The sequence below is a fragment of the Rhinolophus hipposideros genome, assembly GCF_964194185.1.
Source record: "Rhinolophus hipposideros genome assembly, chromosome: 14".
NCBI lineage: Eukaryota > Metazoa > Chordata > Mammalia > Chiroptera > Rhinolophidae > Rhinolophus > Rhinolophus hipposideros.
In genome coordinates this window covers 54,853,152-54,994,132 of record NC_138060.1, presented here as the reverse complement: position 1 = coordinate 54,994,132, position 140,981 = coordinate 54,853,152, and the positions used below count along the sequence as shown (strand labels likewise).

At 48.1% G+C, this 140,981-nt stretch overlaps 5 protein-coding genes across 15 annotated transcripts in view; 3 read left to right on the top strand and 2 right to left on the bottom strand.

Moving 5' to 3' along the window:
- The window catches only part of XIRP1 (xin actin binding repeat containing 1), a 9,161-nt gene extending 1,144 nt beyond the window's left edge, over window positions 1-8,017 (top strand). The window contains exons 2-3 of one of the 2 annotated variants that reach the window (XM_081072175.1): window positions 1,845-5,202; window positions 5,627-8,017. In XM_081072175.1, coding sequence (XP_080928301.1) covers window positions 1,849-5,202; window positions 5,627-5,635 — 3,363 coding nt within the window. In that variant the 5' untranslated portion in view covers window positions 1,845-1,848 and the 3' untranslated portion in view covers window positions 5,636-8,017. Of the gene's footprint in view, window positions 1-1,844 lie in introns of both variants that reach the window. The other variant, XM_081072174.1, reaches the window with a different exon arrangement.
- A 23,608-nt stretch (window positions 8,018-31,625) lies between these two features.
- On the top strand, window positions 31,626-45,168 carry CSRNP1 (cysteine and serine rich nuclear protein 1). Of its 3 annotated transcripts, none has more exons than XM_081071895.1 (5): window positions 31,626-31,816; window positions 38,193-38,427; window positions 40,492-40,751; window positions 41,246-41,560; window positions 41,655-45,168. In XM_081071895.1, the coding sequence occupies exons 2-5, from the start codon at window positions 38,217-38,219 to the stop codon at window positions 42,633-42,635; spliced, it is 1,767 nt and encodes a 588-aa protein (XP_080928021.1). In that variant the 5' UTR covers window positions 31,626-31,816; window positions 38,193-38,216; the 3' UTR covers window positions 42,636-45,168. The 3 variants fall into 3 exon arrangements, with proteins under 3 accessions (XP_080928021.1, XP_080928020.1, XP_080928022.1); XM_081071894.1 differs by having other exon boundaries at window positions 38,178-38,427; XM_081071896.1 differs by lacking the exon at window positions 31,626-31,816 and adding an exon at window positions 33,040-33,159.
- Window positions 45,169-45,204: 36 nt separating this feature from the next.
- Window positions 45,205-77,889, bottom strand: TTC21A (tetratricopeptide repeat domain 21A). 4 transcript variants are annotated; one of them, XM_081071886.1, is made up of 29 exons: window positions 77,735-77,889; window positions 76,378-76,507; window positions 75,452-75,562; window positions 74,631-74,797; window positions 73,241-73,363; window positions 71,199-71,356; window positions 68,515-68,599; window positions 66,706-66,804; window positions 65,540-65,732; window positions 62,587-62,684; window positions 62,220-62,420; window positions 61,401-61,530; window positions 59,421-59,578; window positions 58,972-59,187; window positions 54,876-55,114; window positions 53,870-53,942; window positions 53,664-53,774; window positions 53,220-53,358; window positions 52,927-53,030; window positions 51,527-51,715; window positions 50,455-50,565; window positions 49,670-49,751; window positions 48,690-48,840; window positions 48,313-48,474; window positions 47,986-48,181; window positions 47,677-47,901; window positions 47,206-47,326; window positions 46,972-47,039; window positions 45,205-46,874 (listed from the first exon to the last, which is right to left on the bottom strand). In XM_081071886.1, the coding sequence occupies exons 1-29, from the start codon at window positions 77,759-77,761 to the stop codon at window positions 46,797-46,799; spliced, it is 3,945 nt and encodes a 1,314-aa protein (XP_080928012.1). In that variant the 5' UTR covers window positions 77,762-77,889; the 3' UTR covers window positions 45,205-46,796. The 4 variants fall into 4 exon arrangements, with proteins under 4 accessions (XP_080928012.1, XP_080928013.1, XP_080928014.1 ...); XM_081071887.1 differs by having other exon boundaries at window positions 47,677-47,898; XM_081071888.1 differs by having other exon boundaries at window positions 47,986-48,169.
- On the top strand, window positions 77,878-88,883 carry GORASP1 (golgi reassembly stacking protein 1). 2 transcript variants are annotated; one of them, XM_081071898.1, is made up of 9 exons: window positions 77,878-78,108; window positions 81,721-81,801; window positions 82,376-82,579; window positions 84,310-84,396; window positions 84,518-84,648; window positions 84,882-85,116; window positions 85,906-86,026; window positions 86,492-86,644; window positions 86,879-88,883. In XM_081071898.1, exons 1-9 carry the CDS (start codon window positions 78,046-78,048, stop codon window positions 87,133-87,135), a joined length of 1,332 nt encoding a protein of 443 aa, XP_080928024.1. In that variant the 5' UTR covers window positions 77,878-78,045; the 3' UTR covers window positions 87,136-88,883. The 2 variants fall into 2 exon arrangements, with proteins under 2 accessions (XP_080928024.1, XP_080928023.1); XM_081071897.1 differs by lacking the exon at window positions 77,878-78,108 and adding an exon at window positions 78,504-78,762.
- On the bottom strand, window positions 88,884-133,944 carry WDR48 (WD repeat domain 48). 4 transcript variants are annotated; one of them, XM_081071890.1, is made up of 21 exons: window positions 133,864-133,935; window positions 118,488-118,628; window positions 116,263-116,341; window positions 115,419-115,501; window positions 115,170-115,299; window positions 114,975-115,088; window positions 113,118-113,206; window positions 112,561-112,662; window positions 108,103-108,327; window positions 106,395-106,469; window positions 105,436-105,538; window positions 104,531-104,628; window positions 99,959-100,066; window positions 99,492-99,588; window positions 98,900-98,995; window positions 96,592-96,697; window positions 95,555-95,642; window positions 94,848-94,883; window positions 93,134-93,210; window positions 91,364-91,556; window positions 88,884-90,866 (listed from the first exon to the last, which is right to left on the bottom strand). In XM_081071890.1, the coding sequence occupies exons 1-21, from the start codon at window positions 133,909-133,911 to the stop codon at window positions 90,771-90,773; spliced, it is 2,184 nt and encodes a 727-aa protein (XP_080928016.1). In that variant the 5' UTR covers window positions 133,912-133,935; the 3' UTR covers window positions 88,884-90,770. The 4 variants fall into 4 exon arrangements, with proteins under 4 accessions (XP_080928016.1, XP_080928018.1, XP_080928017.1 ...); XM_081071892.1 differs by lacking the exon at window positions 114,975-115,088 and having other exon boundaries at window positions 133,864-133,944; XM_081071891.1 differs by lacking the exon at window positions 94,848-94,883 and having other exon boundaries at window positions 133,864-133,941.
- Between the last annotated feature and the right edge of the window lie 7,037 nt (window positions 133,945-140,981).

Sequence of the window (140,981 nt, the reverse complement as noted above, 5' to 3'; positions counted from 1 at the left end):
ACTTAAGCCTAAGGGTCCCAGGCCAGGCAGGGGTGAGGATGGGAAAGCCAGGAGTTGGGTAACCTGCTTCAGGCCTTGCTACTGTTTTGCAGAGCCTCCTGGGACAGCTCCTCTCCCCTCTTCTGGCCCTAGTTTCCCCATCTGTACAATGAGGGGTCAGGCTCAGCGACCTCTGAGGGTCCTTAGGTCTGGCATCCCTGGACTCCATGCTTCTAAGAGTTTGGGACCATAACAGGGATTCTGGAGATTCCTGGGGGTGGCAGAGGGGTGGAGTTGGTGGCCTGCATATACCATCTGCTCAGGACACACTGGTGGTGACAGGACAGGGAGGAGGTGGGGACAGGCACAATTTGCCTTTGGCAGGGGGTCCTCGTTAGAACTCAGAGACTACAGGAACTCCCCAGAGTGTATGGTGAGAAAGGGCAGGATCAGGGAGCCCAGGGTGGAGAAAAAGATAAGGTGAGCCAAGGCGCTCAGGGTCCCACTGGCTGAGCCTGAGCCCCCTCAGGAGGGGGCCCAGGGCTGCCATGCTGAGGCCAGGACCTTGGCTATATTTAGCACCGAGTGTGAAGCAGAGCAGTGGGTCAGGGGCAGCGGGAAGGGGACATGCTTCTCATTCTTTCCCTACTGGCCTCTGGGAACTGTTAGTACACCTGTCACAAGACAGATAAGACACAGAGGACAGAGACCAGAGACCAGAGAAGGGCTTGAGGGGTGGGAGGCCATGAAGGGGACAGGGGTGAGCTCGGGGGAGGCAGTGCCTTAGTGGAAGCTGATTCACCTGAAGAGGAAGAAAGGAGAGGAGCACAGAGCCAGCATAGGGCCGGTTTCACACTGTTGGGACTGAGTCTCCATGAGCCAGGGGCAGAGCTGTCTTTGCAGATGGTCCCATTGACCCCCTCCCTGTAGCTGTCACCCTCACACTCTCCTAGGGGTGCCTGCTGGGGAACAGAGGGACCCCACAGCCGATAAGAAAGCTTCACACTGCTTACCCTCTTGTTTCTTGAGAGCCAGGCCCCAAATAGGGTCTAGGAACCCCAAGTCAGCACTGCCTGTTACTCATTCACCAAGATCTGACCCCTTCTGGGCCTCCGTTTCTGCAAGCTTAATTATGAGCATTTGCGCTAGAAGACCCTTGAGATACCCCAAGCTCAGACGTCTGAGTCTTGGGGTATGGCACATAAACCCCTACCTGGGAATCAGAATCTTGCTCTGCCCAACCATGAGATACCTGGTGAACCTCTACTGCTTCCACTGTGGCATGGGCTGCGGCCCCAGCTATGCAGCGGTCGGCCTGGCACAGGTTGGAGAGCCAGTTGAAAGCCCAGATAGGGATTGGGCGCCTCCCAGTGAAAGTGGCGAGCACGCCCTCTGGTGTCATGAAAGGGCATTTCTTCTCCATGGTAAATAGTCACCAGTTGAGGGACCTGCTGCTCCCTAAGACCCCATAAATCAGGATCCCCCTCCAGGCCACTCACCTGGACTCCGCCAGGGAAAACTGATTTTGGTAAAGGAAGGTGAGGATGGGGCACGTCCAATTTGCCTACTGAAGGTTTGAGCATCCTTGTGGGGTCAAAGGACAGAACTTGATGGGCAGCAGTGCCCTGCTTGCTCCCTAGCAACCCAGGTAATTCTGGGGAAGCCAGGACCCACCTTGTTGGATGGCTCCATAAGACTTGTCACACACCAAGCATACAGGTGGCAGAGTGAGACCCAGCTGAGGTCTGACGAGGGCATGTTACCTCAGGGCCTTGGGCCTTGCTCCTGCCTTTTCTCCCCAAAACCGCCCCTCCCCCTGCCCCGAGGCCCCCAGCCCCACGCTCATCTCTGCCCCTTCTCCTCAGGAGGATGGCCGACACCCAGACGCGGGTGGCCCCCACACCAACCATCCAAATGGCCACTGCAGAGGACCTGCCCCTCCCTCCGCCACCAGCTCTGGAGGACCTGCCCCCGCCACCACCCAAGGAGTCCTTCTCTAAGTTCCACCAGCAGCGGCAAGCTAATGAGCTCCGCCGCCTGTACCGGCACATCCACCCGGAACTCCGCAAGAACCTGGCTGAGGCCGTGGCTGAGGACCTGGCTGAAGTCCTGGATTCGGAGGAGCCCACCGAGGGGGACGTCCAGTGCATGCGCTGGATCTTTGAGAACTGGCGGCTGGACGCCATTGGGGACCATGAGAAGCCAGCTGCCAAGGAGCCCGTGCCCGGTGGCGACGTCCAGGCCACTTCCCGCAAGTTTGAGGAAGGTTCCTTTGCCAATAGCATGGACGAGGAGCCAGCCGGACCTCGGCCATCCTGCGGGGACGTTCGTGCAGCCCGCTGGCTGTTTGAGACGAAGCCACTGGACGAGCTCACAGGCCAGGACGAGGCACCAGAGGGTACAGAGAAGGAGCCTGCAGCCAGCGGAGATGTCCAGGGTACTAAGATGCTTTTTGAGACACGGCCACTGGACCGCCTGGGCTCCCGCCCCTCCATCCAGGAGCAGAGCCCCTTGGAGCTGCGCTCAGAAATCCAGGAGCTGAAGGGTGATGTGAAGAAGACAGTGAAGTTGTTCCAAACGGAGCCGCTGTGCGCCATCCGGGACGCAGATGGCGCCATCCATGAGGTCAAGGCCGCATGCCGCGAAGAGATCCAAAGCAATGCGGTGAGGTCAGCCCGTTGGCTCTTCGAGACCCAGCCTCTGGATGCCATCAACCGCGACCCCAGCCAGGTGCGGGTAATCCGGGGCATCTCCCTGGAGGAGGGCGCCCGGCCTGACGTCAGTGCAACTCGCTGGATCTTTGAGACACAGCCCCTGGATGCCATCCGGGAGATCCTGGTAGACGAGAAGGACTTCCAGCCATCCCCAGACCTTGTCCCTCCTGGTCCGGATGTTCAGCAGCAGCGACATCTGTTTGAGACCCGAGCACTGGACACGCTAAAGGGGGAAGAGGAGGTGGGGGCAGAGGCCCCACCCAAAGAGGAAGTGGTCCCCGGCAACGTCCGCTCCACCCTGTGGCTATTTGAGATGAAGCCCCTGGACACTCCCAGAGACAATGTCCAAGTGGGTCACCTGCAGCGGATGGGTCCCCAGGAGGGTGAGGGTCTCCTATATAAGCATCTAGCTAGTGACAGCTCCTCAGCACTGTCCCTCTCTCAGACTGCCCCCCAGCGGGACGGGGTGAAAGGGGATGTGAAGACCTTCAAGAACCTTTTTGAGACCATTCCCCTGGACAGCATCAGGCAGGGTGAGCCTCCAGCCCCCAGGAGTGTAAGCAGAGCAGAAGGAATTGATTCTGCTGGGCAGTCTCAAGACACAGGGTCCCCAGTGTATGCCATGCAGGATGACAAAGGCCACCTCCATGCCCTGACGTCTGTCAGCAGAGAGCAGGTCGTTGGAGGTGACGTGCAGGGCTACAGGTGGATGTTTGAGACGCAGCCCCTAGACCGACTGGGCCGAAGCCCCAGTACCGTTGACGTGGTGCGGGGCATCACGCGGCAGGAAGTGGTGGCCGGAGACGTGGGCACCGCTCGGTGGCTCTTTGAGACCCAGCCCCTGGAAGTAATCCACCACCGGGAGTGGCAGGAACGACAGGAAGAAGAAGGAAGGAGCCAGGCATGTCCCCAGCCTGAGGCACTCCCCAAGGGTGACGTGCAGACCATCCGGTGGTTGTTTGAGACCTGCCCAATGAGCGAACTGGCAGACAAGCAGGACTCCGAGGTCACAGATCCCTCGTGTAAGACCAAGGCACAGTCCTGCACCTGGATGTTCGTGCCTCCACCCCAGGACAGACCAGAAGGCTCCGGGGAGCAGCACCTGAAGGTTAGCCAGGTCCAGGCTGGAGAAAGACAAACAGACAGACATGTCTTTGAGACGGAGCCTCTGCAGACCTCAGGCCGTCCCTGTGGAAGAGGGCCTGTGCGATACAGCAGCCGAGTGGAGATCCCGTCAGGCCAGGTGTCTCGTCAGAAGGAGGTTTTCCAGGCCCTGGAGGCAGGCAAGAGGGAAGACCAGGGGTCGAGGGTGAGCCCTGAGCCCATCCCTGCAGGCTCTGTGCACAAGTTCACCTGGCTCTTTGAGAACTGCCCCATGGGCTCCCTGGCAGCTGAGAGCATCCGAGGGGGCGAGCTCCAGGAGGAGCAGCCTACGGGCCCATCAGACAGCAGGGTGCTGGAGAGGCAGGACACTGCAGCTGAGAGGACGCTGCGGACTCTGCATGCCATGCCTGGCATCCTGCACCGGGGAGGCGTCCTCATGGAGGCCCGAGGGCCGCGGGAGCTCTGCCTGGCCAAGTACGTGCTCCCAGGCCCAGGACAGGGGGTGCCCCACATACGGAAGGAGGAACTAGTGTCTGGTGAGCTTCCCAGGATTGTCCGCCAAGTGCTACGCCGGCCAGACCTGGACAAGCAGGGGTTGCTGGTTCAGGAGGACCCAGTGGGCCAGCTCCAGCTCAAGCCATTGACGCTTCTAGCTCCAGGCAGCAGCGGGAATGTCGAAGACATGGACCCTGAGTTCCAGCAGTTGCTGGCTTGTGGCTTGGGCACCTCGGTGGCGAGGACTGGGCTGGTGATGCAGGAGACAGAGCAGGGCTTGGTCTCACTCACTGCCTACTCTCTGCAGCCCTGGCTGACCAGCAGGGCCCCCGAGAGGAGTAGTGTTCAGCTGCTGGCCAGCTGCATAGACAAAGGAGATCTGAGTGGCCTGCACAGTTTGCGGTGGGAGCCACCGGCTGACCCAAGTCCAGTGCCAGCCAGCGAGGGAGCCCAGAGGCTGCCCCCAACTGAGAACATCATTCATGTTCCCCCCCTGGACCCCAGTATGGGGTTGGGGCATCTAAGAGGCCCTGGGGCCACTCCCTACCCCCCACAGGCCATTGGCAAAGCAGTCCCCCTGACTGGCAAAGAAAATCAAGAAGACAGTTCCATTGGACAGAAACGGATGGCAGGTTTGGCACAGTCAGAAGGAGCCACGAGTACACCCCCAGGGCCTGGAGCCCCAGACCTCCAGGCCGCTATGCAGAGTCTGCGGATGGCAACGGCTGAGGCCCAAAGCCTGCAGCAGCAAGTTCTGAATAAGCACAAGCAGGCCCCCACCCAGGGAATTATCTCCCCCCACTTCCAGGATGGTTTTCTGCAAGCACCCGCCACAGCCACTAGGTCTTCCCAGAGCAACACCGGGCCTATGGCTGGAGGTGACCCCAGGATCCCAACAGCCCCCAGAAAGGTCAGTGGGGAACAGAAAGCACTGCCTGGAGGGCTGCCTGGAGGGTGGGTGACTATTCAGGATGGCATCTATACTGCTCAACCTGTGAGGACCTTTGACTTACCTGGAGGTGACCAGCCCTCTGAGACTGAACCCCCACCAAGGGGCAGGGAGACTATCCTCTCCACCCAGGCTCCCAGCCCACTCCAGGAAGGCCCAGGTCGGAGTCTTGGGCCAGGGAGGGAGGAGTCTGGGGGCTGCACACAGACGGCCTGGGGAACTCCAGAAAAAACAATGGCAAGAATGGGCCCAGGGGGCCTCCGAGCTGCAGAGACCACCCTGAAGGCTGCCTCTTTAGCCCACCACACTCTGGTCTCTGGGCCTCAGGCCGCAGGTGCCAGCCTACACTCCCATAATGCCTCTGTTCCCCCTCCTCCTCTCCCAGCTGCTGTGACAGGACCTGACTTCCCAGCCCACCATGATGAGGACCCCATCCAGCAGGCATCCGAGCTCCTGCAGGACCCCTTTCTCCACTCCCACAGCAGCCCTGCTGGCCAGAGAACCCCTGGGGAGTCACAGACAAAGACCCCGAAACTGGAACCCACCGTGTCCCCAAGGAAGAAGCCCCAGGTGCCCCCCAAACCTGCCTATCTAAGCCAGATACCCCCTCCTCAGAGGCTGCCCAAGCCCTCAGCTCTATCTCCCAGCTCCTTCCAAAGAGAATACAAACAAGGTGAGAAAAATGCAGCCGTCCCTCCGCCGACAAATGTGCCCACCACTGCAGGCCAGGCATGCACATCTCCGGCTGGATGTCCCCATGGTCAGAGTCAGCCCAGCTTTCAACATGGCCCCAGCACCATGGCCCCCAAGCCCACCGACAGTCAGGCTGTGAGCAGCAGTTCCCAAAGCCCTGAGCCCCCCAAGCTCTCAGCTCTCAGCAGTGAACCCACCTCATCACAGCAGGGCCCCAGGCCCCTCGGAGAGAAGCCCATGGACGTTTCCCAGCAAGAGGTCCCTGAGAGCCCTGACATTCTACAGGAAAGCCAGCAAGAGCTCCAGAGCCTCCTGAGCCAAGTGCAAGCCCTAGAGAAGGAGGCAGCAAGCAGTGTGGACGTACGGGCGCTGCGGAGGCTCTTTGAGGCCATGCCCCAGCTGGGAGGGGCCCCTCAGGCTCCTGCTGCTCCCCGCAAGCCTGAGCCTTCGGTGGAACAGGCCTTTGGAGAGCTTACAAGAGTCAGCATGGAGGTTGCCCGGCTGAAGGAACAGACCCTGGCCAGACTGCTGGACATTGAGCAGGCAGTGCACAAGGCCCTCAGCTCCATGTCTAGCCTCCAGCCTGAGGCTAACACTGGGGGCCTTTCTCAAAGACCCCCAAAGGACCACAGTGCCTGCAAGGTCAGTGTCATGGGCAGCACTAGAGCCACGCCCAACTGCTCAGTCCAGGAGGTCAGGGGTCAAACTGCAGTCAAGAACCAAACCGAGGTTCCATGTCATATTGAGGTCCAGAGTCAAGCCAAGGTCAGAAACCACACAGAGGCCAGAGGTCAAGCAGTCTCAACTGCCACCAGGAAGCCGGAGACATTCAGCGAACATTTAGGCCTCCCTCGAGTCTTGCCTTCCAGAAGAGATTCACCCTCTTCCCCAACCTTCATCTCCATTGAGTCAGCCACAAGGAAGCTTGCAGAGACCCCCAGCCCCAGGGACAGCCCAGATGTTGTGAAAAGCACACACCAGGCCCAGGATGTGAGCCAGGTCCTGCTCCTGCAGAAAGGTGTCCAGGACAAGAACGAAGTCACCCAGTGCTCTGGACAGGCCAAGGCTGCCCCTGCCTCAGCCAGTCCCTTGTCCAGCGAGCGGCAGAAAAGTGTTCTGGAGCTGCAGACAGGGCCTGGTGGCTCCCAGAGCCATGGAGCCGTGACAAGTGTCACTGAGCAGTATGAGGAGGCGGATGAGTACAGAAACACAGTGTTCACATCCTCCACCGCGGTCACGGAGCAGGCAGGGTCGCCCAGAGGCCCAGCTCCCCACCTTGGGCTCCACACCTCCCCCTTGTTGCGGCAGTTCCTGCACAGCCCAGCTGAGCTCAGCGGTGGCTTGGCAGAAGCCCAGAGGGTTCCCAGGCCCTGTGACCACTCCCAGCCTGCAGCCCAGTGAGGCCCTCCGCCTCTCACTGCAGCTTTCCACCTGTCCCTGGGGCACCTCCCTCCAGGGAACTGAGATGGGTGCTACCTTTTGCACACATGAGGCCAGGACCAAGATGAAAGGGCATCTTTGGAGACCTGTGGGCTGTTTGCCTTTTGTTGGCTCCATCATTAGGCCCGGTTCTTACAAAGGAAGGAAGAAGGAAGAAGTCCACTGAGTTGCCTGGGCATGGGAGTAAGATGAGGGAGGGCTCACAGCTGCTTATTGAGGGTGTAATATGTGCCGACACACATGCTCCTCACACAGACCTGACCCACGCGTCAGTCTGCGTGCCACTGCCGCAGATGGAGCCCCCTGAGTGACCCATCACCCTCGGCCTTTATTTCTTTTATTATAAGTCAAAATGTCCTCAGCCATCTGCTCTTTAATTCCTGGAGATGACAGGGCCAACTAGACACTGGATTGGTCTGTTGGGGACTGGTCTGAAGGCCCCAGAACGGCCCTGCGGCAGCCCCTTTATCAACATTTCCATCCATCAGAGGGGTCATCCTGGCAGCCCAAAGGTCACACAGACAAGGTTGGCAATCAGAAATGCCCCTAGAGCCAAAGGTACTGCCTCCCCGCCCCCACTACCCCTCACTCTGCATCCAAATGGGAAGGAAACAGTCTGAATAAACCCAACTTTTATTCTCTCCTCTGTGTGTGTCTGACTGTTTATGCATCTGTTCCAGAGTCTGGGTTCCCACTGTCAGGAAAATAGCCACAACTTCCAGGTACCCTGTTTTCCTGGCAACAGCAGTGTTAGAAGGCTGGGAAAAGCTACCCCTTCTTCTACCATCTTGGCTGGGACCCAGAAAGTCCTGCTCACTCCTTGCTATTCCTGTACCTTTGGTCTCCCCTCCTGGTGGTTCTTGGACATGATCCTGGAATGGCATCTGACCAGAATCCTGCTCCAGGCCCAGGATCCTTCCCGGGATGCCTCACACCAGGAGAACTCCAGTGACCAAGATTGCTGGGCCACTTCTCCCTGCTCAGGTCAGGCGCTGTGTGCGGAGCAGGGGTTCCTGGGAAGGGGAGGGCACAGATCCTTGCCTGGAAAGCCGGAATGATTAGGTGAAGGGCCCTTTTCACACTTTCAAAAAGCATTGAGCACCTGCTGCCTGCCAGATCTGTTCTAGGCAGCAGAGACACAGAAGTGAGTTCTAATGGGGTTCTGCTCTCAGTGAACTGACTTTCTTTCAGAGACACAATGAATAACCAGAAAAAACTGGATCACAAATAAGGACGAGGCACTCGACTGGGCCACTCTCTCACTCTGGAGTTGGGGTCTTAAAATATAGTGATGTGACAATGACAGGTGACTGCCTTAGAGGAGTTGGCCAACGCAGACCTCGCTAATGAAAAAAAAAAAAACTCACCTGAGATCTGATTAATAAAGAGCCAGTTATGTAAAAATCAGGGGGAGGTGCATGCTAGGCAGAGGGAAGAGCACATGCAGAAACCCAGAGGTGGGAGGAAGTTTAGTTCCTGGATTTCCTGGATAGCCCTCTGTAGGAAGGGGCTTTAGCAAATATGATTGTCCGCCCCGCCTCACATCCTGCCTCCTACAACGTTATGTGGAAATTTGCCCACACTTTGCTTCAGTTGAATAGGCACACTCCTATCCTACAGCCAGCCAAGGGCTCAGCCCTCCACACTCTCACAGCCCCCACCCCATTGCCTGCTCTGCTGATATGGGGGGGGGGTTCCCTAGGGCAGCAGAGCTCCGACCTGAAAGGAGCCCATTGCCTGTGGAAGACTGTGCCACGTGGGAGCAATCAAGATACCAAATCTACCCACCTGGTCCCCGTACCCACATCTTGCTGGGCCCCTCGCCACATGTCCACCTCCCCTGCTCTCTGCAGGACCTCACTTGGTTCCAGGGACCAGCATCTTATAGTGTGATTGTTCTCAGTGTTCTCATCTGTGATGTGGGCACAATTATAGTACCTAGCATTGTGGAGATTAGGTGAAGTAATATGTATAAAGTGCTTGGAGCTATGCCTAGCATCTGGAACTCAAAGACATATACTTTTAGTATTATTGTAATGATTAGTTTTAACATATCTTTTCTCACCTCCAGGTGGAGTCCCTGTCTTGTTCATTTCAATATCTCTAGTGCTTGTCACAAGTGCCTAGGACTCCATAAATCTCAAATGAACGCACAGATGAATGAAATGATCAAGCGAATTCACTGATTCATCCAACTAACATTTATTGAGAACCGACTTCATGCCAGGTTCTGTTCAGGGTGCTGAGAATAGAGATGAACAAGGCAGAATTTATCCCTCACCTCGTGAAATTTAGGCTTAAAGAGGGAAGACAGTGGATTACATACAAGCAGATAAGATCATTTTGGAGGGGAGCGATACTGTGAAGGAAATAAAAACAAGGTCAGTCCACAAGAAGATGTTGGCAGTTACTTTAGCTTGCGTGGTCGGGGAAGGCATCTCTGCGGAGGTGACCTGAATGACAGAGGAGCCAGTCCTAATGGCTGGAGCCAGCGGCCTAGGGAAAGAGTGGGAGAGGCAGGTGGATGGGTGGTGAGCAGGCGGGCGTGAGCGTGTCTCCCGGAGAGCAGCAGCCGCTGGTTGAGGCGTCGCCCAATGCACTGCACACCTGTCGCCACACCTGCCAGACTCCCGGGCTCCGCCTCCCCCAGCCGGGGAGGGGGCGGGGCTGGAAGCGGGGCTCGCCGGCCGAGGGCGGAGCGCGCCCGCCTTGGCCCCGCCCCCGAGCCCGGGGGGAGGGGCTGCGTTCCCATCCGCCGTCGCCAAGGTGACGAAGACGTCACCCAGGCTGCCTGGTTCGGAATGTTCGGGCGGCGGCGGTCGTTGCTGGGAAACGCCAGGCAGGCGCGCAGCCAGGGGCCGGCTCCGCGCCACGGACACCGGACGCCAGTACGCGCTGTCCTGGCCGGCTCTGGCTCCGAGCCTCCCTCCGCAATTCCACAAGGATGCCGGTTCCGGTCCTCACCCAAGTCGCGGTTCCGCCCGGGACTAACCTGCCGACGCCGCGCCTCCTGCCTTCCTCTCTGTCACTGCCTGTGTCCCAAGTTTGTCTACCAGTCCCCATCTTCACGGCCACCATCCTGCCTCAGGCCTCCATCCCTCCCGCATTTCGCAGACCACTACCATAACCTCTCAAGTGGTCTTCCTGCCTGAGCCCGGTCTGTCCTAACGGTCTGTCTGTCACCCCTCTGGTAGCCAAAGCTCTTACCAACAGCTTACCAGACTAAGTCACTCCTGGATAATACCCTCCACTGGCTTCCCAGCTCACTCGGTCTGAAATCCAACTCTGTTTTTCAGCAGCCCAGAAAAGCAGAATGACTTGCTTCTCTGCTTTCCTCTCCAACTTCACTGCCCCCATTCACCTCACCCACATCCCCCTAGTTACACTTGACCTTTGTATAACTAGACCAAAGGTCTTCTTGACCTTTACAGAACATGCCAAGAGGATACCTGCCTCAGGGCCTTTGCACTTGTTGTAACCTCTTCCTGGAAGTCTCTCATATCTGAGCTCCTTCTCACTCAGATTCCAGTTCAAATGTCTCTCCAGAAAGGTCCGTCCTGATCCATACTTACCCTGCCTCCCCTGCGAACCCCTTCTCCTGCACCCCCACCCATCCAAAGAGGCCTTTCTCTAAGTCATCATGCTGTTTTATGTTTTCCTGAGGACCCATCACAATATGAAATTATCTTGTTCATATATTTGCTTATTGTCAGTTTTCTACAGACTATTCCTGCACAGCAAATCACCTCAGACTTGGTGGTTTACACAACAACCCTTTTATACTACTCATGAATTCTGTGGGTAAGGAATTTGGACAGAACACAGTGGGGACGGCTTGTCTCTGGGCCATGATGTGTGTGGGGCCTCAGCTGGGAAGTCTCGAATGTTGGGGTGATTGGACAGCTAGGGTCTGGAAACATCTAAAGAGTCACTCACTCACATGTCTGGCAGTTGGTGTTGGCTGTTGGCTGGAGCCTCAACTGGGATGTCAGCCAGAACACAAATGCTGGCCTCTCCATGTGACCTGGGCCTAGAACAGCATGGCAGTCTCAGGGCAGCTGGACTTCCTACATTTGGTCTCAAGGCTCCAAAGGCAGATGCGGCATCATCTTTTATGATCTAGCCTCAGAAGTCACACAAAATCACTTCTGCTGCATTCTGTTGGTTACAAGTAAGTCATAAGTCTGCCTAGATTGAATGGAAGGGGTATTAGATACCACCTTTTCACAAGGAAGAGGCAAAGTTCTAGAAGAACATGTGGCTTTCTTTGGAAAGTACCATCTCCACAGTCAAGTCTTCCCCCACTGGAATACCATCTCCATGCAAACCACTTCTCATTTGTTTATTGTTGCATTTCCAGTGCCTGGAATGGTGCAAAAGCACACAGTGGGTGCTCAGTCCCTGTTTTAAAGTGAATAAATGAAGGTCTGTCTTTGAAGGAGTCACTCTAGCCCAGCTCTTCTCCTTGTAAGTGTATTTCCTGCCCCAACCCTCGATTTTGGCCAGGTCTGCTCTGGAGGAAGCCCAGTGTTTGCATTGGAAGGTGGGAAACAAGTATGATTTTTTGTTTTGTTTTGTTTCTGGTCCGGGAGTGGGCAGGGGTGGGAGGAGGGGAGATACTGGGGATTGAGAAATGTGTAGCCAAATGAGGTTCTGGAACAGTGTTCCACTATAAGGGGTGTTGAAAACCCAGTCTGTTTTTTCTCATTCCGAACTCTGGAAATGCCCAGGAGAGGACTGTGGTTTTGTCCTCTGGGCCACGGGGAGCAGGAAAGTGGCCCAATGGGAATGGAGCTTTGGAGAAGTGCCTCAGGCAGCAGTGGGGAGGGAGGTTGTAATGCCTATTAGGAGCCATTGCAGAAATCTGGGCAAGAGGTGGCCCTGAAGCCACTCACAGGTCTGTTACCATAGATAAATTCTCCCTGCTGTATTGATGAAGGACCTTTCATTTGATTTTCCCAAAGTCCTGAAACACATACCATTTCTCCTGGTTTTCTCCTGTTCCATGAGGGGCAACAGCAGAGGGGCAAGCCAGAAGTCAGCCCAGGCTTCTCCCTGCCCCAAGCCCTCACATCAGTCTGTTCTGGCTCCCAAATCTCTCTCCCCCTTTCCCCTGCCTTCCATCTCCACCGTTGCTCAAGGGTTTGAGAGTTTGGATGTCATATGGTGGCAATAGCCATGCCAAAGTTCTTGCCACCTCCAGTGCCACCCCCAAACTGTGACTCCTCCAGTCCAGCCCTGCAGCGGCCCCTCACCACCTCTACCGTAACACCCACACTCCTTAGGGCTTCACGGTCCTTCTTGTGCAGCTGCTCCCTTATTTACAGCCTTTCCTCAGCCATTCCCCATGACAATTGTACATTCTAGGTGCTTTAGTGTTCTACCCAGGGTCACACTGCCCTGGCTTTGCCCAGGTCCGGCTTACCCACTGGGCACAGCAGGCATGCAGCTTCACGCCCACCATACTTTTAAGGGCCTATGAAAATGTTTTAACTTCTTTTAAAATCAGAAGGAAACAAAAAGAACTTTTAAGTAGAAGAAAATGTTTTACTCCGTAACATGAATATACTCATCTTTATACCACAAGTTTGGGAAACATTTTTTTTTTATTAGTTTCAGGTGCACAAGACAAAGTAATACTTCGATGTTTATCATTTATATCCCTCACACTGTGTGGACCCCCCGCCCCCCATCCACCATCCCTCTGACATCGCACAGAGCCATTACATTTCCACTGTCTCTATTCCTAATGCTGTGCTCCGCTTCTTGTAAGTATATACATATATATATATATATATATATATATATATATATACACATACATATACATACAAACGTGTAGTTGACATTCATTATTGTTCAGCTTCAGGTGTACAGTGCAGTGATCAGGCATCTACATCATCCCTGAGGTGGTCTCCCAAATGGGACACGTGTCCATCGGATACTCTATAAAATCTTTACATTGATTACGTTCCCCAATTTAATTTTCAAAACCCCGTGGCCATCTTGTGGTTACCGACTGTTTTCTAATCCCCTCACCTTCCCCCTTATCCCCACACCCCCGCCCATCTAGCAACCCTCAGTTTTTCCTCTTTGTCTCCAAAACTGTTTCTGATTAGTTCATTCACTTATTCTTTTCTTTAGATTCCACATATAAGTGAGATCATGTGGTATTTGTCCTTCTCTGTCTGACTTATTTCACTTAACATAATTTCTCTAGGTCCGTCCATGTTGTTGCAAATGGTAAGATTTCTTTTTTCTTTATGGCTGCGTAATACTCCATTGTATAAATGTACCACAGTTTCTTAATCCAGTCATCTATCTATGGGCATTTTGGTTGTTTCCATGTCTTGGCTATTGTGTATAGTGCTGCAATAAGCATAGGAGTACATAAAGATTTTGTAATTGGAGTTTTGGATTTCTCCGGATAGATACCTAGGAGTGGAATTGCTGGATCATAAGGTAGTTCCATTTTCAGATTTTTGAGATACCTCCATACTGTTTTCCATAGTGGCTGCACCAATCTGCAATCCCACCAACAGTGCACAAGCGTTCCCTTTTCTCCACATCCGCACCAGCACTTGTTGTTTGTTGATTTATTGATGATAGCCATTTTGACTGGGGTGAGGTGGTATCTCATTGTGGTTTTTATTTGCATTTCTCTGGTGGTTAGTGACGTTGAGCATTTCTTCATGTCGATTTCTCTTCTATATGTCCTTTTTAGAAAAATGTCTCTTCATGTCCTCTGCCCATTTTTTAATTGGGTTGTTTGTTTTTTTGGAGTTGAGTTGAGTGAGTTTTTTTTATAGATTTGTGATATTAACCCCTTATCAGATAAATCATTGGCAAATATCTTTTCCCATTCAGCAGGATCCCTTTTTGTTTTATTGATGGTTTCCTTTGCTATGAAAAAAATTTTCAATTTGATGTAATCCCACATGTTTATTTTTTCTCTTACTTCCCTTGCATGAGGAGATATATCAGTAAAAATCCTACTCTGGGTAATGTCTGTGAAGTTTCTTCCTATATTTTCTTCTAGGTGTTTTATGGTTTCAGATCTTACCTTTAAGTCTTTAAGCCATTTTGAATTTATTTTTGTATATGGTGTAAGGAGGTGATCCAGCTTCATTTTTTTACGTGTCTGTCCAGGTTTCCCAGCACCATTTATTGAATAGACTGTCTTTACCCCTCTGTACATTCTTGCTTCCATTGTCGTAGATTAAATGGCCATATAGGCGTGGATTTATTTCTGGGCTCTCTATTCTGTTCCATTGATCTATGTGTCTGTTTTTATGCCAGTACCATGCTGTTTTGATTACTGTAGCCTTGTAGTATAATTTGATGCCAGGTATTGTTATACCTCCCACTTTGTTCTTATTTCTCGGGAAACATATTTTTAAATTTGGAGGAGGGAGCCCATGAAGGCAAAAGTGCCTCAGGCCTTCAAAAGTCAGAATGCAGCCCTGGGTTCGCTTATGCTGTGCCCCCTTATTCTGTACCCTGCCATTTCTGAAAGCCCTGGTCTTGGAGATTTAGCTTGGAAATAAACTCTTCAACAAAGCAAAAGCCAGCGAGTGACCTTTTACCTCTCTGCCTTATGAAGTGTTTAGTAGCTTGGGAAACCTGGTTGTAACCTTTCTGTTTTGTGTGTCTCTCCCCTACTGTACTGTTAGTACCTGCAGATCAATACCTCCATCCCCCATTTTCTCCATCTTGGTACCTGCTCCCCACCTTTGGCAGAGATGCCAAGTTAGACGTCAGCTCGCTGCAAAGAAAACTCTGGCAGAGTCTCAGCCTGGGTGCACTCGGGAATAGCCCCCGGGACCCCAAAACACGAACGATGGGGCGTGGAGTGCACGCCCAGAGCCACCCGCGTCCGGGGGAGGTGCGTGCGTGTGCCTGACTGCAGGCCGCGGGGGCGGGTACACAGGTCTCCCAAGCTGCATCTCTGCCACACGTCCCTGCCAGCCCCACCCGTCCCAGATCAGAAGGAGGAAGCCAGGGCGCTCTGCCTCTCTCTCTCTCTTCTTGCCCAAAAGCTCCGCCCCCCTCTTCCGATGCACCCCCTTCCTCCTCCTCCCCGCCCACCTCCTCCGTTAGGTTTCTTACGAAAAAGTGCTGCTGAGAATTCCCAGAAGGTCCCGGATGTGAAGTCACTGGAGTGAGGTCACGGAGCCTGGTTCCAGGAATAAGCCGCTTGTGGGGGAGGAAGGAAAAGTGCAGAAAACGAGGGAGGTAGTGGAGCCTTGGGTGCTGTCAGCAGCTGGGGCCCCGGCCTCTGTCTCCAGCCTGGTCTCGAAAATTCTGACACCTGGAGAGGTTCCCAAAGAAAAGATGCTTCACGTCTCCCATGCTATAGAAATGCGAATTAAACCCTGTTATACCGATCCGTGTTAACCTACGTCATGGAACTGGTGGGGAAACTGGAGTATTTAGCCACCGTTGGGGGGAGGGGACAAGACATCAGACTGGCCCTTCCAGTTTGGAGAACAGCTTGGCAATAGGATCAGAATTTTAAATGAACATGCCCTTTGACCCAACCAATTACGCACATAGGGCTTTATCCTACAGGCAGGAACACAAGGATAAAAGCGTAAGGTGGTTCACAGCAGCCTTGTTTGAAATACCAAAAGTTGAAAGCCACCTAAATGTCCATCGGCAGGGAACTGGTTAAATAAAGTATCCTACTTCTGTACCCTGGGATACTTACTGTGCCTTCTGGAAAAGGAGGTGGCAGTGTGTATATGGGGGACCCGTCCAAGCTATAGTGTCGGGTGAACAAACCCAGGGAGTATCCTCCGAAAACTTCTGTCTGTGCTCATGTCTGTGCCCACTGTGATGATGCTTTAAAGATACATATTCATGTAACAAATACATATTGAGCGCCTGCCCAGTGCCAGGCACACTGCATACGCTGAGAATACATAGCAGTGAACCAAACAGACTCAGCCCCTGGATTCCTGCAGGGTGTGTGTGTGTGGGGGGTAAACCCATGAAACGCATTCGGCGTGATAAGTAAGCGCTATAAAGGAAGGAGAGCAAAGAGTTTAGAAAATGTTACAGGTTGTTGTGCTGTTTTAGACGGAATGGTCAGGAAAAGCCTCTTGGACAAGTTGACATATGAACAGAGAATGAGGGGAGAGAGCTTCAGCTATCTGTCAGGCAGAGGGCAGAGAAAGTGCAAAGGCCCTGAGGCAGGATTTTACTTGGCATGTGAGAAGCAGTGGGGAGTCCACTGTGGCTGAAGCAGAATGGGCAGGGGGCACAGTGGTAGAAGGGAGTGTAGCCAGGTTGTGAAGGTGATGGATGGGGACTACGGAGGTCCTTGTAGCGGCTTCTGCTTGAATGGGAAGCCAGTGGAGGGTATTGAACAAAGGAGTGACAGGATCTGACCTAGACTTTAATAGGTCACTCTGGCTGCTGAGTGGAGATAGATGACAGAGGGTCCAGGGTAGACTCAGAGCCCAGGGAGGAGGTTGTCGCAATAATCCAGGTGAGACACAACAGTGGCTGGACAAGAGTGACAGATGTCAAGCCGTGATGTGCGTCTAGATGTATTTTGATAGTAGAGCTGATAGAATTTGTTGATAGACCAGATGTGCCTGTGAGAGAAAGAGGAGTCAGGAGTGACTAACTACAAGCATGGCGTTGTCATTTACCGGGACTGGGAAGGCTGTGGGAGGAGCAGTTTTAGGGAGTGGGGTGAGGAGTCAGTCGTCTGAGCTGCTTACGCAGGTCAGGGGTTCCGGGGTAAAAGAAATGTGAGAGTTGTGTGGAATTTACAACAGAGAGGGACCCAGAGGGAAACAGCTGGCGCACTTGGATTGAGAAATTTGAGAAGCGTTTAATAAAAGGACTCTTTACAGAAGTGTATCAGTGTGTAGAGAAACCAAAAGGACAACGTAGGACCCTGGGGCTAGCAGCAAAGGGGACTTAACCATCCATAGTTCCGAAGGGGTGAGAGGAGGGAGTTGCTGGAACCTGGGGACAGAGAGCTAACTGGACAGGACAGCATCCATACTTGGGAGATGTCATCCGAAGAAGGGAATTTGCTTTTGATATACAAATTTGAATGTTGCCAACTGACAGGAGCTGAGGCCTTTTGTGGAGGAGTGCAGCCAGTCAATGGCAACCCTACAGAGAGAACGTATATTCTCACCTCACTCTCCCCCGCCCCCCTTATGGCGCATGTCTGTGTTGGCCAGTGGTCAAACCCCATGGGAAACCAGAGGGAAATGGAGCCCACTGAGGTGGCTCCTACAGGTCAGTCCCCAGGCACGGAGCTGGGAGGTGAAGGGGGGAGAGTGGGTCTGGAACAGCAAGTGGAAGACACCCAGCATGAGGGTCAGAGGTAAAGATGATACACAAAGCTGTGGCTGCAGAAGGGGCCACTTCGGGGGTGGACATAGATAGAAATGGGGCGGAGGTCGCTGCCCTGAGGCCATCTGATATTTAGAGATTGAGAGATAAAATAGAACCAGAAAAAGATCCTCCAAAGGCTCAGTGAGTGAGACAGGAGAACAAAGAGCCGTACCATGGCCAAGTGACGCAAGTGTGTCTAGTAGGAGAGAGGGAGGGAGAAGGAGGGAGGGCTGGCATAAATGCTCTCCATAGGTCAGTAGGATGAGGGGCGTACATGTCCACGTGTGCGTGTGCGTGTGCGTGCGTGTGTGTGTAATGTACATAAATTATTTTTGGAAAAAAGACCACAAGAAAAAACAAGAAAAACAAACAAAAAAATCTATTAATAGTGCCCCTAGTAGAGAGACCCAAGGTAAGCAGAAGGAAGGAGACCCAACTTTTCATTTTTTCCCAGTTCGGGTATTTTTCACCATGTACATGTATGAATTTTGCAAATCCACAATTTTCCCAAATCATCTGGAAGACAGGCTTGAGGTCTCCCTGGGACTTGAGGAAGACAACTGATGGAGTCTGGGAGGGCGGCCGGAGAAGAGAGATGCTGGAAGGATCTCCCTGTGTCAGTCCAGCCAATGGCTTTAGGAGCAGTGACATGGACAATCCACTGAGCCCTGTCCTGTTGCTCACTATCATCCCCCAGTTACTTGTCCACCCACCTCCATCCCTCCTCACTCCCGCCTCTGCCCAATCCAAGATGTCAGGGAAACTCTTCACATCTTAGTATCGTTTCAGTAATTTTGCATGTCATGCTTTAAGATTCTCAATCTTGTATATCAACAATAAATCCCCGTCCTTGGATGAAATCGCACAAGCATGGATATTGTCATCTTGGAAGACAGTGATTCTTCATAATTCTCTTTCTGATGAAGCTGTACTTTCCACAAGTTATTTCTCAGCAGAGCACAGAATCCTTTGGATTGGAGCTTTTCTTTTTTTCAGTTAAGAATCAGTTCCAGGTGGAAATTATTTCAGGATTGTGCACTGATTCTCATTGCAGATCCTGAAGATGGGGACCCACTTAAGGGTCCCAGTAGAACCTGACTCTCAGGAGCCTCAGGCCAACATCAGGAGGCTTCTCAGCAGGTGGGGGAATGGTTATAGGAGGGGGCTGGTGGAGGTGCCATTGGGAAACCTGTGTCCCCTCTTTTCCTTGGCTGCTTCGTTGGGCTGTTGGGCTCAGAAGGGGGTCTCCCAATCTAACATGCTTAAGACACCCCTGCCCCCCATCCACACACACACACACACACACACACACACACACACGTAAGGGAAGGACCAGAAGAGGGAAGGAAACCACCAGCCCATCTGTCCTCTTGGGGACTGATTGTGACATGCCCAGTCTGGGCTCCACTTCACTCTCCATCTCCCACTCCCCGATTAACTCAAACTTCTCACTATGCTCTAGCCTTTGAGTCTCTCTGTCTCTGTGGTGCTAAAAAGAAAATTCCAGGAGAGCAGAGACCTTGTCTGTATTATTTGCCACTAATGATCCGTGACTAGAACAGTGTCTGGTGTCGTTCAGTAAACAGCATGAGTGAATGGGCAAAATGAGTTTTCCACAGCTCGATCTGTATTTCATGGAAGAAATCTGGAAGACTCCCCAGATCATCCCTCACTACACACACTCTCTCCATCATCTCCTCAGAACAGAGGTCCTGGGCTGGCAGCCCACACTCGGTGGTGTACTGGAGCCACAACTGCCTGGAGAGTGTGCACACCTCTTCCAATTTCACTTTCAGCGCCAGTAGCTTGAAACCAGCCATGGTGGGAGAATTTACACCGTGGAAATTGGCAAACACTGCACATCATAACTTCTTTTTTTTTTTCTTAATCCCAGAGAACTGGTTGTTAAACATTTACAACCAGCATACCACTGCTTCGGGTCCTGTTCCTGCCACCATAATTCAGACAAGTCAATCAGTCACTCTGAGCTTCCATTCTCCATAAGACAGAGATCCCACAGAACCTACCTAACAGGATTGTCTAGAGGATTAAATGTGATTACAATCCTGTAATGTGTTTAGCACAATGTTTGGCTTCTAGTAAAAACGCAATCCACTTTAGTATCGTTCCAGTTATCTATTGCTGCATAACAAACCACCCGCACAATTTAGTGGCTTAGCACACATTTATTTTGTTCAAGAATCTATAGTATGGGCAGGACTTAGTGAAGATAGTGCATAACTAAAGAGGTATGAAGGCTGGGGGTTGGAATCTTCTGAAACCACATTCACTCATACATCTGGCATTTGATACTGGTTGTCAGCTGGGATCTTAGCTGGGGGTCGAGACCAGACCACCCACACATGGATTCTCCATATAACCCGGACTCTCTCACAGTATGGTGGCTGGGGTGCAAGGGTGAGTGTCCCCAAAACGCCAGCCAATAGCTAGCTGTATCATCTTTTTAAACTTACCTTGGAAATCACACATTTTATTGATTAGAAGCAAGTCGCTAAGGGAGAGGAATTAGATACCTCCTTTTGATAAGAAGAATGTGAATTCGTGGACATGTTTTTAAACCATCACAACTAGTATTATTGTGGCCCTTAGTATACTCCAGCTTCTAGTATGTGAATTACCTCACTTCTTAGCCTTAGCTCCCTGTGGGAGGACAGGGATTCATTGGATTATTAAGCCCCTGCCCCCCTCGCTGTTCCCCAAGTGAATTTGGGCCCTGTCCACTGCAGAGTTCAGTAAAGGTTACAGACGTGAATTTCCTCTCGCAGAAGCTGGCCCTGACATTTGTGCTTCAGTTCCTTTGGATGACATCCCTGTTGGCCTCATAGAAACTGAGGGACAGGGCACAGCCCTGAGGGCAGGTGGTTTCACCAGTAGAACTGTGACCCCCATCAGGTTGTACTCATTCTGGGGCGACCATGAGGGTAAGCTTAAGGCTTAAATAAACTCCTTCACAAGCCTGCCCAGAAGTTGGGATGGCAAGATCACCGTCTGGGGGTCAGGTCATGAGCTTGTGGTATAACTGCTTTCTTGGCCTTAGGTTTCCCACTCTGTCAGTTGGGAATAAGTAAAGGTCTTTGGTTGGGCATTTGGAACAGATCATCATATTATTTAGAAAGCTGGGCTAGAAGCCAATCTCTTCTTCTGGCAATGGTTGACAGGGTCACAAGCTGCTCTCCTAGGAAATAGGAAAAGACAAAGCAGAGAGAAATCTCCCGCTTTTTTCTATAGGACATGAATCCATCTCACAGTGTCTTTGAGATCCATAAAGCTAGAGTCTAATCACAGCGTGTGTGTGCGTGATTAGGGGGGACTTTTTTTTAGAAAAGACCCAGAAAACCTTCATTTCAATGGTAGGGACAGGGAAAGGGGGAGCGCCACACAAGAGCTGGAGAACAAGCTGGGAGCGGCTCAGGGGAAGAAGGAGGTGCAGAGTGGTTGGGCCCAGCTTCTCAGCTGGCCCCAGGTCCCTCCAACCTCAGCTGCCCCTCCTCTTGCTCCTCTGCTGCCCCAGCTTATGACAGCAGGTTTCTGTCCTCTCTCCGGATCTTCCAGGTGAGTCTAAGAAGGGCCAAGGCCCCTGTGTGTCACGCTGGCATCAGGGAGTTCCATCAGACCCTCCAGTCAGCCTCCACGGGCATTAGGACCTCTGGCCATGCTGGTTCCATCACAGGGAACTCCAGGACCAACTGTACTGGGCTACCTCTGACCACAGAGTGACCCTGAGCCTCAGGCTTCTCATTTCTCAAATGAGCACAGTTGTCTAGAGCAGTTTTTCCTAAAGTAGGATTCACGAGTCTCATGGCCAGTAAGCATATTTCAGAGCAAAAGCTGCCTTGGGCGCATTTTCCCCAGAAGCAGATCCTGAGACAGAAATTTGAGTGCAGGTGTTTCACTTGGGAGGTAATCCCAGGAAGCACTAGTGGAGAAAAGAGAAGGTAGATGGCGAAAAGAAGGGAACCAGCCAAGGGTGTGTAGATGAGTATTTGCTGCTGTGGGAAACTACAGTTCAGTACCACTGGAACCTCTGGGACACAGTGTGGAACGGCCTCAGAGCACTCCACCCTAGCCCACTATGGGTTAAAGACTACAGCTGGGGGTATCAGCTCCCTGACACTTCCAGCCTGCCCTGTGTGCCAGCTGAGCATGGGCCTGTGGCCAGAGAAACCCCCCGGGGCTGAGAGTCACATGTGTTTTCAGGGAGAGCCCATCGGCACAGGTGAAAATTGTGAGCGTGCGGGGAGGTGAGTAGGGCATGGCAGGGTCTGCTACACAGACAAGCAATTTTGTTCGTGCACTTTTCATAAATGTGAGATCAGTGACAGTTTCCATAGAAATCCATTACCTTTGTAATAATTATTATGGTCTTGTGGGTATCCCTGTGCCCCCAGAACTCAGCCGGCCAGTTCACCTCAGCTCATATTTAGTAAAGAGAATGCCATTAACTGTTGTTCAACTCGCTAAAATATTTTCACACCATTTTCATGTTATTGCTTATATTTGTTATATTGTCATTTTATTGTTACCATCATATGGAAGTATGGCCCCAAATCATAAAGATGGATCAGTAGGTCAAAAGAGGCTCGTTAAAGCACAAAAGCAGTATTGAAAATAGTTTTAAAAAAATGCAATATAAAATGGGATTAGGTATACTAGTGTAGATGAGGTTCTAGAATGAGACACTTTTACACAAGCAGGAAAAAAGTGTGAATCAGAAAAGACAGCTATGGGAATGAACGTCTGGAAATGGGATTTTGTTCACTGGTGATACATTTCCTCAGGTCCCTAAGGCACCATGTATTATGCAACTTTGTCAAATAGTGGCCCAAAGCCCATTGAGACTTTTGCACCATCTTCACAGCAGGTCCTGTAAGTCAGTTAGAAAACCAACCAAGTCTCTCCAGAATATGGGTCGAATAGTAATGTTCGGTGTGATAGCGAAGCATTTCGTCATGAAAGACAGAGAAACGATCAAAACCAGAGAAGTATCATTAAAGTGGTCTGACTTCCAGTGAAAACCAACACAAGTCACACTGTGGCTTATAAACTGAGTCATAGGCGACCGAGGAATAAATATGATCAGAGAAAAAGCAGAGCAAGCCCTTGGCAAAATTCCTTGATCAAACAACACTTTTGGATGTCACATAAAATCAATAGCACGTAGTGTGAAAGAGCAATTGCTGTCCTGAGTGAGTGCTAGCAGACAATTGGCTTTATTGTTGACTAAAACTACTTGTGGCAAGCTTTGTTCATTGTTGATCTAGAATTTATTCCATCCCTTCTTTCTTGATAACAGACCCTTGATTTTGATCCATGCACCAAGGTCTCCAGTCTCAGGCAACTGATGACAAGTGATCTAAATGGATCATGACCAGCCCATTTCCCACATTCCCAGTCTGCCTTGCTGCTATAGGAGACCATAAGACCCAGTTCTGTCCAATGAAATATGATGGGAAGTCTGCTGAGGGTACTTCTATAAGAATTTTGGGGTTTTAAAAATAAAATAGGCATACATGCTAGGACCCCTCATCCCCCTTCTTTGTAACTTAACCATAGTCATGATGTCTGGTGCTGGGCAACCACCTCACAAATATGAAGCAACCAGCACAAGGTAAAGCCTGAGAGAATGCTAAAGACACCAGGACTGACATCATTGGATGTGAGTGACTGCCTACTTTCATCCTTCCTGTGACGGCACAGAAGTAACCTTTCTGTTTGAAGCCACTCTATTACCGGTAGTTGAAAGCATTCCTAATGGGTGTACCACTGATGTGTCTGCTTTCCACATATTTTCAGAAAACACATGAAGGAAATGTACCCGATGACTGTTTTGTTCTATTTATCACTAAATTCCTTTGTAAGATAAGACGAATGAGCTTCTGAATTTCAGTTGGGTTCAGCAATGGGGGGAGCCCCAGCAGGAAAAGGAAAGAGAAGAGACTGAGATCAAGCCATTTAGTCCCCTGGTTCCCTGTCCGTGAGTGTCCACACGTTGGATGAGTCCTTCAGTGAGGGCCACTGACTGTCCCAAGGCAGCCGGCCCACTCTGCTCAGTTCTCTCCTTCTAGGGGTCCCCTTCTCCCCTTTACCCTTCAGACCTGTTGGTAGTAACAGCTCTACTGCTGCTCAGCCAGGTTAGTCCTACACCCACATATCTGTAAATTGTCTCTTTATAAATAAGCTTTCCTAAAAATCATCGTATTTTGAATGTGCCATTATCCGCTGGTACACTGACTAATCAACCAGCATCAATTCACGGATTTAAAAGAACACACACACACACACACACACACACACACAGATACACACACACACACACACACACACTTGCATCTGAACACCCACCACACACCACTGTATTTACAAAGACCAGCTGTCAGGCAACAATCTGGCTCCTGATCTCGATATGTGTAGAAACAAATAGCAAGAAGGGTCAATGCCCTCGATTCATGTCCTCTCTAACTACGTCTTTTCAGACACTGTGTAGAGAGATAGACAGCAAGTAAGAACAAAGTATGCTGCCTATCGAGGGAAAGATATTCACGTGAGGTTTAGATATACGAGATGAGATACAGCATCCCTTTGTGCCATAGGTGGCCAGCGTAAGCGGCATTTCAGTGGCATGTTTAGAATCTTGATTACCCTGAACCTTTGGCTTCAGGGCAAGACTACTGCCATTTTTCATGTTGAAGATAAGATATCAAGAATTTGAAGATAGAGCTGTGGTGCCAAGGTTTGGCCTTTGAGAATATGACTCTTTCCCTACATTCGAAGGTTTTCTTCTCTTGGCAGAGAAATAACTCAATATAAAGGCAACTTGAAAAATTAAAAACAGACTATAAACCTTCAAATCATCAGACAAAAATACAAACACATGTGTGCGCACACATGCATATCACAGAAAACAAAAAATACACATAGTAAAACATAGAGAACAGAGGGAGCATTAAAATAGAAAACATAGAAGATAAAATGATAGAATTCGGGCTAATATATCAGTTATATCAACAAATGTAAATAGGATAAACCCGTCCTAATAATGCAAACAAAGATTCTGACATTGGATGAAAAAAACAATGTCCTATTGTGTGTTGTATAAAGGAGATGCATCTTTACCAAAACAACTCAGAAAAGTTAAAAATAAAATATAAATGAAGGTACATAAGAAAATACCGAGCTGAGGTCGCAGTGCTACCATCAGTCAAGGTTAAATTCAAAATAAAAATCTTAAATGAGACAAAAGAAAGTTAAAGAGAAGAGAGAACAGTATCTTCATTAAGACTCTCGTTCTTAGAAATCTCTACACACCAAATAGCATAACTTCAAAATCAAGGGCAAGATAGGACAGTTAAGAATAACAATACGTAGAAAATGCAAGTAGAAATTGAACGAAACATAAGAGCACATTTTAATGGACCCCATCAGCTCATGACCTATCAAGAAAACAAAAGATAGGGAGCAATGTGGAGAATCTGAATAACGTTAAATATGATTGAACGTGACATGCAAAATCTCAAATAAAATATTAGCAAATATAAATGAACAATATCTCAAAAGAATCATTCATCATATCCAAGTAGGTTCAACCTAGTAACATCAGGTGGTTGAATAATATTAAAGAATCTCTAATAAAATTGACCCTATTCATAGATCAAAAAGCTATTTAATTTCTTCTAAGTAGATGCCAAAAAGACATTTGAGAAATATATCGTGCTCCTTAAAACAAACCAAGCCATCACAAAATAGCAAAATGATGTACACACGATGTGATTGAAAAATGCACAACTAGCAGCGACAATAAGAGAACTCAGATTAGAGAGACCACGTCATGGACGGTGTACGTGCCTGACCACTGCAGTGCACACCTGAAGCTGAAGCTGAGTAATAATGAATGTCAACTATAATGTAATATACACGTAGTCGCAGGATGTGGAGTACAGCATAAGAAATAGAGGCAGTGGAACTGTAACAGCTGTATGTGATGTGAGAGGGGTAGCAGATTGAGGGAGGGGGGTATGATCTTGTGAGGGGTATAAATGTCTAATAATTACACTGTGTTGTATATCTGAAACTAATAATAATAATAACAACGAAGGAGAATTCAGGATGATGGTATTTCCAAGATTATTATACAAAACTCAGTAGCCCTACTCTACATTTAAAAAAAAAATACAACTTAGAAAATATAATAGCAAGAAATTGAAGTAACACTCCAAAAGATAAAATATTCAGAAAAATATTTAATTGACATATAAGGATGGATGAGAAACAGAGGATACAGAAGGCAGACTGTATATTTATTGAGAAAAGTCCACGTATGAGGGCACCTGTGTAGTTCAAACCCATGTTGTTCAAAGATCAACTGTGCACTCATGGGATTTTTTGGTTTGTCAGGTGGGGAACTTGTCAAAAAATGATATGAAACTCAAATGCGGAAATAAAGAAGAGCCAGGAAAGCCCTGAAAATGAAAACTAACACGATGGGACGAGACCTTATAAGATGACAGAACGCATTATGAAATTATAATTTATAAAGCAATTTGGTACCCAACGATGAAATAGATAATCTACTGGACCAGAATAGAAAAACAAAAACAGATCCCAATACACATGAGGATTCAATTTCTGTTTAAGGCAACATTCAAATTAGAGGAGAAAGGTGGTAGGAAATGTAACTAATCTTTTTTGGGGAAAAATTAAATGGGAACCCTATCCTTAAGTCAAAATGAATTCCAAATGGATAAAGGATTTATATATTAAAAATAAGATTATAAAACACCAGAGAAAAGAATAGGTGATTCATTTATAATATTATCATAGGAAATGCAGCACACCAAACCCAGGATCCCTCAAGTAAATATTTAAGAAATTTAAAAATGTAAAACTTCTGTATGCTAAAACATACTACAAACCAAGATAAAAATACCAGGAATAAGTGTGACCTGTGTGACAGGCAGAAGGGCTCATTTCCTCAATCCTCAAAGACATAAACAACCCAATACAAAATAAGTAAAGAATATAAACCAGCAGTTTAGAGAGAAATACACATGACTTACAAAAGCCTCAATTTCACTCATAATTAGAGAAATGCCAACGGAAACAGTAACATATCTGCTTTGTTTCTCCTATCAGATTGGCAGAGATCAGTACGTTTGGGAGGGTGTTGGGAAACAGTCATGATCAGATATTACTGGTTGAGAATGAGACTGGTTCAACTTTTGGCAGTATCTGTCAAAATCCTTTGACCCAGAATTCAACAGCTCAGAATTTTAATTCACAGACGTACACTCAAAACTCTTCCAGTTTAGATAAACAAGAATGCTCAAGAAATGTGCTTGAAGATAGTCCCCCTTCCTGGGTTTTGCCCTCCAAGGCCTTAGCTCAATGGGTCGCAACTTTGATGTGCACCAGAATCCCAGCGTTTCTGATTCAGTGGGTCTGGGGAGGACCCAAGAATCTGCATTTCTAACAAGTTCTCAGGCGTGGTCTGGAGCCACGCCTTTAGAGACTGGGGTGGGTGGAGGGATGGGGGCCTGGAGAGGTGAGTTCCTTTGAGGGAAAGGAAGAAGAGGCAAGGTGGAGAGGAACAGGACTCCCCCCAGGACTGGGGAGAAGAGGTGGTGGGGTGGGATTTTCCAGAGAGGGATGTTTAAGCATCCTTAGGAGACAGGCCCTTGGTCCCTGTTCCCAGCCTCACTGAAGACTTCTCCCCTACCTCCCCATAACCAAGTGTAGGGAAATGGCAGAGCCACGGCCTACTCGTGGTGAATCCATAGGCTTGGATAAGGGGCCCACTAGCCGTGAGCAGACAACCTAGATGGAAAATCAGAGAGCCAGCCCTCCTGGACAGTAAAAGGCATCTCCATTCCTCAGACAAGACTTGGGGGGCAGGGGACAGTTGAAGCAGCACAAGGGAGAGTGTCCCTGCTGACTGAACTTGAAGTTCTCCTGGGACTCAGCTGCTTTGATTTGATTTTGAAAAAGAACATTTTTCCCCCCAACAAACGGTGCTGGGAATACTGGATATTCATATGCCAAAAAATGAAGTTGGACTCTGACCTTGCACCACATATAAAAATTAACACTTACATCAAAGACCTAAATGTAAGAGCTGGAACTATAAAACTCTTAGATGTAACATAACATGAAGATCCTTGCACCTAAGAATCACGGTGAGCCCCAGGTATCCCGCACTGGTCACGAGGTAGACTTACTGATGGAAGGCTGAAAACAAGGGCATTCCTTTCACAATCGTCATTGTAGTGCCCTAATTGTGAAAGGGATCCTCTCCTCCTCTAATCAAGGCAAAACTTTCATACAGAGAACAAATCTGAAGTGCAGAACGTGAAGTTTTACAGATGTACATACGTGTCCAACCACTGCTCAGATGAAGATATAGAAAAGCTCCAGCGCCCCATAAGGCTCTCCTGTGTCCCCTTTCCAGGCGGTACTCCCAAAGGTAATGTTATCTATCTCTGTGCTTTAGTTCTGCCTGTTTTTAAACTTCATATAAATAAGGGGAATCATAGTTATTCCTCTCTTGTGCATGGCTTCTTTTACTCACTATAATGACAGGAATTCATCCCTGTAATTCTATGAGGCAATGGTTTGTTCTTTTTCAGTGCTGTGCAATATTCCGTCGTGTGACAAGTCACAATTTGTTTCCACTCACCTATTGGACATTGGGTTGCTTCCAGTTTTAGGCTGTTATGAATAAAGCTGCTGCTATAACATTCTCGTGTCTTTTGGTAGACATCAGCCCCTTGTTTCTCTACGTACCGAGGAGCAAAATTACAAGACCATAGAGTTTACCTACGTTTGGCCTTAGTAGGTACTGCCAAGTTATCCAAACCAACGTATTAATTCCCCTTCCCACCACAATGTATAATAAATCTGGTTAATTCCCACTTTTGCTACATTTAGTACCATTTTTTTAAATTTGTCCTTTTTAGTTTTTCTGGTGGGACTGCATCACTAATTTTTTAAAATATTTATTGATAACTAGCAATAATCTTTTATTCACCTAAAATGGGTGGCCTGTGGATGCTGAACGTTTGAGAAACTCATTGGACTCTCCTAAGTATTCAGCAACTCCCTGAGGAAGTGTGGGTGTGTTTCTGCCTATGTATGTGCCATAGTCACAGATGGTTGCTGCTCTGGACCCCACCCTCCTTGCCTTGGAACAGACCCTTCATTTCCACACCCCAACAGGAAGAGCTTATTTGGGATCCCAGAGGGAGATGTTTCCCTTCACCAGCAACATCTGGGCAACATCTGGTGAGCCCATCCCGGACAGGGAGATGCTTTTCTGGAGAAAACACATCACTTATTAGATTCTTTTTTATTCTCCTATATTCTCTCCTTTTCTTCTTGCCCCCCAAAACCCATCGCCCATTGGGCTCCCTGCTCTAAGCTCCCAATCCAGCCCTTGCCAACTCTCTGCCCTGGTTTCTGTCCGGTCTGGTTTCCCCAATACACAGCCCAACAGAATGCAATGCTACGTAGCCTGAGAGACCCTCAGTGACTCCAGTGCTCAGCCAGTCCTAGTTCCCTGATCAGTAGGGAGCAGCTTCATACTTAAGGAATGTTGAAGCTAGCTAGTGGGGCTCTCTGGTCCACTGTCCCCGTCCCCACTACCATTTTACAAGTTGGAAGACTGAAGAAGGGAGAATTAGAGGGAGGGAGAGGAAGAGAGAGCGAGGTGGGGGAAGAGAGAGAGAAACTAGAACTCCACTCTAGGTCACAGAGACTCCCTTTCTCCTGGGGACCTGGCCAGAGGATTCGAGGCAGGAAGGAGGAGGCAGTGGAAGAAAAGATTCCTTGGGACCAGCATGAGTGTCTGATGGGGGTGGTGGCGAGCATCATAGTCCTAAGGGCTGAGTCACCACTAGCAACGGACACCCAGTTCTGTAGCCTCTCAACTCCCTTCTGAGCTGTCTCAGCCACCAGCCACGGCTTTGGTGCACCAGCCGTGTGCTGACGACCCTTCCATATCTACTGCCAGCCCGTCCTCTCCTTGAGCCCTATGTCCCTGTACACATTTGCTAGGTACGTTTAATTGACTCAACAATTTCTGATGGAGCATTAAGGACAGTCAGACACAGCCCCAGCTCTCCCACTATTCACAGACAACACCCAAGGAAACGCACAAGTAAACCACACAACCAGGTGGGCCCAAGGCAGGTGCAGGTTGGAGAACAGCATCTTTGGAAGTTTGGACCAAGGTGAGCAGAACACACCCCAACCACATTATCAAGGGTGTGGGATGGGACTATAGGCTGAAAACATAGGTAAGGCTGAAAGAAACTTAATGACATACAAAATGCCTCAAGTGTGTATTAAAACTATGTGCAGTTGTATCAATGTTGCAAGCATAATGCACAAATAAAAAGAACTGTACACAAAGACCTTAAAATGGAGGAGCAGGAAAGGGAGTGGGGGATGGGAGTCTGAAGAGAGAGGTGAGGCTGTAAAGATGGGCAAGGGCCAGATGATTCCAGCTCTGTAGGCCCCAGGGAATTGAGACGTCATCCTAAGGGCACTGAAAAATCACCGGCAGTTTGGATCTAGCTGTCCAGATACCTCCTGCTGCAGGCGCCCCAGGTCCACACATTCAAGGCACCCAGGGAGGACAGAGGCTGTAGCTTCTCCTAACCGGCTTCCCTCCTATTGTTCTTCCCAGGAAAGGTAAAGGGCGGGCAGACCCCTCTGGCCCCCTCTGCATACACACCTGTGGCTGAAGAGGGGCCTTCACCATCATCTTCACCCCAGAGCCATCCAGGCAACACAGGTCACCCCAGCCCCCACCTGAAAGAAGGTAGAAAGGAATCCTGAGGGCTGGGCTAGTCACTGACAACTTTCATCTAGGACATTCAGAGAAGAACCCAGAATGCAGCGGGAGCAGGACTGGGAGGGGGAGGGTCAGGCTCCCAAGAAGACTCCCTGGAGGAGGCAGCGCTGGCAGCGGCCTTAAAGGCAATGGGGTTCTCTTAAGTAGCGAGAGGAACGGCTGCAGGAAAGGTGTGAGGGAAGAAACGCGCGGTGGGTAGGGTCGCATCTGCGGTTGGGAAGAGGGGCAGAGGGTGGGGTCCTGGGCCAGGACTCGCTGCTGGGCCTGCACACACTTTCCCTTGGGCAGTAATACAGGGAGAGTTGGCCCCTAGTCAGGAAAGGCCTTGGCCGGAGCCAAGTGGGACATTTTAGGTGGCCAGGGTCTGGCTTGGAAGAAACCAGTCCTTTTTTTTTTTTTTTTAAGGAGGGCCGGGGTGGGTGGGTCGGGGAATGGTTCCAGGAACCCCTAGCACAGCGCTTCTGCAGGGTCTCAGGCCCGCGGGCAAAGGTGAAATTCAGGCCCATGGATTACCCACACCAGCCATCCTAGGTTCTTCTCCAAGTCGGTTTACTTTTGTGGCGGATCTGGGCGTGAGTGGTAGGGAGAGAGCGGAGAAAACGTTTCGATTGGATTGGAATAAACTGCCTCGGGAGGAGGAGGGGAGAGGGCGTGCAGGAGGCCCCCGCGGTGCCGCCGTCCCAACCTGACCCACGCTTTGCGCCTCAGCCTACCCATCTGTCAACTGGGTACGTGGGGTGAGATGGGGATCTCCACAACCGTGCTGCGCCGGCTGGGTGCGTCGGCGACTTTGTAAAAGTGCGGGAGCAAGGCTGGGGGAAGACGACGGAGGGGCGGAGGTGGGAGGGGGCTGGGCGCCGGGAGCGGTGGCGGCGCCGTAACGAGCCCACGGGGAAGCCGGTGGCCGCGGCGCCCGGCTCCGGGCGGGGGAGGGGGCGGGGCCTCCGGGGCGGGGCGGCGGGCGGCCTGGCGGGCGGCCGGGCGTGCGTCAGCGCGGCCTGCCCCGGAGTTTTCCACTGACGACGAGGGCGGAGCGGCGGGCGGGGCTGCGCAGACAGTCTCCCGCCGCCGCCGCCGCCGCCGGACGCGCAGAGCGGAGGGGCCGCGGGGCCGACGGCTGCCGGCCGAGTGAACACAGGGTCGCGGTGCACAGGGCGTCCCCGGCTGGGACGCGGGTCGCATCGGGCTTTTTGGAGAGCGTCTGGTTCGCAGGTAAGCGCTGTGAGGCTCCGGGCTGGGCTGGACGGGACTTTGGGGAGGGGGTGTCCCGCGCAGGTGGCACTGCTCCGGCCCCTGCCATTTGCCCCCTGCCACCCTGAGCGGACGCGGGGGCAAGGACACCCAAGCTGGGCCCCAAACTGAGTGCCACAGACGGGGTCCGGGGCTGAGAGGCGCAGGTTTTCCGCTCCCCTCCCCCGCCCAGCCTCCGGCACCCCAAGAAGTCGCGGCGCCCCGAGCCCGGTGAGGGTGGCGACCGAGTGGAGGCTGTGCGCTGGTGGCGGGAGGATGGGGTGCGCGTGTCCGTGGGTGAGTTTTCATTTGACCCAGTTGCCTGCGAACTTTTCAGAAGTTCCTCGCGTGGCCGGAGCAGGTGACATTTGTCGCCTTCATCCTCGGGCTCCCCCCCGGGGGCGGGTACCAGGGCTGCCGCGCGTGCCCGGCCCCCCTGGGAGGCGGGGATCAGGGAGGGATGAGCGTGGAGTGAGGCTCCGTGAGTCACGGACCCTGGGAAGGAGGGAGAGAGGAGGGATTGTGGTGTGCGCTCACCTGTTTGTCAGTCGCCGTCACACACAGAGGCCACCAATGTGAGTCACGGGCGCAGCTCCCCCAGCCACCCTCGGACACACGTAGGCTCTCTCCCACGCACTTTTTCTCCCCTTTCCAGCACGTACTTCCTCCCGGTCCCCAGTTTCCCCTCCCCGGGGTCTGTTTCAGAGGCATGCTCTATGGAGATGCTCACTCCACAGCAACCATCACACAGTTAGTCACAACTGCTCCCTGGCACAGTCACACACTAGCCCACACTTCTGACACAGAGCGTCCCTCCCTGGCTCCACTGCCCACTCGACACCTCCACTCAGATGTGTCAGCCCTCTGAAGTGGAGCTCATCACGTCACCCCCAAATCCTTGACATCACTGCCCTCTGTGGTCTCCACATCCCGAGGTCACCAAGTCTGTTCCCTGCTTTCCTGTGCCCTTGTCCGGTCCTGTCACTCTGGCAGCAGGGTTTAACCAGTCACACCCCCCTTCAGTCCTAATGCTGAGCTATCTTTTAAAAATGCAAATCTGGTATTGTCACTCCCTACTTAAACCCTGGTGTGGCTTCCTGTGCCCTCAGGCAAAAGCCAGCCGGGGCGCCCAGGCCACCTAGACCCCGCCTCACGGCCCCTCCCCCCTCTCCATTCTGACTCTCTCTCTCTCTCTCAAGTCCCTCATACTTGCTGTGCCCCTTTCTGGAACTCTTCCCACGTCTATTCCTGGGACAGACCTGTCTTCACCCTCAGCTGTACCTCTCCTGCTACCCCTTCGACCTTTCATCGCAGCACACAGCAGGGTTCGTAAACTTTAATTACACTCCTGCCCACTGAACTCAAAGCTTCAAGGAGCGGCACCTGTGCATGTCTTGCTCCCTGTATCCCGAATGCCTGAATAGTGCTTGGCACATCATAGGAGCTCGAGAAATACTTGTGGAATGAATGAATGAGAGTGAAAGAGACCTCCCTTGGATGGAGGAAGCATTTGCTGTCAGGTGCCTTTTCCTTGCTGCAGAAGCAATTGCCTCATGTAGCCAGCAAACGTTTGGCACCTACCCAGTGCCAGGCGCTGGAGGCCAAGGCTGAAGAAGTGTCTCCTCCCCCCCGGGATCACTTTCAGAGGAAAGGGTGGGGGAGGGGTGTGCCAAGGCTTCCTGTCTGCCCTCTTGGCTACCCAGGCTGTTTTTCTAGCCAATCCCAGTGGGGGCCCAAGGTGCTCTGAGGTGCCCTCCCCTTCTCCCAGGAAGTAGTTCTTGAGGGCCTGGGGTCATGTGACCCCAGGTATTGGGGGAAACTGACCCAAGGCCTGGGGCTCTCGGAGGTTAAGGGACACATTCTTCAGATTCTTGGGAGTTGGATGGAGGCACTGAAGGGGCCCCCTCCCCAATACCAGCTCTTGGCTGGGGGCTGGGGCTTTGGGACTACTGAGGTGCACAGAGGGGTGGGCAGGACTTCCCAGAGGCCCTGAGATGTCCCTCTCCTCCTCCCACCCCCCAAATAGCCTTTGTTTGCTTGGTGCCCAGGGTGAGGTGGCCTTCCCTGGGTTCACGTAGTGTGGCCTGAGTGTGGAGACAGTTGTGGCGAGTACAGTAAGGAGATGTGCTCTCTGAGCCCTTGCTGTCAGCTCCTGTGTGTGGTGGCAGGAAGGCGCCCTGCTTCTCAGGGCCCAGGCAGATCCCGGAAGAAGTCTGGTTCTCTTTGATTCAGGGCCTGTCTCCAGGGCTCCTGGGGGTGTGGTATTTCTGTCTGAGCCAGCTCCTGGGAATTGCTTTTCCTTCCTCCAGGACCCCAGGAGGGGGCTGTGCTCACCCTGGGAACTGTGCCACAGTCGGGATCTTGATTCCTGGGTAGCTGCTGAGGGCCCCTCCCCCACCCTCTGACTCACTGTCTGACACTTTTGGACTCTTCCACTATCTATGTTTCATTCCTTTTTCTCACTTGGCCTCTCCTTGTCTCTGGCTGAGTCTTTTTGTCTCGTCCCCTGCTCCTGCCTCTCTCAGCCTCTGGATTCCCAGGTGGGACAGTGGCTCTTCCCCCTCCCCCTACCGCGAAGGAGTATCAGGGAGGACATTTCATTCCAGGTCTGCAGATGGTGCTGGGGTTCATCACGTTACCTGCGGCACTTCTATAGCTTAAGGTGTGTCCACCTCTCACCTTAAGTTCCTGTTCTGTAGGTATCCCTGAGGCAGAACCAAGGTGTCTGGCTTGAACCTGCTTCCTTGACATCTCTGTTTACTCATCTGGAACAGAGAGCCTCCTGAGATACCTGTGTTGGCACCTGCCTGCAGCCTGAGCTCTCTTCTCCTGCCCCCAGAGCCACCCCCCTTCTGGGTACCATCCTTGCTCAAACCCTCGGATGTAGACTGGGTGATGGGCAGGCATGTGCCGACCCTCCCCCCACCCCTCCCTTAATTGTGACAGGAGCAGGTTACACTGACTAGTATCCACCCCACAAGAGACTTCATGTGCTTAAATCTTGTTTCTGGGTTTATGTATGATATGAAGCGCCCACCTGCCTACCTCAGATGGCCCTCAGGTGCCTTCTCTATGTCAGACTGTTCTTAGGCACGGGCACAGTGACAACCAGGCAGAGAGGCCCTCAGCCAGACGGACGTGAAGGCGATGAGCAGTGAGGCTTTTGCAGGGGGGGGGGGCGGGTAAGGGCTGTGATGGGGCATCCCAGGGCCCATGGGAGCCCAGACAGGCATGTAGTCAGGGAGGGGAGTGGGGCTTTCAGGGAGGGCCTCTTGGAGATGATTTCTAAATGGGGGGGTGGGGAGGCTAGGTTCCAGCTGGGCGAAGGCTAGGAGGTGAGTGGGGGGCACTGCCAGTTCAGCTGGAGTATAAAGTGAGTGGGGTGAGGTGGGGAGAGTCTTGCAGGATGAGTGTGGAGAAGAGGCAGCAGCTAGGCCTGCTTCAGCCTCTCGGAATTCTGGACTTGACCCTAAGGGGAGCTCCGGAGTGATTCTGAGCAAGGGGATGGCAGGTAGATATGTGATTTAATAAGCTCACTCTGGCTTCAGGGTAAAGAATGGCTGCGGGGAGAGGACAGGAGCAGAGGCAGGGACATGAGTAGTAGCAGTAGGGCCAGAGATGTAAAGGTAATAAACTTTTAAAATTATACGTGACATACATAAAATACATGATGTATATGACTCTTATGTGTACAGCTAGACGATTTTTATGGTTTTAGACACCCCTGGAATGACTCACATCCCAGATCAAGATAAACCATTTCTAAACACTCCCCTCCCTGCCCCCCACCACTATTCTGACTTGTATCATCACAGATTGAGTCTGCCTTTTTCTTGAGCTTCATTCACTGGTATTCTTGTGTCTGGCTTCTTTTACCCAACACGATATCAGTGAGATTCATCTGTGTTGTGCGTATCCAGGAGCTCATTCTTTTTTTCACAGTGTAGAATGACACATTCACTAAACACTTATCACTGTTCTTAAGAACTTGGCGTGTATTGATTCACGTAAACCGCCCAACCCAGTGAGGTTTTAAGACGAAGAATTGGAGTGGTGAGGGTAAGGAACTTGCCCGGGGTCACTCAGCCAATTAAGAGGCCAGCCAGTGTTCCAATGCCGGCTGTCTGGTTCTGGAGCTACAGTTCTCTCCTCGGGGGGCCTCCATGATTCCTGCCGAGTCTGTGCCTGGCCTCGTGTACATTAAATGTGCACTCCCAGTACTGGGCAACTAGATGTGGATGGAGGGGGAGGGAGAAAAGAGTTGATGATGACTCCAGGTTTCTGGCTTGAGTAACTGGGTGGGTGGCAGTGCTGTTACTAAGATAGGGAACACAGGAAGAGGAACAGATGGCACGGGTGGGGGGTTGGGGAGCAGAGACAAGGGGTTCGATTTGGGGCCTGCAGACTTTTATGTTTCTAAGGCACAGCCAGGCAGAAATACCAAGTGTTCATTTGGTTTGGGAGGAGGTGTCTGAGGCCTGGGGGTGGGGGTGGTGATTAGGGAGGTATCTAATACCCGGTAGACAGCATCTGGAGCTTGGGACAGGGTGGGTTCTCCTAGTTGGACCATGGGGACAACATGCCTGGGTGTGGTTTGTCTTGTGTGTATGTGTCTGAGTCTCTGGTCTGCATGTGTGTATATGTATGTATGCCTGGCTCTGGGTCATGAGTTCCCCCATCTCCTGGGAGATCCAGCAGGTCAGCTGGGAGCGGGCTTGTTTTTGTTTGTGGTTTAACCCTGGGAGGCAGGGTACCAATCCTGAGAACCTACCCGTTGAGCAGCCCCCATAGCCCCCACAGCCCCCGGAAACACCTGTGTGTCCTTCCCCAGCGCTCCCCCTTCCCCCCAGTGTGGAGAGTGTGCAAGGAGGGGAGCGACTGTTGCTTCTCTTGTGCCTGGAGGGAGAGGCTGTCCCTTCAAGGAATTTTACCCAGGCAGTCTATCCAATAAGTCAGTTGACAGCACTCACTCCAGGTCTAGGATTCAGTGACTTCGTGGGAGGCTTGGCAAAGGAGCAGGGGGTGTTTAGAAAGGACACCTGAGGAGGGGAGATCACCAGCCTTCTGCTTAGTTTTTCCTGTTCTCGTTTCCTGTGATGGCAGTGGGGGAGGGGCTCCCCAGCACTGGGGCCTCCGCACCGTTTCCCCTTCCTCCTGGTGACCTCCTGGGGGCCTAGCCCTGAGTGCCACTGGACGCGCAGAGACAAGGTATCTGTGCTCAGCTCTTAGGGCTGAGTCCTTGGGAGATTCCCAAGCAGTGGAAGGGACTGTTATTTGCCGTGGCATTTAGGGGAAGGAACCCTGAGTCCCCTCCACTTGGACGGGGCCAGCTAGGCTGTGGGAGTCTGGCTGCCCTCCTGCAGAGGGCTGAGACCCTCAAAGGGCAGGCGCGAGTGGTGTGTCCTGGGTGGCTCCACGTCGCCAAGCTACAGATGGGAGAGAGTGGGACATTGTTTTAGCAGCTCAGTTTCACTAGAGTGTTTTTTTTCTTTTAAGGGGGAAAAATAATTTCCATAGGAAGTTAATTAAAACAAACGGCTAGATATTGCGAGTAGAAAGCCAGATGTAGGTGATTTTTTAAGATCAAACAGGAGATGTGAAAGAGACAAGAAGCCTCGGTGGCTCTGGGTCCCACAGTTAGGCCTGGAGGCAGGGGACTTCTGCGGGGCGGGGGTTTCTGAGGGAAAGTCTGGGCAGCTCCTTCTCAGGAGAGGAGGGGTTCCGGAAAGTCCTGGGTGTGGGAATCGGGGCCAGTGTCAAAGCCAGCCTGTTGCCTGGTGTCCTGGTTCGCCTGGCCCTGGAGCGAAGGCTGCAGCTGGGCCTGTGCCTGTGGGTATGCTGGGAGGGAAGGAGGAGGTGGAGGAACCAGGGCCACTGTACAGGGCTGTGCAGCCTGTCACAGAGGGCCTCACACACACAAAGGCACACAGATGCGAGCTGTGTGAATCACCCAGCCGGTGAGTCAGCCCCGAGGATTCCTGTCGGGGAATCAGCGAGGCCGTGCGGAGGGCTGTCAGTCCGTCTGTTGGCCTCGTGTGTGTGTGTGTGTGTGTGTGTGTGTGTGTGTGTGTGTGTGTGTAGGTGGGTTGTAGGAAGTAGTGGGGAAGGTGCCTGGCAGTGTCCTGGGAAGGCTTTCAGGCAGAGGGGGTGGGAGACTGCAAGAGCCAGGAGGAGGGTTTGGGCCTGGGTGCTCCATCATCATCATATGCTAAGAAGCCTGCTGCAGATGTGCCTCCTGCAGGGCCTGGGGCAAGAGGGCCTGGGAGGCCTCGCGTGTACGTGGCAGAGATGATGACCATGGGCTGCCAAAGAGACCAATGAGAGTTTTCTCCTTCTCATCCAGGCTGTCTGTGCCCAGACCCCACGGCACCCCTGCACCACCATGACTGGGCTGCTGAAGAGGAAGTTTGACCAGCTGGATGAGGACGACTCCTCGCTCTGCTCGTTCTCTTCTTTGTCCTCCTCGGGCCACCGCTCTCTCTCCTGCTCCCCAAGCTCTTCTGTCTCCCCAGCATGGGACTTGGAAGAGGAGGGCCCCTGGGGTCAGATGCCCCCGCCTGATCGTGACTCCTGTGGCCCCCAAAGTTTCACCCGTGAGTTCCTTCTCCCCTGGGAACCCCACACACCCCTTCACCCTTCCTGAAGATGAAATTAGGAGGCCTGTAACAAAGCCATTCTGGTCTCTGGAGATCATGCGCCCCATAGCTTTAGCTCCCCTTCCATGCTCTCCACCTTGTCCCCTTCCTGGAATACAGTGGTCACTCAGGAATGCCCACTGTCCAGAGGCACTTGGCTAGATTCACCCTTGACCTTAGGACTCTGCTGCTTCGGCGTCCTGACGTTTAGGATGGAGCTCTTTAGATGGCCCTCTGCCTTCCCACCCTGGCTCCTCCCTTCTGTGCCAGTTTCGTTTCTCCAGCTTTCGCCCTGTCCTTCCAACTGCACTCCTGCAGTCCCACGCCCCACACTTCTCCGCCAAGAGGCCTGTCAAGCCGGTCCCTCTCCTGTCAAAATGCTGTTTGGCTTTGCCTGAACGTAGTGAAGTATTTTTTCCCAGTTATTTTTCAAGCTAGCATGATTCTGATTCCAAACTAAGAGAGATTGCCCTGGAGCAGTGTTTCTCAACCTTACTTTTTATTATCACTCCCCTCCACACCAAGGAGCCTTTTTAGACACTTTTTCCCCCCTAATCAACCCCACATGATATTTTAATACCACAGAGATGATGTCTGTTTATATGTGCATTATATGTATATCTGCATTTTACGTAAAAAGTGTGATTTTTTTGGCACATAGAATCTAAGTATATTAACTGACTAAACTACTATGGGTTTACCCTGGAAATACAAGGATAGTTTAATATTATAAAATCCAACTGTAGAGTTTACCAAATGACTATGTGCCAGAGGAAGAAAAACATAAGAGCTCTTGATGCTGGAAGAATATTTGACAAAATGTAATGTTCCTTCTAGATAAGACTTTTGGTAAGATGGGAATAAGTGAATTCTACTTAAATGGTTTAAAAAAAATTGGTTTCAACCCAAAAGCTGCTTCTGATTAGTGAGGAAATACTGGACGCAGTCCCACTAAGCCAGGAACAAGAGGAGGACGCTGTCTGTCATCATTGTTGGTTAACATTGTTCAGGAAGTGCTAGCCAGTTCAGTTCACTAAGAGAGTAAGAGTTTTCTGTATTGTGTTGGCACAGGCAAAACTGCCATTATTTGCAGATGGTTGGCTACCTGGTAAATTCAAGAATACGAACAGAAAACCTTTTAGAAGGGAATTCCCTCAGGTAGTTGGGTACGAAATTAATATATTAAGTTGAGTTATGTGGAATTACCAATATTCAATTATTTTATGGTAATTTCTTATGGTTCAACCTAATAAAAAGCAATAATGTACCAGTATGTGTATTGAATATGTACAACCAATAACTTATGAAAGGAAGGCTTTTCCAAGCCTGTTGCAAAACACAGAAGCTATAAAGGAAAAGATCGATATATTTTTGACTACATAAACCTTAGAAATCATTTTGTAAAAGGCCATGAACAAAAAATAAAAGACTAAAAGATTTTCACAGGTAGGTCAGACAGATGATTAATGTCTCTACCCTGGTTTCCCAAAAATAAGACCTAGCCAGACAGTCAGCTCTAATGCGTCTTTTGGAGCAAAAAATTAATACAAGACCGGGTCTTATATTATTATTATATTATATAAGACCCGGTCTTATGTTAATTTTTGCTCCAAAAGATGCATTAGAGCTGATGTCCGGCTAGGTCTTATTTGGGGGGAGACACGGTAATATCATATATAAAGAGGTCCTGTAAATCAACCAAAAAAAAAAAAAAACTATAGAAAACTGTACAAAGGACCTGTAAATGGCTAATAAAGATGGGAAAGATGTTGAATCTCACAAATGCTCCCATTTGGACTGGTGAGTAGCAATAAGGCAGTGTTGGCATAGGGGTGCTGTGTTCAGTTTGACCACCTCCAATCCTAGCCAGGCTGGCTCCTAAATTCAGATCCATTTCTTTGTTGGGGTGGGAAGACAGGAGGAGGTATGAGGAGAGACAGACAGTTCAGCCTCATCTTCCAAGGGGTTGTGTTGTGCCTCCCAGAGAACTCATGCCCTACCCCCTCCCTGTCTGCCTTCCAGCCCTTTCTATCCTGAAGCGGGCTCCCCGGAAGCGCCCAGGCCGCGTAGCCTTCAATGGCATCACCGTCTTCTACTTTCCTCGGTGCCAGGGCTTCACCAGCGTGCCCAGCCGTGGTGGCTGCACTCTAGGTATGGCCCCTCGCCACAGTGCCTGCCGCCGCTTCTCCTTGGCTGAGTTTACCCAGGAGCGAGCCCGTGCACGGCGCGAGAAGCTCCGCCTACGCTTGAAGGAGGAGAAGCTGGAGGTGCTTCGATGTAAGGTAGGCAGACTCCTCTCCAAGGCCCACACAGTAGGGCAGCTCCTGAAGTCCTAACCTTGAGGGACGGGGCATCACGGGCGGGTGCCAGTTTGCTCAGTATGGATTTGGGGAAAGAGGCCAGTAATTGCTTGGTCAGGGTCTGTTGCTTGGATTATTTGCAGACGGAGTGGGGTGTGCAAGGTATCAGGTTTGCTGCAGGGCCTGAATCTGTCTGACCTCACTGGGGAGGGAAATGCAGAATTGATGGACATTGGGGGTTGGTATATCTATCTGGCTGGGGAGGGCGTTTGTCCATGCACTGGGGAAGGGCATGAACAGGAAATCTCTTTGCAAATGCCGTGAGGGCAGTGTTCTGAGCTGTCCCAGTCACTAGGGTATCCACAGTGCTCAGCCCAGAGTAAGCGCATCGAGAGGGTTTGTCTGGTGACTGATGGCTGTGGGGACTAAGACCGTGTGTGTACCGCTTACATCCCTCCTCCTTCCCGCGGATGCAGCTTGCAGAGTCGGGGGTACCTGAGACGGAGGCTGGCCTGCCACTGACCGTAGACACTATTGATGACACCTCTGTAGAAGAGCAGTTGGCAGCGGCTGTGGCCGGTGGCCAGTTGGAAGAAATGACCTTCCTACAGCCCTACCCAGCCCGGAAGCGGCGGGCCCTGCTACGTGCTGCCGGTGTACGGAGGATCGATCGGGAGGAGAAGCGGGAGCTGCAGGCTCTGCGTCAATCCCGGGAGGATTGTGGCTGTCGCTGCGATAGGGTCTGTGACCCTGCGACCTGCAGCTGCAGCCTGGCGGGCATCAAGTGCCAGGTACGGGCCGGACGGGGCTGGGAAGGGGAGTCTCAGCGTGGGGGCTTCCCTGGGCCCCAAAGGAGCCTCACTTGTCCCTCTTCTTTCTCTGCAGATGGATCACACGGCCTTCCCCTGTGGCTGCTGCAAGGAGGGCTGTGAGAACCCCAAGGGCCGTGTGGAATTTAATCAGACGCGGGTTCGGACCCATTTCATCCACACGCTCACCCGTCTGCAGCTGGAGCAGGGGGCGGAGAGCCTTGGGGAGCTGGAGGCCCCGGCCCAGGGTGGTCCACCCAGCCCTGGTGAGCAGGTCCTGGCCCCTCCTTTCCCACTGGCCAGCTCCCCGGTGAGCAGTGAGCTGGGAGACCACAGCTGCAGCAGCGACATGACTGATTGCTCCACAGCATCGGGCGCTAGCGAGGCCCCCGACAGCCCTGCCCACCCGGCGCTGCCTGGCCCTGGCTTCCAGCCTGCCGTGGATGACGATAGCCTCGAGCGGATCCTGAGTTTCAGTGACTCTGACCTGGGTGGAGAGGAGGAGGAAGAGGAGGACGGCGGTGTGGGGAGCCTCGACAACCTCAGCTGCTTCCACCTCGCTGATATCTTCGGTACTGGTGACCCCGGCGGCCTGGCTAGCTGGACCCACAGCTATTCCAGCTCTAGCTTCACATCAGGCATTCTGGATGAAAACGCCAACCTGGATGCCAGCTGTTTCCTAAACGGGAGCCTTGAAGGGTTGGGAGAAGGCGGCCTCCCTGGCACCTCAGTGCCGCCCAGCATGGACGCCGGCCAGAGCAGCTCAGTGGACCTCAGCTTGTCCTCCTGCGACTCCTTTGAGCTGCTCCAGGCCCTGCCAGACTACAGTCTGGGGCCGCACTACACCTCTCGGAAGGTTTCCGACAGCCTGGACAACTTCGAGGCGCCCCACTTTCCCTTTCCTGCCTTTTCCCCACCTGGGGACGCCAGCATTTGCTTCCTGGAGTCCATCATGGGCTTGTCCGAACCAGCTGCCGAGGGCCTGGCTCCCTTCATGGACAGCCAGCTGTTTGAGGACACCGCCCCAGCGTCTCTGGTGGAGCCTGTGCCTGTGTGAGGACTAGGGTGCCTTTTCCCGGCCCCAAGAGCCCTGTTGCTGCTGTATTATAATTTGGGGGCTCCCCGGGGTCTGTATGTAATAGTCTCCCATTGGCTGACTCACCCACATGGACACCCTATTCCCATGCAACACTCTGGATTTATTTATTTTTTTTAACTTTGTGTGCTGAAGAGAGGGTGGGAGGGGGCTTCCCCCTTCAACCCCCCTGTGCCCCCATGCCCACACAGTCTCTTCCACTTCCACAGCACATGCCAAGAAGAGGAGGACATATGGCTCCCCTAGAGCTTTGCAGACCCCTTTTTGGTCTTGTATGATATTTCTTAGCCCAAAGACAGGGCTGGAATCAGCCACTTCCTGCTTCTGCCACCCTGAGCCGTGGTCCCCTGGGTGGCTGAATCCTCTGGACTGTGAAGACTATAATTTATTTCCATAATTTATTTGGAGACTAGGTGGCTTAGGCTTCTGTCTGGCTGGTGGGCAATGCTGGGGTGGGTGGGGCACAGACCCCATGAGCCCCTTTTGCCCTACGTGGTCTCAGGTGTAGACCAGGTGTGGATTTGAGCCCTGTGTCTACTGTGGCAGCTGCCTGGCTCCAGATGGCTGAGCAGGCAGGGGATGACCTGGGACAGTGTCTGGGCAGGGGAGGGGCTGGGCTGACCAATCGTGACCAAAACCCTCTTCTACCCTGCTCAGCCCCCTCTGCTTCTTGTCCTCTGCCCCATCTCTCCCCTCCCGCAAAGGCCACAGCCTTTCTTCCTGGCCCATCAATGTAGGAGGGGGAAGCAGGAGGCCCAGAGACGGCAAGAGGCTTGCCTCAGGGCCCACAGCATGCCCCTGACAACTCAGGGCTTTCTGGGCACTGCACTCCAGCCCGGCCCACCTACCTGTGCCCCCAAGGCCAGTTGGCCAGGGCAAGGGGTGGCTCCTTAGGGCTTCTATGCCCATTTGCTGATGTTGAATTTTGTACCATAATTTCTACGTTGTCCCTGAGTATTAGAACTATAATTTATTCATTTTTCTCTGTGTCTGTGCCAAGAAGACCAGGCTCTGGGCCTGCCCTCTTGCCCAGGAGGCCTTGCCAGCCTGTGTGCTTGTGGGAACACCTTGTACCTGAACTTACAGGTACCAATAAAGAGGCTCTATTTTTAACGGTATGGTCTGTATTTGTGGGACGAGTAGGAGCACACATATACCCTGAGGAGGGAGGGGGAGATAGGCCCTGCCGATCTCAGTGTGGATACAGGCTGTGGGGGGGCTGTAGGAGTGGGGGGTGCAATACTCTGGGCCTCCTTCCATGTAGGCCAGTCAACCTGGAGACAGGAAACCTGCTAAGAAAGGCTGGCCAGGCACATGGAGCAGTTTTTCCCTTTGGATGAACCCGTCTCTCTCCAGTAGTCTCCTGGGGTGGTGGTGGGACAGCAGCAGGGCAGTCTTCTGAGACAGGCTGTCTGCTTGGATGGCTGAGGGCACGCTCCCCACTCACCCACACTGAGCTGGGGCCTGGTGCCGAGGATGGTCACTGACCCCCAGGTGGAGGCAGGCAGTGGGATGGGGTGGGTGGACGCCTGGCATGGGGTTTGTGCACCGGGCACCAGAAGCTGTAGAACTTTATCCTCTTGCACCAGCCAGACCTGTCTGTCCTGTCCCAAGGCAGGTTGGGCTGCAGGCCAGAGGAGCAGGCTGCAGTGTGCCCCAGTCTGCTGGCCTGAGGAGCAAGGCCGACCTCCCCTTTACGAAGGGGAGGGGGACCAAAACAGAAGACCTGACTTGGGTCTCCTTTTCTTGTTCTAATTCTCTGTCTCTTGGTCTGGGCTGCGCTCCCTTATTTCATCTCTGGTTTACTGGTTAAGAACATGGACCCAGAGTGCCAGGTTGGAATCCCAGCTCTTCTACTCCCCAGTGAGGTGACTCACACAAATTATTCTCCGTCTCTGCCTGGATGTCCTCAATATTGTGCAAATAACACTGCTCACCTCATAAGCTTGTTCAGTTCATACGTACACCGCTCTTAAAAGAGTGCCTGGAACATGCAAGCCTCATGTGCACCTTTTCTGTTCTGTTTTCTTGTTTCTGCCTCTATTTCTATGTTTTAGCCTTTCTTTTTTTGCCAGTTCTGTCACCTTGCAGGTATCTGTCTCTTGCCTCTGGACATGCATGGACATGGCCACATGGCCATTTCGTCAGTGGCCACTAGAGGACTCATGGCTTGGAATCTGGCCTACCTGTAACGAGCTTAGGCCCGGACAGCCAGCTCTTAGGCTTCTCAGGATGGACTACCCTGGTACATTCAGTTGTCCTATCTCCCTTCTCACTGGTCCCTGGGAATCCTTTTGCAGATACTGCTTCAGCATGCATAATCCAAAAGCTGGATCTCCCGAAGGGCCGTGAGGCTTTGTTCTGACTAGCCTGGGGTCTTGGTGGCAGCCCCCAGCAGCTCCAATACCCTTGCTGGAAGCCCCTAGAGTCTCCTGCTATGGACAGCCCATGGCTAGACTGAGTCTGCCCATCGAGAGGGTCACTTCTGGGCTTTTTTTTTTAAAAAAAGATACAGACAACTTAGGGTTTACAGCAATACAAAAGTGATTAACATAACAATCCTTAGACAGCCTCATTCTCCATACAGATAGACCTGTCTCTCAACACAACCCGCCCCAAGAAACTGGGTTGTAAAGTACATCATAATAAAGAGAACTGGTTTCCCATAAGATGATGGTAGTAACCTGGGGAAAGCATTCCAGGTCATTGACTCATACCAAGAGGCCATGCACGTGACCACAGTATGCTATAAAAACAAGGCTCAACAGCCATCAAGGACATCTCGGGCTGTTCTATAAGAGACCCTTATACCCGTTCACTGTTCCCAAACCTTAGCCACCAGACAACTCTTGAAAACTCTGCCATATCTGCATTCTACTGATACTAAGTATTTTACTTTATATCAATTATGTCAATATGCTTAAAAATTAGAGCCATTTCTATGTAACAAAACCCACAGATTCATGAGTTTGTTGTGCTATTTTTCTCCATTATGTAAAAATATCTAAACACATAATTATTAAACTTTACAATGTTTGCTGAATATCATTGGCAGGGATTCGTACCATGATTTGGGAACACACAGATCTAATTTCCTGCCATAGATGGGGACTCCGAAACCAGAAAGGGGCAGGAATGGTCTTGGGAAGGTCACGGTCTTGGGAAGGTCATGCAGGGAGGTTCTAGACCTCCTGACTCCCAGTTCTGAGTTCCTTCCCCTGAGGTCAGACTGACCCATTATTGCCATCCTGAAAAACAGGAAGAGAGGCCCTGGGAGCACAGCAAAGATGACCTCTATCACCCTCTTGCCACTTACAATTAACATTATCCATTTAAATAGGGACCACTGCTTTTGTCCCCTTAGGTGTTAAAAGGGTTTCTGGAGGATGAATTGGTGAGTTGGCCAGTGTCTTTCACAAAAGCTGAAGTGGATAGTAATTTTTCTTGGGATGTACTCCGCTGCATCAGGCAAGGGAAATCAGGTTTCCCCAAACCCCTGAGGACCAGCAGAAGCCAGCTGAAAACGCGGGGAGGAGGAGACAGAATGCATGGGACAGAGCAGGCCAATGACCCTCGCAACCTGCAGGATGACAGTGTCCCTCACATAGCGCCTCAGCTGTGGGGACCTTGTACAGTGGGTCCTCCTGTCTGGACCCACTACCAGGGCAGCTGCAGTGAGCAGCATGGCAGGCAGGAGTGCTGTTTCTTTAGCTCCAGGATTCAAGGGACCAAACAGGAGAGGGGAGGTATTTCTGGCCTGACATAACAATAGTAAAATAATCGTAGGGTATTTTATTTTAAACCACCTCTTTGTTTCCCATCTGCCCCCTCAGAGAGTCTGGGATAAAAGTGGGGTCTGTTAGAAGGTACCCAGTGAGCCCAGCAGAAGCTAAGTTGGTTGATGTCTTTGTTCCCCAGAGCAAAATTGCTTCTTGTGCCTTAAAAACGTAAAGCTTTGGGCTGCGCCTTAGACCAGATAAGGCATGATTCAAATAAATCGCTCAGTATAAAAATGGGGAAGAACACGTCATTTTCTGAATCTCCTCCACTGACCCACATCCCACCCCCTCCCTGAAATTTCCATAGGCTGATGGCTTCCACCCACCCCATCTCTAACCACAGCTACGACCTCAGAGACCCTTGGGCCTTTTCCAAAATTTCTTCTCTGATTTTGGGGTAGTTGGGGTGCTCCCCTAGGACCTAAGACAGAGAGAGAAAGGGGGTGAGACATTAGGCAGGACTCCTCGCCACTACACAAGGCCACTGCACAGAGCACCCCCCCACCCACCAGGCTTACCTTGTGGCAGACTTCAATGGCCTCCACGAGTCTCTTGTCCTTCAAGTAGTTGAATGCTAGTTTGAAGCCTGTCCAAGGGCAGGGAGAACACAGACAGTAGGTGGCACGCTGATGATCTGAGAACCCCTCTGGTTCCCACAACAGCCAGAATACAGGCCTTGGGTTCTGGAGTCGGGGTGGTGGTCCTGCCCGGCTACCTCCCGCACCCACGTGCACCGTGGCTGGCTGCCGTACCAATGGCAGGGTTGGCATGATGACTGTACTTCCAGGCCAGCTCGTAGTTGGTGGCTGCGTCCTTGTAGGACTGCTCCTTCTCCATGATAAAGCCCATGTACTCATAGGCCTTGCAGCACGACTGCAGAGAAAGCTGGTCAGAGCCTCTATGGAGAGGAAGCCCCATCTGGTCCTAGCATCTGGGCACCCGCAGCCTTTCTGCCCAAACGCCCCTCCTGGACCAACTGACCCCTGCAGGCCCCTGGACCCTTGAACCCTTCCCTCCTGCCTCCCTCATTCTGCGCTCCCCGCTGGCTGCCAGAGCCAAGGCACCTTTTCTTGCCTTGCCCGTGCTCCGGGTTCCCATCCTGCTCTTCTCGTCCCGTCCCGTTCCTACCCCGCATCTGCTCTGCCCCCAGCGCCACTCCAGCCTCCTGTCCTGCCTAGGCCCGGCGTCCCCACCCCCACCCCCCTGACGGCAGCGCCCCTCGCCTTGTTGTATTGCACACAGCGCCGCAGCAGCTCGGAGGCGAGGTCGAACTTGCCGCCCTGGCAGTAGATGTCGGCCAGCAGGAGCCAGCTTTTCTCCAGGTCCTCGGCCTCGGCTGGAGCCCATGGGGCCTTGGCCAGACGCTTCAACTGCGTGCGCGCCTTAGGGATCTGCTTCAGCAGCGCGTAGGCCTGCGCCACGGCCAGCAGCGCGGGGACGCTGTCCTTCTGCGCGCGAGGCGGGAAGCAGGCGTCCGAGCTGGGATCTGGGGTCACCCCCACCCCCACCCCTGCCCCCGCCAGCCGGCGCACCTCTGCCTGCGCCACGTCGATGAAGGTGCCCAGCGCGGACTCCATGTTCGCCTTCTCCCCGGTGGCCAGCAGGCAGAGGCCTTGTAGCAGCCGCAGCTGGGTCTGGTCCCAGGTGGTGTGCGGGGAGAACTCACGCAGCAGCTTCTCCGCGGTCCGCACGCCCTCCTGCTGCTCCGACTCCTCCCTGCCAGGGGAGCTGCGGACTTGGGGCTAGCCACAGGCCACCAGCCTGCCCACATGGCCGTCTGGCCTGGGCTCAGAGGCCACAGGCTCTCCCCGCCTTCCCCGGAATCCTGCCCCGCCCTTGGGGACCCTTTGGGTCCTTACTTGCGTTCAGACACCAAGTTCTCAAATGCCTCTCCACCCACGATCTCGTTGTCTGGGTTCAGACAGATCTGTACCATGTAGTAGGTGGCTCTCTGGCCCCAAGTGCTGTCCTTGCGGGCTTTGTTTAGGAACTTCAGGGCTTCGTTGGGGTGCCCTATGTGCCTATAGTACAGGAGAGAAACACCAAAACTCAAGTGGGGAAACTGAGGCCCAGGGAGTGCAGGGATGCACAGAGCAGGGGCTGGGTCTCTGGTTCCCCTACCCCCTGGTCTGGAAGCTGAATCTCTGCTTCACTCATGCGGAGCAAAAGCCCAGGGTGTCTGTTAGGGAGAGAGCTTCCAGCACACACCTGCCTGACACACCCACTCCCAGCTCACCAGCAATAGAGGCCTGTGCAGTAGTTGAACCCTGGCTCCAAACACACTCGGCTGGACATCTTCTTGGCCAATTCAAAGAAGGCAGGGGCATCTTCAAGTCTGCCACTTCTTCGTAGCAAATCGATTAGTTTATTCAATATAGGAAACTTATCTAAAATAAGAGAGCAGAGATCTCCAGGCTGGGAGAAGCAGGGAGGACCAGGGGACACTGCCCACCTGGGCTCAGCAGGGACATTTCAGTGGCTCCAGTGTCTTCACTGGCCTCCAGGGTTGAGAGAATAATAATAATGATGCTTAAAAGGAGTAATCATAAAAGCTAACACTTATATTGTACCTGGTATTAAGTGTTTTACCTGCATCTTAAATATACAATGAAGTAGTTACTCTAATTGTTCCCATTTTACAGATGAGGAAATGAGACACAAAGAAGGTAAGTGATCTGCCAAAGGTTACACAGCTGATAAGTGGAATAGCAGGACTGAGACCTAGACAGTCTGGCTCCAGGACCCGCACTCCTAACAGCTGCAAGCTGCTGGGCCTCTGAGCAGACTCTGCTGTGGGGCTCCTGTGTCTGGCGCCTTCCCCAGCAAGAAGGGGTCGTTTTATGCTGTAGTGAGAGGCAATGGAGCTACATTTCAGGGGAGAATTTCTAGCTACTTCCAGGTGGCTGTGACCTCCGAAAGGGACTTATGACGATCCCCGGTGTCTGTGATTTGGGGACAGACAGGCTGTCCTGGGTCCAGTGCCAAGTACCGCTCTGTCTGAGACCAGGAACTGGCCCCGTGGACTCGAGAAGGACCAGCACGTTCCACTGTGGCTTTATCAGTTTCCTGCCTCTCTGGGAACAATCAGAGAGGAAGGGGCTTCCTCTACCCAGTCAGGAAGGAGGGGAGAGGGCCCACCCTTCTGGGGAGAGCAGCCCTTGCTTGGTGGGAACTGACACAGGCAGTCTCCGTGGGCAGTCTCCATGCAAGCACTACCTGGTGCTTTCTCCAAGATTTGGCGGTAGAGATTGATGGCAGCTTCATATTTCTGTTTTCTAAACATCAGGTCGGCCATCATCTATGAGAAAACACACAGTGCTCCAGAATTCCTAACAGCAGCTTGTATGGGTGTCAGGGAAGACTGAAAGGGAGGGGGGTAAGAAGGAAAGGTGAAAGGATTTCTGAGGTAGCCTCAATGGGCACTGGGAGAAGCTGCCACAGGAGGAGTCCAGAAGGCAGGGCCTGCCTGGGAGAAAGGGGCAGGCCTGGGGTGAAGACGGGAGTGGGAAAGTAAGTCCAGTGGGAGACATCAATGAGACCTTTTGACAGGTAGTAGAACCAGCCCCTTTACCCATGTCTGAGGATTGCCTGCTCCAGGCAGTGGAGGTAGAATGGGGGTCCCCTCCGCTGCTGGGTGGCCCTGGAGGTGGTATGGGTGATAGGGAGGAGAGAAGTAGGACTTGGGAGGGGCTTTCCTCACGCACTTCCCCAAGCCCCAGGAACCCATCCCACCCTTGCCTTCACTGACAGTGGGTGTGGTTTCCCCTGGAGTGAATGAACCTCACTGCCTCCCCTAAGTTGGCCCAGGAGTTGGATGCTGCCCTCTGCTGCCAGCCCACCCCTACGATCTGAAAGATGGCAGGTTCATGCTGAGTCTCATCTGCCTGACAGCCTCTCAGAGCCGGGTCAGCCAGGCATGGAGGTTATGGGGCTAGGAAGCAGCCTGAATTGGTCTCAGGGCCCCTGGAGAGGGCAGGGAAGAGGTCCAGAGGTCCTCTTACCATGGAGGCGGTCTCATGGTTCTTCTCGGTCTGTAGGAGGATGGCACAGTGCTGTTCACACAAGTCCAGGTGCCCCTGGAGCAAGTAGAGCCGTGCCAGTTCCAACACCACCTGGAACAAGAACAGAGATAACAAACTAACCAATGAGCATCATGGGAAACTCAGGCACTGATGCCTTGTTCGTGTATACCCCATTTCTATCAGCTCTGCCTTCATAATATGGCTTGAATCCCTTGGGATAATGGCCCTCCCCTTCTCCCACTCAATACTGCAGTCATACCATGCGTTTTACTAATTACTCTGTGAAAACTGGGGGCCGGTTACCTCATATTCATCCTTTGGCTTTGGCTCGACTTTAACCTCCTCTGGGAAGCCCTCTGTGCCCCAGAGTCTTGGACAGTTACCCTTCTTCAGAGTTCCTGTAGTGTCCTGACCCACAGACAGGCATGGATCACATGGTATTAGAACTGCAGGTGTCCTTGTCTGTACCCCATTGCATGACGGCAATGTATGGGCAGGAACCACGTCTTGCCCCACTGTGTCTGCAGGGCCTAACATAGTACTGGCACGTATTGGAAATCTTTAAATGAGGGCACATTAAATGAATGAATAGCTCTGTCACTAAGCCCTTCACGTACTCTCTTAGCATAAACTCCAGCTGTCATTTCCTGTCTGGAGCCATACCTCCCTCAGGACTCGGAACCTCCTTGGAAGCTTAGCTTGGGCTTCATGCCCAAAGAGCTCCTAGCAGCCACACTCTCGTTGTCTCCCTACTTCTAAGGGGGACTGGAAGACACCTGACTAATACAGCTTTCAGCAATGTCTTCTCCACTTCACCCTCCACAAATGGCTGTCCAAAGTGGGGCTTCCCAGCCTTGCTCCAAGGGCTGCGGTGGGGGGGGGCCTTGGGGTCAACTAGAGCAGGCTCCCCCACCAGGGGTCCCCACACCAGGTGTACACCTGAGCTCCTCAGGGAGGTACAGAGAAGGAACTGGCCTCTGCCGTGGCCAGGGAGCTCTGCATGACATCGCACCCCAAGAGAAGAAGCAGGGTCTGGCTTTGAGGACCACACCTTATTGTCAGTGGGTGAGTAGGAGAGGGCATCCTTGTAAGACCGCACTGCCTTGGCATACTCCTTCTCTTCCAGGTAGTGCTCCCCAAACTGGACGCAGATGGACGCTGCCAGTTGCTTCTCGGAGGGGATCCTTTCTGGTTGCTCCAGTGGAACACGCTTCAGTATCCGAGACTGGAGGTCCATGGCCTGGGGAAAGCAGTGAACGCAGGATCAGAAACCCAGAGGCAGGTGTGCCAGACCTCAGACCAATTCACAGCAAGTCCCCACTTCTCATTTCAGAGCCTGGAGTGTTATAAAGGGCATCTCAAGTGCCCTTGAGCAAATCTGGGTCACTCTGGACAGGCAAGGCCACTGGCTGAGTACTTGGGAGGTAAGCTGGCACTGCCTCTGGGGCAGGAGCAGAAGCAAAGGCACTCAAACAAAACACTCTATTGTACCTGACTTGTTTACCTATTTCCATCACACCGTGGCACTCACTATGTCTAATTTGCTTCAGCTCTTCTACAGGCTACAACAAGCACACAGTAGGTATTCAAAGCAGGCTGTGTTTTGATGGATGCATTTGTTTGGAATATTGTCCTGCTAGGAATTTGAGGCAGCCCCCACAACTGTCCACGACATATAATGACCAAGCGAGTAACCAGAGAGCATCGAGGCTTTAGATGATGATGCCAGCGTTGTTTCAGAAAGAGGGCACAAATCAACCCGTTAGCTCCCTGAAGGCCAAACAGAGGAATGGGAATCCCATGGGAAACAAGGGAATAAACCCAGCAGTCAGAGAGTGGGCTTCCCCTCTACAACCACAGAATGTACCCCAGAAACAAGTAACAGGTGGCACCCTTGGATAGAAAGAGTGAGGCAGGCATGGTGGAAATGGCCAGAACCTGTTTCATCGGAGGAAGCCCAGTGGGGAAAGAGTATGGGTTAGGACAGGCCAGACTTAATTCAAATCTCAACTCCACCACTTATTAGCAGTGTGACTCTGGGCACATTTCTTAAACTTCATGTGCCTTATCTGTTAAATCGGAATGTCACAGTGCTTTTCTCAAAGGGCTACCGTGAGAATGAAATAAGAAAGCAGAAAGCCTAGAACAGAACCCAGTATGGAGCTATGGGCATTGTCTAGTGTCACCACCATTGGCATCCTTGAGGACAACAGCACTGTCTTACTCCCTGCCTTCTCCAGCCCAGCCCAGCCCCGCCAGCCTTGGAGCATTTGGGTGTACCACCAATGAAGGAGCAAGGGTCGGTAAATAAACGGACGGTGGAGCTCAGAGGTGTAACCTAGATCATCTTTTGAGGACCAGGCCTGGAGTCTTCCAGACCTGCAATCCTATCCTTCCTTCTGAAGCTCCCATCAGCTAACGACAAAGACCTTGCGTTTACTTGTCAATGACCTTGTTCAAAGTTTCCAGTACATCTTCTTTTTTATGGCTCTTGTAAACCTTTGCCAGCAAAAGTAAGCACTTGACATCATTCATCATGGATGGGATGTCTTTGCCTGAAAAATGGAAACTCAAATTAGCGTTCTCTGGCCCCCAGGAATCTGGCTATGGGGAGGGGGGGTGGCGCTGGGTTCAGGACCTCAGTGAATGCCCAGCACGTGAACCATTCTGTAAGAGAAGCGAGGGGGTAGGGAGCAGTAGGCCCACTCCAAACGCTAGGGGAGGAAGTTAGAATGCTGCCTCACCAAGGTCATGTTCCAGTGCCTGCTTCAAAACTTTTTCTGCTTTGCTGAACTTCTTTAACTTCAGAAGCAGTTCAGCCAGATCACAGCACAGAAAGTCCTGTCCGCTTATCTTCTGGGCAGCCTCATAATAATTAATTGCCTTAGTGCAAACAGGAAATATTGGCATCAGGCCTGGTTCTACACTTGAGCACCTCACAGTGTTTCCCTCAGCAGCTACCACAGCTGAGGCTCTCCTGAGAAACACAGAAGCCTAAGATGGAATGGCCCTCCCAGCCTGAGCAGGTGTGGGGGTGTTGGAGAGTTGCTGAGTTCTCCCCTTGGCTCCCCATTCAGTAGGCAGCTAGGAGGGTAAACTCAGCCACTCCCCTCCCATCCAGACCCTCCCACTCATGCACCCTCCTCCATCCTCCCCTTCCTACCCCTTCCCACCCAGCCCAGCTTGACCTTGGGGTACTGGTGCGTCTTCACGTAAGCTTGCCCAATTCTGCTGACCAGGGAGGCGTCGTGTGGGTTCTTTTTATAGGCCTCATCATAGACCTCCAGGGCCTTCTCGGGCTGGTGGGGACAGTGTGAGGGGTCTCTCTCTCCTCTCCCACCGGAGAAGTAAGATTGGTGGGGGTCATTGGCAAGGCCAGCAGGCCCTCACTCACCTCCTGAATGTTCATGAAAGCATCGCCCAGTAGCAGGCTGGTGTGGGGTCCAGGCAGATGTTCACAGAGCTCCCTGCAAAAGGAACCAAATGCTTACCTCAGACCTGGGTATCATCCTTCGTATTCCTGAATCCGTCTCCTTCTCTTCTTTCCCACTAATTCGGGCTGACATTCATTCATCCAGTCACTCGTTCATTCATTCATCATCCAGTACTCGTTGAAAGCCCATTGTGTGTGAGGCATTGTGCTAGCTACCTTAGTTCAGGCTCTCTCCATCTGTCATCTGGACCATGGCCAGAGCCTCCACCCATTCCCCTGGCCTCTACTCCCAACTCTCCAGACCGCTCGCTTTCCATGAAGCAGCCACATTGCTCGTTCTATTAGGTCGGTGCAAAAGTAATTGCGGTTTTTGCAATTGTGTTTAACCTTTTAAACCTCAATGACTTTTGCACCGACCTAATAGCACTCCGATCTCACCATTTCACCACACAGTTTGCTGGTTTCCCACTGCTGCCTAGTGTCCCCTACCCTCCCACCTGAATTGCCTAGATGGAGTTTTGCCTGAGAAAAGGGACTGGGAAGGTACCCTCAGGGTCTCAGGGTCAAATTATAGAGACAGTGGCTGGGGCTTCAAATACAGTCTCCATTCTCTTTCACCTGACACCGGTTAGAGTCATTGGACATTGCCTCAAGGACAGGCACAGCCAGGGGCCAGGGCAGAAGTGCCTTCCCATGGTTCCCCCCGCAGAATGTGAGCCCTACAAAGGGTAGGGTAGGGCGAGCAGGGCTCATGGCCGATTCAATTCCGTATCCTCAGAACTCAGCAACTAGCCAGCCTGGCTGACCTGTCATGCTACAATTCTCGTCCACAGCAAATTCCATACTTTCCTCAAACACACTCTCAGGATATGTTCTGGAGACTCAGGATGAAGAAATACAATCTGGAGAAACCCCTTCCTAAAACGCCATCGTAGAAGAGGCTGGCAGTGTGCTACCTGTCACTTACCGGTAGCATCCAACGTAGAGGCGGACATCTTTGCGGGTCTGCAGGTAGATGCTGGCCATCTTCTCCTTGGCCTCCATGTAGCAGGGCTGCTGGGGCGTGACGTTCCTCAGCATGTGCAGCGCCATGTCCACATTCCCCTTGCTCAGCTCCATGTCCACATTGGCGATGGTGACACGGATCTCCTCTGGGGTGCCACTGAACTCGTTGATAGCATCCTGCATGACCTTGGTGGCCTCATGCTAAGACAGGAGAAACCAACAGACCCTCCGTTTGCTGCCACCCACCAGAGGTGGCCTGACAACACTTTAATTGTCTTCTAGGACACTTAAAGCAATCCCCCTTCTCACTGCTGGCCCAAGAAATGAAACATGGAGATGGGTGGGAGCCATCCTGCGACGTAGGAGTTAAGGATAAGCCAGCCCACATCTCTCTGCGGGGCGGTTTCAGTGGCAGGAAGGAGAGCACGCCCTTCAGTGTCCAGGGCCTCTGTTCCTGGAGGGCAGAGGGGAGGTGCCTGGCTAGCTGGGGGGGTTATAGAAACCCCCAACTTTAAGAAGCCATCTGTTCCTTAGCATCTCTATTGTCAATTCCTTCCTAGGGGAAAACCTATGGATGCATCTCCTTATACTTTCCTGCCTTCAGTCAAAGATACTTTAATGTCATCGCATTGGGCACATGGAGGTCTATTTGAACTATATCTCCATTGTATTTGTACCTTTGATTATTTTAACACAATTACTCTCTTTGCCCATTTTGGTGATTTTTGCCTTGCATTCAACCTACCCAGACATTTCTTCCTCAGTCTCTGCTTTGGTTTTGTTTTTCTGGTATGTTTGCAGCAACTTTTAACTTTTATTCTGGGCCTTTCGGTTTTGGGAGTATAGGCAATAGGGGGTTCCATCGTTTAAACGGCTGTGAATGTCTTTTTCACTTAATAGGTATATTTATTGCATTTACCATTTTATTATCACAGATCTGTGCTTTGGGGATTTCTGTCAATTTATTTTATTTTCATTTTTATACTTGTATGCTGCTTACGGTTTGCTTCATTTCTGCCTTTGACATGCGGCCCTGCTGCTTTTCTTCCTAACTCTTGATTAAAGTGGTGGAAAGAGTCTCTTTTTCATTCTACTAACAGTTATCTTTCAAGAAATATTTTGTGTAAACTTTTATTTCATACTCTCTTCTACAACAATGGAAAATATTAGCATGTTTATAGTACCCTCTCTGCCACTTTCCCTTCCTGTCCCTCTCCCTGAACTTTTTTCATGGGATATTGTTATTTTTGACTTAGTAATTTTTATTTCAAGAACTTAGCAGTTTTACTGGCTTACAGTCAAAATGATTATAGTTATTTCAATGTAATTTCATTTAGATTAGTTCTATATTGAATTGAACTTAACTCTGTCCTTTTATACTCAAATTTTTTCCCACTTATAAAACTTCATTGTATTTCATGTTTTAGCTGTCTAGATATCTACAGCTAAAGTAGATTTTTCAGAAAAGTTTAGTTAACACCATAATTCTTGAGTTGTTCCATTTTTTAGCGTGTCTTTTATTAGAGTACCTTTCATACACGAAAGAATCCTGGGGAACGTCCTTTTCCCCTTGACACTTCGTAAATATTGTTCTGTTGTATTCCTGAATGCAGTATCATTGAGTAAAAGTCTGAGGCCAAGTTGATTCTTTTTCTCCTACTGGGTAATATACCCTTTACCTAGATGCTTATAGGAACCTTCATTGCTCATCCTTGATTCCCATTAATTTCATCAGGCTATTACTACTCAGATGTTTCTTGGTCTTAATATTTTACTGCTGTTTCTCCAACACAGAGTGCCTTTCTGAGTTATGATCATGTCTTCCCTAAAGGAACTGTTCTCCTACTACATATTCAATGCTTTCTCTGCTCCGTTGCTTCTCTCTTCTTCATGAACATTGGTTATGCCTTTGTTGGAGATATGTTGTCTGTCTTTCTTATCCATCATCTTCTCAAATCACTTCAGTCATTTTCCTGGTTTTCTCAACCCTTTCCTCCAGACAGAGCACTTCAGTGAGGGCTAGCCTACTCTCTACTCTTTCTCATGGGATTCTAATTTTATAATGATATCATTGTTTTCTGTAGCTATGCTCTTTACCTCTGCCAGCTAACTTTTCATCTTTCTCTATTTATTAGGACCCCTTTGTCAATCTCTTGTGTCTACTTTGGAGCTCATTTTACAAGGTTCTAAGTTCTTTTTCTTTTCATTGAGTGCAGAAAAGATTTTTGTTTTGTTTTTTAAGGGGAACAGGACTTTATTGGGGAACAGTGTGTACTTTCAGGACTTTTTTTCCAAGTCAAGTTGTCCTTTCAGTCTTAGTTGTGGAGGGCGCAGCTCAGCTCCAGGTCCAGTTGCCGTTGCTAGTTGCAGGGGGTGCAGACCATCATCCCTTGCAGGACTCGAGGAATCGAACTGGCAATCTTGTGGTTGAGAGCCCACTGGCCCATGTGGGAATTGAACTGGCAGCCTTTGGAGTTAGGAGCATGGAGCTCTAACCACTTGAGCCACCAGGCCGGCCCAGAAAAGTTTTTTGGAAAAAATATTTCTTTGTATTTTTTTTAGAGTACTCTTTCTCCCAAAGTGTAATCTTGTCTTTCACCTGTTATTTTCTCCCTCCCTCCCCTCTTTCCTTCCTTTTTTCCTTCTTTCAATGACCTATCGTTCCATGTCAGATGGCTTCTGATCACCACGCATCCTCTAATGGGAACAGCTCCATCTAACCCTGCCCTTTCCTCACGAATGAACGAGGCTGGGGAGGGAGAGTGCTCTAACACAGCTGCCCTGGGAGCACATCTCCCCTTAGCTTTCTCCTTTTGGAGGGTAGCCCCAGTGAAAAGCTAACGTCCAGATGGAACCCTCTGGCTCACAGTGAAGCTACAGCTCACAGAACCGTTATCTAAGCTGAGCAAGCAGCAAAACTGACATCACGTTCTTTTCCTCTGGCCTACCTCTCCTATGAAGGAGTCTGGGACAGAGAAAACCATGGGTATTTCAGAAGGGAGTACTCGTTCAGTAGCCCTGCCTTTCTATGGGCTCGAAGTGGGTTCCTCCAGGGATGTCCCTTCTTTTCCTGTGGCTTGACCATATCCCCAATTCAGAAAGTTTCAAGCAAATACTGGAACCCCCGCCCCCCATTCAGCGCACCCTCTTTTCTCACTCTCATCCATGGTAACTTCTGAAAGGAAAGGGGCCTTGTGGTCTGTTTTCCTTTCTCCCCAGCCCCCATCACAGTGCCTGGCATTAAGCAGGTCCTCAATCAATAAATGAAGAAATAAATGATTGATGGAGTCAACTATTCTTAGAGGCAGCTGTTGTCTAATTTTGTTACAGATGGAGATTCCTTCTCTACTTTTAATCTTTTTGTTCCTTCTGGCAGATTGAAAAGAGGGAAGAACCATAAACAGACTGCCACATTCCCGTCTTTTCCAGAAGGCAATTTTTAACTTTAAGGAGAAAAGGCCTCATGGCTGATTCCTTCTCTATGCCGGGAACATCACAGGAAAAGGCAGGAGGCCCAGTGCTGGTGGATCATGGAGGTGGTCGTGGAGCTCTGCTGACAAACCCCTTCCCGGTGAGCAGGTGAGGCTGGCAAGGCCAAGGGAGCATGCGGAGTCCGGCTCCCGCCTGGCCACTGCCTCTGTGTCCCCTATTGCTCTCGAGCACCAGCCTTTGCCCCCAAGTCTGCCTCACACAGTTGAGCAGGTTGAATCCTGCAAAACTCCAAGGGGATACAGTCCCTAAAGATGATGGTGTGACTGGAATCCACTGGAAGTTGTGCACTGCCCAATCACCACCACCACCTGTGGCCGCCCGGGTGGGCCTCTGTGCTCCACCTCCCTGAGATCCGCGGAGGGACACTCAGGTCCCAGTCAGCTTTGGAGGGCAATGGAAGCCATGGAAACCTTTTAAGCAGAAGAGAGAGAGGTGCTCCCAAATGAATAAAGGCTCAAATAATAGCACAAGTAAATATCAGCCAGAATCAAAAGGCTTGGACCCCAGGCTACCCTGACCCTCCATCCTGCCCCAGCCCTAAGGGAGGGGAGCATAGCCTTTCTTACCAGCTCCCCATTCATCCGGAGGGCATCCACCAGTTCCAGTAAGATGGACACTCGCTCACTGGGCTGCATGGAAGGCCGGCGGAACTTCTTGCCTTCTTCCATCTTCACAGTTGGTAACTTTAAAATCATTTTCAGGGCCTTTATGGCTTCTGTATAGTCCCCAGACTTGTTGAGAGCTCTGGCCTTGATGAAGTGGTAGAGGGGGTGGTCTCGGACCTAGAGAAGCATAGCGGAGGGTGGGGCTTCAGATCACCATGGCCACTGCTGCTCACCGCACCCCGAATGGACAAAACCACAGGAGCCCACTGAGTCTGCCCCTGTCTTTGGGCCAGCAGATGGGTCTGAGGGAGGCAGGTAGCTCCCGGGGCTTCTCTCCCAACGTAAGTGGGGGCTGTAGCTAGCTGGGCTTTGGGACACTGAGTAGGAGACGGGGCACAGAGGACCCCCACCTGGAAGTTGTGGCTGACACCCAGCTCTAAGCAGTGCGAGCACATGGAAAAGTTGCCCTGAGCCAGGTAGACCTGGGCCATGAGGAGGTGGGCATCCGCGGAGGTGGGGTCCAGCTCCAGGCAACGCTGCAGAGTGCTCTGGGCATTCTCTAACTCTCCTAGAAATAAGAAACAAACCTCTACATTCAGGGATCCTTGGGGACTCCAGGGACCCAACACGTAAAGGCAGAATGAATTTTACATGTCCTGTTACCCAGAAATCCCCAAGTGGGGCATTTTACCCAGTTCTGTTCTGTTTCCCTCAGAGGTCTCCTCCAAAAATGAGAACGACACAGTTTTTGCCTTGACCGAAGCAAAAGCTAGGAAACTCAAATCTCAGTGTAATACCTCCCTTCTCTCAGTAACCCTCAGGGAGACGGCTAAGTCACTTCACTACTCCATCTGGAAGCTCCAGGGAACACTGAAGTCTCGATTCCCACACCTAAGAGCAGAACAAAACCTAATAATAACAGCAAGAATAATCACCACAACTTATAAAGCACCTGCTCAAAGCCCAACACATGCACTTCAGAAAGTCTGGTTTAATATTGCTCAGTCCTGCAAGGTTGGTATTACTATCCTTGCCTTTCAGATGTAGGACTGGGACTCTAGTGACATAAGTCATGGAGCTTGGAAGGGACAAAGTCAGCATTTAAATCCAGGGCCCTCCGGCTCCTGAGGATGAACTCGGAGCGCTGTGGCAGTGGCAGTCCAGGGATGGGGTGCAGTGAACTGGGGGGAGGGCCCTCCTCCTTCTGCACTCAGGTGCTTCAACAGTTCCTGCTCCAGGAAAAATAAAAATGAAAACACAAGCTCAGTGTCACCGAAGGCTGGGAGCAAAACATGTCATAGGGCAGTCAGGTCCCTCAATAGCCAGGTCTCTCTGCCACATAACCTAGTGGGTGGGGAGCACCTGCTCCTGGGTCCCAAACTCCCAGCTCCTTCCCTGCGTGCTGCAGAAATGTGAAGGTGTCGCCATGGCAACCCAAGCAGCTGGAGACCTTGCTTTGGCCCTAAACCTGCTGGCAGCTGCCAGCATCCCTGGGAGGTGTTCCTGCCCTTGCTTGTACCAAGGAGACCTTGAAGCTGTGGATAAATCTGGTGCCCAGAAAAGCACGGGGAGGACCGAGGATGAAGACAGGGGAACCCTCATCAGAGTGCAACCCACGCAATGCAGCGCCAGAGGAGAGACACATGCCATGGCATTCTTGGTCCTTTGGAAACCCCCAGGACACCAGGGATCAGACTGGCTTTCAAGCAGATAGGGGCGAAAGGCTGCAGAGAGAGAGAGGACAAGAGGACACCGACCAGTGTTCTCTCACTCTTTCCCTCTCTCTCCAGGATCTGGGCCTTGAGCTGGGGGAAAGAGGCCACTCTGGCCATCTGTGGGCACTGAAAGTCTAATGGCACAGGCTCTCACCTCCCCATGAGGCCTTCTGACCACCTGCAACCTAAAACTGTAACCCTGCTACCCCCACCCCTCCTACCCTGTTTCGTTTTCTCCATAGCATTATCATGTCCCCAAAACAACACAATGTGCTTAGTTGTTATATCCTTTCTGGAATGCAAACTCCATGAGGGAATTTCTGCCTTTGAATACTGCTGTATCCTAGTATCAGAGCCGTGCCTGCACATAATGGGAGTTCAATGAAAATTGCCTGACACACACCAAGCAATCAGCAAAAGGCCTGGGTGAGAGAGACCCCTGCTGGTGAGAGAGGTCAGGAAGTTTTCTGGAGGAATTGGAGGCAGGAAGGAATAGGCAGGTCTGTGAGTGTGTGTGTGTGTGTGTGTGTGTGTGTGTGTGTGTGTGTATTTGTGTAAAGCATCCTAGGCAGGGAGCCCGTGGACACTAACCCAGGGACAGAAGTCCTGCCAGGTGTCTGAATAGATGAAGGAAGATGCAAGGCCCCACCTGGGCACCAGGACCCACAGGCTCACCTGAGAGATACTTGACCTGAGCCATCACATACAGGGGGTCGATCAGGGCTGGTGCTGCTTTCACGACAGGATTCAAGATCACAGTGACTTGTTTAAGAAGTGGAGACAGGATCTGGCCCGGTGACCGGGGCTGTAAAAACATGGGGGTCGGCTGCTGTGTGGTTTGCCCCAATTCTAGGAGACTCCTGGAGCTCTCTGACAAACGCTCTCTCAGTCAAGGACCTTTACTTAATTCCACACATATTTGTATTCCACTCTGTACCATCTGGTGCTATAGCATACGCTCCAGAGAATGGGGACTTTATTTTGTCCACTGTTCTGCCCCCAGTACCTAGCATGATGTCTGGCACTCAATAAATATTTGTGGAATGACTCATTTCAAGGCATGAGGGTATATTGGGTGTGTAAGATATTCATTCTCCTTGCCTACAAGGAATCTTGACTGGCTGGGAAAGCAGGACCAACAAGTAAAGATGAACATACTTCTTAGAAGGCTTCTGGGGAAAAAAAAGGAGCCCGGTTCTCTAAAATAAAGGCAGGGGCATGGGCCAGTGAGCCACTCCTCCAAGGGAGGGCCCTGGACCAGCGGCACTGGCATTACCTGGGGGCTTTGTTCGAGATGCAGGGCTTCTATGGAGTCAGTGTCTGCACTGGAACAACTCCCACGTTATTTGCATGCTGAGTGAGCAGGTTCGAAAAGCACTGGGCTCCCCAACCACCTGGGGCTCAGAGCAGCCTAGTCATGGGCCTGGTGAGGTCCCTGCCTCTGTCCACACCTGTCCTCCAGACCCCCGCCACGACGATGTACCCTTTTCTAACCTGCTTGGGGCAGAAGAACAAGTACTCCCTGGCGATGCAGACCAGGAAGAGGGGGTCCAGCTTTTCAAAGTACTCGGAGCCCAGGGGGAGGTCCTGCATGCCGGAGAAGTGCAGCTCCACAGCCTCCTTCAGCAGTGCCGTGGCCTCCGGTTCTCCTTTGTGCTTCCTGGACGCCAGAAGGGCTTGGAGGAAAACCAGCACCTGTGGAGGCAGGCCCAGGTCTTGGAAGCAGCGCCACCTGGGCACAGTCGTCGACGACGACAGTGAAGCGGAAGTCCAGGCCACCCCAGGCGTCTCTACTGGAGATTGGGGGTGGGAGGAGGGGGGTACATTTGGGGAGCAACCCGCGCCCCCAGAGAGCTCTGACCTCAGACTTCCCCAGGGACTGCTGCACCTCCTTCAGGAATTCTAGCTGGTGCTCAGCCTCCTCCAGGTGGCCGTCTAAGATCTGGCACCAAATGATGCCTAGGAATGGGACAGAACAAAGATGAGCAAGCAGCCAACTCCAAAGCAGAGCCAGTCCAGCAGGCCAAGGAGTATGAGTAAGACAGTGGAAGGAAGGGTTTCAGGGCAGGAACCTTTTCCTTTTACCTGCTCACGGGAAAGAATTCAAATCCCAAGACAATATAGCAAAACCTCCCTGGCTCATGCTTTGGCTTTAACCATGTTTCTCTCCAGAGATAACTACCATGAACAATTTGGGGTACATTCCTTCGAACATCTTTCTAAGCATTTATATGTTATAAATGTATACACATATTTTCCGCATTAGTTCATAGAAATCTACCCCATTCTCTTCAGCGATGACATAATTTTCCCGTGGGTGTAACCATTTATTTAACTATGGCCCTATTGAAGGATGCCTCATTTCACATTTAGTTTATTTTCAACGTTCAGATATTACAAGTCACGGTGAAACATTTCTGTGTGGTCCAATTCCTGAAGTAGAGTTGATGGGTCAAAGGGCACGTGTATCTCAAAGACTGATAGATAAGGCCAACTTGTCCTCCAAAGATATTTGAATTAATATTACTATCAAGAATTTGGAAATGTCCTCTCCCCACTTCCTTGCAGACATGCTTTATTCTTTGCCGGGCTAAAATAAATAGCAACTCATTTTAACTAACATTTTTTTGATTATCAGGGAGGATGAACAACTTTTCATATATTTAATGGCCTTTACTTTTCTACTGTGAATTTCCTGCTCACAGCTTCTGCCTGTTTTTCTTTTGGGGTGATTTTTTTTGTTCTCTTCTTAAATTAAGATCATTCACTCTCTGTAGCAAATATTTTCTATTTGTTTGCCATTTACCTTTTAACTATTTTTACAGGGACTTTTGCCATCCATTAGGTTGAAATTTTTACATCGTCAAATCGGTAAAATATTTTCCTTTACAGCTTCTGAGTTTGTGGTCCTGCTTAAAATCCCCGGAGAACCCAAGACCAATTTAATTTTTATGCTTAAATACTTAATTCATCTGGAATTTATTTTGAGTATGGTGTGAGATAGGGACTTACCTTTATTTTTATCTTAATGGATAGCCAGGTATCCAACCATGAGTTCTTGAAACTCATGGTTCTATTGGTTTGATAGACTATTGGTTCTATTGGCCATCTTTTTCGATAAGACCTATGTCTGTCCCATTTTATCTATTTGTTTATTCCGGCGTTGGTCTCAAGCTGACTTAACTACTATTTTATGATACTTTTTGAACTTAGGAGAACAAATCCTTTCTGTTCCTACTAGTCTTCTTTTATAGATATTTCTTGGTCATTTTGGTGTACTTATTCTTGACTGCCTTCCTAATCACCATCTTAATTTTCAATTATGTCTGTCTCTCTATTTGGCTCAACTACGGAATTTTTTACTTTGCAATCATATTTTTAATTTTCAACAACTCTTTTTTGTTCTCTGGGTTTTTTCATGGTAGCATGTTCTTTACTTATTGACATCGTAGCCTCTGGAGCCACCCAACTCTGGCTGCACATGAGTGGGCTTAGCCTGGGCTGGAGTACGTGGCATGGACATCTGGCCAGTGAACTTCTCTCTGGCTGACTGGCTGGGGCTCTCCCTTGAATGAGGAAGTGGGGAAGGACTCAGCCTGGTGGAGGACCATTTTAGGAGATTTTGCCTATGTGCTGAGCAGCCATGTCTTTTTGTCCTTCATGTCCCTGTGATGGTGGGAGGTCATCGGGGGCTCTGCTCTGCTCCCTTCAGAGCTTCCTTGATTCCATCTCTGGTTGTCAATAATCCTCCTGTTATCTCGCTGACTACCCCATGGCATGTTTTGCTCCCAACCTCTGGTGACCCTGAGCTTGTGTTTTCAATTTGTGTTTGCTCTGGAATTCTCTGGGCAGAACTGGTCTACTCAGTCTCCAACTGGCCCATCTCTGCCTCTGCTGGCTGATGGGCTTCCAGACCTACCTGGAGTTTCCATGCATTGGATGCTGTCTGCTTTATATCTTCTAGAAATGTAAAGTTCTCAAAGTTTCTGGTCCACTGAGGGCAACTTTCCCTGTTTCTAGGGCTGTATTGCCTTTGTAAAATATGTCCCATTGTTTTCATGGATTCGGGGATGCAGGAAGAGGCATGGTCTGAGGAGTCAGCATGACATGTTGAACCAGAAATCAAGACTGACCACTCTGACAATTCTGCTGCACCAACAAGGAGCCTGGTGTGTAGGGAGAAGGAACTTGCCTCCAAAAGACAGTTCCTCAGAACCAAGGCAAGAAGCAGGCCCGCCCTGAGCACTGCACCATATGGCTACCTCAACCCAAACTAAACACTGATGGTTCAGAATCCTCGAGAGACCATGGATTGGAGGGTTTTTAAGAAAAAGTATAAAATGAAAATTGTGCTCTGGAAAATTCATGTGACAGTTACATAAAGGGGGTAGGGAAAACATCTGGACAGATAGGGAAGAAAATCTCTCAAAAGTACCCATTCTGGTGGCCTTACACCTCAGGGGCCTGCACGGGGAGGGTCTGCAGAGGTGAGGCTAGAGGCTTTGGGGAAGAGTGTGCTGGGACTAGGACTGTCTCCCACACTGGCCTGTGGGGCCTGACAAGAAGCAGGGCTGACCAAGCATAAGGGGCAGGCTGTCAGTTTTCCAGGGGGTCAGGGTATGGAACATTGGAGGTCTGATGGAGATCAGAGTGGCTTTGAACACACTTTTGAAAATTTTTGTGCCTCTTACTTCTGTGCTTGTAGATTCATGGAAAGGCATCCTGTCTTTTGGACCCATTAAGGCCACCCTGCTTGGCTCCCAAAACCCGCCCCCTCCCACCTCTCCACCCTGCGTTGCCCAGCCTGCGTAAACCTGTCAAGGCAGCTACACTGTTCTCATCCAGTTTCATGGCCTCCGAGTACCACAGAGATGCCTCCTTTACTCGGTCCTGCAGGATGAAGAGATAGCCCAGCTCCGTGGCCACGTGAGCGTAGAAGGGTGTCGCCATGAAGGTGCGCTCAATGAAGCTACACACTAGCCGTAGAATCACCTGGTTCCTCCCACACTGTAAGGAATGGACAAACGGGGATGGGGAGATCAGTCCCTCCAGCCTGTCTGAACAAGGCCATCTCAGAAGTGGGGGACACTTAGACGGGACTAGGGAGGCTCAGGAGAGCCCCAGAGATGCCCTATGCCCAGGCAGCTGGGTCTACGTGCTGTTCACCTTCCAAAGAACCATCCCATTGGTCCTCAAAACCTTCCTCCAGCCACAGGGCCTTCTGAGGGACCCATCCTTATCTGACCACACTAATTGGTCCACCGAGTCACCAAGAGGTTTCTCAGAAATTGAAGCTGGATGAGAGAAGCTTTTTATGTCTTATTGATGAGAAGTGGTTCTAAAGGCCGCAAGCAGCCACGTTCCCTGCCATGTGTGGAGAATGAAGCAGAGAGAATCAGACACAGACATGGAGGGAGAGAGGGTGTCCCCATGGCATTGAATCCCACATTGAATCTGGTTCTTGAGCTGCCTCTGTTCTTATGGCAAGTCCTTCTAGTAAATCTTGCTTTGGGGCTAAAGGGTCTGACAGAGACAGACGGTTTGGCGGCCTGGTCTGTTTGCACCTTGCCTGAAGTCAGAGAGGCCTAGGCAGGCTAGCCTTCCAAGGTCACTTCCGCAGAAAGACTATGGAAGTTGGGTGCCCAGCACCCTGGGGCCAGAGTTGGGCGCAGCTCTGTTATATAACAGCCATAATCCCACGCTCGTTCCCTGAATAAGTCTCCTGCCACTCTGTAAGCACCGCCAGACCTCATCTCCCTGAACTTCCTAGCATCTCTGAGGGGCATTTGGGTCAAGGATATGGAGCCCACATGATACCGGTATTGGCCAGAGGCAGGGTGTGGCCACAAGGCCTGAGAGGCAGGTCTGAGCCAGAGAGGGGAGGGGCAGGATACTCAGGGAGTTTCCAGGGGCCATAGGGCTCCCGTAAGGAACAGAGGGAGAAACACTAGTTCAGAAAACCAGGAAAGAGCCTTCTTACCAGTCTGCTAACCACAAGAATTTTTTTAAGATGGAGGCTTGGATTTTGGGGCTCTCTTGTGTCTAGTGCCTTAATCAGATTTCTAACGTGATCGGCAGCCTGCAGGGACAAAACAGACAATGTCAGATGCAATATGTCAAACGGGAGTTGGGCAGAGATTCTCAACCTTGGGGGCACATCACCATCAGCTGGGAGATCTTAAAAATCCCGGTGTCTAGGGGCCAGCTCCAGAGGTCAGATGTAACTGGACGTGGGTGGGCCCAGGCATCGCAGCCCCCCAGGTGGAGATTCCAGGAACATTATTCACCCAAGAGCTGACACTACCCCTTTGATCAGGAATTTGTGAAGAAGCGCTGCCCTTTCAAATCCACCCAGGCAGAGCCAAGGAGCCAGCTGTCACTGTGCTCACACTGCAGCACACCAGGCTGGCAGCTGACCATCTGAGCTGGCCCAAGAGCAGATGGTCAGGAAGGGACCCTGGCCCTGAGCCTCTGCTCCATTGCGACATGAGAAACCACACTGATGCTTCTCTGTCATTCCAGTGAATCCTTCCAACAGACCTGTAAGTCAGTGTAACTCTCCAAATTTTCCAGGCCAGCAGCTATAGGGTCAGAAAGGTTAGGTAATTTGCCCAAGGTTACCCAGCCAAGTAGGTGACTGACTGACTCCAAAGCCTGTGTTCTTTCTGATTGACTCCTCGGCCTACTTCCTCCCTAGGAGGGAATTCCCAAAGAAGTGCCAGAAGAGAAAGCCTGATGGGGTGTGTCCACTCTACTTAGTAAGTTCAAGCAAGATTAGAACTCCGCAGCCTGGGCTGGAGCGAGGAGTAGATCCCAGGTTTGAAGAAGGGGCAAAGGAGGGGCATACCATGCTAACTCTGCCCATGAAACTAACCCTTAGGCCTGGCCCCAGGAAGGCCTGCCTAGGGCTCTGGGGTCTCAGGGAGCTAAGGATAGGCCTGTTCTCTTGTTCCCACCCAGAGATGGTGCTAGGGTCATTTCTGAGGGCTTCTCCCAAATATACACTGTCCCCTCCACCTCATTCTACCCCACAAAATCCATAATCCCAGGGCTGTGCAGAAGGAACCAGAAGCTTCCTCTTCCTCCCATGACCTCTTAGAGACTCTTGATTCACCACCCTCTCCACAAATGCAATGTATTTCTTCAAAAGGCAAAGTTGTAGCTGAAAACAAACTCTTTTTGAAAATAAGAACCTTTCTGGTCATTGAGGTTTTCATTAAGAATTCTAGGTACTTTTGAGTGCATTTGAGGGCTATTTCGGGTTTCTTTGGAAAATTACAAGGCTTAGGTGCAAGTTTGGGGCTAGGTACTTCCTGGTCAATATCTGAGCAATTCCAAACATTCCCTAAAAGATGGCATTTCCTGAAATCTGAAACACAACCATGACTTCTATCGGTTAACATATCAAGTTATTATAGTGTGGAGAACTGTTCCAAGTTCTCCCACTTGTCATCTCATTTGGTCCTGATAATAACCTTACAAAGTGGGTAGAATTATCTCCATTTTACAAACGAGGATCCTGGGGCTCATGCAGGTGGAGACACCTGCCCAGGTGTACACAGGGAACACGTGGCAGAATCAGAGTCAACCTCACTGCCTGCCTTTAGAACTGTATTGCACAAAGACCAAACCAGAGCAAACCTCTTTGGCAGGGAGTGAGGAAGAGGGGCAGGAGGGAGCTGAAATCCAGGGAGCACCCTCCAAAGCCTTGGGGATGGTGGTGTTTGAGGGGTTCCTCCTTGGTTATATTTGTTTCAAGGCTCAACTTCTGAGTCTTGAAAGAACTTACTGTGGTCATGTTTCCTTCTCTTGCAAGCTCATGCATAGCTAGAACTTGGCAGGCATCAATATTGCTTTCATCTTTTTCTAGGATTCTGAAATAGAAAGAGGAACCACATGACCTGTGGGTATTTATAGGCACAGCTAAGATGGTGTGATGGCAACTTCTGGTTGTTTTCTAATATCCATTTTCCCCTTCTTTTAATAAGAGAACTCCCAAACTGGTGGGGCATATGGCTACCCAGAATAAAGACCACATTTCCCAGCCTCCCTGGGTAGCTTAGGTGTGACCCTGTGATTAAGTTCTGGCCAATAGGATGTACATGAAAGTGTCCAGTGTGATATCCAGTGGTGCCTTTCATTTTTTGTCTTTCCTCCTTCCTGCTGGATGGAAGGTGGACCATGTGAGAAACATCATAGGAATGGTAAAGCAGGAAGGCAGAAGGGGTTTGGGACCCTACAGAGTTAAGATGCCGTCCCAGCCCTGGACCAACACCCAAACTTTTCCCTGAGATAGAAATAACCTTTTATGTCACATATTAAATAACCTTATTTAAGTCACATATTTTGGGGTGTCTTTGTGACAGAAGCCTATTTATATCCCGACTAACACAGACATGACCATGGTACCAGGGTCCAGGGGTAGGGGCCACAGAGGTGCTTGCAGCTGTAAGATGGAAAGAACGCCTTAATTTCTACCATGTGTCATTGTAAAGATGCAATTTCTGATCACATTATGCAGTTTTCAAAATTCTGTTTCTTTATAGGAAGCTATAAAGAAAACTATATTTTTCAGTCTGGTCAGGGAATGGCCTTCTGCTTAAAGAGGGTTGCTCTAATTAACATAAAATTCTAACATGATTAGGCATCGTCAACATTCAAGGAGTTCTAACCATTTATGATGATTCTAAAGGTATTGTTAACCTCATACATTTCAAAATTTAAAAAAACACAACACACTTTTAAATGACTTATGGACGAAAGAAGAATCGGAATGGGTATTAAAAAATTCTTAGAACCAAATGGTATTAAAAATACTACACATAAAACTGTGTAGATACTGTTAAAATGGTACCTCAAGGGACAGTCATAGAATTGAATGCGTATATTCTAAAAGAAGATTGACAATGGACGAGCCAGGCACCCAACTCAAGAGGTAGAAAATAACAACAGAATAACTCAAACGGAAGTAGTTGGCAGAAAAAAATAAAGAACAGAAATTAATAAATTAGAAAACAAATATATAACAGAGAGCATCAACAGAACTCAACGCTGGTTCTTTCATAAGACTAATAAAAGAGACAAATTATTTTAATGTTGATGAAGAAAAAAAAAGAGAGAAGGGAAAATAAGTAATACCAGGGATGACAAGAGAAACACACGGAGAGAGAGCAGAGATGTAGAAACAGTGGGAGAATTCTGTGACCACCGCTAGCTGTAAAAGCCTCCTTAGGGAAGGCATTGGGGTGCTGGGCTCAGCCTGTTGGCACCAAACACTGTGTCCTCCACATGGGGGCAGTGGGAACTGGGCAAGGGGGGGTCTCATATACCCATGGTTGTGGCCTTCGGCCAGGTGCTTCCAGATACCCTGTTGGCCCAGGGCCGAGCCTCCAAAGCAAGCTCTTGACCCAGCTCCTGCCAAGGACGCTGGCAAGGTGTCAACAGAGAGGGGGACACTGGGGCCACACAGGCATTGCTCATGTGGGCCCCTCGGGGCTGAGCAGGGTGGGATCACTTTTAATTTCTTATCAGCACCTTTCTCTGAGACTCAAATTCCACTTATCACCAGAGGAATTATCATCCCTCCACAGGGAAGGAAGAGGTTTGTTTGTGTTTTGTTTTCTTCAGCACTGTGCTGGACATCACCATACAATTTAGTAACAATTCACAGTGATGACTTGGCCATTCAGAAAAAAAATAGCCCATTAACTCTTTCTAGGGAGAAAATTAGTATTATACATTTCAGAATCACTTGATTTAAAACAAAGCATTAGAGCTTAAAGAGGTAAGCTTCAGTTATCTAGAAAATTCCATCCTCCAAAAAACATGCATCGAACATCCCTCTCCCTGCAGCTGTCTGTATTTCTATTCACAATAACAATGCTTCAGGCTCACCCTACGTCCCAACGTCTGCCTTGGCGTCTGCCTTCCCGTCCCAACAACTCCTGAACTCTCCAGGGTCTTGCTGCTGTGCCCAGCCTCAGACTAAAAGTCTTCTCTCAGTCACCAATGACCTTTCCCCTAAAGTTTTTATTTAAGTATATCACATCCACAGTTTTAAAAAATTAAACACTAGAACAGTCCCTAGTCCCGTTCTCCCTTTACGGTCCCTTAAACCCCACTCCTCAGAGGCAACTGCTTTTCACCCTGTAGCTCTTGTTGCTTTGGGTTCTTTGGCAGCTCCCTTCATCTCGCCCCTCAACAATATGCTTATACCTCTGGACATGCCTCCATCTCGGTTTGTCCATCGTAGGCCTCAGCAGCTGGTTTCCTCCCATGCAGGTAGGTGTTTAATTTATATCAGTCTGTGCTTACCAACCCCCTGCCTCCCGATAAGATCCTATCAGTACTCACAACTCCTCTAGTGGCAATTTTGACTTCAGTGTCTTGTTCCACCAAATACACAGTATCTCCCATCTCCCCACTTTGTAAGATGGGAACATATTAGCGGCAAGGTGGACCCTCGCCCCTTACCTGAGTCCTGTGTCTACCGCCTGCTCCCAGTCCTGCCGAGCCAAGAACAGCCGCATCTTTAGGACCAAGGCGGGCAGGAAGCTCCCTGAGGCCCCCGTCACCTGGTTCACCACCTCCAGGGCCCCTGAGTAGTTCTGCTGCGTCATGTAGTACGTTGCCTGTCGAGAGCCCCAAGAAAAGAGCCTCCATCAGGGCCCACGAAGGGAAGTGGGGGTGTCAGTGTCCCCATTGGGACAGGAGCAGAGCCTGACACATGCGCACTCAGAGTGACTAGTCCAGGTCCACAGCGGTCTTGGGTTCCAGGTTGGGCAAGGCAGGGGCTGCAGGAGACAGCTGAGCCCAAGCAGGCCTGGGCTAGAGCAAGGCCAGGTGAGGCCCCACCTAGGAAGAGAGCTGGGGCTGCTGGGCACTTTCTAGTTCCACAAATGGCCCATTCATTTTCCTGAAGTTCATCACTGAAAACTGCTCACTGGAGCCCAGGGCAGTAACTTGGTGTCAGTTACGGTTTGCAGGTAACCCTGTCTATAGCGAGGCTGCAGTGCTTTTTCTCCATCAAGGCCCACTGAGCTGGAGTTGTGGCCTCTGTGGGCCAGGCAGCCACCAGGTTCTCCTGGGTGAGTCATGTCACAGGTGGCTGACGGGCAGAGGGCAACGCTCCTAAAAGACTAGAAACTGAACTCTGAAAAATCTGAAAGGATGGCTTATGCTACACCTACATACAGTAACTCTCCATGAAGAGACTTATTAAAAACAAGGGGAAGACTATTTTAAATATTTATATATAAACGTGTTCACTGCAGATTCTCTCTAAGGGCTCAACTGGAAACAATTTCAGTATCCAAACAATAGGAGATTGGGTTGACAAGTTACATTAGGTCCATACTATAGGGGACTGGCTTTATGTAGACATTCAAAATGACATTTGCTGATGACAAAATCTTACACGAAGAAAAAGAAACCAAATGATAGATTGCCCTATGATTACACCTATGTTAAAGGAACAATATATATCTCCTACCCTGCAGTGGGGACTGTGTGTGATCCCCTTCAGGACCAGGAGAGTTGGTAGCTGGTGGCTGTTAGGGGAGCCTCCCTCCTGGCATTGCCCATGGTTGAAGGGAGCTGCCTGGAAAGCTCACACCTTTCCATAGGGGCGGGGCAGCCCACACCCACATCTTGTCAGTGAGGGGGACAGTTAGGGCTATCCCAGCTCCAGAATTCCAAGGAGCGTTTTCCGGGTCCTTTGCTGGGACTGCTGCCTGCCCAGCTTCTCCCTCTACCCAGGTCTGCTCCTTCTGATTTCCCCACAGGTGTTGGTCCCAAGGATGCTCCCAGACAAAGCTTCTGCATGATAATCTCATGGCTTCTGCTTCCCAGAAAACCAGCCCAAAGCATATACTGAACCCATGCACAGAAAAAAGACAGGGAGGCATGGCCGAAAAACATTAACATGAGCTGTTTTGGAGTGGTAGGGCTCAGGATGTCATCTTAATTCATCTTTCGACTTTTTTAGACTTCTGCTTTGTTAAATGCATATGCATTCATTTTATAAGAAAGACAGATACAAACAGAAGGGAATAAATGGATAATTTTTCTCTTAGATTGATTCAATGAAGGTCACACAAGAAAAAAAGAACTTCATTTAAATTAAGAGTAGAAAATACAAAACATAAAACATATCTCCGTTCTCTTATGGCCGACTAAGTGAATTTAACAGGTGAGACGAGAACGTGTGAAAGAAACTGGCAGAGTAAAGGAGCAGTAAGTGAAACCAAAAGGCAAACAGACAAAGCCTGAAAGAACTAAGGAAGGACAGACCCTGAGGAAGAGGTCCTGAAGACCCTATGCAGAATGAGACAGAAACGCAAACTGAGCAGAAAGGAGGTGAGAATTGGAGTGGGCCCTGGGCTGCTATGTGACCCTGACCCTCTCTGGGCCTCTATTCCTCACCCTCCAGGTGAGGGTCTGGCCTGAGGTGGGTTTCTGGCTTCAAAGGCCCAGTCAGGGATACCCCAACTTCTCCTCCCCTCCCCACTGCCCACCTTTCCCATCAGCCCCAGCACATCTTTGGTGTCCTGAGTTCCTTGTTCCAGGTACTTGATGGATTTCTTCACAGTGTGGGGCTTGTCTGAGGTGAGGTCCACCCAGCCTCTCAGCACATAGCCCTGAGATAAGAACAAGATGAAAGATGAAGTCCATGGTCCTACATGGCCTTGAGCCAGCCTGTCTCTCTCGCCTCATGTCCACCCTTTGTCATTCCACACCCTGAGGCCCTGCCAGGCACAATTGTTTGCAGATCCTGGGGCAGCCCCGCTCTCTCTCTCACTGCCAGTCCTTCTTACCCATTGTTCCTTGGCCTGGAATGCCCTTCCCAGCACACAACCCCCCAAACCAAATCCTTTCACCTGATTAACTACCACTAGTCTTTAAAAGTCAGCCTAGGAGGCCTTTTGTGACCTTCCAGGCTGAGGCTGGGCCCTCGCTGTGACCCTCCACAGCTCTCTCACCCTTACTTACTGAGGCATCTTTGCCTGTTTACGTTACACCTGGCTCGGAAGGCCCACCCAGGGCACCAGGACAGGCCGCTCCTGCTCTCTGCTCACCTGGCCTGCATGTGAAGCCCGGAATGCTCTCTGAGAGCATGAGCAGGGGCCACTCTGAGCTCAGGGGCCTTGCCTCCTCTCCTCCAGCCTTTGCCCCGCCTCTCTGGCAGACGCGGCAGGCCAGGCCTGACAGGGAAGACCCCAGGGGCTGCCCTCAAGCATCCCACGTGGCCTAGACCCGTGTGTCTCAACTCTCCTCCGTTACTGCCCTCCTAAGGCAACTTTTTAGACAGTTGTTCCCTAATCGTTCCTTTCCCCTCTAAGACATTTGAATATCACAGACATACTGTCTATGTGTTGTATGTATATCTGTGTTTTATACATGAACAGTAAGATTTTTTCACCCCAGAAACAAACTTTTACCCCCCCTTGGGGGGGGGCTCTCCCCCTGCTGAGAACGCATGGCCCAGACTGAGGCTTCAAATCCTGCCCTGAGTGCAGACCCACTGCATGTGACATCCGTGGTACATGAGATCTACGTATGAGCAGATCACTACAATGAGAACATGCAGGCCCCGTGTAGCCAGGTCATCTAGTTTTTCAAAAGAACCAGGAAATATGGACCGTTCGGTAAAAAATCTTCTAATTTCTAAAAGTCAAGAGTTGTAGAATCTATAGTACAGGCAACACCTATCTGCCCCTGGATTCCACACGAATGCCAGTGTATACTGGGCTAAGCCCGGAGACAACGTGGGTGGGGGCACCTGTGAGACCCAGGGTCTTGTCAGTGCCTGGGTGGGGCTCTCCCCCAGGCGCAGGGCCACCCTATTGTGATGTGTCCGGATGCTATTTTCTTTGGCTGCTGCCCCAGGATGCCTGCGGTGAGTACCTCACTGGAGCTGTTGGAGAGCTTCAGCATGCGGTCGATGTACTCCCTGGCCTTGTCATGGTGGCCCATGAGCCAGAGGAAGAGGCCAGCATAGTACAGGGCAGTCCCGCTGGCCTTCTTGCGGATTTCCTTCAGGCTGCTCTGGAGCTCCTGAATTGCTTCTTGGTCTGTGAATTCCAAAGAGGAGGAAGAGCGTGAGTGAGAGTGAGATTTACCTGGTGCTGCAGGGAGAACTGAGGGCCCAGGAGGTTGTGTCTGGATGCTCTGGAGCTCCCTCAATACAAGGAGCCAAACACACACCAGCCTGGGGCCTGGAAACCAACAACACTGGCTCCTGAGATGCCATAGGAGCTGCCGAGGCCTGGACTTGGCCTTGCTGTCTGAGATTTATGCAGACACACTACACCCGAATCCCCCACCTCAAGCCCACAATCCGTGCTAGGTGGAAATAGTAGTTTGTGGTCTCTTGGAATCTCTCTAGAGGAGTGGAGACTAGCAGTAGAATTATTGACATTAGCCTGATTTTGTCTGATGAGATCTTGGCAAAGGAAAGCAGCGTGTCTCCCCAATTCTTGGAATCTGGAAGGAGGACCCCTCCCACTGTCATGCTCTCTTCCTGTGGCTCCTACTGAACTGCACTTGGGCGTGGGGTGATCTTTGAGGCCTCTGAGGGGAGGGGAGCGGCAGTCACTCCTCACTGGCCAACAGCACCCGCAGTCACCAGAGCACACACCTTCTGCAGCCCTGGAGGGGCTGTGTCTCTGGAGTGGGGCTCTCTTTCCCAGGTGGGACCAGGCTCAGCTGAGCATGGCTGCACTCACCGATGGTTTCGCAGCTCTTGTGAGCAGACATGAGGGCCATGGTGGAGCACAGGGCCACGTCTGGGTGATTCCGGATGCTCTCCAGGTTGCTGATGGCATCCTGGATGCGCTCTGCAAAGAGAGCCCACCTGGTTAGGCATTTGGGCTCTATGCCCAGAGGACAGAGGGCTCCGGGGCAGATACATGGGAGTCCTTCTCAGGGTGACCCAAGGCTTGACACCACCTTTCTTCACCCAGAATCAGAGGACTAACTGGTCCAAAAGGTCCCCAATGGCCTGAGGTCCCTGAAGACTGAAGTTCCCTGAAAAGACTGCTGGCAGCGTGGTCCAGGCTGCCAGGGGCTGGAGGACTTGGAGCCGAGGATGTACCTGGGAGTACTTGCAGGGATAGTTGTGAGGCTGAGATTTTTGGCTGGAGGTCAGTTCTGAAGAAGGACCTCAAGGCATTTGAGCCACCGACTACATTTACCCCTCCATGTGCACGGAGGTTGCCTAGGACAGCTCAGCCGGCCCCCAGCCCAAGACCACTTTCTGAATGTCAGTGAGTCAGCACCTGCACGCGTCCACTCCTCTCCCTGCACCTATGCCATACCTGCCAGTACCCATACTCGCCACTTCCTCCTTTTCCTGCATTACTGGCTCTCAGCTTCCAAACCTGCGATTAGTTCAATAATCAGGCGGTTATCTCTCCACCCACCCACTGTAGAGATGGAGAAACTGAGGAGCAGCGCAGCAGTTGTAAACTCTCTGAGATCCCAAAGTCAACTAGATATGGATTGCACAGGCTTCTGTGGATTAACCTGGGAATCTAGCACGGACTGTTAAGACTGTTTCCATGACTGGGGTAGAAATGGGCATCCAGGTAGAGCCAAGTGTTAGTGCTAGGCTAGTGCCCAGGTCAGGAGACCAACACTGGTGAGTCCTTACCTTCCCTGAAGACTCCATAGGCTTTAAAGAACTGCAGCACGGAGTCATTGCTGAATTTTTCCAGGCCCATGGCTGCAGCCTGCTGCACATGGCGGAAGTACTTTTCCTGGCTGTAGTAAATGATCCCAGCCTAAGGGAGGGAAGACACAGTTGCAATAGCCCTTCTCTGTCTCTGTCCTGACCCGCTCACGCCCCTATTGCCTGCTCCTCCTCAGTTCTGTAAAGGGAAGACCAGGAGAACATTCAGGCCACATCCTGATCTTCACCAGCCCCGGGAACAGCTCCATGCAGTTACCCTGGGAAGGAATTTGGAAGTGTTTGTTTTGGAATTATTGCAGATTCTGGTTCAAATGTGATAGAGAATTCAATTCAGGCTGTCCTAGGAAGGAACTAAAGAGAAAGAGGATCAATAAGAAGAATAATTACACCAATAGTTGGTTACAAGTTATTGTGAGCTAACCACTTGCTGGAAGCTGTATCCAGGGCTTTACATCCATTATCTTCTGCATTATCCTCTCCATACCTTCCCAGGTAAGAGAGCTGAAGGCCATGGAGACTGTGTCTTGACAAAGGTCATGCAGTAACAGGGGCTGAGATTTCAAAGCAAATCTCACTTCCCCTAAGGTTGGTGGGTGCTGGGGTTGAGGACAAATGTGGTTGGATTGTAACCAGGCCGTGGGCGACATGTAAGGGCCCAGACACCATCCTAAGGATCGTAGGAAGCAGGTGGAATTGCTTTAAGTAGGGGAAGGGATGTATGCACATGTGTGTTTTTGCAAAAACCATTGGTTTTTGTGTATGTGGGTGGGGGCTGGGGGGACTGCAGGGGAAGGAGCTGAAGCAGAGGAACCTGTTGGGAGGGGAGCTGTTGCAAGTGCCTAGGGGAGAGGTGGTGGTGGTCTTGGGCTAAGAGACAAAAAGAAGTGGGTGAACTCAGGAGACATTTAAGAACTGACGTTCCTTGCAGATAGAATGGGGGGATGGGAAACAGTTGAGGCTGGAGGATCGAATGGTGGTGGGGGACACAGAAGAGGCACAGGCAGGGGAAGGGGACACGATGGCAAGATGACGGAAATGGGTTCTGGATGCATCGGTTTAGGAGAGCTGGGGCACAGGACTGGGTGAGGATGTTGATTTGGGGCTCAGGGTGCACACGAGAGCACCAGAGAGGATGCACTCGCCGGGGAGAGTGAGGCGGCAAGGGGCGGGGACCCTTTCGCTGCCAGGGACAGCCAAAGGCGGGTAAGGGGACAGCAGGAACTGTCAGAGGTGGCAGGAACGCAGCAGCGCGCGGGGGTTGCCGGGCTGGGGCGGAGAACCCTAAAGGGAGAGGTCGGGCAGGGCCTGGGCCACGCACCATAAGGGACGAGTCATTGCTGCTCATCGCCGGGCTCTCGCGGCTCCGAGAGCCGGTCTGGTGGGGCCGCGCGAGGCCCGATTCCCGAGTCGGGGTCCCGGGCCCGCCTCTGGCTGCCGGAAGTGGGCGGTGCGCGCGTCCTTGGAGACGGAGCGGCGGCGGGTTGGTAAGGGCGTCAGAGTCGGCGTGGAAGGAGCGAGGCGCGCACGTGACAAGGCGGCGGCAATCGAGCGCCGAGAGGGCGGGCGCGCGCCGCTGTGGCGGGGTCCGCGCCGCGGTTCCGGACCCGGCGAGGGAGCGGGGCCTGCGCCATGGGTGTGGGCGCCAGCGCCGAGCAGCCCGCGGGCGGCGCCGAGGGCTTCCACCTGCACGGGGTGAGTCGCCCCCGCGGCGCCGGTGACCGTGGCCGGGCGCCCGCAGGGACGCTCCAGGACCCCCGGTCGCGGGCCGAGAACACCGGCGGCGGGGCCCTGGTCCTCACGCAGCCTCCAGGTGGACAGGGGTGCCCTCCGCCCGGGGGGCCCTGCCCGCGGGAGGCGCCCCGCAGCACTGCTGGCCCCCGCCCGGTGCCGGCTGTTCCGGAAGCGGGAGCGGTTCCTGGTGGTGTCAGGCCGCCCCGGAACGGCACTTTCCCCCGGTGAAGATTGCGCCAGGTCCGGTCGTACGCATGTGTGGACTTCAGTCGCATTTACGGTCGCCTGCTGTGTGCAGCGCTTGGTGCTGGGCCTGCGGAGAGAGCCATCAACTCCGAGGCTCCCGCGATCCCTGCGGGGGGGCCCGGGGTAACCACGTGGACACCAGCCGCGGGGGGCCCGTCGGCGCGCTTCCCGCCAGTCGTGGGGTCGGAAAGCCTTGCGGGACTCAGGGGCTAGTGCACACGAGCCAGGGAAATGGGGACAGGGACAATGCCGCAGAATGCAGGGGACAGCGTCGGCAGCTGGGGTAGGGTCCCCGGTGAAACCTCGCGGAGAGGCGCCGTGAGGTTGCGGCTGAAAATGTCCTCTCCGTGTGGCGACAAGGAGGTCTGGGTGAGCAGTCCTGGGGAACGTGGAGATAGGGTGGTGGGGCTCCTCGAGTCTGAAGGTGAGGAGAGGGGCCCGCCGCCCGATGGAGATTTGGGATCGACATTTGTAGAGGGAGGGGCTGTAACGGAGGTGAGAGGGGCTGGAGGGACTCTGGCTGGAGTGCAGCGGGGAAGGACCCCTTTTCTCTTGTGCATCGTGGGAGGCTGCAGAGAGGGGTGCAAGCTCCTCAGTTTGGTGCCTGGCTGTTGCGTGGTTTCTGCATTGTGATGGGAACCTCTGTTATCAGCCCTGGGGGCGGGGGAGGCGTCTGAAAGAAGGGGTTTTCTAAAATGAAAGCCACCTTAGCTTCAGGACCCAGCGGTGACAGGATTTGTGCTTGGTGATGGTCTTTTTCTGGTGGTCATCGTGGTGAGGCTCGGCACAGGAAAGGTGGACAATGGAATGTATCCAGCAGGAGAGTCTTCCAACAGCTTTGATGGGAAGGCAAACACATTGAGGATATTGGCAAACGGGAGGCGTGGCGTGATGGTGGAGTGAAGACTGGAAGGGACTGTTGGAGAGACAGAGTGGAGAGATCCGGGGATTGGAAGTCTTCATTCACAAAAACAGGTAGTTTGGATCTACGTTGTGGCAGTGCACAGATAGAGCAGTGGAAGAAAAGACACTGTCCCTGTTCTCACGGAGCTTACATTTGGATGCCGGCAGGGAGACAAGGGAGACAGACCAGAAACAGAAGTATATGGTAGGTGGTGATCATTGCGAGGGAGAAAAATAAAGCAGGGCAAGGGGACACAGAGTGATGTGTGGGTGCCGTCTTGGGTAGGTCTGGAAAGGCCTCTGATCAAGTAACCTTTAAACAGACACTTTGGAAGGAAGGAGTGGACAGTGCAGATGTTTGGGGGAAGAGCATTCTAGACAGAGGGAGGCCCCGTGGACGGGTTGTCGTTGTGTTTGAGGAAAAGCATGGAAATGGAGTGGTGGTGCTGTGTAAAGAGAATGGTAAAGGATGAAGCCTGACTGCGGACCTGCATGTTGTCCCAAAGATTTCGAATTTCGTCCTGACATATGGAGCCATTGGGAGGTTCTAAATGGAGATGTGACATTACCTATTTGCATTTTTAAAAACTGAAGAACAAGTGTGCTGCCTTCTGTAAATATTGGTGTTCCCACTGTGTGCCAGGCACAATGGAGATGTCCCTGCCTTCAACGAGCTTGGAGCAGTGGAGGATTCCCCCAGAAATGGCTGTTACAGGGCAGTGGTTAGGAGCAGGCCCTGGGTTGGGTTTCTTGGAGTCAGATTACTGAATCACGGAGTACTTTTCCTCCTCTGTAAGTTGGGGGGTTAGTAAAAGGGTTAAATAACAGGTAAAGAAGGTGGTACCGTCCCCTGGCAGCCAGCCAACCCTCAGGGAGTGGTAAGCTGCTGTCATTGTCAATCACATGAGGTTTTCTGATGGGGATTACAGTGGGGGGAGGGTTCTGGCTTGTGGGTCTGTGGGGTTGGGTGTCATGGGAACCCCCATGGGAGGGCCAGACAGAGGGCTGTGATTGTTGGAGTGGGGGTGCAGTGGGCGTACGGTAGGCAGGAGCCACAGTGGGCGAGGACAAGGGCAATGAGTACAGCTAGATGGACAAGGCCACAGGAGCAGCTTGGGAGTAGCCCTGGGCAGGGAGCAGTACCTCTCTGCAAGCTATCCCTGATGAATTGTGCTCTGGTTTTCAAAAGCCACCTTGTCCCAGCTTTCCCCTGAAAGGGTAGTAGCTCCCTGGTTGCAGGGCCTTAGAGCAGTTGCTCTGAGCCAGGCTAACTAGGGCTTGAGTGGTTTCTAAGCCCACTCCTACTGGAAGCCATGGCGGCTTCTGGAGGTGGCGATTGGGCTCAGTTGGTGATGCTGCCAGGAGGGAGTACTGATCCCAGGGCAAACTGGCCTTGATCCGAAGGCTCAGCAGTGAGCTCTCCTTCAGCTTGGGGATCCAGGATTGGAGGGGCTGTTGGGTGACAGAAGCCACAGAGCCCTCCCCTGTCCAGAACCTGAGTTCACATGAGCCCTGTGCTCTCGGGGCTGGGCGGGCCATGCTTGTCCAGCAGGGTATCAAGAGCTCACAGCCAAAGGCCTGAGGGTGTGGGGCCCACCTTCAGGGTTGGGACCTGGGGATAAAGGCTGCATTGTTTGAGCAAGGCTCTGTAAATGGGGCCTTTGAGATGGATTTCTATGTAGAGGCAAGGCCTGGTTGTTGTGCTTGTGGAGGCAGCAGTGAGTTAAGGAGTTCAGGGCAGGGCAGGAAATGGATATTGGAGATGTCCTACAAGGGAGTGGCTGCTAGGTTGTAAGGTGGCACTGGACACTGCTCACTAGGCTCCCTGGCTCGGGCTCCTGCCTGCCCCTGGGGCGTGCTGTCTTCAACCACCATTCCTCAGCAGCTCCCAACGCCTGTTGGACTGGCCTTGGATCTGTTACCACAGGGTCTGGCGTCCTCTGGGGTCTGGCCACAGGCTGCCTTCCCTACTGCCTTTTTCTGGGCACAGCCCTGGTCCCATCTATCCTGGGGCCTGTCCGCTTCTTCCACTGTGTGTGGGGTTTCCCTTCTTGTCCACAGTTAAACCTTTCTGGGAAAACTTCCTGGCTTTCCCCATCGGCCTGTGCCACCCGGTCTCCATGTGGCCAACTGGTAGCCCCCAGGGCCGACTGAGCTCTCCTGTGAGGCATCTCTGGAAGCATGTCCTGTGGCTCATGATCAGGAAAGAGCCATTTTCCTAGAGGAAAATTTGTGCCCAGGAAGGTAGCGAGAGAGGATGGAGTTGACCTTGACAGTGGCCACGTGTGACCTCTCCGGAAGAGTTCATGCCAGTGCATGTGTCTCGTCAGGACACAGGGAGTGGTGATGGTCTCTGAGATTGAGGGCTGGGGGCTTCATGGAGGTCATGGGCCTGGCGCGGTGACTGGCCTGTGCTTGGGACAGGTGCAGGAGAACTCCCCGGCCCAGCAGGCGGGCCTGGAGCCCTACTTTGACTTCATCATCACCATCGGGCACTCGCGGCTGGTGAGCTCCCACGCCCTGCTTTGCTTTGCTGTGTGCGTCTGTCCTTCTGCCCCACAGGAGGCCCCAGCCTGGTTCCTGCTTCCCTTTTCTTCTGGAGGGAGGCCCAGCCTCATCTCCCCTTCTTCCAGGGCTATCTTAGCTTGATTGGGGCCCTGCTCAATTCTCAGCTCCTGAGCTCTCAGGGGTGGGAGGGAGGCAATGGATTCATGGCGGTGGCCACAAGGCCTAAGGGGCCTGTCCTTGGGGCATGACAGATGTGAGGCTCCGGCTAAGGGCAACTGAGTGGGGCAGCCCTGCAGTGCTCTGGACCCAGGAGGCTCTTTGCTTGCTCTGTTGTGTTTTCTGGGGGGCTGAGGGAGGCAGGTTTAGCACTGCTTGGAGGTGGTAGGGGTCTCAGTAGCTGCTGGCCCAGGCCTGGCCTGTGGACCTGGGCCCAGCCACTTCCCCTGCGTATCCCACACCAGGCCCTGCTGAGGCAGCTGGCCACCAAGGGCCCATCTCAGACCCAGACTTATCTGAGGGGCCCGGCTGGGGCTTGGGGGGAGGGCTTGGAGTCAGCCCCCTGCCCCCGCAGAACAAGGAGAATGACACGCTGAAGGCTCTGCTGAAGGCCAATGTGGAGAAGCCTGTGAAGTTGGAGGTGTTTAACATGAAGACCATGAAGGTGCGCGAGGTGGAGGTGGTGCCCAGCAACATGTGGGGCGGCCAGGGCCTGCTGGGCGCCAGCGTGCGCTTCTGTAGCTTCCGCCGGGCCAGCGAGCACGTGTGGCACGTGCTGGTGAGTGGGGGCGGGGCTGGGCGCGGATGTGGGTGCCACAGGCCAGGGGCTATGTGGGCAGGGCATGTGGGGGAAGGTGGTGGGGCCAGAACATGTAGGGGGGTATGTAGGAGTAGCTGCGGGTCAGGGTGGAGTGTGGGGGCAACTGAGATGGGCCAGTAGCCAGTGGGTTTATTAGAGGGCTCCCCAAGAGAGGGTCTGGCCTCACTCATTCCAGTGTCCCAGCGAGGACAGCTCATCATTACCTGCACATGGCTTCTTATTAGCCATGTGACTTTGGGCACTTCTTACCCTCTATACCATGGTTTCTTACATTGAAAGGTGGAGATACTATCTACTGGAAGGGTGGTTGCTCTTCCAGAATGTTGCTGCTGCTTTTAGTCTTTTTCCCCCCTTTCTTCCGCCCTGCCCCCACTCCGGTTCAAGCCATTGTTTCTCAGTCTAGTTGTGTAGGACACAGCTCCCTGGCCCAGGCTGGTGTTATGAGCCTTGTGCTCCCCTGGCTGAGGCAGTCGGTCAGCGGTTGGCCTCTCACAGCAGCCATGGCATCTCTTGCCGGCTGCTGGCCACTCACGACAGCCCACACCAACCTCCGGCTGCTCACGGCAGCCCAGCTCCAGGGAGAGCTGTTGTTCACAGTCTTAGCTGTAGAGGGCGCAGCTCACTGGCCCATGTGGGAATCGAACCAGCGACCTCAGTGTTAGGAGCACAGCGCTCCAACCATCTGAGCGACTGGGCCGGCCTGATTTTAGTCTTTATATATAGTGTTGTTGTTGTTGTTTTCCTTCTGGTGTATTCCATAGGATGTCAGTACCATGTGTTTTCTGGCAGGTCCTTTGAGAGCACCTTTGGACACCGGGCTGGTGCGTGGGGTCTGAACCTTAATGAATCTGAGTTTCATTGTCACAGATGTTGCTCTTAGTGTCTGTTCACAGACACACATGCACATGTGACATGTACGTCCACTGATAGTGCCCAAGTTCTCAAGAATGCTTGGTCCTATGGCTTGGTGGCAGGACCGTGCCCTCAGCTGAAAATTGGCTGATTTGGTTTCTAGCCTTTTCTAGTGCTCACGGACTTCTTGGGGGCCCCTTCTCAACCTTTTCAGCCTGCTTCAGTTTGTCCATAAGAGTGATGGGGGTAATGGTGTCAACCCCTTTGCGTTTCTCTGGGAGATCAGGAGTGGTAGAGTTTTCCAAGGACCCTCTCCAAGGGAGAAAGCGACCCTTGGACCCAGTTCTACTGTCTGCCCTCACCTCCAGCCCCTGCCCACGGTCTTCAGCTGCACACCCGGCAGCAGTAACAGCTGCACTGCAGTTAGACACTTATGTGATTTTCATTCTTTACATGTATTATTTTTAAAATCTTCTCAGCAACCCTATGTGTAAGCACCACATATCCTACTCTTAATTGTGGGGAAACTGAGGTCCTGAGGGGTTAAGTGGTTGTCCCTAGTCACCCAGCTAGCAGTTGGTGGAGTCAGCAATTGAACCCAGGTCAGATTCCAGAGCTCAGTGCTGTGAGCCGTGCCATGGCACTGCCCTCTGCTGGGCAGCCTGTGGACCTGCGGGAGGTGGAGAATTAGTGGGGGAGGTAGGAGCGTCTCCCCGGCCTTGGCCTGGGGATAGAAGACAGGTGTCCTCCTCACTACCTGGAGAGGCAGCTCCCCTGGCCTCTCCCCTTCGCCCCCCTCCAGTAGCAAGGCCGATAGTTCGAGATTCTTTTCCCAGGATGTGGAACCCTCTTCGCCTGCCTGCCTTGCTGGCCTGCGCCCCTACACAGACTATGTGGTTGGCTCAGACCAGATCCTCCAGGAGGTGAGGAACTGCGGCCTGCCCTTCCCCAAGTCCCCTGGATGGGGTGTGGAGAGATGGGTGCTGTCCGTGAGAAGTGCCTCATTTTGCCGGGAGCAAGGCTCAGGCCCTGTGTTTGTCATAGTCTGAAGACTTCTTCACGCTCATCGAGTCCCACGAGGGGAAGCCCTTGAAGCTGATGGTTTATAACTCCGAGTCTGACTCCTGCCGGGAGGTGACTGTAACTCCCAACGCAGCCTGGGGTGGAGAGGGCAGGTACTTCCCGCGTTCAGAGGGCTGCAGGGTGGGGCCCTGGGGGGCCTTGGGTGGGCATGGAGCTCCAGAGCCCCATTGGGGGGTGGAGGGCTGGGCCCTGGGCCCAGGGATCCCGAGGCTGACCATTGGCCCTTCCAGGCCCCTCACTGCCATTAGTGGGTGGGATGGCAGAGACAGAAAGGGCTGTGGGACAGTGTGGGACAACTGGATTGAATGTTTCCGGCCTTTGGCAGTCTGGGCTGTGGTATCGGCTACGGGTATCTGCACCGGATCCCAACCCAGTCCCCCAGCCACAAGAAGCCACCTGGTTCCCTGCCGTCTGGTACCCCGCCACCTGGTACTCCACCACCTGGTGTCCCCCTACCTGGTACCCTGCCACCTGGTACCTCACCGCCTGGAGCCACCCCCCAGGACTTGACTGCCCCCCCTGGCCTACAGATGGGATCCAGGCAGGATGACTACATGGAGGTATGTGGGGAGCACCTACCAGCTGGGGGCAGAGGGGGGCTTCGCGTCAGCAGAGGGGCCTGCCGGCCGGGGCAAGAGCCTCTGGAGACTGCGTCATAAAGGGCCTGTCTGTGGAGCCCTTAGGAGGCCTCTCTGCGTCTGGGGCCCCGTGGGAGCACAGGTGCCCATTCTGGGACAGTGGAACCCACTCTGGTTCTCCTGCCACTCAGGCCTGGAGGTGACGGTAATGACAAGGCACTGGTTGTCATTTCATTTCGTGAGTGGGAAACTGAGGCTCAGAGGTGGGCAGAGCCTTGTTCCATGCCTCAGTGCAGTGGTAAAGTTGGGCCAGGGGCTGGGCATCCAGACCTCAGTTGGGCTGGTTGTATGGCCAAGTCTGCAGGGGAGTGCCCCCCTAGCCTTCATGGCCACTGAGGTCACCTCGGTGCCTTGGGCGCTGGGCTGGTGCCTAGGGTCTGTACCCGGGCACACGAGGGTTGCTCTCCAGGCGCGCTGGAATTCAAGCAAGGCCTCCTCCTGTGGGTCATTGCTGGGGCCCGGCTGGGTGGGCACCCGGGCTCCCCGGCACAGTGGAACAGCGCTCCGTCTCCAGGTGGGCACCGCAGGGGAGGCCAGCCAGGCCCTTCTGCCTGACTTCCAGGACAGGCAGAGGACGGGGCAGATCACCAAGGCTCTTTGCTCCCTCGGGCAGAGCAGTGCTTCTTGGGCAAGCGTGGGCTGGGGGTTCCATTGGACTACACTGTCCCGACTGCTGTCTCCCTGTTCCCTCTTCTTCCCTCACTCCCCTAGGCCCTGCTGCAGGCACCCGGCTCCTCCATGGAGGGACAGCTTCTGGAGCCTGGGAGTCCTGGCCATGGCGTGCCACGTTCCATGGAGCCTCCGCCTCCAGTGCAGAGGGTCATGGACCCAGGTAGTGAGTGGGCCTTGGAGAGCAGGCTGAGGAACCTGCAAGCCTGGTGCTGAGGGGGCCCTCGGCTCAGGGCTGGACTTTGGCGGCAGTGCCAAAACCTTCCTCAGACCTGCTGAGCCCTTCTAGCATATACACCAAGATGGCTGCAGGTGGTCCAGTCTGGATGGGGAGATGGCAGTCCAGAGAAAGGAAGTGGCCTGCTCAAGGTCACAGCAAACGGGACAGAGCACGGTCTGGGCCCACTGCCACTGTGCTACTCCCACGATGCTCAATGCCAGGCCCCTTTCTTTCCTCAGACACAGGCAGTGGGGAACCTCTTGGGGGTTGGGTGGGAGGCATCACCACGGGCGGAGATTAGCCTCAGGTTGGGCCAGATACCCCAGGAACGGGGCAGAGTGAGCCCAGGGCCCCAGCTTTCAGCACTCAGGGTACTGTGCTGGCGAAGAACTGTGCCCCTTCCCCTAGGCTTCCTGGACGTGTCGGGCATCTCCCTCTTGGACAGCAGCAATGCCAGTGTCTGGCCCAGTCCGCACTCTTCCACAGAGCTGACCGCCTCAGCTGTCTCAGCCTCAGGGCTGGAAGATGTCTGCTCTAGCGGCGGTTCTCAGGAGCGTGGCGGTGAGTGGCTGGCCCCTTGTGAAGCCTTGGGGGAAGGGTTGTTGGGAAGGCTGCCCCCCCCCCCACCGGTGTCTCAGCGGGGTTAGTGGCTGGCCTTTGGGAGGGACACAGCCACTTCAAGGCATTTGTACACCAGATCTCCCTGCCCCCACCAACGCCGGGGTGGGATTTGGGGATCGATGGGGTTAGTGCCCTCGGCCACAGCGGTCTCCTCAGCCCCACCCTGTGTTTCAGGTGAGGCCACATGGTCGGGGTCAGAGTTTGAAGTCTCCTTCCCGGACAGCCCAGGCGCCCAGGCCCCGTCAGACCACCTACCCCAGCTGACCCTTCCTGACAGCCTCACTTCTACAGCCTCGCCAGAAGATGGGCTGTCTGCTGAGCTGCTCGAAGCTCAGGCTGAGGAGCCGGCAAGCACACCGAGTCCAGATTTTGGGCCACAGGCTGAGGCTGAGGGGGCACCCAGCGAGGCCAAACTCTCTACCCCCGAATAATGCCCTGGGCTGTGACAAGGCTGCTGATGGCATTTCGTGAGGCCCAGATGTGGGGAGGCAACTCAGGCCATGCTATGGGCCCAGCCCCTTGCCTGATCCCAGCCCAGTGTGTTCAGTGGCTCCATGTGATACGCAGGGACTTCTGCTAGCGGGGACTTTTGTATCCACTCAGACCGTACTGGTCTCTAAGAGATGACTTCCTAGCATTAATTCTGCACGATGGTCCTGGCTTTGGGGAATTGGGCATTTGTTTGAGAATCTCAAACATCCTTTTGGGGAAGCAGCACCCCAGATGAAATGTTTTGGGGGATCTAGGGTAGGAAAGGTGGTGGTGCTGCTTGTGTGGGCACGGAGCCTCACTGGGTAGGAAGAGGGAAGGGCATCTTTTGGCCATGTACCCTTAGGTCCAGTGCTTGCTCCTGCTTGGTCACGGGCTTGCCAGGAGACAGCAGGCTCCAGCCACAATCAGGTGACGATGGGGTGAGGGAGGAAGGGTTGCTGTGGAGTGTTTGCCTGATTGCTCTGTAGAGGTTGCCTTGATTTTCTTCCGCACAGCTCAGCCAACTCTCTCTATACTGGAAGGCACCCCCACCAAGTCCTGGGGACCCCTGAAGCCCCACTTACTGTGTCTTCTGTCATGTGCCCTCATTGCTTTGCTACGCTGCACAGTTGGCTCAGGCTGACTGCTGTGCCAGTCGCAGATGGAGAGGCAGTGAACTTGCCCACCTTCCCTTGGGGAGAAGGGCTGAAAATTCTAGGCCCTTTAGCAGAGGCTCACCTGTGCCTGGACCATGTTTCTTCTTCCCCAGGTCCTATACTCAGGGACCTAGTAGACCCAATGGTGACTCCCATCAGCTCCCAAACTTACACAACAGTCTAAGTATACAAAGTATCCAGCCCAGCCGCCATGCTGAATAAGTCGTAAGTTTAAGTTCATCATCCTAAGTAGACTCAAAGCCAGCCCTGAATGGATCTCTTTACACACAGCTCCCATGCACGGGGGAATGAGCACCCTTCTGCTCTTTCCCCTAGTGTTGAGGTAGGGGACCTGTTCTTCCCACCACCAAGTGCCCTGGGAGGCTAAGACTAGGTTGGGCATTCTGTTCGGCCCAGCTCCTGCCGGAAGAGAAGGGCTCCACGCAGATAGCATAGCCGGTCATTACCTGAAGTCCTCCCGTCTTGGCTAGTCCCCCACCTTCCCACTCCTTGCTGATTACCATGAAAGCTGCCTTTTGTTTTCTGCCTGATTTGTAATGTCTGCACTTCCGAGGAAATGGAGAGCTTAGGCCAATAGGACAAGGGCTGTCTGCTCTGCAGGGCACAGACCACGTATATGGAAGGAGGACCCCAAATCTGCGAACACTTTTAACTTTCTAGCACTGTGACTGCATTTAAATTAAAGCAAGCCCTTGTCAAGCCCACCCGAGCAGCTGATAAGCCTTGTATGCAAAGCCAGTGCTGGAGCCTGGTTCCTGGATGGTCTGGGAGCCCAGTGTCCCTCTGCAGGAATCCAGGAAGTAGGGCGGCTTCCCTGAACTGGAGCCTGATAGTCTGACCCAAAGTCCCCCTCCCCCAAGGGGTCTGGTTCTTCCTCACTTTTACACACTCCCCTCCCTAAATTTGGGGACAAAATGGGTATTAATGCTAATGATTTCCAGGGCAAACACGAAACCAGAGGTTTCTTAATTTCTATGTAATCTATTATGAAGGAAAATGACAAGTGTAAAAAATAAATGTGTACTATGAAATATTTTAACTAAAGCCTTTATTCTATACAACTGTGAAATACAGACTTTTGCCCTTTTGGCATTGCAGACTCAAATTTTCTGAAAATGGTTACTGGTTTGACTGGAAGAAGAAAGTACAACCATGCTGGGGGTCCGATCTAGGGCAGGAAGGGAGCGCAGCCACCCCTCGAGGCTCCACACACAGGGCAGAATGGCCCAGCAAAACCCATTCCTTTAGCCCAAGGGCCCCTCATGCAAACACAAGTGATGGCTGGTAAATGAGGTGTTTTTTTTCCTTTTTCTTTTTTTGACATTAATTCACAACCATTGCTAAAAAATGTGCACCAAATAGCGCACTGTAGTATCCAACAGATAGAAAGAATTTTTTAAAAAAAGAAGCCGGTTGCTCTCTGCATACGGGAGACTCGGTAGAGAAGTGACATGTCTCTGCCGCTTCTTGAAAGAGCCGGAGGCTATGACCTGTCCGCTTTCCAAAGGAGGCTGACCAGCAGTGAGGGAACCCTGTCTCTACAGTTGTGCGATCAGAATGTCTCAAACAGTAAGGTCTGGACCCAGGCCCATCAGCTGCCTCTAGCTGAACCTTTGAAGATGTAGAAAAGGAAAAAGCTTCCCCGCACCTTCCCTAGTCCCTGCCGCTGTGGCAACAGGCTGCACACAAGCTGGGGAGGCAACTGGACTGGAATCAACTGCCCTCTGAAGGCACTTGTGCTTCTGGCTTCACACAGGAGGCTTGTCTCATGTAGTTTCATGGGGGTGAACCATTGTTCTGGTCTGAATACAAATGACCTTGGGGAGAATCCAAAGTGTGTTTTTCTGCCAAAAGTTGAGTGTTTAATCCCCAATAAGTTATGTTCTGTACAAGATCCAAATGATTCTATGAAAGCTTTAGATTGTTAGAACAGTGAAAAGAAATCTGCGCACAGGTACAACAAAAACCTGCATATAAAACCCTGGAAACACAAGTATGCGTACCTCCAGGATGTGAATATCAAATTAACTCACCATGATATCCGTTCACTCTGACACCAGGAGTTTTAGGTAGCATTTAAATGAAATTACAATTTCATCATGGGCTTAAGTTTTGATGGTGTCGTGCTGCTCTCACCCTGTGACGTCACCTAGCTCTGCCCATAAACAAAACAACACAGTACAGGAGGCAGTAAAAGCGCTGCACCTCCCTGTGGCTGCCGCACGGGCCAGGGGCCGTGGCATCACTGGGCACAGGCAGGGCATATTCCGGCCTGGCAGTCCAAGTGCTAGGATCCAGGCCCTGGAATTTCACCAGCTCTTCCACAAGAACACATCTGAGATGCAATATTAGAAACAAGCCCAACAAGAATCATTTATTATGAAATGGGCTGACTCCTGAATTGTGCAACGGCAAGTTCCTGTTAAAAATAATTGTCTTAAATGGTGAAAACAATTTTTTTTTTAATGACAAACTTGGAAAAAGCCTTCAAAGGTACTGCATGAATGGAATGTACTCTTAGAAAAGCTACAGTGTGTAGGTTTGAAGTCGAAACATGGTGACACATGTGGCCCTACCGATGTGTCCCTAACAAGTGCTAACAGACAAAAATTAGGTCCTTTGAAATAAAAGGAGGAAGCCGAGTCTGCGCTGGCCTGTCGTCAGTTCTCTGTACATCTCATAGGACACGGTCTGCTTGGGGCGCTTCTGCTCTCTCTGCCTCCCTGGGGCCAGTTTAATCTACACAAGGAGACTGGTTTCTAGATTACATCTCGAGTAGTCACTTCAACTGAAAGAGGATCTCGGTCCGTACCAAATTGGCCGTTAGAAGTCTTGCTCCCGCTGGGGCTCAGTGGGCTTCCTAGGACTCCCGTGGGGCCACAGAGGAAGTGACTGCCCAGGAGCGCGCGCTCGCCCCCTCACGTGGGCCTCTGCCGGTAATGGAGGGTGAGGTCCCCGCCGCTCTTCCATATGAAGTGTTTCACTGTGCGAAGGTCCATATTGGGATCCAAAACCTGAAGAGCAAGTAACGCTGTGAAAGCTTCTAACAGCTAAGACCGTAACCGTTTACTCAGGGCCTCTCCTCAGGTGACCCAGCTTGTCGTCTCCTCCCGCCAGGCCCGGTGGCCTGCTCCTGCTGACACAGCTGCCATGCACGCAGGCATGAAGCCGGCCCCGTGACACGGGCAGCTTGTGTGGCTAGGCCAGCGCACCACGCCACCTTCAGCCACTCCTCTGAAGAAAGGCCTTGCGTGCGCCCTGACTGAAAACTGCTCCACCCACCACCTCTTCAAACCTCCACGCAGCAGACGCTGCTCTGCAAGCCAGAGGACCCTGTGTCTTTCTTGCTAGGGGCCTCATGAGTAGGTGGGACAGACCCAGTGTTCCTCGAGTCTCTCTCAAAGCAGAAGCCCCAAAGCAACAGACTTGGGAACCGTAACCACAGCACGTCAGGTAACTTCCTGAGCACCAGCCCTAGGAAAACGCGGCTGTGGTCCACAACTCCACTTACCTGGTCCTGGCACAAAAGTTCAATTTTCTCCTCTGCCAACACCGCAATATCCTCTTCTTTTTCCTGCTCTCCTGGTTTCTCATTATTAGAAGAGCTGGTGGTTTGAGACTCGTTATCCAAGTTGATGATTTTCTCATAAACATGTTCCATTACTTTCCGGACTTGGAGCATGTCACTAGCAGAGAGCCTATCTCTGTAAAAAGGGCAGATTGTGACATCAGGAAATCACTGGATAGTATCCCTATTCTTTGGTGTTAACATTTGATAAAGATGAAAACATACCACAGAAACATAAACCGATAAAAGCTTTTAGTCACTGTCTTTTGATCCGTTTTTTAGGATTGTCAACATTTTCTATAGTGTCCTTTGAGGACACGGATTATGTGTATCTAATTAAATACATGTTCTTAAAACTTACATGGGGTGGGGGGAGGGAGATGAGGGTAAGGGGGATCAAATATATGGTGATGGAAGGAGAACTGACTGCGTGGTGAACACACAGTGGGATTTATAGATGATGTAATACAGAATTGTACACCTGAAATCTGTGTAATTTCACTAACAATTGTCACCCCAATAAATTAAAAAAAACAACAACAACAAAAACCTTACATGAAGAATAGCTTCCTCAGTTTTACTCCCTTAAAGCCGCTGCCAGAGCACGGGCAAACTAAGTGCTCCTGGAAGGGAGGGCAGCACCCACGGGCTTACCAGGTGCCACGCTCTCGCCGCCCGTTTCTCCCAGGCCGTTCTTCCCCACAGCTGAGACCTGGAGTCTCACCTCCTTCCTAAACTCCAAACCCACAAACACAACAGCTAGCTGGGTATCTCCAGATGGTGTTCCACAGGCATCTCAAAGTCTGCATGTCCACAACTAGATTCATCCACTTTCTCACCCCCAAACCTATTTTTCCTACATTTCTGACGTCAGTTAATAAGGGTCAAGCCAAATAGCTCAGGCTCAAACTCTGAAAGCCAGCTTGAGCTTAGGGTCATTAAAGCAAGTTGAAGTGACATATAGGATGTGTACGTGTGTGTGTGTGTGTGTGTGTGTGTGTGTGTGTAAAGCAAATCTTTAGCAATGTACTGCAAATTACTGAAGCTGATGGAATAATTGGGGCTCACTCTCCTATTCTCTTTTTTCATGTATCTTTGGAAATTTCCCTAACAAAAGGTTTTAAAGTCTTATTGATTTTATTTGCTAGGATATACATGAAACTTCTTCATTTCTTTTCCGCCTTCTCTCCTAGTATTTTCCCACCACTCCTACATCCAATGCTGTGGCTATATAGGTCCTTGCTAATTTCCAGTATTTTGTGCGTGCTCTTACTTCCACACTCCTGATCAAACCATTTCCTGGACCTGGAATCTCTCTTTTGAAGTTCTATCCATCCTTACATGTCTAGCTCAAATTCCACGCCTCTGGGACGCCTTTCTGGAAAACTCTAGCCGAAAATTCATTTTTTTCCTGTACTTTCATCATTCCCTAAATGTCTACAAAAGCAGTTATTATACACAGAGTTGTATTCTAAACTATGAATTATGGCAAGAGACAAAGGTCCACGTCTTATTTATTTTTGAACATCTGTAGCCTACCACACAGTAGACACTTGGTAAATGGTTAAATTAGATAAACTTTCAATATTATAAAACTAGTACTTCCTGTAAGTACTAGATCTAGTACCTCCTTAGCTATAAAAGCAATCATAAGGTATAAAAAACCTCTCTAATAATCAATTAGATCAAAGCATCACATGATGCTATACTTACTTTTTTAAGGTTTTTGCTCCTGAAGATGCATGAGGTTGGAGGTAGAAAGGAATTTTGTTGAATTTGGGCATATTTTTCTGAAATATGTAAAAAAAAGTATAATAGTTTCTACTAGCTGATAAATTAAAATGATATAATAGGAAAACATGATTTACAAATTAACAGTTGTTTTACAGTTAATGGTCACCTTCAATGAAATTTATAGTAAGCTATCAAATTATCTAAGTCAGCCTTAGATAAAATGTATCAGAAAGGTATAACATTTAGTTTTGTGATAAAAGATAATACGTAATATCAGTGGCAATATGAATTTGCAAGCATGGCTCTTTTCAAATAACAATTTACGGTATTAAAGGGAAACAAATTTTATTTTTAATTATTTAAGCCACACACACCAAAATCTCAATTCTACATTCAAATATTAGGGCTGATACCTAACGGCCCAAACAAAAAATTAAGTGTCTTGAGAGAAACCCACAACATTCACCTTGGAGCAAAACCATACACTCTACGCTGGTGTGGCCCATCATCCAGCTGAAAGGCCAATCAGGTCCTCCCACTTTCTTTCCCTGTGACATCAGAGTGAAGTCTGAGGTTTGAAACAAGAGTGCAAATTTCAGCCAACCACCTAGGCGTCTACCATGAAGTAAACAACATACTTAGATGAAGGATAAAATTAACTGGTCATCTTTTCTCTGGGTATTAATCCCCTCCGAGCCTCCATGTCATATCCTGTCTGGATGTCTCCTCTCAGGAATAAGCCACAGGCCTAAAGTCAGCAATGCATCCCAGGTGAGTGTCACACACAAAGGAAGTAGTAGTTTATGGGGAGCTCGGACTTAGAGAAGACCATAGAATATCCATCAGGTGTCACACTGGCTTTAAGTTCTTGGAGGTAGTGTATCTGGGACAGAAAACACATTTTCTGAAGGTTCTAGAGATTAAATCTCTTTTCCTACGGCTTTAGGAATATACAAAATAGGTCAACAACACATAAAAGAGTCTAGAAACAGACCCATGTGTATACAGAAATTTAGTTTATGATAAAGACAGCATTTCAAATTAGTAGCAAATGCATTATTCAAAACCTGTGTTGGCACATTGGCTATCCATTTGTAGAAAGTTAGCATCCTATTTCACATCAAACAGAATAAATTCTAACTGATTCAAGATCTAGACATAAGCAAGTATCATAAACACACTAGAGGAGAATGCAGAAGAACATTTTTGCTACTCTGGAGTGGGACATACCTAAGCAAGACATGAAACTCAGAGCCATAACAATTCAATCAGGTTATATAAAAAGTAAAACTTTCTGCCTGACAAAAGACACCACGAACGAAGTAAAATTTCAATTGAGGCACAGATAATAAGCAAAGGGTTAATATTCAATGTGAAAAACTCCTACAAATTAGTAAGAAAGACAAATACCCCAATAGAGAAATGAGTAAAGAATATAAACAGGCAATTCACAGGAGAAATACAAATGGCCAATATGAAAAGATGCTTACCCTCACTACAATTAAAAAAAACCAACAACATATTAAAACAATGAGATAATATTTGCCTATCTTTTAGCAAAGATTAAAAGTATCCAGCGTTGGTAAGGGTCTGGGGAAACGGGCACTCATACACTGTTGGTGACAGTGTAAACTGGCACAGCCTTTGTGGAGGGCAATTTGGCAATATCTATCAAAATTTAAAATGTGCATACCCTTTGATCCAGCAATTCCACTTCTAGGAATTTATCCTAAAAAGTACACAAAGATATATGTACAAGGATGTTCACTGAAACATTGTTTGTAATAGAAAACATTGGAAACAACCTAATTGTCCATTAATAGGGGACTGGTTAAATAAATTATGGTATATTTATACACTGGAATACTATACAGTCATTAAAAAGGAATAATCCATATGTGGAGACATGAAAAGATGCTCAAGATATATTTCTAAGTGAAAAAAAACCAAGTTGCAGAACAGTATGTGTAATAGATCTTGTACAAAATAAAATGAAATATATATGCACGTACAGATAATACATGCTTATGTATGCATAGAAAAAAGTACTAAAGACTAGGCACTGAACTATTAACAGTATTACTTCTGGGGAGAAGGATAGGGAGTGAATGGAAGAGAAGGAGTGATTGAGAAATGGATAGGAGTTTCACTTTATTCATTTATTTTCTTTAATAAGCATATATTATTTTATAATGAAAAAACCCACAAAGATGTAAATAGATAAACAAATAATTATCAACACTACTTCTGCAACTTTGGAACTTCAGGGAAGCAGGAGAGGATTCCACTTGGCAGCCTAGCTTTTATTAAAGTTTCAAGTTACACAATCTAAAGTGGTTCTAAATTTCCTTCACGATTTGGAAAAAATAAAAGGGCAAAGTGGGAGTGAAGGACACTTACATCCACAGTGATGTCAATTACCCATTGTGGCACCGTCTCATTGAGAAGCATCGACTCAGTCTCACCTCCGGAATCTCGGCAGAGCAGCCTGCACACATCCATCAGGTAGTAAGTGACACAAGCACAGATGACAAAATCACTGTTACAAACATTAGACAGAGGGACCCTTACACAGGTAATTTAGGAAAACCCCCACTTAGCTGAGGACATACAGTGACTCACTCAGCTCAGAGGGACAGCAGGCCCTAGACTCAGGTCCCAGATTCCAAGGCCAGGCATCCGCTGGGGCTGCCTCGCTGAGTCATTGGGTGATGAAAGGAAACCGGGTGTAGGCTGAGCACTCAGCAAAGGTCCCCTGCCAGGGCTACAGCGCACGGCACAGACCTCCACACATAACAAGAGTCAGGGTATTTTTGGTAACCACACTCTCAGGAAAGCACCATAAAGGAAGAGAAGTCTGGGCTCCAGGGCGAGACAAGCATTTTCCTTGCGGGGCTCTACGGAACTCTAGTGAGCTCTCCCCACAACACCCCTAGGGCCTTGCTGGCTCCGGAGGTAAAGCCAGTCTGCTTCTTCCCTGCAGAGCCTCCAGAAGGGCTGCCGCACACCGCAGGTGGGGCCGGAGTGGGCACAACAGTTCCCAGGAACAGCCCAGTCCGTCCTGCCTGACCCAGCTTGATGGAAGTTACCTACTCTGATGCTGTCCTGCGGGCAGGGACTTCTGGTGATGCCATCTGTTCCCTGACCCCAGCAGTCATGCTGGGTGAGAGAAAGTGAGAGTTTCCTGCAGAAACCACTAGAGAAGCTGCTTCGAGGCAAAGGAGCGACCTCATTTTAACACTAGAGGCTCAGTTCTCAGTTAGAATTTGGTCTAATAGTACCAGACACTTAACTATCTTATGGAGATGGAAAAGCTCCCAAATCCCTGATACCCCCAGATATTAGTAGTAAACAATTTATAACATCTGCCTGAATCAATGCTTCTTAGCAAATGGAGTGCTTTCGCAGGCAGGGCCTCCAGCCCTCCTTACCCATACCTGAACAGTGTACGACCTCCAGCTTCACCGAAGATCACAGGGGTGTGGGGGGGCACTTGGAAATAGCCGTTTCCCTTCTGTACGCGGTTCTCCTGCTCCCCATTTACTGGGAAAAGATGCAGATGATGTCAGATGCAGAGATAGTGCTAAGAACACAGATTCTAAACATTGTGTTTACACAGGCTTCAAACACTGTAAGATTTTTAAAGTCAAAAGTCTTATAAGTCAGCCAGAGTCAGAAATAAAGGCAAAAAAACGAACCAAAGTTAAATTCCTAAAAAAAAGAAATATGACAACTTGTGATGTACCTCATGAGAAATGACTGCATTTTGGAGGTTTTTACTAGAACAGATTAATGATTGAGATTTGAAACAAAAACAAAGCCATCGACTTGAGCCACAGAGAAGCCTAGGACACCCTGTTTATAAATGGCGATCTGCTTTTTTTTTTTTTTTTTTTTTTAAGTAGAACACCAAGCTCAGAAAAATTTCTTGGGCCAGAAAAAAAAAATTATGTTTATATTTCAGTAACTAATGGCAGAGCTATCAATGAAAAATAAAATCCCCAAAGAGGTCATAATTCCACTTTTATTGTTCTCTACAGATTTCATTTCACTTTCTTTGTGATCTTTTGACCAAAGGGCAGTTGACCCCCACTCAAATGCCAACTTGTCCATAAACCCTTTCCTCATGAATCTGCAAGCCATCTCAGCCTCTGAAATCCCACAGCACTTTCCTAACCTCTTACAGAATCCAGCACTGGTCGCTGATCTCATGCTTTATGTAAACAGCTCTCTGTTCTACCAGAATGTCAGGCCCTGGAGGATAGGGTCCAAGGCCATTTATCTTCATTACCCCCACCTACAACTCACTGCAGGCCTCTGAATACTTGAGCTGCTCAACAAGTATAATCTAAGCAACTCTTACGTATCCAGTGAGCATGGAGCAGGTGCAGATTATCAGACAGGTAAGAGTGTGCAATGAGCTGAGCTCTGGCTGGGGAGATGGGTGGGCCCTTTATTGCCTTTACTGTGACCATTTGATTTTAGGATGATTTGGGGTTTCCTGTCACTTTCTTGAGTCCCCCAACTAAAGCCTTGATCCAAGGGGTGCTGACTATGGCACTGTTTCTTGATTACTTAATCTTTATCATCTACTTGGGCCTCTGAGGCATCCTGTCTGTCATGTTATAGGTAGAGGACAAGCCACGAACAGGAAATGACATACCCACAGCTATAGAGCCACTTAACGGCAGAGCCCACAGCAGAACCCAGCATTCTCAACTCTCTATGGAGAGATCTTTCTATTGAGTTTCTCTGGCTCACAGTTCACTGTACAATTATGATGGGAAGCAAAGTGGGCCAGGTGACATAAAAGAGAAGCCGCCAAGTGTGGGGTTAGTGTCCTCTCTCCGACAGGGACAACAGAAGACTGGCTTCCAGGGAAGCATGTCATCCTTGCAAAAGAGATGACAAAAATCATTACAGATGAATCAATCCGCCAGGACGAAGTCTCTGGCAGGAGGCCGTCATCGCTGCTGACCACCAGGCGTGTGCAAATCTTCATCAGAATCTTCCGAGCACTCAGACTCTTAAGCAGAGTGAGCCCCCAGTGAGCAGGTAGAACACAAGGCCTCTTCAACCAGCTGCAAGTTACACACGAGCTGTCAAACTTTTTCTCTTTTCTGTAATCAAACCGAGCCAAACTCATACATTCAAAACACATTCTCCTCTGCTGCCCAGAGAAAGCTGCTGTCACTGCCTATGGCACACACAGCTTTGGGATGTCCTCAGTGACATTAATTCTTTAGACATACTTGTTCACTTTCCCTGACATTTCTCAGTTGGAATTTGATTTTTTGGAAACATTCAGAGCCCAAATCAGGTAGATCATCAGAGTAGGTAACAGCAACATTTCAGGCCAACACGAAGTATCATGACTACATAGGACAAACCTGGCTTTCTGATGCACCTAATTAACAAGCTTTGGAGGTAAATCAAGTATATCCATGGATACTCTGAGAAATATCTTTGGAATAAGACTGCTAAGCTGCCTACTTTTAAGGACAAAGGTCATTGGACAATATAAGGTTTATTCTATCTTGAGCAGTTTCACTGACTGAAAGCTCCTTGAATTCCAGTTAAGACTGAATGGACGTTCTTCCTTGGAGATGTGCAAGGGAGGGCAATGACTTGAGCACACTACAAATACTATGTCACAATTCAGCAAATTCTTAAAATGGTTCTTAAACGAGTCTCTTTCCCTTCTGAGTAATTTTAAATCAATTATCTTGATATAAAAGCACGAACCATGGTTTACTTCATTTTCTTCTTCATCCATTGGATTCACATGTGTTCGAGGCCAATATTCTAGGAGGGCCTGGAGTAAAAGTCCTCCTAAGTTCACTGAAAAAAAGAGTTGATTAAAAAGAAAATTAATGGAAAAGAGAGTTGGCAGTTTTTACCTAAAATAGAAGGAAAGAAATACAAAATTATAAGTTTCACACATTCTGGATGTTAAATTCTCAATCCAATGCTAATGATGTTTAAATATAAGACTTTAGAGATTTTGCCAAATCTATTAAAATTTTATCTTAAAATGTTTAAAGCAATGATATTATAGAGCAAACAGATATCCTGTTGGGTTATTCAGATAGAGCCATTCTTTAAAAACGAACAAACATAAACAGGAGTTGCGTTCATTAAAAGGCTAGTTCCATATAAAGCCACTAAAACTGTTATTTGTACACATCAGGTATTTCTACATGCTACATTCTTAGGAGAATGCTGACCAAAGAGATCAATAACACAGAACAAACTCTTACAAAGATGAGCACGTAGCAGCAGAACACAGCACAGACCCACCTCTTTCGCAAGAAGGAAGAGAAGGACACAAACTCACGTTTTGGATCGGACCCATCTGGGCTGCTGAAGCCAGCATCTTTTGCAGAAACCCAAGCAGCAAAACAGTCACTCTCATCCAAAGTAATAGTCAACATCTGTCAATAAATAAATAAATAAATAAATAAATAAATAAATAAATAAATAAATAAATAAAAATCTTAGTGGCATTCCACTGGAATATATTCCAAATAAATCTCTAAACCTTCACTTATTTGTACTATTTAACTAAAGTGCTAAGACACAGATTCAGAAACAAAATGTGCTTCACGGGATTCAATGCATCTACTATTTACTGGGATACCAAAGGCATTTAAACTGCATTTTTCAAGTATAAACACGCATTTTTTTTCCTTTCACACTTAAAAACATAGGACTGTAACTAATAATACTTAATTTGTAGCTATATAGCTATATTAGAGAACTTCAACTATCCCAAATTGCACAAATTATCAATTGCTACCTTACCCCTGTTTTTAAGTCTACTGAGAACCAATTTGGCACATACACCATCTTAAATCTTTTCTTAATTTCATCTTCAAAATCCACTTTGCCCAGATCTTCAACTTTACACGCCTATACATCAAAAAGAAAGTATGACAATTATCAAAATTAAGCGGCAAATTAACTGGATTCTGACTTAGCTCTTCAAAATTTTATACATTTGCACATTTGTCTAAATAAACTGGAGTCTCAAATATATTTCAAAAAGAATGTAGCCAAATATTTTTATCTTACAGCTTTTTTCCTTTAAATAACTATTAAAAACTTGAATTTAAGAAACCCACAAAATATTCTTTTTGGAAGCTGTAATTTAATTTTGCTGATATTGATATAATATACTACCACACTCACCTGGAAGCAATGTCAAATGAAGCAAAGAAATCTTCAAGGAACAAATAACAGTTATTAAGTTATTAAATAACTTTAAAAGATCTCTGAAGCTACCTTCTGATAACAGCTGTGATACAATTTGTAGTTTCTCTTTCTTGACCATTCTCATCCTTCCTTATTCTCTCTCGATCCCTAAATATATGGGCTCCCCAAAAGCATGCCCTGAACTTCCTCTGATGCTATGGAGCATTTCAATCCCGATCAACTCATCTCAATCCTGAAGCATATCACAGAATGTTCTTTCCACCTCTTCATCCTAACAGCAACCTGCCTCTTTCCTCAGGGTCCCAGTTCTCCCGTCGTCTTCTCAAAGGGTGACTCTGCTTCTTCTCCTACATCCCACTGCTCCTTATTGGCACAGACAGACCATTATCCATCATCTCTATGTGAAAACTCCTTTTCCTCTGAGGCATGTCATTTAGCGACAGTAAACTACCCGCTTTCCTCACTGCTACTAGCAAGCTGGGGTCATTCTCCCTCACTATGGACTTGAGCTCTAGTTCAATGCCTTGCAGTCCATCTTGAGTTCTTGCTTTCATACTGGACAACACAAAGGACATGTTGGCCTCTCAAACCCTTGACAACATTCCTGCTATAAATGTATGATCTCCAACTTCAACTGGATCATTACTGCTACCCGGGATGGCTTCTGCTTCCAGTCATTTCTCCACACCTGTCTCTACTCTCGTCCTGTCTTTGACCTTGGTACCTCCCTCACTACCCTCAGCACATGGCTCTGAGCTCTACTCCTCAAAAAGAAAAGTCTTGACAGAATTCCCTTAACTTTCTGCTACCATTCTCCTGGTGCACGGAAAAAGGTGGCCCTTCTTGCTGTGCTCTGAATTTCCTCACATCTCGCTTCTTGGGGACCTTGGCTCTTTATCGATCCTCTCCTGTCTTTACTGGCTTCTTCCCAGGAGCAGTGAACCACATTCAAATTTCTCCCACCTGAAAAATTCCTGAACGCCGAAACAAAACCTTCCCTTGAGCCGCTCATCCCTGATAGCTCTCCAGCTACTGCGTCTTTCTGTCCACCTCACCGAACTCAAATTTCACCAAAGAGCTCTCCACTCACATTCCATTTCTTCACCTCCCAATCACCACTCAACCCACCCCGTCTGGCTTTTGCCCTTGGGACTCCCTGGAGACTGCTCGCCCCAGACGCCATCCTCTTCACTGGTTAAAACGTGCACATTCCACTCCAGATTTCCCACGAACTCTCAGTTGGCCAATGCCGCTGACCACACGCTCCTTTCTGAAATGCCTCACTAGTTCTTAAGCTGCCACCGACTCTTGTTTTCTTATTCCCTTTTATTATACACCTATGTGGCTTCCTCTTTTTCTAACAATTCCTGAAAGGGCGACAGCCAAGTTTCTTCTTCTCAGTAGAGATGTGTCCCTTGGAAACGCTGACATTTTCCATGACTTTACAATCCACAAGCTGGTGACTGGTGAACCCAGCCCAACTCTTTCATCTGGGCATTAGCTATGGAGCTGTCTGCCCAGCACACACCTCTACAGATACCCCACTGAACTCAGATTCACTGTCTTCGTCAGCATGTGTCTTTCCTCTAACAACTCACTTTCCCTCTTGTATTCCCTATATCACTTCCACTCACCAAACTGTTTTCTCCAGAAACCTGCGATTCACCTCTGCTCCTTCCTTTCCTTCACACGCCCTTTGATTCAAGCACCACTCTTATGTACAGGCCTAAATATCTTTCTAATCATTCTCTTTTTTTCCCATCCTCCTTGTTCCACCCTAGTCCAGATGAATATCTGATATTTCCCCTCCAGTAGTGCAACAGCCAGTCCTAACAATTACCATGTGCCAGCCACTAAAAATACTTCTTGAACATCCCCTTAGTATCACCAGGAAATAGGTACAAGCACATTTTCGGAAGAGACAGAGGCTTCAAGAGGTTCAGCATGTTCTGAAGATCCCTAGGCTAGTAGCCGGCAGAGCCAAGATTAGAGCGCAGCTCTGCCCAGCTTTGAGCCTCTGTTCCTAACTCTTCCCGACTTCCTTTTTGTGTAATGTTATGTTCATTACGCCCACTCACTTGCTCTGGAATCTTCAAGAACTAGTGTCTGAGTATGGGAAGCTGCCAGGGACACAAAAATGCCAGTTACGGTACATGCCAGCTCAGTGTCCCAGCTAAGTAGAACTACCTCCCATTCAGATAGCGGGACTCTACTAAGGCTTCGGCTAATTAGACCAAGAAGACATCAGACCCATAGACACAAAATCAGTAAGTCAACCCACAAAGAAGAGCTGGCCCGATTAGATTTTGTTAGATCTTCTGGGGAGCCTCAGGTGCTGGGCAGCATGAGGTGAAGCCAGCCCCAGAGCGGAGCTCAGGCCACATTAGTGGTGGAGTACCCAAGCTCCTGCCGAGGCCGTCCCCCTGGCCCTACCTCCACGGGACTCCATTCCGAAACAAATGTGAGTTTCCAGTTCCCTGATAAGCATTTCTCTATTGTAGAGAAAAACCAATAGGACTTTTGGAGCCTGCTGCAATTCAACTTTCCACTCAACTAAGGCCTGTTGTTCCGAAGCCATGCTCACCAAGCAACTGTTTTGTAATGTGACTTCCCACACAGTGCCCCACAGGGAGGAAAGTGTTAGGCCTCGGTTTCTATTCAGACAGCCCTCTTTTCCCAGAAAGTAACACTTATCTTATTCTTCAGCTGCAGAAGTTAACTTAAATGAGTATTTGTTCCTTACAAACGAGAGCCTAACCAAAACCCCAGATCTTTTCAATTCTTCCTTTATAATATATCCAACATCTGTCTTTTCCTTTTAGATTTCCCCCAAAACATCACGCTTCAGACAAATGTCTTCCAGTTTCTTTCCTATGTCTTCCAGCTTCTTTCCTATTACACATACTACTACTGCTTTGAATACGGGATTTTCCTGCTCTAAAACCATCTAAGATTAAGATTCTTTAAGGGGTATCAAAGAAAGGCCAACTCTGGGGCCTGCAATTCAAGACTCTTTGGGAAATGACTTGGATATCATCTTTCATGCTTACACCCTTAGGACTCCCTTGTACTCAAGCTCCAATTACACAAACTGTTCACCTGCCCCTAAATAAGCATGTACCTTCCCTCTTCTGTGCTTCTGTCACTCACTCCCTCTTCCTAGGACACCCTCCCACTATTCATCTGCTGGAATACTTTAGGCCCCTGTTCAAATGATTTCTCGACCATGAAGCTCTGCTGATTTCTCCGGTTGTAAGTAATTGCCTATGTCCATAAGCTACCCTGTGATCTGTTTAAGGCTTTCACATTCTCCCGCTCTTGCCCCTCCTACCAGAAGGGACAGACTTATTTGTCATCTATGACGCGCAACACAGTTCTCTGCACACAATATTCATTCAACATTCATCCAGGAAATAGCTGCTGAACAAATATACCAACAACACTAAAGGGACATTTGTCAGAACTTTTCTAAAAGCAAACTTTTCAAACTCTCTACAAATCCTCCAGCGCTATTTAGAATGTGGCTGAGCAGGTTAATAATACCCCTCAACTGTCTCAGCGGAGTCACCGTAAGATGATCCAGTGCTGTAACTGAGGCTCTCTGTGCTGGATGGAAACCCGAAGAAACAGCCAAACTTATTTGTGCCCTCGAGTGGCTCTCAACTAGGGCGATTTTGCCTCCTCCTTCCTCCTTCCACCCCCTCAACATCTGTCAATGTCTGGAGACATTTTGGGTTGTCACAACTGCAGTGGAGGGGTGGTGACTGGCATCTAGTGGGTGGAGGCTGCTAAACATTCTACAACACACAGGACAAGATCACACTCCCCCTCACGCCCAGCAAAGACTTATCTGGCCCAAAATGCCAACAGTGTCAAGGATGAGGAACTCTTACGTATTCATTTTCAGGTAAGGCAGCACGTAACACAGTTTGTAATATACTAAACAGAGAAAATGGTTCCATTCAAATTTTAGGTATTTAAAAAGACAAACTATGGCCTTATCTAACATTCCCATAAGAAAGTATCCATCCCCTGCCCCAATAAGGCATTATTACAATTAAATCTTAATTTATATATTTATTATCTCGGTTGTTTTACAATAAAAAAAATAAATGGGATACATGATCTAGTAACACATATTTAATACAAAAAGATACTCACCTTCAATACATCCCAATATGCCACATTATTATTGGTATCTTTGGTTAATATATGTCTCTTATCATTAAGAATGTGGCACTGAATAATACTAGCACCCCCTAAAGGAAAAAAACCCACACAATTAACAAAACAATCCTTCTACTACATTTAAATTCACAGTAAGGCAATAATTGTTAACTAGGATGTAACAGAACATAAATCATACTAGCTACAGGAAGGAGAAGGCAAACCAGAAGACTATATACTTATATTCAAGGCAATTTAAGGTCGATTTTAATAACAGATTATAGATTAAAGACTCCTCACTTCAAAGGGCCAACAGTGGAAAACTGTTAAGGGCAAGCAGTTTTATCCCCCTGGAAAAGTCCAAATGATGATAGGAAACCTCTGAGTTAGCCCCTTCTCCCACTAACTGTAGTGTCCTATCTTCCGTCTCTTTGATGCCTCCTGAAAGGACATTCTATTCTAAAGGTGACAGCATGGACATGACACTGAATGTCGCATTCAATATTCTAATCCCCAACTCTGACATTCAAGTCAGAGGTGCCATTCCAGCTGCAGCACATAGAATTCCAGGACCAGATCTGACCTTTTGTGGCTTGTGCCAAAAGATAACATTAAACTCTATGTATTTTTCAAAATGGCTGTTGGCTTTACCAAGATCATGACTATTCTGATTTGGGGTAAAAAGATTAACTCAAGAAAGCCCATTTTTTAAAGTCACTAAATAGCAGTTTTTAAATGCTTTTCTTCTATTAAAAATACACCACTATGCTATTATGAGTCTTTTGCTGACACTAGAATTACATTTAAAGGTAGGTCATCTCCTTTATTTTTGTCAATCTCTTAGTAACTATAATTAACCTAAATAAAAGGCACCATAACCTTCCAATTTCCTTACTCACCTTTAATAACCTGGTCAGGTTGTGTACAAAGGGGTGTTATAGGATTGGTACAGTCATTGTCATAATCTCCAGAGGCTCTAAAGTTATGAATTCCCTTCAATGTCTGAAGGAACAAAATTCATTATTTAATCATTTTATGCTTTATAAGATTTGCCAATCTGTTTAAAGTGGCAAGAAAAACAAAGAACAAATGAGAAAAACCCAACGATAACAACAATCAAAAAATTGTTACAAAATACAATTATCTACCATGATTAAAAAAAAAACTAAAACAAATATTAAGAAGAGAATGTTGTTTTTTTGGCGAGAACATTAGGCAATCTTCCAGGTAAACTATGTTGATCTCAAATTGGCACAATGAAATTTAGACAAGACATATAACAGTTTTTATAAGCACAGGAACAAAGGCAAGCGCTTCTTTTTTGTTATCCACAAATTGGTAAGCAAGAAAACTAAAATCTTCTTTAAGATTTAAGAATAGTACTTTTGATGACTGTTCTCTGCTCATCCTCTATTTCTACTCCTGTTCTTCATGCTAAGAAGAAAAAGGAAATGAATCTGAAAGCACAATTTTCTGCTTTCTCTCTGTTTGGAAAAACAGAATCCTAGAAGTTTCCCTGCTGTGCCGGCACCTGTGCTGCCTACTTTCAAATGCAGCATCAAGAGGTCAGAAGCTCTACTAATATTTACTAGTTGTATCAGGCTAGTGCTTATTCTAGCATATCGAGTATACTTCTTGGCTCCTGACAAAGAAGTCAGAAGCTTTGAGTATTACTTTAATTCTAGTACAACCCTTAGGTTCACACCTGCATTCATAGAGGCTTCCAGATTTTTGCCACTGTCCAAAAGCATGCTGCAAGTCAGGTTCATACTGAGCATTTGCTACTGCTATGTGGCAGGTCTGTGACAACAAACCACATGTTTATAATCCTTGGCCAGGTGTACAGTGGCTCACTTACCCACTTATTTACTGTAGATTTAGTTGTTGCAACCCAGATTGCAGGAGGGGGATCAGCTGACCTATCCAGCTCCATCTGAAAACAAAGCATAAAAATAAGTGCTTTGCAGAATGTTGACTCTTTTGAACTGCCAGGAAGGGCTATACAATATTAAATATCAACTCCTTCATTCATCATTTGTGCATTGACTATACCATGGCCTGGGTTAAAAGCTAGGGACACACAGTGAATGAGGGAGTCTGTGCTAAAGAGATTCACAGCCCTATAAAAGTACAATAGGATAGGGGTGACTTCTCACCAAAAACAGTGTCTTGAAGTTTTAAGTGTGGTTAATTTAAGGGATCTAAATGGATACAGTCAAATGATGACTTACCATAATTTTTTGTTTTTGTGTTCTTCCTTAGTAACAAAGACATATGTTTCTTTTTTTCTTTGAAAATGTTTGTAGTAAAAAAAACAAAAAACAAACACTTGAACAATACAACAAACAAAAGTGAAAAGGACCCATGTAATTCAGTCCCCTCACCTATGGGGAATACACTGTATGTCTTCCTGTATTTTTAAAACACTATACACGTAAAAATACATAACTACCCATACAGTCATCCGCTGTTTTCCTGGACAGGAAATTGCAGGTTTGGATTGTGGAGACAGGGCTGGACTCCCAGCAAGCAGGAACCCTCTTCAGTTCAAAGTGATATTCCTTGTCACACACGGTTCCGTCTGCGCTAAGTTCTTTTCCTCCACAGCCAGGAGATCCTGGCAGCTGCAGGACTCACAGGCGGTGTTTCCCCTTCACACCTGTCTCGCCCATCAGCCTGCTTCCTGCACACCCGCTGTGTTTGTATGATTTCAGCCCCAACTCGCTTGCTTCTCTAAAGGTTTATTGGTCTCGTCCATTAGGTGGGCCCTGTTTGAAAGCGCTGTACTCGGCCAGTTTTGTAAAAGCTCCTAGACTCGGGCGTCCTCTCAGCGGTCTCATTAGACCTCTGTTTCCTGTCAGTCCTTCCTCCTAGACTGTGGTATGGGTTTCAGGTATTGCTCAGTTTCATAGATGATGGCTATTTGTAGTTCTGTTTCTTGCTTTCCTCGTTTTCAGATGATTTCTGAGAAGAGGGGGTAGTGTCGTCTTTATGCCTCCATTTTAAATCTGGAAATTTCCTCACTGTTGTTTTAATGTGCAATTAATTCTGTGACTAACAGTGAGCCTAGGTATCTTGCCATATGATGACTGGCCATTTTTGACTCTTAGCAGGTGTCAATATGGACGGCTTCTCAGGTACCCTTTTACTCACACCCCGATAGACCCTGACTATCAGAATCAGTTTGCGGCAGTAATGGTGTAGAGTACGAGCCAGCTTGTTGCCTTTAGATTCCTCTTTCACACCATCCCTCTCGAGGCACTGGACATCTTGCTGCTTTGCTGTTCTCAGATACCTGAATTCCTCATATTCCTCCTCTAAGGACAGGCTAGAAAAGCCAGGCGAGCTCAGGAGCAATGCGGGGCAATCCCACCAGGAATCGCTGGCGGGAAAGCCTGGCGTCCCTCATGTACCCAAGAGGTCAACATTTCTTCCAGGTGACTAACCAAAATGTTAAGATATCTTTTTGATAACCCCACAGTTGATTCACGTTTTAATACAGTTTTGGCTGTGTTTGGCTAGCACATGTAACACTCTTCATTATAAAACTGAAATATATGACATACCTTGAGAACCGGTGCTTTTTCTTCGCAAATGAGCACTCGCATGTCAGGGTTTCTTAGGTCTGTACAATAGATCTTCCGGTCCCTTCCTCCAGAATACACGTGTGTGAAGGCATCGTTGACTTGCAGAGCCCAGACACCTTCGTCATGGACTCGGTACGTTGCAATACATCTCTGCTGACCAAGGGACCAAAGGCGAATGGTCCCATCAGAACTGCCAGAAAGGCACTGGGAACAAAGAAAGTTAAGGTTAGAATCCGACCCCGAAGTTCCTGTTTTCCTGTGCTTTGCACTTGGCTTCTCTCCTCACTCCACGCTGTCAAACACACCCCTCTACTAACCTATGTTCCCGCCTCTGAAAAGATCTGACAAGCTTGCACGCAGGTTGAAATGACCATAGGCAACTTAGTACATGCTCAAGCAGGGGAAACCTCTGAACAAAAGTGCCTTCGTCCTCTCTACGTGACCACCTGTGGCATCAGCATCCCCTGGGAGCTTGTGACAAATATAAATGACTGGACCCCACTCCAGACCTGATGAGGCAGAAACTCCGATGGGTCCAGTAATCTGTGTTTTGACAGGCTCTCCAGGTCATTCCGATACACTACGTTTGATAAGCACTGCACAGGCCAGCAAGCCTTCTGGTGCCGAGTCACACCTCTGCCTCGTCCCCTCTCTCATGGCTCTGGATTTCTGATGGCCTGCCTGGTCTCTTGGATTCTACTGACAGGAGTCAGAAGCAAAATCTAGTCCCCAGTTTACCACTCACTTTCTGGGACTTCGGATTCTTCCCATACGAGCCTCAAGTTCAACATCTATTAATATAAAATGTGGACCCTCAGCATTCACTTTCAAAAGGCTCAGGAGCATCAACTACACAGAAGTTGCTGGCATACAAATGAGGGCTGAGCACACTGTGAGTGTGACAAACAGGCTGAAAGAGCCACCCCACATTTGCATTCAGAATGCCTGGTGTCTCTAGCAGTTACCGTGGTGACTTGCATAAGAGGATAAAAACTTACTTCTTTGGGGAAAAAAATGGCCCCAAGGAGAAAGCAACTGTTGGTTGGTGCTAGTGTATGAAATTAAGTAGGCAACGAGCTTCAAAGAAGAGAGGATAATTGTGGGCTTGGGGATTTGGAAAGTGTTTGAATATATGAGGCCGTGCCCGGATTTACTGGCATGCCCTGTGACTGGAAGGGGCCTTTAGAACTCTGGACACGTTTCATGACACGAAGACATACTAGGAGACTCCCCCATAGGCTGCCAGGAGCACCAGCATTTTAATCACCTATTCCAACGAGTTCCCTAAGGAACCAAAAGACCAAACAACAAAGAAACTGTCAGGATTAAGGTTACAAGCAGATCGTCAGCACGTGTGTGGGAGAACTGTGGCAGTCTGACAGGAAGAGGGGAAGGAGGGCCTCTCCATTCCAGGGAGAGACGCTACTCTGAGGTGGCAAAACTCTGACTACTCAGATCCTAGACCATGGACCTACAGGGAGTACAACTTTAGATGATGGGTTGAAAGTCCTCACAGCCTGGGCGACTTGCAACAGGAAAGAGGTAAGTCCAAAACCAAGAGTGCACAGCTGAAAGCATATGATGAAACACAGAGTTCTATCAACCCTGATATAGAATGTAGTATTCTAAGACTGTTAAATATTAGGCCCCCAAATAGACACTAATCCCTTTTGAAGTGCAGTGTTGGCAAACTTCTTTGCAGCGTTTGACAGTATGGTTGAAGGATGTGCCCATTTCCTAGGAATTCTAGTGCCTGACATCTGGTAGAAGTTAGAGGTCTAATCAAAGCGTTTCCCACTGCCTTTACCCTTCCACTGGATAACCATGAAGACCCCCTCATTATGAGGTGATTCCGGGGTGCCAGGACAGAATGTCCCAAATGGTTCTGCTAAATCAGATTTAGGAGTGCTCTATGTTTTTGCCAGTGGAGATGAGAGCTACCAGTTTATTGGGGCCAGGCTACCGTTGACCAACACAAGTGTTTCTGGGATGGTCATTCATATACAATTACAACTGCCAAAAGAGAGCAGCCAAGTAGGCAAGGTAAGTCAGGGTCAAGGAGTGGCCTAATGCTGGAGACCCCTAGACCCGTAAGCTAGATTCAGCAGGACTTGTATTACCAGGAAAACCCTGTGACCGACACAAACCAAGATGGCAGGTGGTCCCAGCTCCTCAAGCAAATGACTGAGCAAGTACAAGGAATGACAAGTGGCCCAGCCCAGTAATGTTGACACCAATCAGAACAACTGCAGTGGTGACAGACCTCAAATAGTAAGGTTTGCTAGGTAAGGATCTTACTCTACAATAAAAAGAGGCAATAGGTTGATATGCATGGAATTCGCTGGCCTATTATATACAATCATAAGTCCCTGAGTTAAATGCCACCAGAGACCCTACATCAGAAGCCTGAAAGGCAGCTCTGCAGGATGCAATATATACTCTGGTCCAGTAAGTGATAGCTATCTCTTCCGTATTACAAGGTTTTGAGAATTAGTAAGTAAAGGTTTCTTTTTGTCCCCTTCTCTTTTTCCCAAATAAGGAGTTATTAGTTGTTTTGTTGATTAATTCCCTCATGTAAATACGGTCTGCTGTTGATGGCTAAATTTACATGTAGTCTAGAAGGGCCAGTAAGGAAAAGGGACGGAAGAGGAATGAGAGGGGGAGTGCTATCTATTAATTATGCATTCTAAGGCTGACAGGCAGCTTTGGGAGTCATACCACATCGCTGTCCCTGCTTACAGTAAACTAGCTGACTCCAGGGAAGAGCACATATAACTATACTTGCTACTTAAATCATCTTGGATATAAGCACATTCGTAAATACCTAAATAGGAAACAAAGCATGGAGCGTAGCAGACAGGAGGAACTTTAGAAGGCCTGCCAGGCCCAGAGCCACTGACCATCTTGTCTGAAGCGCCTACTTAAGGGCCATCCCACGGAGACCATACGATCCAGTCCAGTCCTGGACACAGCTAAGAGAGCAAGGCATGGGCACCCACACCAAGTGCAGCCTAGCAGCTACCCTATAAAACAGTAAGGAGCTGCCCACATGGACTTCTTAGACTCATGAAAATGGGGCTGTAAAGAGCTCTAGAAAATGCATGGCTTACAAACAAGCATATACTTATTACTTCTCATCTTCCCATCAACTAAATACAGTGAGTCTCACTTTGCAGTTGAGCAAACGTAGAACCAGCAAAGTGAAGCCCTCTCTGCAAGGCCACACAGTACATTAACACCAAGAGCCTTCCATCTCCACAGACCTCCACGGGCATCTTCGAGCCTTTCTTCATCTGCTTCTGAAAATCATCTCCTTCCTTTGGCTACATTTTCAAACCTTCCTTTCACTCCTGCAGACAGAAGTTTCTCTAACTAATGTGCAAGGCAATTTCCATGACATAATTTCCATAGGAGTAACAAACTGATCTCATCATCTTCCTGCTCCTCAACTCCATAACCAGTTCCAATTAGCTGTGAACTTATCCCTGCCCTATGAAAACAATGGCTGGGGAAGGCAGGAGGGCGTGGTAGAGGTACAGTGGTACCTCAGTTTTCAAATGTAATCCGTTCGAGTTCTGAAACGTTCGAAAACCGAGGCATGGTTTCCCCATAGAAGGTAATGTAAAATGGATTAATCCGTTCTAGACCTTTAAAATCAACCCGTAAATCTGCAAATTTAGCATGAATTTTACTATCTAATGATACCATAGACGCATAAAATATACGGCATTCGTAAACCGAAATGTTCATCAATAGAGACGTTCGAAAACCGAGGTACTACTGTACGTCATAACATAAAATGGTGCTCAGCTTTTGTTTTTTATTATCCACATTGATAAAAGACCATTTTTATATTGCTACAGAACAAGTAGAATTATGATTTCTAATTCAAAAATTATGTAGCCAACAGAGTACTGGCACATGTTCAAATACACCAAAGTATTTTTCTTGGAAATGCTGACTCTAAGCACTGTGTTAGATGACTAAACCTACAGACCAAACCTACGGACTGTATCTACACAGGCAACTGACAAGATCTGCCCCAAAGTCAGACACACGATGAGGACATTTTCCACTTAACACACTGGTAGAATGCATTCAATACCACAGTTTCTTTCTGTTTAACACAAAGGTAACATTTTAAATTATTTTAGCCTATACCCATCACAATTGCTTTTACTCATCTGTGTTAGAATTATCCTAAGGAAGTTCCTTGTTTGGCCTTTATTTAAAAATGATATAAACAGAATGCTTTCAAAATTTGGATTATTATATGTACAACTGAGTATTTTAAGGATTTAAAATTAGAGCACAGTTTATAATCTATGTAGCTTTTCATTCAAGTCAATAATGTAACAGTATACAAAGTGGGAGGATTTCTGCTTTGTGAAGATTTTGACAAAGTCATTAGGTAAATGCCCGCGTGAAACTGAATACCTGTGTGCCATCTCTGTTCAACAGCAATGCTTTTACATTATCCGTGTGCCCTTTAAGCTTCATTAGTTTTGCACATGTTCTTGGATCCCATACCCTTAAAACCTGTGAATTGTAACAAAATATTACGTGAGTATACACATGATCAAATTTAAATAACAGGTGTAAGTGAAATGACAACCATTAAATTCTGAGAAGGAAACACGGCTTCTGCCAATGGACATTGTCTAAGGCTCTCAACCTTTTTAACTCAGAGGAAGACTTTTTAACGTCAAAAAACACAGGCCTCCCGCCCCCATCCACCCACCCCAGCACCACACACAACAGTGATTATGTGGTCATACTCTGACTTGTTCTAGTAAAACCTCTCTTTTAGAATCTGCCAGGCAAAACCACTGTCTATGTATTTAGTAATTACACGATAAAATATTTTGGTTTCTTTGTTTTCTACTGTTAAAATATACCCTTTATTGTGAGGGATGAAATGTCTATTACATTGTTTGGCACACCTGAAACTAAAAAAATACGTATATACATACACCTTTTAAGCTTCCCCTTACCTTCTCAGTGGACCCTGATACAATGATTGTTCCCAGTTGATTCATTGCCAGGCTATAAATGGAATCTTTGTTCCCACTTAAAGAAGAAGCTATTAAGGATAAACAGAGCTAAATGTTAACAAAATCATCAGCTGCTTATAGCTAGTCAGCAAAAATTGCAAGTTTATTAGATTTAGAAAAATCTTATCTTTATAAGAGTTCTAAGGAAAAGAAATCTACCTATTATGAAGATAATTCTAAACAATATTGCTATCAAATTTTACATCTCTTCTGGATTTGAGTATACACAAGTACTCAACAAATATTTGCTAAATTGAATTGCCCTGCCATTTAAAAACTATCCACATAAGTAATGTATTTTCAAAGATATACATGTGCCAATATATGTGAACAATATGTCCAAACTCACTATTTTCAAGGATACACGAATCAAAAGTATAATTTTCACCTACGACATCAGATTAAAAAACAACACAAGGTAATAGTTAATTGTCAAAAAAACACAGTAAAATGGCACTCTCATACATTACTTGTGGGAGAATAATTTGGTAGAACTATTCTAGAAGGAAATTAGGCAATGTATACCAAGAATCATGTTCATGACCTTTGATTCTGAACAAAATGTCACTGAAGTGGAAAAAGTTATATGTAAAACTCTATGTAGTAGACCCTAATTTTACAATAAAGAATAAATATAAACCAACATACTGAGAAGTGTTAAGTAAAGGAGTTAATACATGTAAAATATTTAGTAAAGTAACGGCTTATAGGAAGTGCTCAATAAATGTTAGCTATTAGTATTATTTATATAATCATAAAAAAAATAAAGCTTATGTGAAATCCTCTCTAAACAATTCTAAGCAAGACATACTTGTTGCAGAATCTGTAACCACTAAGCCTGGTCTCTGACCTTGGGACAATCCTGCTTTTTTGCTCTGTTCCCTCTTATAAGTGTCTCTCTGAGGCAGGCCTTATATTACATCTAGAGAGAGCTAAATGATGGATCCTGACAGCCCCCAGCAGGGACCAGCTGCTGACTCACTGAGATAGTGTACAGGTGAAAAACCAAGAAGAACAAGGAGAGAATAGTGTTTAGACCTTCACATAGTTCTTGGGGAAAAAAGCAAAACACTATTCAAGGTAATTATAAACACCAGCCTCCCACTTGCCCTTCTTGGCCCCTAAGTCAATGTGAGTGTTCCACAGTCATGACAAACCGTATCTATAATAATACAGAGATCTAGAGAGTTTGGGCCCATGTCCTGAACACAGACCTTCCAGGCTTAGCCAAAAATGTGTGAAGGGTTCCTCCTGAAACCCGGCCTAGAGGACTCCAGTAGGCTGGGCAAGCAGGAAGCTGAGTTTCAAGTCTAGACTTGTGTGGGTCTGACCTGGTAATCTGAGCCCTCCCAGCTAGCTGATGAGGCACCCATACTTATTAACTTGCTGTGAATGTCTCTGAATTGCCTCTTGAAGCCCCCTAGCCTTCCTGACCTCTTCTGGAATTGGCTGGATTCTTTAGGGCTGCTTCGAAAAGGTCCTGCAAAATTAGCACAGAAAACCTTTTCTTTCTTTGCTTTGGCTATTCTCCATCTTGGCCATTAACTCAAAAGCTCTTACTATATAGTGACACTTTTAAAAGTCAGAAACTGCCTACTTTGTCAGGCAATCCCCACCTGCAACAATAATATCTGCTGAGTTTGTGGCTTTGGGCCAGGCAATGCTGTGGGAGATACAAAGTAGTACTAAGAAAGACTCTTCTGCCGGAAGCGCAGGAACTTACACTTTAGCTAGGGAGCTAAGACATGCATATGTACAAAAATACATAAATAACCAGGTTACACCTGGAGAAGTTACCATTTTTAGACTGCAGTGAGGAACTAGCTCCTTGTTGTTCAATCATACTCTTGGGGGCTAGAACGCTGTAGGTAGAAGCACTCTCAAAATATGAACCACTGTCTCGATGCAAACCTATTAAAGATGTTTTATAAACCATTCTTTATTTATGTCAACGTGGAGCACTTTCAAAGAAATTTTTGTCAAACACCTTACTTGTGACAGTGTTATTTGAGGCAGTCAGTGCTGTCAGAGTATTCACATCCCAAAGGAATATCTGTCTGTCCAACCCAGCTGATGCTACCAGTTCTTTGTCCTTGGCATATGCTAAGGCCTTTACATAGTCCTGTAATAAAACACACGCACTGTGATCTACTCTGTAGGTCAATAAGAAAATGAGCCACATAAAGCGCTGAGATGCCAACACAACACTAACTACACTGAAAACTATGTCCGTTGTTTTACCTTATGTGTCCTTAATGTTGACATGCAAAATCCCTTATGTGCATTCCATACTTTCACTGTTGTGTCAGAAGAAGCAGATATCACTAGAAGAGGCAAAGAATAAATTAACCCCTTAGTCCTATAAATTATCATCATTTTAAAGACTTGTAAAATAATGTAACATTGTTTCCAACTAATGTTCATCTACACATATAGTATACTTGAATATTTATATTTCTGACATCAGTTCAAACATCTGTTAATGTTCATATACACATACAAACATCATGCTTATAGTATATCTAAAGGCTCTCTCTAGAGCTTTCTAGCTCTTTCTATTATATTTCTAGCTATTATATTTCTATTATGTTTCAATTATCTTTCTAGCTCTTTCTATTATATTTTGTCTCAAATATTTTTTTAAATAGGCAGGGCAAACTTTTTTTATTGTTCCAGTTGAATTAATATGATTGAGAAAATTTCTCTAAAACAGACTGAAAAATCAAGAAATGGATCTTACCATAATAAGAACAAAAAGAGACATTAAAAAACTGAAAAAAGAATACATATTCTATGAGTCTATTTACATACAGTTCAAATGCAGGCGAAACTAATTTATAGTGTTTAGAAGACAGAAGAACAGTTACCGTGGAGCAAGGGGCAGTGACTGAAAGGGTGGCATGGGTGATGTTTTCTGATACGGGTGCTGACCTTGTAAAATTTTACTAAGCTCTTAGTATTCTCAAGGTGTGCATGCTTTTCTGTATGTATGTTATACTTCAATAAAAAAGCTCACACAAAAAAATGAAAATATCAAATTGAATTAAAAACTTCCTAAAACCCGATAATCCAAAGAAGTACTTACAGGTTTTCCCATTACAACAGAGTACAATGTCGTTTACCCAATCAGTATGGTGTTCCATGGATGCTATATATGGATCTTGCTGAAATTAAAAGAAAAATCAAAAGTCATTAGTTGATGTTAGAGGATGAAATATATTACAAATTATAGATATGTTTAGATTCTTTGGTTAGTGTGACTCACTGTTCTAAGGCCTTAAAATTGACAACGAATTCAGAGCAGAATTTCATCAAACAATTGATGCTTCCAGAGAACAGATGCAAATTTTTACAAAGTTTTGTCTCAAGACACTTTTATTACTGATGGAAGCCTAGATTTACAGGAGAATGCTAAATGTTTGTCTTGAGTTAGTGAAGGCAACAAGATCTGGGCTAGGCACTGTGTGTGACCCAAAGTGCTAGGAGAAGGGGTTTACCAGACAGGACAGGTCGAGAACAAATCTGCAGGCTGCCCAGGGATTTGAATCAGCAGCAGTGGGGGCTCCCAGCAGACAGGAGGGGCAGAAATGAGGCTGATGAGAATGGTGAGGAGCGGAACCTGATTGCGGAAGCAGATGCACACTTTTGGTTTTAGCTTCCTACTGTGGTTTTTACCCTCTGAATTAAGACTTTTCCTCACGATACCTACAGTCCTTCAGAGAAGAAATGGAAGCCAAGGGCTAAAGGAGTACTACTCGAGTCACCATTTCAATTCAGTAATTTGAGATTCTTCTATTCCTCTCACTCGGCTTCATTACCAAGCGAGCTCTCTTAAAGGAGAGTATTTAAGTTACATCCTACACCTAAGACAGGCAAGTTCAAGACACTTCAAGGGCAAAGAGAACAGCTCTCTCGACAAGTCTGTTTGAGAAAAGATGCTATTCAACCTTGTAGTAAAATGAAGACCAGAAAAAAAGATGTTTGAGGGCAGAACAGGGAGCTTTCTAGATTCCTCCAGGTTAGTTCTTGTGTTTTCCTTAATTTGTTTGAAATACTGTTAACTCCCAGAAAGGTGACACTGCAATTCAAATATAAGTTCCAAAAAGCACTTAAAAACCATAGTTTTCTTACTTTTGATGTTTTTGACATTGGGCCACCGTTGTTTTCACTGGTTAAAGAATCCAAAGCCCACTAGACCGAAGTCCATTTAAAGAAACATTATCCAGCAACTGTACAAAACAGTGGGTTTTCTTTGGACTGAACACCAAACTTGCAGAGTTTGCTAAAAAGACAGACTTTTAAAACTATAGGATTTAGCATCAGGGTTTTGAAGTTAGATGGACTCTAATTCTCAGCTACTTACTACCGTGTTTCCCCGAAAATAAGACCTAGCTGGACAATCAGCTCTAATGTGTCTTTTGGAGCAAAAATTAATATAAGATTTTGCTCCAAAAGACACATTAGAGCTGATTGTCCAGCTAGGTCTTATTTTCGGGGAAACACGGTAGTTATTTAACCATGGATTTCTCTAAGCCTGTTTTCCAATCTATGGAAATGACTCATAACAGCTGCTCAAGGATTACTGTGAGAATTAAGACCATATTGGATATGAAAGTGCTAAGAGTGTCTGGTAGGAGCTCAATAAATGCACCTTTTCCTTCCCCGAATATTCCTTTCTATGTCATTCACAATATAAGCAAACAAAATACAAAAGGAGTTCCTCGCCATTTGACTGGGGATTTATCTTTACGTGTATTTAAATCCGGTCCCTGTTTAAGAAAGCAGACTTTAAATCTCCTACAGAAGGGGAGCACGTTCTCCTCATACTTTTACACCAACTTTGTATTATCAAATAAGCCCTATGGGTTTTGTGGGCACCCTAATCACTTTTAAATAAAGAAATCAAATATTTGTTCAAGATTAATTATAAATGTAAAAGCATATTCAACCTTTTCTTAGTAGCAGTGAAAAGGATTGCCAAGAAGCTTTTGAAGAACATATTTAATGCCAAAAAATAGACTATTGACAAGTAATCCCCCTACCAGACAAACCCCTTGTTTCTTTGTAGCAGAGAGCTCTTATCACAGACCTAGTTTATGGAGTCCCTGCCTTAGCTAAACTACTGCTAAAACTCCACTTGGGGTGTTTTTCTCAAAGGCTCACAGAATTATGATTGCAATGTTTTTGTACAGTGTACCAAATAACTCAGTGTTCAGGGAGATGACATCGGAAACTGTGAAGGACACAGTATTAAACAGACTGAAATTTAAGAAGCACAGATTTCAAACATGAACTTGACCCCTGCCTTACCTTGTGCTGACTGACACTCCATATCCTTATGATGGAGTCTCGACCTGCCGTGAAAAGTCTATTGAGTGCTGGGTCCAGCTGCAGCGCATTGACTCCATTTCGATTGTACTTCTCCACTTCATCTCGAATAACATAAGAAACCTGACAAACAAGTCAACATTTGCTTTTTATGAAATTACAAAACATGCAATAAAATGTAGCCTACTAGTCGGGCCGGCCCGGTGGCTCAGGCGGTTAGAGCTCCGTGCTACTAACTCCGAAGGCTGCCGGTTCGATTCCCACATGGGCCAGTGGGCTCTCAACCACAAGGTTGCCAGTTCGACTCCTCCAGTCCCGCAAGGGATGGTGGGCTGAGCCCCCTGCAACTAGCAACGGCAAATGGACCTGGAGCTGAGCTGCTCCCTTCACAACTAAGACTGAAAGGACAACAACTTGACTTGGAAAAAAAGTCCTGGAAGTACACACTGTTCCCCAATAAAGTCCTGTTCCCCTTCCCCAATAAAATCTTAAAAAAAAAAAAGTGTAGCCCACTAGTGGCCAATCTGCAATTTGAAATCTTGTCTTTTCCTATATAAAACCTGTTTTTCTTTTTTATTTATTTGTTGGGGTGACAATTGTTAATGAAATTACATAATTTCAGGTGTCCAATTCTGTAATACATCATCTATAAATCCCATTGTGTGTTCACCACCCAGAGTCAGATCTCCTTCCATCACCATATATTTGATCCCCGTTACCCTCATCTCCCTCCCCCCTCCCACCTTACCCTCTGGTAACCACTAAAAAAACCTATTTTTCAATCCAATACAATTTTTGTTTAACTCTATGGAGACTGAAGGGCTGCAAAGAGAAGGATAACATTAAGAAAAGCCTCATCTAAGATCAGCAAGTCTGATGCAAAACTACTGCCATCACTTCTTAACACCGAGTTGTCTTTACTCCATGCCCCACAAAGCAGCTAGAGCAATGTTTACAAATGTAAACTGGAATGTGTCTGACTCCCGCTCAGAAACCTCTAGACTCGCGATTTGATCTGAACTCCATAACATGGCCTCAAGTGCCTTGTCACCTCTCCTGCCACCCATCTTTGCTCTCTGCCCCCGTTCCTGGCACACACTGTACCTCCAGGCACATGTGCTGCTCCCCTCTCTTCCTCCTGCTCTCTCTGGTCAGCCTTACTGCAATCTAGATTTGGCTAAATGACGCTTCCTCAAAAAGGCCTTCTCTGACCTGGCAAGCAAAATGAGGTTTTGTGTTCCTCTAACTCACTCAATTTTTCCTTCAGAGCACTTTCCCTACTTTGTTACTATAGGTAAGTTGTCTGCTTCATGTGAAACCCAAGAGAAGCAACCAAAAGCAATTATAATTATGAAATAGTCAGCAAGCTACCTGCAGCCAAAGCAAAACTTTTCTAATTTAATAAAATAACCAGTTAAGAATATAATGGGGGGTGGGGGAGAGGTTAGGGGGGAGACCCAACTACAATAGCAACAAGAATACCTAGAAATAACTGACAGGACAAGGTACATAAAGGAAAAACTTGGGCCAGCCCGGTGGCTCAGGTGGTTGGAGCGCTGTGCTCCTAACGCCGAGGTCACTGGTTCGATTCCCACACGGGCCAGTGAGCTGCACCTTGTACAGTTAAGATTGTGAACAATGGTTCTCCCTGGAGCTGGGCTGCCGTGAGCAGCCAGAGGTTGGTGTGAGCTGCCGTAGACTGTTGAGTGCTGCCACAGGTTACCGTGTGCCGCCATGAGCGGCCGGTGGCCAGCGTGAGTGGCCGGTGGCCAGCGTGAGTGGCCACAGCCAACCAGAGCTGCCGTGAGCTTCTGTGAGTGGCCGACCAACGACCGGTGACAGATGGCCTCAGCCGGGGGTGGGGTGGGGGGGGTGCAAGGCTCATAACACCAGCATGGGCCAGGGAGCTGTGTCCTACACAACTAGATGAGAAACAATGGCTTGAACCGGAGTGGGAGGGGGGGGCTGAAGAAAGGGGGGAAAAAAGTAAAGGAAAAACTTGAATAAAGGAGACATGCCATATTGTAGCACAGGAAGATTCAAAATGAACAATTCTTGCCCCCTGAGGCTGCTGTAGACGAGGAGTTCCTGGGGTATCTGACACAGGCTGGCAGAAGGCCATGCAAGCTACAGTGGGACAGCTTGATGTGAACGTCAGGGGAATCACGACAGCAGCTCATCTGTGGACAGGCTTTGTATCTGCTGTGGAAAATCACCAGACCTTCAAACTGCAGACCAGGAGCGCTGATCACACTGTCTCTCTGCCTGCCTTCACTCCATCTGAAGGAGAGTCGCCAGACAGCTAGTAGAAATCTTCTTGACCACATGCCTTCAGAACTCAGAAACGGAGATTAGCGTCTGCCACAACGATTAACCTTTGTTTTCCTTTTGTTTCCATAGCGATGCCTCCTTATTAAATACCTGAGTGCCTGCTTGCATCAGAGGCTTAACTTTGGGAGCCCACCTGCATCACTGCCTCCAGAAACGAGACACAACTGTTGAACTGAACTGAAATTTTCGCAAGATTAACCGGTTTAATGAGATATAGAACAATCTACCAACTCAACTTCTGGAATGTGAAACTTCCAGGGGAGTTTCAGAGGAGGGAGCTGTGGGGATTCAGAATGAACCACACAAAGATGTGTCTCAGTGGTATGTGGATTGTTTTGAGCTAAAGGCAATTTTAGGTTCAGGCTCAAGAGAAACTTCTGCCCCTCCCTTTAACTACCTAGAAAAACTTGAATTAGGAGCCTTGCCCTTAAAAAGAGAATATCAGCAATAGCTTTTGACCCACCTATATGGCAGAGAAAATTTTTATTTACTAAACATTTGCTCTTCTTGCCACCCAGCAATGACCCTTTGAAGCCCCCAAGGTTCAGGACCTCATCCCTAGCTTAGGATGTCCTATATACCTAGATTTCCCTTTCTATCTCTGAACCTCTCCCACATGTAGGGTCTCTGACTTTCTCAGGTATGTGGGGTTCCCATACATATGTATGTATCAAATTTGGTTATTTTCTCTTGCTAAAAATAAAATAACAATTCTTTCCTAAATTTGTGAATTTAAACCAACTTTGGTCAGAATCCCATTGGATTTCTTTCTAGAAGTTCACATAATATACAGTACAATATTTTGAGGGGAATACCAAGTCATTTTTTAAAAATGAGAGGATATTCTTTAAAGATCTTAAACTGTATATTAAAGCTAAAGCTACTAGAATTACAGTGAAGTGCCACAATAGGAATATATAAGTGGAACAATGGAATAAAACAAAATTCAGAAGCATATTTTCCTATTATAAATTTTTTATTTTGATATAAACATAGTTTCAAATCAATGTGGGCATGATAAATTATTTAATAAATTATCAAGGAGCATCTAGTGATTCTATTGGGAAAACTTATATTCTTTTCTCCAAATCTCAAACCAAAATGAATTTTCATGTGAACTAAAAATTGAAATTGAAAAAATGAATCATAAAAATATTTTTAAAAAGACAGGCGAATATTTCCATAGTTTCTACATTGAGAAGGCTCTGCTAACATGATAAGAAAGACTGCAATTCTGTACAAAGGAAAAGAGCAATGCTGATCTGACCAAATAAAGTCAAAACCTTTCGTATGGACACAAATGTTCACAGCAGCATTATTCACAACAGCCAAAAAGCAGAAACAATCAAATGTCCATCAACTGACAAAGAATAAACAAAAAGTGAAGTACTGACACATGCTACAGCATGGATGAATCTTAAACACATTATGCTAAATCAAAGAGGCCAGTTACAAAAGGCCACATCTTTTATGATTCTACTGATTCAAAATGTCCAGATTATGTAAATCCACAGAGACAGAAAGCAGATTAGTGGTTGCCAGGTGTTTTGAGGAGGAGAGAATGGGGAATGACTACTAACCGGTGTAGGGTTTCTTTTGGGGTGATAAAAATATTCTGGAATTCGGTGACCAATGCACAACTTTGTGAATATATTAAAAATCATTGAATTGTATGCTTTATGCTATGTGAATTTTATCTCAATAAAGCTGTTATTAAAAAAAAACAAAAAACACCTGAATGTCAAAGAATAATATGAGCATGGTTAAGAGGCAAACATCTAACTGGGAAAATTATGAAACCAATTGGGTTTCATAACTAACTGGGTAAATATGAAAGACAAGTGTACTCTTGACAACAAAGATTCCTTACAAAACAGTAAGGAAAAAGTTCAAGTCTCTAACAGAAAGAGGAACAAAGATCATGAAGAGGAATTTTTTTTTAAAAGAAAGGAAAACGGCCAACACACATAAATAAGAGACATGAGAGGGGCCAGGATTGTATATACAAAGAAAACAAGTATGTTGCCTTAACCCAGCCTTAGGAGCAACTGTAACTGAAATCTACTCAAATCAGCTTAAATCAAAAAAAAAAAAAAAAATTAACATAAGGCCTTTCACCGCATTTGAAGTTCCAATTCCTCATGTGCTTTGGTTCTATTCCCTGCATCCACGCACCTCCAGCTTCGAACTAACTCGCCCCAGCTTCTCTCAGGACGCTCACACCAAACTCCTTTCTGTTCCTCAAACACAGGAAGCTCTTTTTCCCCTGCCTTCGCATCTACTGCTCCCAGGGCCAAGAAGATTCCTGGCCTCGCCAATCCCCACAGGAACTCTTCCCCCACTTTTTCTCTTGTCTGGCTCAGCCCCACCCTTTAGAGCTCAGCAGAAAGGTCGCCTCCCCTGAAAGGCTTTGTCTGAGCTCCTTTCCCTATCACTCACCCGACTGATTTCTTTCCCAGTTCTCACCACATTCCATATTTATCTTTTTTGTTACATCTTCTTCACTCAAGTTGTAAGAGAGCATGAAACGTGTCTGCCTTGTTCCTCCCACCACTGTATCCTCATTCTAGTGTCTGGCACAAAAGACATTTAATAAATATTTGTTCCATGAATCAGATATTAGAAGCCATCAGAATCAAGTTGGCTGCCATGTCAAGTTCAGGCTCTCAAATCTCTTTTTCTCTGGGGCTTGAAGGCCTTTTATCAGCTCCTCTCAGCACATTTCCTTTAACAGAGAGACTATGTAGCATATGAACCTTACTTTCCAAATTTCTGGCAGATTATCTGATTGGTCCAGTGGGAAAGGGTCAGAGAGTAACATCACTGTGAGGTCCTCATTCCAGGCGAAAAGTAATTTTTAGCCAAACAAGTCTGGGCCAAACTCTTCAAGGGTATCTACTACAGACATATCCTAATTGGGTAAATTTTGGCACACACATCTATAAAAGAGCATACTATTTAATCATGGAAATGTTGACGGAGATCTAGATTGATTGACATGGGAAGAAAGCTGTGATATATTTATATAAGTGAAATAAATACGTGTGGTCCAAAACAGCAATGTGTAAGAATCATTACTGTAAAAGTGTTTCAGCGTATTACATATTTAAAAATACAGTTTGGAAGGGCATCCATACATAAAACTACCAGTAGTTATTCCTGAGTGATAGAATTATGCTGTCACTCACTCATGCCTTTTTTATATGGTATGAATGTTTTACTATGGGTATATATCACTTAGTTTTTTTGAATTTATAATTGTTATCCAAGCAATTCTTGCATGTATTCAGAAAACCGAACAGTCCTGAAAACCCATCTATTATTGTCTGCTTAACACCCCCATACCCAGCCTTGATCGCTAAAGGTAACTAATTTCAACGCCTGGTCGTTTCTTCTGGATAGTTACTGCATTTCTTGAAATATCGTGCTTCCCCTACAGCTCTCTGGCTTATCCCTTTTACATGTACCTGTTTACTCAGGCTATGGTAGATTAGGACGTAGCTCAGAAACTATCCCCAATAATTCCTCCCTCTACCCTTCCGATAGAGATACACAGATTGCTACTTTTGGTTGCATAAATAATCAGTGCTACATTGTTTGACTTTGTAATTGCTAGGTACTGAGTAGCCAAGGAATATATTATGAACACATTTCCTTCCTCAGAGAGCCTTTTGTTTTCCCTAGAGTTCTATCTTTCTTTGTTCAATGGTTTCGTCTAACTTCAATTTTCTTTCATTGCTGCACCACATTAGATATTCCAGCCAGAACCTGCCCCACCTCCTCTTCCCAGAAGGCTTCCCCCTCAGAACCCTCCACCTTCCACTCCAGTCTGGGCTGGCTGCCCTCTAGGTCTGCTGGCACCCTTGTCATCTTCGGTGCTTCCCTTCGCTGTTTTTCTGGGTTAGAGCCATTGTTTTCTGAATCCCAATGTCTCCTCCTTTCTTTGTTTACTCTCAGTTTTGCTGAAGTACATCCCCCAGGGCCTTTACACTTGATTCGGCAAGATGAAGAAGTCCATGCAGGAAAAAATCCCCGTAGCTTTTGAGGCTCGGCTCTCACTTCCTCTAGCATCTAGCTTTGCCACTGAATTCAACGCCATTCTGTTCCACTCAACTGGAAGGTGATCCTACTTTCATTCTCTCCTGTATCACGACCAGCCCCTCTGTCCCCCGCCCCAAGCTTTTAGGATCTTCTTTATCATCATTATTTTTGATTCTTTTATCATTAATTTTGCTATGCATTTAGAAAGCCCTTTCAATCTAGAAACTTGTCTACTTTAGCTCTGGGAAATTTTCTTGTATCAATTCATTAATAACTGTTTTCTTTGCTCCTTAAAACTCTTATCAGTCAGATGTTGGAACTTTCAAACTGATCTTTCATCTTTCATGCATCCTATTATTATCTGTCTTTGTCCTTCCGTTTACTTTTGTAAGACATCCAGCACTATTTTATATCTTGATTTTTTTAAAGTAAATTTTAGTATGATGGACAAAACAGAAACAGTATCTTCAATAAGGAAATGGCTGAATTATGGTACATTCATTCTATGTGGTCATTAAAGAATGAAGATGAACTATATACAGTGATAACTTCCGAGACATATTACATTAAAAACTTATTAAAGAAAAAAATTGGCTGTAGATAGAAGGAAAAAAGGATTCAATTCTTTCAGCAAATACTGATTAAGCAACCATCAGTTGTCAGGCTGTATTCTAAATGCTGAGGAAACCGTAGTGAACACAAAAGTCCTCCTGGACTTTTTCATCCTAGGGAGGCAGAGAACAACTAGAAGTGACAGCAAGTAAAGTTTTTTCCCCAAGATATAGGCAAGTTTTGCAGGCAGAAGAGATGGACAGAAAATAAAGAGAAAAGTAGACGGTGCTGGAGATAGAAGCAATAAATGAGTAAACAGAGTCCTGGAAAAACTTCATTTAAGACGGAGAAGAGTAGGACTCATATAGAACTGTCTTGATATGCTTTACAAAAAAAAAAAAAAGAGGAAGAGAGGGTACTATAAGAACTCTGCAAGGGATGGGACCTGGAAGTATGCATTTTGGAAGAGACAATTAAAGGGACCTTGACAGGGAGAAATAATAGAGTGGTCCCCGAGCAGCAAGTGTCCAGTTAAGTTACACTTGATATATTTGTAGCTGGCTTAGTAAGCATTGTTTAATTTCTCCAGCAATTCTCCGGGAGCCAAAACAAAGAAATCAGATAGTGGGATGATCCACTGAATTTCATGTGGTCTTTCTCTGCATTTCAAGCTTATATACCCCCGAGTTATTGGTAATGTGCCAGAGGGTAGAAGCAATCAGGAGAAAAACTATCTTTGATAATTTTATTTCAAGATAATTGGATTAGTTTTCTACTGCTGACATAATAAATTACCCAAATTTAGTGGCTTAAAACACTCGCGTTTATTTTTGGGTCAGAAGTCGCACAGGGCTTGGGTGGGTCCTCACACAATGCTAAAAGTGACAGGGGGCCTTTGTTCTTTCCTGGAGGCTCTAGGAGAGTCTGCTTCCCAGATCGTTCATTCAGTGGTAGGTGGAAGTCAGCTCCTGGAGGGTGTAGGTCTGGGGGCCTGTCTCTTTGCTGCTCATCAGTCAGGGGTCCATCCTCACTCCTACAGGATGGCTGCATTGTTTCTCAAGCTTTCTATGTGCCCTCGCCTACAACAGGCGGTCCCTCTCATGCCTCAAATCTCTGACTTCTGCCTCCAGCTGGAGAAAGTTCTCTGCTTTCAAGGGCTCATATGATTAGATTGGACCCACTGGGATAATCCAGGATAATCCCTGTTTTAAGGTCTGTAACCTTAATCATACCTGCAAAATCCTTTTCATCATGTAACAACATGTTTACAAGGTCCAGGGATTAGGTCATGGGCATTTTGGTGGGGAGGCATTCCACCTACTACAGTAACTAAAACAATTTTTATGTGAACACAGATGTGGACATATTATGGACTAAGTACAAAATTCACAGTGTTTTTAAGAACAGAAGTGTGGCAGGCTCACAGAGGGGCCACTCCAGGCAATCTGTCCAGGCTCCCCCAAGGGAGGCATTAACTCACCTGCACGTGGATGTCTGACAGACATCTTAATCATGGCACGTCCCAAACCCAGCTCCCGACATCTGCTCCAAACGGCCAGGTACATCCCCACCTCAGGACTTCTGCAGCTGATATTCTCACTGGAATGCTCTTCCCCAGATGCCAATCTCACTTCCTCATCATTTCCTTCAGATCCTTACTCAAAAGTCAGCCTCTCAGCAAGGCCTTCTCTGGCCACTGCAACTAAAATTTCACTACCCATCTTCTGCTGCTTATCATTACGTAACCGTTGTTTAACCTTTAAAAGCTTATTTTCCCCCAACATTTTATGATGAAAATTTTCAAACACATACAAAAGCTGAAAGAATTACACAGCAAACATCCATATACTTACTACATATATTCTACTATTAACATTTTCTGTATTTGCTTTATCTCATATCCATCTATCCGTCAAAGTAAGTTGCATATTACTAATAACACTTCCCTTTAAATACTTCAGTATGGATAGCATTAACTAGAGGTCATTATTTATTATGGCTCATTATTAAAGGTAAAATTTACACAGAGTGAAATGTACAAATTGAAGTGTACATAGATACTTCTGACAAACGAATATACCAGTGTAATACAAACCCCTACCAAGATACATCGAGTATTATCATTATCACCACTCTAGAAAGTTGCCTCATCCTCTTCCCAACGCCTACACTCCACTCCTAGGCAATCTAGATCTGTTTTCACCATAGGTTAGTTTTTGCCTGTTCTGTAACACCCTATAAAAGCAATCACACAGCTCTTTTGTGTAAGGCTACTTCCAGCTATCAAGCTAAATCAAGCTAAACTTGGCCCAGAAAAATTGACCAAATATGAATAATTCTCACATCTGTTTTCCCTGCTCAATCTTGTGGACCATGACTTTCTGCGAGAACCTCTATTTCTAGAGTGTTAATTTCAAAAAGTATTCTGAAAAGCAGTCTTGCAAATAAAAATAGGACACCTAGCCTGACTTCTAGTAAGGGGTTAGTAAAATCTCCTCCGGGGGTTAGTAAAAAACTACCCATGGGCCAAATCCTGGTTTGTAAACAAAGTTTTATGGGAACACAGCCACACCTCTTCATTTAGGCATTGTTGCGGATTCTGTCTTGTTATAATGGCAGAGTTGAGTGGTTATGAGCAGTACAATGGCCTACAAACCCTAAAATATTTACTATCCCACCCTTTAGAGAAAAAGTCTGCTGAACCCTATTCTAATGGAGGTCACATTGGTACTGCATTTTTAATTACTCATCCTACATAAAAAGTAACTCACCTTGGACATATGGCTAATTTGTAAGAGTCTTTTCTTGGGAAGTCAGGATTTGGCATCATTCTACTTCCTTAAAAACAGTATCAAAGATTTAACCAACCAACCAACGAACCAACCCACCCAGAATCAGGACTCCGAATCAGGAGTAAGGACCACACTGAGCTCTGAATAGGTCTAGAATAACTAAATATTTGGCAGGGTAAGGAGGGAAGTATTGGTAGCACAGACACTTGTTGGCTGCCTCTCCATTCCTCACTTCTGCTCCCAACATTTGCTCAAAGCAAGCAAATCCCACCGCAGGGCTGCATAAGAGACCCTCTGTTACCTTGGGCAGTGCTGTGAAAGGACTCGAGGTCTGGGGTAGGTGCAGCCACCGTGCCACCCAGGGGGAAGGCCTGGAGCTGGGAGCTTGGGAATAGGAGAGGACACCTTGTAGGCAGCCCAACATAAAGCTGACTTTACAGCACTTCTTAGTGGGCTCTCTGATTCAAGCTTTGCATGACACTAGCACTACCTCTCGAGTTTATTTACATTAACTAATGCAGTGTTTTATTATGTGAGTCTGGGTAAGCTGGATTTTGGTTCTTTTCCAACCAAAGAATCCTTCTGTTACAAAAGGCCAAGTATTTATATTCTTGAACCATCACTGAGTACTCGGGCATGGCTGTTGCTCCGAAACCAGAAATACTGGTGACTTCTGTCCAATTCCACCCCAAGAATTCTGAAGCAAATGAGAGAAGACAGTTGATGGAAAGATGGAGACAGAGAGCCAACCAACAGATTCAGGTTGCTGGAAAATAGTAACACAAAGGACCACCAGGGAGTGAAAAGACTTGCTTTGATATCTTGATTACCAGGAAAATTGTTGTATCATACATCTGAATTCACAAATTTGATGGTCTGATTGTATAATTTGACGATCACAAACCCATCCCTCCCCCTCAAACTCATCTTCAGTCTCCTTAGAAGTTGAAGATAGTGGACATGTGCTCATTCTTCATTATGTCTATAATTAATAAACAGTATGTTTGGATTCCTCTCCACTGGTTATTTATCAATATTATAAGTCTCAAGGGTTCTTTCTAACCTATAAATTTGGTAATGGAGCACAGGACTACTGCCTCTTGGTACAAGACACAGACAGCAGAGGCAAAACATATTTATGTAGCCACATATACTTTTCCAAAATGGAAAGTTTTGTGTTTTTTTTTTTAATTTATAAGAGTAAAGAATGTTGTAAAAAGTTCAAAAATATAAAGGTTCATACATGTCAAAGATATCCCATTTCCTGTTTTACCTATAATCACATAATCTAATACCCCAGAAATAATTACTGTTAATATCCTTCCAGACTTTTAAAATGTATTATTTCCTTTGTGGAAATGGGACTATGCTACATTGACTTGTTGTTTTGACTTCTGGACACTTTTCCTTCTAAATAATACAGATCTAGCTTGTCTTTGTAACAACTGCAAATTAATCCACTACATGAATGTCCCTAACTGATCTGCCAATTGACTACTGATGGATAGTCAGATTTTTGTGTTTTCACAATGACAGCATTCCTACAAGCACCCTTGCATAACTAGAGAAAGATATATGCACGTGTACTTTTGCAAAACAATTTTTAAATGGGGACTAGCTGGGTCAAAGGTAATAATATACATTTAAAATTTTGACAAGCAGCAAAACACAAAATGAGTACTATGACTTTATTTAGAGTGAAAAATCATGCAAGTTGGGTACATATGCACGAAGAGTTATAGAACACTAGTTTTCAACCAGCGTCAATTTTGCACTCCAGGGACATTTGAAAATGTCTAGTCATTTTTGGCTGTCACAACTGGGAAGGTGCTAACACTAGAGGGTAGCAGCCAGGATGATGCAAAACAATCCCTATCCCACCCCAGTGAAGAATGATCTGGCCCAAGATGTCAACAGTGCCCAGGGTGACAAACCCCGTGTAGGATTATACATCACACTGTCCACGGTAGCTTTCTTTGAAGAGTGGAGGACAATTATCATTTACACTTTTGCATTGTTTGTGGGTTGTTGTTTTTTTGCACTGCCAACGCATCTTGCTTTATTTCATTTACATTGGCCATATTTTTCAAACCAAAAACTGTTAGAAAGATCCATTTTTTAATATTCAAAGTGTAACTCTTCTGGAAAATTTAGACTATGTCTGATTTGAATCAGGCCATGATGAGAGGTCTCTGCACCTTCCAAAGTAGCAAATAAACTGGTCTTGTTAATTAATCAAATTAATTAATTAATTTAGTGAAAGAAAGGACATATAGATATAAAATGTTCCTAGAACTCCAAGAATGCTCCAGAACTCCATGCTGGAACATGTAATGGGAGAATGTAATCCCAGAGCAAAGAACTCTAATCTCAGCTCTACAACTTTTTGGAAGGTTACTATCATTCCCAAAAGCATCTGTGGGTTTTTTTTTTAAAACCTAGTACTGTCTTAATATCCAGTTTTGTTTTTTTAATTAATTAAATTTTATTTTATTTTTCAATTACAGTTGACATTCAATATTATTTTACATTAGTTTCAGGTGTACAGCATAGTAATTAGACATTTATATAATTTACAAAGTGATCGCCCCGATTAGTCTAGCACCCACCTAGATGTAGTTATTACAGTATTACTGACTATATTCCCTGTGCTGTACTTTACATCTTCGTGACTATTTTGCAATTACTAATTTGTACTTCTTAATCTCTTCACCTTTTTCACCTAGTCCCCCAGCCCCCCTCCCATTTGGCAACCATCAGTTTGTTCTCTGTATCTAGGCATATGAGTCTGTTTCTGTTTTGTTTGTTCATTCCCTCTATTCTTTAGATTCCACATATAAGTGAGATCATATGGTATTTGTCTTTCTCTCTCTGACTTATTTCACTTAGCATAACACCCTCTAGGTCCATCCATGTTGTTGCAGGTGGGCAGATTTCATTCTTTTTTATGGCTGAGTAATATTCCATTTTATATACAGAAGGTGCCAAAAAAAGTATACACATTTTAAGAAAGGAAAATACTGTATTAAAATTGTAATACTCAATATACACCGATAACAAAAGATGACTACAAGTCATGTAGATACATTTTTTTGGCACCCCCGGTACGTGACACATCTTCTGTATCCAGTTGTCTATTGATGGGCATGTTTGTGGGTTTTTTGCAATGAACATGCACTTCCATAAACAAAAGTTCTCCCTCATGCTGAGATAAAATCAATCTCTGTGGCTTCTCACATTGGTTTCTAGACCCTGGGGATAAATTCTGAAAGCAGCTAACAAGAGTTACTGAACCTTCTCTTCTGTAGACTAGACTTAGTTCTTTTGAATGCTCTTCATAGGAAATGGCTTCAAGTGACTTTATCAATCTGATTGCTATACTTTATTAGGACAAAGTGATAAGTGTTAACCTCAAACTCTAGTTTTGTACTGATCAGTGAATCGTTGAATTATCATCTCCCTCATTCCACATGCCACGGCTCACATTCAGCTTATTAAAACACTCAGTTTTTCCACACACTGCAGTTAACTTACATTTTCCCCGTCCTATACTTTTATATTCTTTTAAGTCTAAATACAAGAAACTGAGAGGCCTAATTAACTGTCCTTACCACCCTAAGAAGTGTATCACTCTAGTGTCTAGAATACAATTAAATTACAATTTTGAGTTACACTTTAGTCAGGAGCAGACATTCTCACTACCTGGCTTGCATGCTGGGGTTACTTAAATCCTGTCACTGATGCACTTAAAAGTCACCTAACAGGGTAAGGTATTTTAAATTTTTATTAATTTCACTCAATTCAACAAGCAGCTACTGAATGCTTAGGACATTATACTTACCAAAGAAATCAATAAAACAAAGAAGTGAACTGTCCAGAAGACTACGGCTTATAGCAATTTGCTGTAATATCTTACTGAAGAAAGCCTCTGTCCTACCCTGTTTCCCCGAAAATAACACCTCGCTGGACAATCAGCTCTCAAGCATCTTTTGGAGCAAAAATTAATGTAACACACGGTATCTTATGTTATGTTATACTATATTATTATATAAGATCTGGTCTTATATTAATTTTTGCTCCAAAGGACACATTAGAGCTGATTGTCTGGCTAGGTCTCATTTTCGGGGAAACACGGTATTAAACACTCAGATTTCAACCAGTAGAACTACATACATATGACGTCTGACAATTAAGTTCGCGAACTCAACCTAGAAAAAGTGCTATATACCTCACTGCTGAATATCACTATGGTCATTTTTGAAGTCCTCCCCTTGGGAAGCTCTGCACCGATGCCAGTGCTTAGTCCACCCTTCAAAGCAATTTGGGAACTCTTTTTCTGGAATGGCCATCAGAGCTGTCATCGTGTTACCCTTGAGGTCCTGAATGTCATTAAAATGTCTTCCTTTCAATATTTCCTTTATCTTCGGGTAAAGAAAGACGTCATTGGGGGCCAGATCCGGTGAGCAGGAGGGTGTTCCAATACAGTTATTTGTTCACTGGCTAAAAACTCCCTCACAGACAGTGCCGTGTGAGCTGGTGCGTTGACAGGATGCAAGAGCCATGAATTGCTGGCGAAAAGTTCCAGTCGTCTTTTACACGCAGCCTTGTCAGCACTTCCAGATAGTAAACTTGGTTAGCTGTTTGTCCAGTTGGTAGAAATTCCTAATGAATAATCCTTCTGACACCAAAAAAGGTGAGCGACATCTTTGCAACAAATGTGTGAACTTAACTGTCAGACCCCATATAACGCTGTTTTTAAAGAAAGCCTGCTGGCTACCTATTCCTATTTTTGGGACCAAACTAAGTGCTTAGCAATGTTTACTAAATAAGGTATAAGGAAGGTAGCACCATACACCTGCCGGCAAACACCTGTCATACGGGGCTTCTACTCACTCTTTGCACCGCTTAAGGTAATAGGGACTCTTAAAAGTACCCCAAACAAAAGCGGATTCCAAGGCATAAAGCACCCACGGAAGGGTCAGATAACCTTTTACCCTTGGATAACAAACTATAGAAACAGGCAAGAAGAATCACGGATGCACATGGAAGATGAAGCAATGGTGAAGGCGAAATGAGATTCCCAAACAAACACTGCATTCTCCCCACGAACCCTGGCACCCCGACACGTCGTTTCCACCACCCCACGGTGAAAGCGCCCGCACACAAAAAGGGCCGGTTTTTTTTTTTCTTATGCAGAATCCCCGCAGGGCGGCCTGCACTCGGGCGGCCCGCCACGCCCCCGCACGGGCCACGGTCTCCTTCGCCGCCTCCTGCGGGGACAGCGCTCGGAGGCCTCGGCTCCGACCGGCTGGGGCTGAGCGCTCCGGGGGAAGGGAAGGGAAGGCGAAGGCAGGTGGGCGGGGAACGAGCCAGTCCTCACCCCGCCGGCCCAAGCCCACGAGACAGCGCGCGACCCGCCGCCCCGAGCTCCGAACCGAGCGCTCGAGGGGCCCCGGCGGGCGCCCCCGGCCCCTTCCTCCAGCCGTTAGCGCCGCGGCCCCACCCCTCGCCGCCGGCCGCGCCCCGGCCCACTCGCCCCCGGCCGCTACCCCGGCCCACCGCGGCCCGAGCCACCTGCTCGCCGGAGGGGGGCCCGGCGCTGCCAGCCACGTCCGAGAGGTCGAGGAGCCGGGCTCCCGTACCTGCACTTTCCTCCGCCCTGCCGTGTTCTGCCGGTGATGGGCCGCCATCTTGCATGTTGACACTCCGACGTCACTTCCGGAAGTGGCGCGGTCCGGGCGGAAGTCCCGCCTCTTCCTCTTAGGCCCAGGGCAGGTGGTGAGGCGGGGGTCGTGCTGGTCCGGCGCTCCCCAAGTGCAGCGTGTGGCTATGGCGGTGGCCCTGCGGTGAGGCAGGAGCACCGGAAAATGGTTGCGTGCGTGTAATAATGGCAGAGCCATTGTTGAGCCGAGGGAGCAATCCGAATCCAACTCTGTGTGGCCCTGAACCCTGGCTGGCACCGTTCTCTGGGATGCCGATTCCAGAGGCCCAAGCAGGCTTCAGGGAAGCGCTGCAAGGTGGAAGCACGCTGGACGCGGGCGGCTGGCGCGGATTTCCCACACCCCCGAGCTTCCCTAGGCAGCCAAGGGAACTGACAGATTTTCCATGACATATCCCCAAATGCGGAAAATTATAAACGGGTCTCGGAGACATGGAAGTGCTTGGAAAGGAGGTGGCCCCTATCTTCAGGAGCATCAAAGCCTGTATTTAAAGAAGAGAGAGAAGGATGTTAGGAAGGCACCATCCTTTAACACTAGTTAAAGTTGGTCTCAGAGACGACTCTGTAAGTTGCAGATCCTGAAGGAGTTGTGCTCACTCTAGAATCGCATACTGGGGCCATCAGCCCTTCTGGGTGAAGGTTTGACTTGAAGTTTTCCCGACGCTACTTATTGGTGCTGAGGATGGTCAGACTCCCTCGTGACAGGGAGCCCTGTAGCACGGCACCGTTTCATGTGTGGCTCGTGAGCACTTGCCGTATATGCCAGTTCAAATTGAGATGTGATGAAACTAAAATGACCACCTAATTTCAAAGACTTAGTACAAAGAAAAGAATGTAAACTACCTGAATAATTTTCAGACTGATGACATCTTGAAATAACGTTTTGGATATATTGGGTTAAAATATTGAAATTATTTTTTGTGTGTTTTATAATGTGGCTCTTAGTGTATTTAAAGTTACATATATACTCACTTTTTTTTCTTGCATAGTGCTAATAAATAATGCTTAGGAAAGTTCTTGTCTAGACACATGCCTTTCTAAATTAATAAAGAAATATGAATTAAGAGTCGTAGAAACTGGTGGCATAAAGCTTCTTAAGCAAAACTGGCGGTGATAACTTGTAGATAAATGACCCACACTGCATTTTATTACTGTACGGGTCGGATACATTTCTTTTCCGTGTATTAATTTATTTGACAGATATTATTTAGCACCTGTTAAGTACTAGGTACTATATTAGGTGCTAGGGATCAGTAGTGACTATACATAACCATAGAACTTAGAGTCCCAGGGTAAGACATAACTTGACTATGCATATAAATGAATATGGAGATAAATACAGTGAAGAAAGACGTTTATAAGATAGGAAGCGATCCTTGAGTCAAAATCTGAGGATGCGGCAGACGGGTGGCTCAGTTGGTTAGAGCGAGAGCTCTGGGCATCAGTGTTGCCAGTTCGATTCCCACATGGGCCAACGAGCTGTGCCCTCCGCAACTAGAATGAAGGCAACAATGAGCTGCTGCTGAGCTGCCACTGAGCTCCCAGGCGCTGGATGGCTCAGTTGGTTGGAGCGCGTCCTCTCAACCACAAGGTTGCCAGTTCCACTCCCACATGGGGTGGTGGGCTGCGTCCCCTGCAACTAAGATTGAACAACTGCAACTGGACTTGGAGCTGAACTGCGCCCTCCACAACTAAGAAGGGACAACTTGACTTGGAGCTGATGGGTCCTGGGAAAAACACACTGTTCCCCAATAAAGTCCTGTTCCCCTTCCCCAATAAAACCTTTTTTAAAAAAAGAAAAAAGATCCGAGGGGGAGTTAACTAGGCAATGAAAAGGAACAGTCTGAGCAAAGATTTGTGGCAGGATGGAGCTTGGAACATTCTAGGAATTGAGGACCAAGCCTAGAGTACAGAGGAGGGGAAGGAGTATGCAGAGACCACACCCAGCTGGGTCTTTTAGATCAATGGGAAGCTATTGAAGGGATTTAAGCAGGAGAAGCACATGATCTGCATTAAAAACAATAATTCAACACGTATCTATGGCGCACCCACGATGCACCAGGCACCAGGTAGGCATGTTGCCCTGCGCAATATGCTGGTACCTGCCAGAAATGGATGCTTAGGTGGTTGTGGTCCCACCTTGCACCTGAAGAGCATTGAAGTTGTGAAGTCTTTTCAGTGGGCAGAATGTCCAGCAGTATGTCTTGAAGCTCACTTTGCCTGAAGGAGAGATGGCCCTGGGTAATAATTAATGGTCCAAGGCTAATTGTTTGGCCAGTTGGTTCAGGACATGGAAAGAGAAAGATTGGAAAACTAGTGACAGGGAAGACTCAGGAAGGGATATTCTCGACCTTGCAGAATACATCTTAAGAATTTATTGAATGGATGACATGAACTGCTCTTAGATGAAACTCAGCCTCCTTTTCCAGGCTCAGTGCTTGCTCAGTGGAATCATGAATGAAATGGCAATGATAGCAGGATTGGAGCTATGCATGGCATCACCAAGCCACCACTGAGTGTTCAGGTTTCCAGCAACAGTGACCAATCCTGAGTTGGTGATATACCCCAAGCTCCAAGAGGACCAGCCAACCACTCGGAGGCAAGTCGATTCCACTGGCCCTTCCCGATCATTGAGAGGGTAGTTATTTGGCCTCTAAAATACACTTACTCTAGACTTAGATTTCCTTTCCTCGCTTGCTGTGCTTCTGTCAGCACCACCGTCCCGGGACTTAGGGAATGTGTCATATACTGTTATTGTGTTTCACACCATATTGCTTCTATCAACAAACTGACTCTGTAATGAAAGAAGTAACTCTGTGGGCTATTGCTCGTAGAATTCATTGGTCTAATTGTGTATTCTATCACCAAGAAGCACCTGGTCTTAATTGAAGGCTTAGTTATGGTGCCTTCTGGGAGATAACCCTTTTTGGTACTGTCTTATAGGGTGCAGTATATGCTTTGAACTAGTGTCCAGTATTTGGCACGCTTTCTCCCTGTTATTATCTATTGCTGCATCACCACGCAAAACTTAGTGGTTTAAAACAACTACAACATCTACTTTGCTTACAAATCTAATTGGTGCAGGGCTCAGTGGGGACAGCTTGTCTATGTTCCACTTTCCACTTGATTCAGTTGGGGCAGCTAAAATTGGGGGGCTGGGACCATCTAAAGGCCCACTCCTTTGTATGTCTGGTGACCGATGCTGACTCTATGGCCAGCACATCTACTCATGGGTTATCCACTGTGCTGTTTGGTTATTTACACAGTAGTGCATGGGTTCCAAGGGTGAGCATCCCCACGGAGAGAAATTTGGGTGGAAACTGTAATTAATGCTTTTTCTGAAGTAGCAGTGGAAATCCCACAGTGTCCCTTTAAACCACATTTAGTTCATTAAGACTTAATCACGAAGGCTGGTTATATCTAAGGAGATTCCATTTTTTTAAATGGGAAAAGTGTCAAAGAATTTGTGGATGTTTTTAAAACTACCACACTTCCATAGGCAAAATGAATGGATTTAGGAATAAAGGAATATACCTAATGACTCCAACTTAAAATGTTTTTAATTGCTATTCTTTGAAATTCTGGGCTTTGCTGGTTTAGAGGTTTGCTACCAAAGAAAGGAATTCTTCCAACAAAGCCTGAACATTTCCATTGATTTGGAGATGAAACTGCTATCTAACTATGTTGCATGTCTTATGTCACTGGATAGGCAAGAGAAGGGTAGGACATAGTATTGGTGGAAGTGATTAACCCTGACTATCAAGCAGAAATAGGTTTGCTGGTATAAGCAGACAGGTCCATCAAACACTCGGATCCCTTAGAAATGAAGGTATTGGCTGAAGGTAAAGGAACACAGAGTGGCTGGTAGAGAAAGAAAATCATAAATGGAGGTGAAGTCCTCATGATCAGGGGAAGAAATGAGAGCTGTCATCTTTATTGGTGTTTCTTTCATTGATGTATCATGGATACTTTTATGGGTTTTAACTTTTTTTAACCCTTTATTTCACTATTGTTTGTAGGGTGTGCTATTCCTTGTAAATTTTATTATTTAGTCCATAAGTTGCAGAGAAATGGATATCAACTAGACGTTTTGGACTTAGAAGTGGATGGATGGATGTGGTAATTGATGAAACACTGGGTTGACTCCCTTGGAGGGTGACAGAGTGAGTCCATCTTTGGTTGTTTGAAGGATAGTTGCAGTATTTTAAGTGACAACTCTTGATGGATAAGCATTGAAAGCAGTGGTTATATTGGTGTTGGGCAGCCAAAGGGATGACTGCATTTGAGATTTTTGTGGTTTTATTTTCTGCTGCCCACCATTTGAGTTCTCTTTCTGAGTTTGAGGAATTCCCCACTATGTGTGTTTTGATGATGGTGAGTACTGCTTACGGAAAATGAGAAAGACAGTTACTCACTTTTTTTTTTAGCCTTCTTACAGCAAGAGTGTGTGCATGTGACTTTAGCTTGATTAATAAAATGGCATCTTGATTGTAACTTTATGAGAAACTCTGTGTCAGCACCATTCAGCAGAACTGCTCCCAAATTCCTGGTCTATAAGAACTGTGTGAGATAATGTTTGCTGTTTTAAGGGTCCTGGTTAAAATTCGAAATGCTGCAGTAGATAACTAATACATTCTTCCTTCCCCATGAGGAGGGGAAATGTCACAGCAGCTTCACAATTCTACAAAGATAATCTTCATTTAACTCTGTCTTTTCTGTGTAACTGCCACGAGGCTTATCCTGGCAGAATTCCTCCATCAATTCCTTAGCATTTCCTACAATGGAAGATTGGCATCTCTACTCAAAATGTCAGCAGGCCTGACACCTATTATTAACATATTGTTCTCAGATTTTGAGACCTCTGATTAAAGCCCTAGACACCATGAAAACTTTCGCATCCTGAAAAAAATTCACACAATAAGTAAATAAGAGTCCTAGAAGGCTTCTAGTTTCAAATAAACCAAATTTGTGCTTGTTCAGTCTTGCTCTGGAGGTTGGTCCTTCCCTCTGCCAGTTATTTGAGCAAGTCATTCACTTCAGTTTCTTTATCTGTAAAGTGGAATAACAACGGTACCTATCTCCTATAGTTCTTATGAAGGTAAATGAAATAACCTTAGCACAGTACCTGGCATGTAGGAAATCTTCACTATATTTTAGTGATTTTATATATTTTTAATATATTTTTAATATTTTTAATATTTTATATATTAAATACATATTTATTTTAAATATTTTATATATTAAATATATATTTATATTTATATTATTTTTAATCATCACCTTGCTGGGGAAACATTGCCCAAGTGTTGTAACAGCATTGCCAAAACATTGTAACTTCCTAAGGTAGATTGTCTCATAAGTTTTATGTAATATGGGGTCTCTCATTTGTAAAGTTTTTCAAACCAGCTTGACATTTTAATCTTTTATTCTTGCCTCCTCTCTTTTTCTCAACAGCCTGGAAAAAGATTTGTGAAATGAGAAGGCTTTTTTACAGATCGTCCTCATGCTGAAACACGTTTTCTGGCTCATGATGCTCACTCCATGTACTGAACAAAGTGAAGGTAACCAGGTGTGTCTTTGCACCATAGCCCAGAATTGTCATTTCCAGAGGAACACATGAATGTTTTGGTTTTTCCATTTTGTTTTAATTGTTCAAGAGGAATTAATGTTTTAAAAATGTGTTTACAAGCACAAAACCACGTAGAGCCTTGGTTTGCAGCTACTACTATCTGCTGATACTTCATGCATTAATTTGGATATTTTAAAGATAAATTTTGAAAAGAAGAGTATTTTAAGCTTCGTGGAGGTAATGCAGAGTGCTAAACAAACTTTTTCATGCAAGCCTGTCATGATATCAATCAGATTCATGCGAAGAAATGGAGAAGCTGTATCATTTCCTTATTACTTTCATGATTCTTTACTAAGAAGGGTGTTATAGAATAGGCTACAAGACTATAATTAAATAAGTATGCATTAGTAAAGCAAGATTACATAAGTAATAAATACAGAGACTCACAGTGCTTAAGGTGTTTATGTCCGAAGTGTTTATGTGCTATTTTATGCCTTGTCAGCAAATCCTCAGGTTTAAATACAGTCTTAAAAGGCATGGTACTAAACGAATCATCATTCAACAGGGCACTTATTTCTGAACACACTGGGGGCGGGTGGTGGCGGAAATAGCCGTTAGTTGTTTTTATGGCTTTCTATTTTTTTCTTACGTGCCAGTATGAGAAATACACACCAGTCCCTTTTCCATTCCAAAAATGTGTCCTCTTCTGTGTAGCTTATCCACTGGGGGGCAGTAGAGAACCATTCAGGCCATTCCTGACTGGGAACCTTTCTGATTCTAATGTGACAAGTCAGATCTTAAGATGCTTCATACTTATTTCCTGCCGATAAAATGTCATAATCAAAGTGCCTTTTCAGGAAACTTATTTGCTTCCATAAAAAGCCATAATTTATTGTGAAAATAAAAGAAAATAAAGCAAAATATATGCATTTGTAAGCATTTACTAAGTGGGGAAAAATATAAAAGCTACATCATACATGTAGTACCTTTTTGTGGTGGGATTTCTGTACAAGAGCTGAGCTGACTGAGGCTTCCTAAAATACTCATTCAGAAAAGTGAAGTGGGTGTGAATCTTATTCCATAAACTCTGATATGTAAAGATGTCATAGTAGATTGCTGAAATTAATTATAATGTTGAGCTCTTAGCCAGCCACAATGGTTGAAAAGGCAACTCCAGTCATTATTAAGACTCCCCTGGCCACCCTAATCCTCCCTAAGGTCACTCATAGACCCCAGGGGTCATGTACCTACTGGAAGCAGTTCTGAGACCACAGTGGTTAGGGCAGAGATACCCAGTGTCCTTTGAAAGTGGCCAGGCCTCTGGTCTTTTCTTCCTTTGGGACTAGGCTTTTTTATTATAGCTGGAAATCCCAGTGTCTAGGGCCCCACTTCCCTAAGATCATCTGCCATTGTTGACCAGGTTCTGTCACCAATCTGAATGTTTTCAACAATAGTCACAGGTCTTTACTCTT

Excerpts from the sequence above, each read along its gene's own strand:
- GORASP1 (XM_081071897.1), top strand. The coding sequence starts at position 78,625 with ATGGGGACAGGGACAATGCCGCAGAATGCAGGGGACAGCGTCGGCAGC. Across the intron at positions 86,027-86,491 it reads GCAGAGGGTCATGGACCCAG|GCTTCCTGGACGTGTCGGGC; the intron begins GTAGTGAGTGGG and ends CCCTTCCCCTAG. Across the intron at positions 86,645-86,878 it reads CGGTTCTCAGGAGCGTGGCG|GTGAGGCCACATGGTCGGGG; the intron begins GTGAGTGGCTGG and ends CCTGTGTTTCAG.
- WDR48 (XM_081071890.1), bottom strand. The coding sequence starts at position 133,911 with ATGGCGGCCCATCACCGGCAGAACACGGCAGGGCGGAGGAAAGTGCAG. Across the intron at positions 98,996-99,491 it reads AGATGGGTCCGATCCAAAAC|TGAACTTAGGAGGACTTTTA; the intron begins GTGAGTTTGTGT and ends TCTTTTTTTCAG. Across the intron at positions 96,698-98,899 it reads AGAAAATGAAGTAAACCATG|TAAATGGGGAGCAGGAGAAC; the intron begins GTTCGTGCTTTT and ends ATCTTTTCCCAG.
- CSRNP1 (XM_081071895.1), top strand. The coding sequence starts at position 38,217 with ATGACTGGGCTGCTGAAGAGGAAGTTTGACCAGCTGGATGAGGACGAC. Across the intron at positions 38,428-40,491 it reads TGGCCCCCAAAGTTTCACCC|CCCTTTCTATCCTGAAGCGG; the intron begins GTGAGTTCCTTC and ends TCTGCCTTCCAG. Across the intron at positions 40,752-41,245 it reads TGGAGGTGCTTCGATGTAAG|CTTGCAGAGTCGGGGGTACC; the intron begins GTAGGCAGACTC and ends CCGCGGATGCAG.
- TTC21A (XM_081071886.1), bottom strand. The coding sequence starts at position 77,761 with ATGAGCAGCAATGACTCGTCCCTTATG. Across the intron at positions 62,685-65,539 it reads CAGTGTAGCTGCCTTGACAG|GCATCATTTGGTGCCAGATC; the intron begins GTTTACGCAGGC and ends TCCCATTCCTAG. Across the intron at positions 62,421-62,586 it reads AGTCCCTGGGGAAGTCTGAG|GTGCTGGTTTTCCTCCAAGC; the intron begins GTCAGAGCTCTC and ends CTGCCTCCACAG.